Raw genomic sequence first — 144179 nt, 5'->3', positions numbered from 1 at the left:
TCAACTCTAGTTTCCCCTTTTCTCATCCTTTCCCCAGTTAGCGAATTTCTTATTCTAGCAAACAGTCTAACAAACATATAAGAGGCAACCAAAATTTCCATATCCATCAACAAACAATATATGTTACAGAAAACTATACATCTACAGAAATTATAACCTACCATAACGAGAATATTATTAAGTTAAATAGCACAAACACAATATTTAAAAAAAAAATAGTAAATCATGATACTACTTACTGATTTTGGTCAATAACAGCGAATTAATACTTACTTGAAAGGAAGATGATAGTTTCTTCTTTACAAAACCGTCCCACTGATTTTGGTCCATAAATTCTGGCTTCAAAAGACTAAGATCTCGTGAAGCCGCTCGGCCGGTATTAACTTGTTCTGAATACATGTGTTTATGATAACTTGAGAGTCACAAATTTTTGCACTGTCATGTTTGTTGATACTATCGATGCATAGAGATAATCTACATACATGTGATGCTAAATAGACAATGGAATTCTGATTTTTAGTAATTCTCACATGACATTGACCGACACTTTTGCAAACACAGAGATGATCTAAGTAATTTTTCTCAACATCTTTGGGCCTGTTTTCATTGGTTATTGTCAATTGTTAGCCTATTGAGCCTCGAGTTGATTGAGATGTTTGACTTCTCTTTGTTCACTTATCTCATATATCATTTTGATTAAACAATGCAAGTGATTGGTTTGTATGAGATGATTGATGGATTGACGGTAATCTAGAACTTGTTTGAACACTTTTCGGGGCGAAACACAGATAGTATGTGACACAGGAATGATTTAGGCAATCTTTGGAACCGTTTGAGCTTTCGAGCCTACCAAATGAACATGAAATATCCCTAGTATCTCATTTTGAGCCTACTAAAAACCAAGTGGTGTGTGTCAATGACATACAATTATCCCCCACTTGTATCTATTCTATATCCCACAACAACTACCAAATGAAGTTTATACACTTATTATCCAACCTAATTTTGAGATAAATAAGTTCATTGGCGTTGAAATGATTCAAATACTCCTTGAAAAGAAAAAGAAAAAATAAATGTTTATAAAGAGTTGAAAAAAAAAGGAATGAATCAAAAAGTGGCGAAAAAGAAAAAATATGGGAAATGGAGGATATGAATTAGAAGAAAACAAAAAGTATGGTGAATGAAATGAGAGTGAAAATGAGGAAAATTCGAACATTTCTATCAAATTTTGATTTACAGGATATGAATTAGAAGAAAACAAAACGTATGGTGAATGAAATGAGAGTGAAAATGAGGAAAATTCAAACATTTCTATCAAATTTTGATTTACATACCTTTTATTATAGCCATGAGTTGTAGCTTAACGTTACAAGCGCACAAGACCTATTAACCTTGTCACATCTATCCAATATACCAGTGGAGAAAAGTTGTTCAAGTCAAGCTTATGGATACCTGAGAAACAATGTTATAAACTATGGACTTTAATCATTTGCATGTCAGCATCTCATTGTGTGACATCATTTTTGGGTGTAATCGTGTTGAATATCTTATAAGCCAAATAATCACCAATAAAGTCCTTTGTGATCTGTGTAAGTGAATTTGTATTTTAATGAAGTATGAGTTGAACTGAGCTGAAGATTTTCTGTGTTTATAAGGCGAGTGGGTACTGTGGATTTATTTGAGCATTCGATGGGGGTAAGTGAACATTTACATATCACACACGCACGTGACTCTTAAGTAATTATAAATTACATGAATATGGATAATTCGGAGGCCAACGTCAATACTTGCATATCCATGACCTATAGTTGTTAGAATTAAAGTTATGTTTGAGTTCTTACTTTTGTTTTGCTCGGAACTAGCAAAAGTTCAAGTTTGGGAGGTTTGACCAGTGCAAGAATTGCACTTAATTTATACGTTAATCCATTTGAATTATGTTAGTTTCGAGCAGAATTACGCTTGGTATTCGTTGTTTTTGTACCATGCATGAAATAATCCACTTTTGGATGATTGATGATGATTAGGGACAATTTTGAAGTCCAACGGTTGATAGACTAGAGCCGCAACGCCAAGGAACTAGCGCCGAAGCGCTAAGCCATCACACGAAGCAAGATGTATGGAGTCGAAGAAAATCATATGCAAAATCTGAATGTTCACGAATTGATATATTGATGTATTCCTTTCTTTTTACATATTTCATCATGTCCATGGTAAACCTGACTCAAATTTTGATTTGATCTATGCATGACAAGTCCTAAGTGTCTGTTTTGTAGGTCGGAAATTAGTGAAAAAGGATGTGAGAGAGGGATAGTTATACTAACATGTTCATTAAAGTCTCTCGTAGTTTGAAAATTGAACAGCTGAAATGCTCGGTTCTCGAACCAATATTACTCACAAGTTTAAAATCCATGAAGGATTGTAGTGTGTCAACTTCTAAGTGATGCGCGAAAACTATCGTTGTGCATTGATTGATGAAGGTTATGTTGGATATTTACTGAGGCAAATCAGAACCATGAACGCACCATCGAGCTACTTCTTGTGCTGTTATGTCTTGTAACCTAATTTGCTCAAAAGGTTAGTATGGGGATGTTGATAGGCGTTATTTTTGTGTATTTTATTAAGTTGATTTTAATCCATTATCGCATAAGTTTAGGTTATCGAAACTGCATTTTTCTGTTTCAGTTATAATCTATGCATATTGTATATCCCTCACATGTTTCGGTTGATTTATATGTGGTTTTGCTGAAAAGAAGATAATTATTGGCAGAAGTGCGAGCAGAGCGCGCTTGGGCGGGTGTTTCCATAACCCTAGCATGCGAACTGTGAGGATAGCGCGCTCGGGCGATTGAAACTCCCCTCCTCCCTCAGCTCACCTCTGCCACTAAGATGGGTGATTTCGCTCACCCCAGCGCGCGCTTGACTGAAAAAACGAGAGCAGGTCTTATTAGGATGGGTGGTTTCGCCCACCCCAGCATGATGCAATATGGAAATATATCCTAGACGATTTATTTTTTTCTGTGTTTTATTTTTGTACAAAAATAACTGATAACAACCCTATTACATGAGATAGAGGTGCATTGGGAGGATTATTCTTTAGAAAAGAAGCGCAAGAAAGGAGCCGAGAGCGAGAGACGGAAGGGAGTAAGAGAATTCAACCGAAGAACAAGAACTATATAAGCGTTTTTCTTCTTTTATCTTTTCTTTTGTGGGGATTAAGGGGATACTATCCCCAAACATTTATGTTATGAATTCTTTTTGAAGATTGAATTTAATTTGAGTATACTCTATTATGTCATTGATTTTTATTGTCACTTTGGAGTATGATCAACTTTGAAGGGATTTTATAGGTTATAATTGAAATCGATAGGAGATCTTATAACATGATATGATAACATAATTTATGGATCTACAACTTGCATAGACATGAGGTAGGATACATGTTGATAGTCATAGTCCAATAGGTCGAAAGCTAGAGGATTCCACGATTCGTTAATGTGATTGCAATTGATAAAAAAAAACACGAGGACACTTGGTTACTGCATTTTTTAATTAAGCCAATATAGCTCGAGAAAGTATATTGATAGACTAAAGAATTCCGTCAAAAGCATTACTTAATAAATGAAATTCAATCATTAGAAGAGATTTAGGGGTAGTTTAAGCAAGATCCTATCAATTGTTTGTATATTAAAAATGCTCTGTGTGAAACCCAGTATTGCATAAGAATGCTCTGTTTAGATTAAATACAACATTTTGTTTTCATTTTCTATCTTCATTGGTCAGCATGTATCTCTTCTGAATAGGCTTGCAGTTATTGTATCGGTAAGACTTACCATTCACATAGTTACGCCTTACTGAACTGAATTCGTTATCATACCAGTTAGCTTGGAATTAGTATTATCAGGTTTGTAACCAATACCAAACTTTTGCCATTGTTTTCCTGTTCAACGGGTTTTTCAATTTGACGGATAGCTCTTGATGTTCATATATCATATTGGCCTTAACAAAGTGAATATATTTCCCTTTGCACATGTTCAATTTTTGTTTGATACTTGATTTTGGAGTGCTTTCATTGTTATTAAAACCGAGACCAATCATGTCTCCTGATATTTCTGTAACTCTTGCATTTCCACTAGACTAATTGATGACTTGTTCCAGATCTTAACCAGTTCAGTTAGTTTCTTATTTTCAGAATTCAACTGCTAATACTCAACTCATACTCATTCATTCTTAGTTTTAGCTTTGCAATTTCTGTTTTGAAACTCAACATATCACCTAACTATTCCCAGTTAGGATTTGTATTCTTCTCAGGAAAAACTAATTGCTTAGCCTTGAATCCCTCGAATGATTGACAAAATCTTTTGTACTCATTTACCATATCATGTAATGCTATGATTAAATAATCTCTTGTAAAATAAGTTGAACTAAAATAGAATACTTCTTCACTCATAGATTCTTGTTCAACATCATCCATGAGGCATGGAACTTCTTCTTCATCACTCCCAGTGATTGAACTCTCTGACTCGGATGAATCAGAATCAGAATCAGAATCAGAATCAAAATCTACCCATTTGTCCTTACTGAATTCGACCATCAGAGATTTCTAGTCATATTTCTTCTTGAATGATCTTTTATCATCTTTGGATCTTTTCTTCTTGTCAAATTACCTTTTATCCATATCAATTGGTCTATGAACTTCTCTCTTGGGCATTGGTCAATCAGCTATGAAATGACCAACATTTCTACAATTGAAACATGAATTACCTTCATTATCATATTGTCTCTAGTGATATGATCTTCTGTAAGATATTTGAAAGTTCCCTTGATTTTTTCTCAAGAATTTGTCAAACTTCATTACAAATATTGACTTGACATCATTATCAACTACTCAGATAATTTCATTATAAACTAATGGCTTCATTGTTGTAGCAACCAAGGATTTTGTCAGTTGGGTGGTAGATTGTTCACCATCTCTTCATTCTAATTCAAACTCATAAGCCTTGAAATTTGCAAACAGTTCATGTAGTTCCAGTTTGTTTAGATCTTTAGATTCTCGAATTGACAGGGTTTTGAAATCTCATTCTCTAGGAAGTCCTCTCATCACTTTCAATACAATTTCTCGATTGTTGTATACTTTTCCAAGAGCACTTAGCTCAATTACAATGCCTGTAACGTCCCGAAAATTTGAAGGTCCACGTGAACCACATTCATGCAAGTTATTAAATTTCTTTGGTATTTTATTAAATTGTTTTAAAGCATTAAATGCATGTTTATTTTATTAATTTGTGTTTATTCATTTTATGCATAATTTTTGCATTATAGGATTTATTTCATGATATTTTAAAAGTTCATGCATTAGGATTTTTAAGTTGCATTTCGCGCTCGAACGAGGAACGGAGACAGGGAATTATCAGAAAATTTATTTTATTACATGGTAAATTTTTATTAATTAATTTAAGTGTTTTTAAGCGTGTTTTTGAAAAATGATATTTATTAGGTATTTTTACCCGTAGGATTTTAATTTTTAACGGTACGTAAATTTTATCGAATTGGGGAACTTTTTGAGGATTTGACTAATATTTTCAAAACTTTCCAACACGAAATATTTTTTAGGAGTGTATTTGGATTTAATGGGCCTACTTTTAAGCTGCTTAAATATTTTTTTAAAACCTTTAAAAAGACCATTTAGGGCTCATTATCTTATTAATTAACTACATAATAAATACTAGGCTCCACTAAACCTAACACCACTCTCCCACCAGCCGACACCCCCTCCACAATCACTTTTCCTCTCGGTTTCAGCACAAACATCAGCTGAGAAGCTTCGGCTATCACTTGTTCTTGCAACAAAATTCTCTGGCTTATTTTCCGACGCCCGTTCTTCGGTTTTCTTGCGATATATTTACCAGGCACGCTTTTACTTTCGTTTCTCATCACTTACGCCCTAAGTATTCTGTAATATATGTATATGTGCGTTCGTTTTGTAATCTCTCATGTGCGTGCGTTTTTTGTGGTGTTTTAATATGAAACTTGCATCACTTTGTTTAAACCACTCACATTTTCAGTGATCTGTGAAAGGGGCTGCTGTGATGTGTTGTTAAGAGGCTGAGATGGGTGTCTATATGGGTTTGTAGGATCATGACCGATCGTGGTTGCTAGGAATGGAAAGATCGAGGGGTGGCGGGTCTCTATGCGTGTGTGCGTTTGGTGAGTAGATCGAGAGAATGCGAGTCGCAGCGATGCATGGTTCGTCCTTGGCCATGGAACTGACCCACATGGGTCCGTGACAAGTCCTGGAGAGAGTCGTGAGTCGCGGGTACTGTGGTGGATCGAAGGAAGTATGATGAGTCGTGGGTCTCGGGTTGGGCTCGTTCTAATGTTCCTCGATTGGCTGCGCTTCATGGCTTGCATGGGACTGTAGCCGTGAGTTCCTTGAGTCCAGAGGTGTCCTAGGATGGTCTAGGGAAGGCCGAGTCATTGCTGGTCCAGCTGGTTTTGGGCTAGGAGCGTAATTATGGTAGGGGTGCAACTAAGGTTCGAGAAGGTTCTTTTGGGTAATTTTTCCAGCAGTATATGTTTCACGGCCGAGGGGTGTAGAGGTCTGGTTTGGATGTTTTTAGAGCCTTTTTTATGTTTATTAGGTGTAGGAAAAAGTTGGAGAAAATTTGGTTGAATTTCGAGTCAATTCGGATTAAAACCGGGACCTCGGTCCCAGTTTTAAAACGAATCGATTAAGTTTGGTATTGGGCTCGAATTTACGTCTAAGAATAGTTTTAAACATAATTTGGGATGTTTTAAGGAGTTTGGTAAGCTTCGGGTCAATTTTAGAGGTCCAGGGGTAAAACGGTAATTTTTGGGTTTCCAGAGGCAAAATGGTCATTTTGCATCCGGGGTGAGATTTGGTCCTGGCAGCGCCCTGAGCACAAATTTATGATATTTTAAATTGTTTATGCATCAAGTTTATGATTTTTACGCTATTATGATAATTATGATGTATGCTTAGTTTAAAGGAAAAATTACATATATGCATGCTTTTATTTAAGTGATGAACATGATGACACGTTTTGAAGGAAGTGATTTAGTTGTGACTAACACGATGACACGATGACATGTAGGCTGGGACTCAGTGGGCGGGTAATGCTGTCGCTGATGATCCTCGCCGCCGGGTACCACCGTTACACGTAGATGGATCCATAGACTGACATGATGATACGAAAGTCACAGCTAATGAACGGAATTCAAATTAAAAAAATTAACACGTATATGCTGATACGATGATACATGTTATGATTATTAACATGTTTTGACAGGTCACGATTATCATACGATTTTACCACGAACATGAAATGTATGTTGATTACGATATTTTCACTGCTGTCTGTTACGTATATGTATTTGTTATCACGGTACAGGTGTGTTGAATCTTTAGACTCACTAGGCGTGTATGATGCAGGTGAGCATTTTGATCAGGAGACTGGAGGTGATGATGACTGAACGAGCGGAGCTGGTGCGCACATTAACCCGAGGACATTGTATTCTTCCGCAAGAATATGATTTTATGAGAACACGTTTAAACAGCTTTTTAAATAGTTGATGATTTTATGTTGTCGAAGGTTTTGACATATTTAAAATGCTTGACGCTTTATATTTTTAAACGAAAATTGTTTAGGTTGGTTGCTCTTTTCATTGTTTTTAACTGCGGTTAGTTTTATTCAAAGGTTGGATGACTTTTTAAAAGCATGTTCAACTTATTTAAATGTTTATGACGTGCGAGTATTTTCCGCCTTAGTTTGTTTAAAAAAAAGTGTTCAGTAGAATTTTAAAATGAGCAGACGTTACATTTGGTATCAGAGCAAGAGTCCTATATAGAGTTGTGCCACCGCCAACTTCTGCCGCTCAGTCTTCAAGTCTCAAGTCTGTATGTTTTAAGGTTTTAAATATTTTTAATGCTATCACCTGCATGTGTACATGATATACGTTTTACGGGACATGTTTATCCGTTGTTATGTTTTGAGATTAGATGCTTTAAAATTTTTTATGCATGTTACGACATGAAATGAGAAATTATATGATTTTCATGCCTGCTGGCTTTGTGGTGAATTTGGACATGAATAAGAATTTTGCTTTTGGGTATTAGGAAAGGTTGGAAATGGATTGTCTATATTGAATTTTGGTTAGTAGCACTGATGTTCTACTTTTTGGATCATAAAATAATCTTGAAGATTATGAATGCTCTTGCGACTTGTAGATTTTCTAAGAAATTACTAATGGTTCGTGGTTGCTAGTAGAGTTAATTTTTGAGAATTCCATGTAAGGATTAATGATTCGAGACTACGACTATCTTTGTAAGTATAAAAACGTATAATTTATTTAGGATGCATGCTCTACCTAATTGGACTTAAGGATTGAATTGCATGAATTGAGAATTTTAAGGATCTAATTGTAATAACCCATAATTTGAGGACCTAAGTGCAAAAAATAAAATTCTAAGGACATAATTTGAATTACTGGATTTTGGGATTAAATTCTGAATTTCGAGAATTTTAAGGTTTAATGAGGCTAAAATCGAAAATGTTATGGGGACAAAAATGCAAATTTCGAATGGTTGTAGAGCAAAAAATGTAATCTTCGAGAACTTTAAGGACCAAATTGTAAATTCTGAGATTTTTGATGATTAAATTCGAACTTTTGAGGAACACTTGGGTTATATCAGTAATTTTTGAGGTTATGAGAATGATTTTGGGTTTAATAAACTTAAAATTATTGAACTTTATGATATGGAGAACCTACAAAATGGAATTAGAAACACCAAGAACTTATGGGTAATTGTGGAATTTTCGAGATTAAGGACAAATTGGATAATATTCGAGGAAAGTAAGAATTAATTTTACAATTTTTAATAAATTTGGAAACTTATTTAGCAGTAAGTGATAATTTAATGGTTTAAATGATAGGAATTTTCGGTGATTTAGGCTTGAAGGAAATATAGAACTTTTAGATATCTGGGTTATAATGTTATAATTGTAACGCCCCGAAAATTCGAAAGTCCACGCGGACCACATGGATGCAAGCTATTAAATTCCCTGTGTATTTCAATTAATTGTATTAATTAATTATGTTATGCATATTTACATGTTTAAAATATAATTTCCTACATTGTTGCATAAAAATATATTTTTAAAGGATATTCGAGTTGCGATCGAGGAATGGAGACCGAGGGCTGAAAATTACAAAATGATTTTTATTAAATAATTGTTTTTAATTATTTAAAATATGATTGATGATTTTTCATATTTTTGAAAATAAGGGGTTTTAAAGTGATTTTATACGCCGAGACGTAAATTTTATCAGTGTAAGTTTTTCAACAAAAATACGAACGTTTTGGCAACCCGGCTAATAAATTCACAAACTTATTTAAACAAAACTATTTTAATATTTTAATTAAATTCTAATTAAGTACTAATGGGCTTAATTTTTATTCTTAATGGGCCTAAGCTTAATTAAGGATTAATTAACTATAAAATATGTTAAACCATCCCCATAACACACGCCCACCCTTTTTACACAAATCAAAACTCTCCCTTGCACTCAAACACAAAGCACACACAAGAGAAAAATCAAGGGAAAAGCTTTGTAAGTCCAAAGGAAATTCGGCCAAGGTGTACATCGCCGTTCTTCGCATCGCCGCTTAGTTTTCGTGCGTTTAATACGCAAAGACACGCCATATTCTTTCATTTATTCATCATCACACCATATTATGTATTTGTTTATGAAATTGCATGAAAACAATTTGCACCTTATTATTTTCGCACAAGCATCTTAGGTGGTTTTTAAAACATGTAATTTAATCAATAAATCATGAAATTCTTGTGGTTAAGGGGCTGCCATGATTAGGGTATGGATTAAGGGTTGTTTTATACAATTTTAAGGACCTAGAAACATGCACAATAAGCTGTACAAACAAATAACAGAAGCTAGAAATCCATTTAGGTATATGTGTGTCTTGAGGGCTCAGTTTTTGGGAAAAGCTTGGCTTGGCTTGGCACGGTGGAACCAGGGCTGGGCTAGGGTAGTGAGGGGTCAGGGAAGGAGTCCTAGCCATGCTAGGACTCGAGCACAAAGGCTGGGATGGAGTCCTAGCAAGCTAGGACTCCAACCCGAGAATGGGAAAAAATGCACGCTGGTGTGCAGCAGCTTGTGCAGGTTTGGTTGGCTCGGCCAGGGGCTTGGGGCTGGGCTGGGATAGATCCTTAGGGTCCTATAAGGGTGCTAGAGGGGATGGTTTAGGGCCTGGTTGGGTTGACTTGGTCCTAGCAACAGAAACTTGGAGTCCATGGTAGGTGGGTTTCTCGGCCATATTATGCTACTGCTGGTGGAGCTTCGGTTTTGGAGCTTTGGGGTCGAGTCCTTAGGTACTAGGGGTCCTAAGAGGGTGTACGAGGGTCTGGGCAGGGGCTGGGCGGTGTGGTTCACTGCTGGCTCAGCTAGAGGTGGAAAATGTGAGGGAAGATCACAAGGTGCGTGCAGCCTGGGCTAGCTTCAGGCGGCTCGTGTGTGGGTTCAAGGGCTGGGCTAGGCTTGGGTTGGGTTTGGGCGTGGTCCAGGTAAGGTTAGGGTAAGGTGGGCTCGGTGGTGGCCCGGCTGGAAGGGTCCAAGTTGGGTTAGGAGTCCTAGAGCAACTAAGATACACACTTACACACATGCATGCAATCAGATCAAGTTTCAGGAAGGTTTTTGAGCGGGCCAGGGCTGGTTCTTTGAGCTGGGCTTGGTCCGTAGGGTCCCTAGGTGGGTTGGCTAGGTTTTGGCTCAAGGTTGCTCGGGCGTGGCTCGAGTAAATTAGGAGATGGCTAGGTGTGTTCGGTTATATGTCATAAACAAAAATTAAAGGAGAAAAATTGAATCCATGGGTCCACAGGTGTGGTTCATGACTTGTAACGGTAGAATAAATCATAAAAAGGTTATGTTAAAAATTTGGGATCAAAATAACGAGTTTTGGATTTATCCTGGATTTAATCGTCGCACGATACGCTATTTACCGTATTAATTGAAACGCCTAGTTTTCAGCTTTATAAAATTATGGAAAATTATATTTAAGCTTAAATAATTATTTGAAATATGTTAGAGCCAATGGAATTAAGAAAAAGTCAAAAACGTGAAATTTTACGTCTAGGGGTAGAACAGTCATTTTACACTTAGAAATTAGTAAACGTCATGGCAGTGTCTTGAATGCTGTTTTATATGCTAATATGATTATTTTAAATATTTATGAATTTTTATTTGATAAAATCTGTATTTTTAATGTTTATGGATTTAATACGTCAAAGTGTTAATTTAAATGTTTATGATTTAATATGTTAAAATGTTGATTTTAAAAAAGTTTATGGCTTTTTATGATTTTTATATGTTAAAATATTTATTTTAAATGTTTTCGGATTTTTAATATGTTAAAATATTTATTTTAAAATGTTCATGGATGTTTATAATTTTTAATATGTTAAATTATGATTTTTAAATGTCTACAGATTTTTATGATTTAATATTGACATTTAAAAGGTATGCTTGGTTTAAAAGAAAAACGATATTTATATGCATGTTTTTGTTAAGTGATGAAAATATAAAATGTTGAAGGATGTGAAGGGATTGTGACTAAGTACGATGATATGTTGGAAATATCGTGAGGGTTATGGTCCCAGTGGAAGCCCGGCGGTCGTGTTTCCTTGGATACGGATACGAGTACGAATACGTTAATATGTTAATATGTTGGCCAAGGCCCAGTTGACCGGTGAGAGTGTTGCTGGTGTCCACGCCGCCCAGAACTGTGGTTTTCTCTAGATGGATCCATCGTCCAATATGATTAAGAATACGAGTCACAATCCCGATCTGAACTCAACAAACATGAATATGAATATGAATACGATGATATGAATATGTTGATATGAATATGGATACGAATATGAATATATACATATGTTGATATGAAAATATTTTATTTAAAGTTTATGCATCATGAAAATGTTTACGAAAATGTTATTGTTTAAAGTTTATGCATCTTCATGAAAACGACATTTTAAGTACAAGTATTTTTCACTTTTGTATGTGATCTGTATATGTAGTACTTGATATCAATATTATGGTGTGTTGAGTCTTTAAACTCACTAGGTGTGATTGATTCAGATGATATTGATTATAATAATAATGTTTATAGAGGTCTTGATGGTTGACTTTGCTAGACTGAAGGTGCACATTACCCGTGGACCGACGCTAGTTTTCCGCATTAGTTATGATTCATGATTTTAAGATTATGTTAAAGATATTTTATGACTCTTTATTAAGAGAGGTTATAGTATGAGCTACACTTTTCAAATGGTATTTTTATGTTTAGTAAAATGTTGGATAATTTTTATGCTAAACTATTTCATTTGGTTTTAAAATTATAGTTGATTGGTTTATTTTAAAACGATGTCAAATTATTTTATGGTTCGGTTGAATGCTAAGTGAGGTTTGAAAAAAAATTCTAGTACGATTTAAGAAAACGAGTAGCAGACGTTTCAATAATGAATGATAATCAAGGACATTGTAGGATGAATCAATCTTGGGCTTGAAAATTTAAGCGGTAGTGAAATAATGTCGTGTCAAATTAAGAATTTAAAGTGATGACAATTTAAGGTAAAGTTGATCGGTTAGTTAAGTTATAAGAATAAACATTGAGTTAGCAAATTTTTGGGAACTTAAGTTTGATGTGTCATAAGTTTTAGTCATGATCTTAACAATTATGATTATACCTTGTGGGAATTTAAATTTTTTTTAAAAAGTTGGGTATGATGGATGGTTAGTTTAATTGATAGACGCAAGTAAGAGGTGAGGTAAACACCTTGTCTTGAGAAATTTTGAAAGTCATTAACAAACTTGGGACTAAGCGGATATGTGTATTGGAGTTATACTATCTAATACTACTTGTGTTGCGTAAGCTTGAATTTTTAAGTTTATGAGATAAGCGTTCATACAAAAAATTTAGGTAAAATAGAAACAAAGGGGAATTACTTGTGTTCAGCATAGGTTACCAAGGAACGAATGTTAAGATTTTTACCGAGTAAGAAATCTAAAATCGTGATATGGGGATTCTAGAACTCTAGGGGCTATAAGCGAAATTGATTTATTAGAGTTAGTCTAAGGCTACCATGGGATAAATTATTAAGTTTTATATGCTAGAATTAATTAAGAATTAAGAATGCGATATTCGTTCCAATGAGGAAAGTTCAAGGGTCTTAGGCCTCAACTATATTGTAATTGGGAAAGAAATAGTTTAAGCATGTAATTGATACTAGAATGGTTTTATTATTAAGGTAGAAGATCGATATTGCCTATCTTTGGTTTTGTGGATTAACGTTACTCGAATTTAAGATTTGCAACAATTTTATATTTGGAGTATACTTGTAAATAGTTAAGTTACGTAAGTTTGATGCCGTAAGATAAAGATTCGATTAAATGATCTTAGGCTAATTTTGTTTTGGGGTTAAGATAAGGTTTAACTTTTAAGTGTATCACCGAGGATAGCAGTCGGTCATTAAATTTTGGGGCTAAGTTTTCCTAAGTTGAACTGCCTAAATGCTAATGTAATAGGATGCTGGACATTATGGGAATAGTATAAGAAAAATAAGATGCAATAAGTTTGGACATTGTTGGAACATTTCATGTTCGCAATCTTGATTTTGATGTTAAAAAAACTTGTTATTGAATTTCTAACATATTTACTCACGTGTGAAGTTGCAAACACAAGAAGCAAACTGAAACTGAATTTAGCAAAATCGAATTTCTTGCGAGCTTCGGTGTTTTGATGATACCTCTCAGCTGGATGATTCAATTGACAATCCACCAACTTAACTGATCAGAAAACTCAATTTGGACCAAGTCGTATTTCACGTCAGTTGGAAAAATTCGGATGTTATTAAGATCTAACTGATCGCTGAAATACCGAACTGATTGCACGAAAACAGCAATCAGTTGGGTATGAGCAGTTACGGCATTTCGGCAGCTCGGTTATCTAAATGAAGCGATTCATTATGCGTTGGAAAGGTAAGACGATGATCTACAAATCATCTTCAGAAGTCAAAGTCTGAATCAAAGCTCAAGATGCTGATAAATGATGATGAAGTTAATGGTTCTACACAAACTGAAATCAGCTAGGCTGATTTTAGCACACCAGTTGAAACTGAACTGAACCAGCAGCTGACCAACTGAACTGAACCAGCTACTGACCAACTGAGCTGAACTAGCTGCTGACTAACTCAACTGAACTGAACTAGCAGCTGACCAACTGAATTGAACTGAACTAGCTGTTGACCAACTGAACCAGTTGAACTGAACCAGACCAGTTGAAACTAAACCGAACCAATTGAATTGAACCAGACCAGCTGAACTGAACCAGATCAGTTGAACTGAATGACCAGTTGAGTTGACCAGAGTTGACCAATCGGGAATATGTCCAGCAAGACGAATTTGACCTTTGCAATTTCAGAAACAGTACAGAAACTTTCCAAACGATCATATTCTTGTGTCTAATGTATATATCATTGTTGGGGCTTATAAATACAACATCAAGAAGATAAGACAAGAGCTTTTGAAGAGGATTCAAAGCATGGGCAGTTAGCATGAAGAAATCAGCTAGTTGAGAGCACAAGCCTTTGTGTGAGGATACATTTGAGATATACACTGTAACTGATAAATTCCTCACACACAATCACTCACACATATACAAGAGAGTTGAACTTCAAAGATTAGTTGAGTGAGTCTTGCACAAAAACAATAAACTTGTGTATGTAGTCTTTGCATATGAGACATTAAACAATATGCTGATTGTGAGGTGTTGCCTACAATCTTGAGAGCTAGGAGTTCAGTTAGGCAGTAGTGTAAGTCCTAAACTGAGTGGGTTTGTACAAAATTTTGTATAAATCAAAGTATTCTAGTGGATCATTCCCAAGTGGAAGAAGGGGTGACGTAGGAGCACTTGAAGTCTCCGAACATCCATAAACAAATTCGTGTCTATTTATTTTTTGCATTTGCTTATTATTTCCACTGTTTTGAAGATGCATTGTTGAAGCATTTTATGTGTTCTTCAAATACCAAAATATTGCATACAAAGTGTTTGATAAAAATGCTTCAACTAAAATATTTTTACTCATTAAACTTGCATATTTTTAAACGCTTTACAAAATATTTAATTGATTTCTGCGAAGGATTATTTCGAGTGTGTTGAAACTTTTCAAGTTCACAATCTTGATTTTGATGTTAACAAAACTTGTTATGTTGTGTTACTAATAATCTACCTTAGTGTGCAGAAGCTAGGATCAATCACGAGCTGTTTACATCGCAAATTGAAAACCTAACTGATCGCACAAACTGAATCAGTCTAACTGTTACGTCAATTGAGCAGTCCAGGTGATTGTCCAGTTGATAGGTGGTTCAGCAGGAGAACCTCTGAAGCCTGGCCAGCCAAAGGAGTGTTCAACTGATGAAGAAACCCAGTTGATCAATTCAACTGAACAAGAGTGAAATCAGTTCAACTGACGAGTCAACTGATTTCACCAGCCCAACTGAAGATCAGTTCAGCTGACCGGTCCGAAGCATCAGTCAAAATCTTTCAGCTGTTGATGAAGACAAACTCTTTCAGTGGATTCCAGCTATACACAAAGGGTACAAAGACATTGTCCAGTCAAAGGACAATAATGGACGTTGCATCAGAGCATTAAAGACAAAATGTTTCATAAGGACAGTCGAAAAGTCGAGACACAAAGTCCAAGAAACGAATTCAAGATGCAACAGATACAATAAATGAGTCTCACTGTACGATCAGTTTTTCCCGCCTATATAAAGAGAAAATCTGTGAAGTTTCATAACATACAGAGAGTGATAATAAGCTTAAACGCAAACAAGAGAGAAAAGAAAGGGCACGCACATTGCAAATCAACTTTCAGAAGCAATCAGCCAAGAGGGACACTTCAACGTGTTATCAGCTTAGTGTAGAAGTTTATTTCTCTCAGTGTGTGAGAACATCCTTGTTCAGTTCTCACACACAAACACTCTCACAACCTCTCAAAAACAGTCTTGCACAAAGACGTTAAACTTGTGTATGAAGTCTTTGACACATAGACGTTAAAGAAGTGTTGGCTGGAAGGTGTTGCCTTCAGTCGTAGCTAGGAGTTCAGTTTAGGCAGTAGTGTAAGTCCTAGCTGAGTGGGTTTTTACAAAGAGTTGTATAAATCAAAGTTTTCTAGTGGATCCTATCCGTGGAGTTAAAAGAGGTGACGTAGGAGCAATTGAAGTTTCCGAACATCCATAAACATATCTTGTGTATTTAACTGACTAACTGCTGTTTTCAAATTGTTTGGATCAGTTAGAGTATCCGTCAGTTCAGTTGTCACCATAACTGAACTGATGAATGCAAAAACTAATCTACCTTTTTGTCAGTTATTCAGTTTACATAAGTTAAAATATTTTCTAATAACAGCCTTCTTCACGAAGGATTACTTCGAGTTTCTTCTGATTGGTTTTAAACCAAACTCGATTTAATTCATCGATGTTAACATTCTTAAAACACAATCTATTGTAGCTCATTGGAGAATATAGTGTTCGAAATGCCTTCAAAGGCACTAGCACACTCGATCCTTCAATTGGTATCAGAACTAGTTGTTCTAAGAAGAACATTTGAAGAAAACCGTATTTTAAAATTTGTTACTTTAAAATAGTGTTAAAATATATTTAAAAATATTTCATACAATTTTCAAAACTATTTGAAAATATTTATATATCGCTCTTTAGCAAAGAGTTGAGAGGATTGGTTATGCAACTAACGTTGTAGCCACTTCTCCAGATTCTTAGCTTTGGGCTTTTAATCAGCCTGCCACGGAGTGAGAATCATCTGCAAAGATGCACAGCTAAACTGCTCGCTGAACAAGATTTCAGTTGCACACCTACCAGGTTAGCTGTTCTTCAGACGAAACCCATCCATGTTGGGATGTTGGTCGATTTAATCACCAGCTGAATTCTACGTGAGCCTAGTCAGAGTCTGCTCGATCAGTTGAGTAAGCACAGAGGTCAATTTCAAAAGCAGCTTAACTCGTTTCTCGGATGGTATATCCAATTTTGTCACATAAACCGAATGATATCTGATGTTGTTTAAAATATGCTATTGTTGTAGCAAGTTTTCCTTTATGTTCTCAGATGTAAATACAAGGAAATTAATTTTAATAAACATCATGTTTATTCAGTTGTGTTTCGTTGTGACTGAATGGNTTTTTTTTTTTTTTTTTCTTATCCTCTATCTCTAAATAGTTTTCAAAACTTCTTTAATTCAGCTCTTGAGGGGGAGATTTTAACGATGTTTGAATGTAATAACTCTTGAATTGAATATATTGTGTTTAACTGCTCAAGTTTTGTGATCATCAAAAAAGAGAATATTGTTGAAACTTTTCAATTTTGCAATCTTGATTTTGATGTTAACAAAACTTGTTATTTAGCTTTCAGGCTATCTTTTGAGCAGAAGCATTAGCACACATATTTGTTATATTTGATCTTGTGAGATCAGTTGTGCTAAAAAAAAAGAATATCAGTTAGTTACTGATAAATTTGTGAAGATACTAAGAGTTTCAGTTTAGCATTGTTAAGTCCAAAACTGAAGTGGGTATATACAAGAGTTTGTATTTGATCAAAGTCTTTTAGTGAATATCCTATCTTTCAGATAGAAGGGGTGACGTAGGAGTGTTTGAAATCTACGAACATTCATAAATCTTGTGTCTATTTATTTCAGTCATATTCTATCTTTCATTCAGTTTATTTCCGCACTTTCACCAGTTAACTGATTGACATCGACAAAACAAGATTCTCGAGATCAGTTTATCACTAAACTGACTCATCAGTCAAAAAAAGAGACAATTTTTCAAGTGTTTATTCAACCCCCTTTCTAAACACTTCATCACATCCCCAACCGATCCTATCACCTAACCATACCCTATACGACCCAAATCAAACCAATTAAAACCCTTGATCAAGCGTAGAGGTCTACCGAACTTTTCAGCCCTATACACACGAAACCCTAGCTTAACCAAACCCTATGCCCCTTCGTTCCTAGCTCTTGGCCGACACAACCAAACCCTATGCAACCTTCCTAGGACCATGACAAAGCCCTAAACAACCTACTGGACCTCTCTTCTACTGCCCATGCACGAGGACGTGCGTTTTTCCTAAGTTGCACACGCACAAGATGGTTCGTGGCTAGGACCCTCATGGGCCCATCCCTTCACCTGGAAAGCACCACGTGCAGCCCCTTCCTTTTTTTCCAACAAAAATGCAAACCCTTGCTCATATGGATTCGTGCAGCCATTCCCTCCTTACTTTACAGCCCTTAAACATGCATTTAGGAGTCCCTAAACCTACTGAAAACGTCCACCTTCATACCCATATCATGGCAGCCCCTTTGTGCAACATAAACATGAATTTGAAAGCATAAAAAATCAAGTTCATCATATACAAGCCATAAAAAACGAAAATACAATAAGGGTATCATATTTTTCATGAAAACATGTATAAAAACACATAATATGGTATGAACGATTAGTGAAGAAAGACTAAGGCGTGTCTTTCCGTGTTTCACGCACAAAAAACAATCCTTGATACGATGGACGTTGGCTGAGAGACGGGAGAGGAAGCTTGCTGAAATTTCCTTGGAAAAACTCACGTGAAGGTGCTGATGTGTGATGTATGGTCGTGTGCTTGGGAAAGGAGAGTCCTAGTGTTTTCTAGGTGTGTGCGTGTGTTATGTGTGATGTAGGTTAGGGTTTTGCAACTCAAGTTTTGATATAAATAATTGTGTAATAAGCCTAGGTTAGAACCAATCGTAAATGCTCCTTATGTTCCTCTTTGATCTCGAATACACTAATATATCATCAATAAAGAAATAACAAACTTATCCAGAAAATTTTTGAACAATCTATTCATCGTATCCATAAACATTGATGGTACGTCTGTTAAACCAAACGGAATTACTAGAAATTCATAATGCCCATAACTAGTTCTGAAAGCTATGTTAGGAACGTCTTCTTCTCTAACTCGAAATTGATGATATCCTAATCGAAGATCAATCTTCGAATAAACAGAATTTCCTTGAAGTTGATCAAACAAGTCATCAATTCTAGACATATAGTATTTATTTTTAACAATGACTTGATTGAGCTGTCTATAATCAATGCACATTCTCATTGAACAATCTTTCTTTTTTACGAACAGTACAGGTGTTCGCCAGAGTGACCTACTAGGGCATATATAACCCTTTTCGAGTAAGTCATGTAACTGCTTTTTCCATTCTTTCAGTTCTGCAGGAGCCATTTTGTATGACGCTCTAGATATCGGTGCAATACCCGACATCAATTCAATGCTGAAATTGATTTCTCTTTGCAGTGTAAAGCCTGGTATCTTCTCATAAAAGACGTCAAGGAATTATTTTGCTGTAAGGTCCAGGAATTTAATTCGCGTAACCTAAGTGCATGCAAACTAGAATTTTATTTTAAATTAGGTGGTTAATTTTTTTTATACATTTTATGCATAATTCATGGATGATAGGATTTAATTCATGAAATTTTAAAAGTTCACGCATTAGGGTTTCTAGGTGCATTTCACGTTCGAATGAGGATCGGAGACCGGAGAATTTTCAGGAAAATTATTTTATTACACGATTTATTTTTATAAATTTATTTAAAGTGTTTTTAAGTGTATTTTTCATAAATGAGGTTTTATTGGGTATTTTTACCGCATGACTTTATTTTTTATCGGTACGCAAATTTTATCGAATCGGGAGATTTTTTAATGGTTCGGCTAATATTTTCAAAACTTTTTCAACACGAAATATTTTACGGGAGTGTGTTTGGATTTATTGGGCCCACTTTTAAGTTTTTTGGGCCTAAAATTCTTCCTAGCTTTTAACTAAACATTTTAGGGCCCATTAACTAATTGTTCATTATATAATTAAGCTGCTAAACACAATTTTAACCTAAACCTAAATTCATAACAGTTGACACCCTCCTCCCCCAGCTGCTTTTTCTCTCGGATTCAGTGCCATTCTTCAAGAAAAACTTCGGTGGCCTCTTGTTCTTGCGAAGGAAGCCTCACCCTTTTCGTGCTTCACCTTCAAACTCTTAAGGCACGCATGTAGCTTTTATTCTGCATCATACATGTTAAATATTTGCTGATTAGTGTGTTTGGTTGCATAGAATTCTCGATCCGATCGTTATCATGAAGGATTTATAGGTGTTGTTCTTACCATGCACACTTTTAAATGTCACTCATGTTTTTTTTCTGTGTAAAGTGCAAGGGGCTACGGCTTGGGACTCTCTTGATTAAGATGGAGGTGTCGTGATGAAGTCTTGGAAGGAAAATGGTTCGGCTTTGCTGTAGGAGGATAGATCGAGAGTTTGGGGTTTGGGGTTGGTTCGAAGGCTTTCGGGCAAGGGCTGCGGCTGTGCATGGGCTCGAACACAGCCATGTCTCAACCTTTGTTATGTCTGGTAGGATACTAGGAGTGTACCATAGGCACTTGGACGAGGGAGAAGTTCGGATCTTGGAGATGTAGCTCGATAGGGAGAGGAGGTGCGATAGATTGCTCGGGTTTTTCTTTTCGTATGATTCGTACAGAAGCTTCTCGCGTTGGTTAAGCTTAGTTTAGGAGATCCTTACGGCTTTAAGAATGAGATTTAAAGGTTGGACAGGTGGTGGGATTAGAGGGGACCGAAAGGTTATGAGTTGGAGGCCATGTGTTGTAAGGGGAATGAAGAATAGGGGTTGGTCGAGAGTATTGTCCCTTTTGGATGTTTCAACCGAAGGTTTTTTGGGGCGGTATTATAGTATTAGGGACCTTTTAGTATTTTTTTTAGATATGGTAAAAAGTTGGGAGAAGTTTGATTGAGTTTCGAGCCGATTCGGGTTAAAACCGGGACCCTAATCCATGTTTTGAAACGAATCGGGTAAGATGGGAATTTGGCTCGAGTTTACGTCTAGGAATACTTTTAAAAATGTTTTGGGATATTTTAAGGAGTTTGGTAAGTTTCGGGTCAATTTTAGAGGTACAGGGTTGAAACGATAATTTTTGTGTTTCCAGGGGCAAAATGGTCATTTTGCACCCGGGGTGAGATTTTGGTCATGGCAGTGCCCCCGAGCACAAATTTATAATATTTTAAATGTTTATACATCAATTTTATGATTTTTACACTATTATGATAATTATGATGCATGATTGGTTTAAAGGAAAAATTACGTATATGCATGCTTTTATTTAAGTGATGAACATGATGACACGTTTTGAAAGAAGTGATTTAGTTGTGACTAACACGATGACATGTAAGGCCCGGACTCAGTGGGTGGGTAATTCCGTCTCTGATGATCATCGTCGCCGGGTACCACGGTTACACGTAGATGGATCCATCGACTGACATAATGACATGATGATACGAAAGTCACAGATAATGAACGGAATTCAAATTAAGAAAATTAACACGTATATGCTGATATGATTGTACATGCTATGATTTTACCAAGTTTTGACAGGACACATTTATGTATACGATTTTATTGCTGACATGAAATGTATGTTCATTATGTTATTTTTCACTGTTGTGTGCCTGTATATGTACTTGTTATTCCTGGTACAGGCGTGTTAAGTCTTTAGACTCATTAGGCGTGTGTGATGCAGTGAGCATTTTGAGCAGGAGACAGGAGGTGTTGAACTCTGAGTAGGCAGTCTTGGTGGGCGACACGACCCGAGAGCCTATGATTTTTCCGCACTTATATGATTTCATGTTTTGAGAGGATACGAGTATTTTTACGCTAGTTTACTTTACCGTTGATGTTAGAATTTTTCTCAGATTTTTACTCCGCTACATTTTATTGGTAATTGCTTATGAAACTTTTTAGATGATGTTTTTAAGTAGGATTGCATGCATGTAATTTATTTAAATGTTATTTTCAAAATGAGAGCTTTATAAAAAATATGTATACATATTTCCGCATTTTAAAACAAGTAGACGTTTCATTTGTTACTGGGATATCAGACAATTTCAGTTCTTTCTTTGTACCATCCACAACATAAACTATATATCCCCCATTTCTTAAGCATAATAATCTAAAAAATTTTATCGTTGAGACTAACGATATCTTAGTTTGTGATCCTCGACCATAAAAATTTCATTTGCTACCATAGTATGGCCTAAATCATATTAAACCATGAAAACAATCTACAATGGCTTGATAACTGGATAATGTGTCCATACCAATGATACAATCAAAATCATTAATCGGTAATACAATAAAATCCGTGATCATAATGCTATCATTGAAATGCGACACACAATCTAACACAATTTTCGCAAATGGAATAAATCGACCAGCTGGCATAAAAATCGATACAATTTCATGAAATCGTGTAGTCCGAAGTTCATATTCATCAACATAATCGGATGCAATTAATGAATGAGATGCTCCAATATCAAATAAAACTCGTGCAGTATGACCGTAAATAAGACAGTACATGCGATCACACTGCCTGGAGCCTCCCTAGCCTAATCATCAGTCAAATCATACACTCTGGCTTGATGGGGACTTTGAAAAGACCGTGACACATTAACCCTGAGCTGTGTGTAACTAGACTGCTAGTATGATGGTGCATGAGCAAAAAATCGCAGAGATGAGCAACCTGGAAAACTACATTTGGCATAAGTCAACTGTTATGGCTGCATATGCCCTTGTGCACGGCTCGGACAAGCTCTAGCATAATGCCCTGTCTGATCACAACTGTGACATGGTCACTGTACTCAACTACACTATGCAGTAGGATGTCTACCCCACATCGATCAAGCCAAGCTCATACTCGATTTTGAGCTCGAAAATTTAATCAAACCAAACTCAATCCTAAGGATATTCGACTCGTGAGCTCACAAACTTGTTCGATAATAGGCTCGCGAGCTCGAGCTCTGATCGTTTAGGTGGCTCGTAATCTCAAGCTCGAGCTCGGCTCGTTTAGGTGGCTCGTAAGCTTGAGCTTGACTAATTTGTTGAGTTGACAAATAAAAATATTAGTACTAATGTCAATGGAAGGGATTGAACACAAGACATGTTTGACAAAATGATAAATTCACACCACTTAGTCACAATTACATTTTTAATCTTACTTGTATATCATTATACTAAAATATTCTGTAAAATACAATACATAATATAAATTAACAGAAATACACCAACTTATTCTTTTTTCCTAAAAATTTTCATAACCAAGTCATATACAAGTTGAGTAACTTTATAAATTATTATACTAAAATATTATATTAAATTGACTTTGTTTGGATCATTTACTATTAGTCTATGAATGTTAATTAAAAATTTCACATGCTAAATTGATATGTCATTTGACATTAATCAATAATTTAAGTTAATTATGTCGAATTTATTTCATAATGATGTGTTGTCATCGATCTACTATATTTAAATCCCTACTTTCAAAATATAAAGAGTGTAATGGTTAGTACGGTTGAATCCATAGAAAAAGAGAGATTATTTTAAAGCTTCACATTGACAACTTCAAATGTGATAAAAATAACTTTTTAAGCTCAAATTTGTTCCACGCTCATAAAATTTTATCGTACAACAAAAAAACACAAAATTGTATCATGAAGCATGTAGCCTGTAGGAATCCCAATTTATTTTTTAAGATCTTATTTGAATTTCACCAAATTATAATTGTGTATTTTATAGTATCTTAAAAATACCCTTATATAACATAATATATAAATGAAATAATGTCAAATAATAAATATTGTTAAAATAATATTTATTTGTCTTGTTATTTAGCTTCTATTAATATTTGACTTTTAATAACACGTTACTCACTATTTATAATTATACTCATATAAAAAATGATTTACATGTAACATATATTTTTTAAAATTTGGGAAACACATTATTATTTTTATTTATAGGTTTTTATATTATCTATATATGTGTTATCACCTTTATTATCTTATTTAATTACACTATTTATATAAAAATTTATGAATATTAACACACAATTCCGAATATACATTTTTTAATTGTATTGTTATTTATCTTCTACACGTGTCAACACAAATAATTTAAAAGTTTTAAATTGAGTGGCTGACACGTTGCTCCTCAGACTTAATCTCTGAGGAGTAAGACATTATAAGGCCAGCACATCCAACCCTAGAGGGGTTAATTTCCTAATAAATTTAAATGTTTTTTTTAAAAAAAAAATAAATTGCCATGCCGCTTATTTTACCGTACCTATTAACTCAAACCTAATCAAAGCACATATTCTTCAGACTTAATCTCTTACGCCGCCCTCCTCAGCTCGGCCTCTCCTGTGAAGAACGAAAAAATCTTCTCAACGCCGCCTCCCCAACTCGGTAAATTTTTCACAATTTTTATCATCAACCTCTTGGTTATATTAGTGCTTATCCCCTCAATGATTTTGGAAATATTTTTTATACTTGCAAACACTTTTTGAAAATTTTGACAAAGTATTGTTTTTGTACTAATTGATGCAGTTACTGGTGTTCATCTAATCCAAACATGTCAACTCCAAACACATTATCTGCTCAAGAATCGAGCACAACTCCAGTTATGGGGGGAGTTCAACAAAGTACAAATGATGACAATGAAGCTTCTCAAAGAAAGAATGTTGTTGAACTTGATAATATTGAAGATGATGATACTAATCCATATGGTCCGAAGAAAAGGAAACGCACATCTAAGGTATGGATGGATTTTAAAGTAATTACTCTTGCAGATGGGTTGACGAAGGCTGAATGTATTCATTGTAAACATCGGTTGGCATATAATAAAAATTCGGGTGTTACATCACATTTGATTAGGCATAGCAAAGGCTGCATAAGGAAGAAGGTGAATGAGAGTGGGAAAAAAAAAATTTAAGTGTGATCTCAACCATTTCAGAGTCAGAAACAGTTAGTACAATGCATAACTTCAAATATGATCAAGCAAAGATCAGAGAGATTCTCTCTCACATGATTGTTGTTCATGAACTACCATTCATCTTTGCAGAGTATGAATTGTTCAATTTATTGATGAAGAATGTTACACCACATTATGAAAAATTCAGCCATGCCACCACAAGGAAAGATTGTATTACTTCTTATGAAATAGAGAAGAGAAAATTAGTGGCAGAACTAAAGCAAGTGAATAGGGTCAGCGTGACTACTGATTTATGGATGTCTGATCAAAACGTTTCATATATGGTTGTCATTTGTCATTACGTGGACTCTAGTTGGAATTTGCAAAAACGAAATTTGAATTTTTGTGAAGTCCCACCACCCCGTACAGGTATTGTTGTTTGTGATGTATTGAATAAGTGTTTGGTGGAATGGGGAATTGAAAACAATGTGTTGACAGTCACAGTTGATAATGCTGCATACAATGATGTAGCTATTCGATTGTTAAAGGAGAATCTTTCTTACAAAAACAGCCTTCCTCTTAGCGGGAAATTGTTCCATGTGAGATGTTGTGCTCATATCTTGAATATTTTGGTACAAGATGGTCTTTCAGAGATCCAAAATATAATTTCCAATGTGTGCGACACTGTTAAACACATATCTGCATCAGAGCACCGTATAAAAATGTTCAGTGAAATCGTAAAACAGTTGCAATTATCTTCAAAGAAACTTATAATGGATTGTTGCACTGAGTGGAATGCGACATATTTCATGTTTTCTACTGCTTTGGAGTTCAAAGATGTATTTCCAAGATATCAACAACGGGATCCTACTTATAAATCTTTGCCAAGTGATGGGATTGGGAGAAGGTTCTTGTAGTTTGTTCATTTCTTGAAGATTTAATGAAGTCACCCACATCATTTCAGGTAATGAATGAATATCCAACTTTAAACTTGTTCCTTACTATATTGCATCGTGCATTTTGGTTCCTGTCAAAACGAGAGACACAAATATGTGTCCAGTGTCATGCTATAGAACTTGATCGTATTGGCAAATGCTTTTGTGTGGAACACAATGGGGCTAACATGCTACATGAAGTGCTTGCTTTTGGTCATATATCACGTGTGATTTGTAAATGATCTTTCCATGAGAATCAGCGCATGAAAACCTAGAGTTTAGGAGAAACGTTTGTGTTCAGTTTCTGGATATAGGAGTTCTTTTGGTTTTGGCTTGTCCGAGAAATTAATTCTCAAGGTCCTACCATTATATTCCTGTAACAAAACAATATGAATGTTTTGTTTGAGTTTCTGGATATAGGGGTTCTTCCTATATTGTTTATTTGACAATCTAATATATTACTTACCTTGTTTCAGGTTCCGAATATCCGACTTCGAATTTGTTTCTTCCTGAACTCTATAACATAAAAAAGTTATTGAAGAATACAAATGTGGGTGAGGATATTAAGAAGATGAAGGATAAATTTGATAAATATTGGGGTGATTGTAACTTGTTAATTTCTATAGCGGCAGTATTAGATCCAAGGAATAAGATAAATTTGATTGAATGGTGCTTTCCAGAGATATATTCTAAAGTTGATGCAGTTGAGCATATCGTTACAGTTCGTGAGACCTTGCGTAACTTGTATAATGAATATGTTGAGGCTCACGAAAAAATATTGGTGAAAAAGATGTTCAAAGTTAGAGTAAAAAAGAAAGCTCTAATTGTACCAGTAGTATTGTTAGTGGAAAAACAAAAGGTAAAGTAAGGGCACAATTTGCCAACTACATTAAGAATGTTGATAGTGTAGAGCAAGTGAAGTCTGAGCTTAAAGTGTACTTTGAGGAAGGAGTTCTTTTTTGTGAAGATGATCAAGTATTTGGTGCATTGTCGTGGTGGAAGATGAACAACTTAAAGTTTATAATTTTGTCAAAGATGGCGTGTGATGTACTATCAATTCCAATAACTTCTGTGGCTTCTGAATCAGCTTTCAGTGCAGGTGGTAGAGTTATTTATACATATCGCGCCAATTTGGGAGTATAGACAGCTCAAATGTTGCTTTGCACAGAAGATTGGTTACATGCTCGTTACCAAATCAAGAGAAAAGAAAAGGTAAGTAAATTGATATCTAATTTAATTATGTATTAATTATGTGTTATATATCTAATTTATTGTGTTTAATCATATTTGGTTATTTATGTCTAACATATTGAATTTTTGTATTTGTATGTAAAAGGGAAATTTGGAGCTTAAAGAGATTCGTTTGACTTAAAATACTTGGAATCAACTATGAAGATCTCTTATAAAGTTTTTTGTCGTTAAATTGGTAAAGTTTATTTTTTTAAAAAAATTTAAATATATTGTTTTCTTCTTGATTAAATTGATAACTCATTTTTATTAAAAAAAATTGTTATTGTGGACTTTGCAGGGTAGTTGACTAGTTGTTAGTGGAGATGATTTTGTAATTCCTGATTTTAATGGATTCTTTAACGTCCTCTCTACTTTCTCACCAGACTTAGTTGAAGTATTAAAGGGGTGAAATTATTTCATTGTTATTTATATGGTATATCAGTGTATAATGAATATTCTAGATGTATGATTTTGGAATGTTGAATAATATACTGATTTATGTTTTTTTAGATCTTATTTGTGTCGTTTTGGTTATTTATTAATGAATTTATATTTTTATGTCTGATTTAGAATTAGTTTATTGATATATTTAATTTTTAACAACCTCGAATTAAACTCAAACTCGAGCTCAATTCTATGCTTTACGAGCTCGAAAACGAGCCGAGCTCGAGCTCGAGCCAGGCTTGTTAAACATACTAAACGAGGTATTAATGAATCAAGCTCGAGCCCGACTTGATTAACATGCTAAACGAGCTTTTAACGAGCCGAGCTCGAGCTTTTTCCGAGCTTAGTAATTTCAAGACAAACCGAGCTCGAGCCTGATAATAAAAGCTCGAACCGAACTCGAGCCTCAAACAATCTTAAACGAGCCAAGCTCAAACCTGATATTGTTTGATTTGGTTTGGATCGTTTACATCCATACACCCGTGTCTACCTCTTGAGCCTAAAACCTAAAGACATGACAATCCCTTCTCCGAGGTCAAAAACCCAATATAATATATGATATAGAAATGCAATAACCTAAATTTTTATTTTGAAACGCCGTATTTTCTCATTTTAGAAATCTGAATGTTAATTTCATTTTCATTGTATTCAGATTTGCAAAGCTCTCTCTCTTTGAAAATCCGTCCACCAAAGTCGTAAAGGTTGTATTGTGTACTGGTGTTGAAAGATGCATCTGAGCGAGAACGAGGGGATAGAGAACAGAACCTTCGTAGTCACCGGCGGACTGAGCTTCGTTGGTGCTGCCCTATGCTTTGAGCTCGTCAGAAGAGGGGCCCGTCGTGTTCGGGCCTTTGATCTTCGGCCAGAGTCTCCTTGGTCAAACGATCTGCTCCATCGGGGCGTTCATTGTATTCAGGGTAAAAATTTAATCTAACTAGGGCAAACCTAAAGGTTGAAATTTTGATTCTTTTTTATAATTTGGGGGATTGTTTGCTTTGCCTTATAACAAATGTCTTCCTGGTTTGATTTTTCTAATGTTCGATTTTAAATATAGGTTATTGCAATTGTTATCTTTGTCTCTCATTTCTATTGATTGTATGTAAAATGAAACTCTCCTTTTTATGTCTTAATTAATTATTTAATGATAATTCGAAAGTTATCAGACAGATACTCGTGTTTCAACCATTAGTTTCCATGAGTGCTATCATTAGATGTAACACAGTTATGTATTATTATGTAGGGGATGTTTCTCGGAAACAAGATGTTGAAAAGGCTTTGCATGGGGCTAACTGTGTTTTCCATCTTGCATCCTACGGCATGTCTGGTAAAGAGATGCTCCAGTTTGGCCGTGTCGATGAGATAAATATAAACGGTACTTGCCACATACTGGATGCTTGCCTTGAGCTTGGGATCAATAGACTTGTGTATGTGAGCACATACAATGTTGTATTTGGTGGCAAAGAAATTGTTAACGGAAATGAAACTTTACCTTATTTCCCCATTGATGACCATATAGATCCGTATGGTCGTAGCAAATCTATAGCTGAACAGTTGGTCCTGAAGAACAATGGCAGACCCTTTAAGTGAGTCAGTTTAATATATTTTGTCTTGAAGATGAATATCTGCGAAGTTTTACGGATTTCTTTATGTATAATTTTGCAAATTCTTTGTTGTTTACTACCATTCAGAAAAAAGAAGGGGAAATTCTACACATGTGCAATACGTCCTGCTGCTATATACGGACCGGGTGAGGAAAGGCACTTTCCAAGGATTATGGCTCTTGCCAAGTTAGGTCTTCTACCTTTCAAAATTGGCACGACAAATGTGAAAACAGACTGGGTCTACATCGATAACCTTGTATTGGCTCTGCTCTTAGCTAGCATGGGCCTTCTTGATGACATTCCTGGGAGAGAAGGACGTCCAATTGCCGCTGGACAACCTTACTTCATATCAGATGGTAAAATGATGATTTACAGTGTTAAAAGAATCCATTACATTTTAATTGGACCATCTTTGTGACAACTTCACGGTCTGGGACATGTCTTCTGACATGGAACTGGCTTAACCTTGGCCTTATTGATGTCCATATTTCCCCTTACTTAATAGTACTCGAGAGCTTTCAGAAAAAAATGGGTTCTCTGCATTCAGTGTTTATTTCTTCTTCTTTTTTTCACGTTTCATAGGACGTCCAGTCAACAGTTTTGAATTCATTCAACCTCTGCTCAAAAGTCTGGACTATGAGTTGCCCAAGTTGTCTTTGGCTGTCCCGCATGCTCTTGTGCTAGGAAATATATTTTGGGCTTTTTACACACTTTTGTATCCATGGCTTGGTCAGAAATGGCTTCCGCACCCCTTTATTCTTCCTGCTGAAGTATACAAGGTGAGGTCCACTCTTCCTTGATTTTGTTCTTTTTCTGATTCGAACCATCAGCTTGGCATCTTCGTTGGAAAATATAGGATAAGTTGATGATAGCTCGTTGTGGAAAGATAGCTATTTGTGATATAAACAATTGACTTCAGTGTTCTAAAACTCAGGCTAGGCGGCCGCCTAGGCGCTAGGCGCCGCTTGACCGCATGGAAAAGGTTCTAGGAGGCCAGCCTATGCGGCAAGGGCTCTTAGGCAGGCCTAGGCGGTTCCAAGCAAGCCTAGGTGTTTAAAGTATTTTTGGCAAATTTTTTTTTTGAATTTTAATTTTTGAAAGCCGAATTAAACTAGAACATGCATAAAGAAAGAATTATAGACTCGTGTTTTTATTTTTTTTGGGATTGAAAGCCCAATTAAAACTAGGATTTGTTGGCTTGCACTTGTCCTGACACGCCACTCTCATCTTCTTTGTATGTTTACTTCTGAACACATAAGAAAATCGAACCAAACCCTAAAAGTAATTTTTTCTTTTATTTTGATTTCTTTTGCATTACCTATTATTCTGATCCTCTTTAAGCAAAAGAAGCAGGAGGAATGAACCAAGTGTGAATTGGATTTTAACAAATTTTGGACTGAAATTTAATCTAAGAACCATTACAAGTCTCTTGATATCGTGGAATCCGCCTAACGACACCTAATCTCCACCTAGGCGGCCTAGGCTCTAGGCACTAGTGTGACGCCCGACTAGCGTTTAGCGAATTTTAGAACCATGATTGACGTCAAGAATACCATTCACTTGTTAAAATAACACAGGTTATAATTCGAAGAACCTTACTCATTTGACGTGTAATATAATTTTGGATCAAGCATGTTTGCCTCTTCCACTTGCCATTTTCATTTAAATCATGACATAAGCATTTACTTCTCTGCTTGAAAAGCTTTGTTTCTAAAACAATTTATTTACAAAGAAATAATCGTATACAAAAGACCACATTAACCATACCATGATATTTTCTTTAATCTGATCAGGTTGGGGTAACACATTACTTCTCGTTTTTGAAAGCAAAAGAGGAACTTGGTTACATCCCAATGGTCAGTCCCGAAGAAGGCATGGCTGCAACAATCACATACTGGAAAGAACGAAAAAGGAGAACGTTGGATGGACCAACAATATATGAATGGCTGTTTGTTGTTATTGGAATGACTGTGCTATTTTGTGCTGCATACATGCCTGATTGTTACCCATTTTCGCTACTTAGAACGTTCTGCCTTTTCTTTCTACCGTCTATTGGGGCTCTCAGGGTCGTTCTCCTTTTATCCGCAGCAGCACATTTAGGCGAGGCTGTTTATGCATGGAGACTTGCAAAGAAGGTTGATTCTGAGAATGCTAGAGCTTGGTTTTGGCAGACATTTGCTCTTGGAATATTTTCTTTGCGTTTTCTGTTTAAGAAAGCCAAGCCGTAGCATACAGACATTGTTCTGTGTACTCACCTGTTCATACATTGGTGTTACTCTAAACCTGCCTACTTTCCATAGCTCCAAAATTTTTCAATTACCCGAAAATGAGGAAATGAACTGTCGACACGCAATGTAACAGCTATATTTACTCCAAGAATCTCAATCAAGAAATTAGTGCATCTGATAATAATAACACTCCTTTTAATCAAAGTACTTAAATTACAGAATGTAGTCCGGTCCTACCACAAGTCCATACGATTAATGGGAAAATAGGAGAAAGGTCATCTCCATGGCATGCTTTGGAGGTTATTATTATTGTAGGCCCCTCCTGAGCTGAGATTAAGTGAATTTGCAGGCCCATAAGATGATTCGGAGTCCCATGTGACGATGAGGTGCAGTAACCAATTATACCACCTAGGTTAACTTTTGGTGGAGCAAAACAACTCCATTTGAGTTCCTTGCGGCCATATGATACAAAACTTCCAACTATCACCTGCAAGAAGCCCAGCCCAGGCTAGCAAACCACCCACCCCCCGGACACACCCCCCACAAAAGAACAATACCTCTAATCCAGAATGTGTATGTGCCTCTTGCGCATTTGAAAGACACGCAAACACGTGAATATGATGCACATATCTAAAGTATAGCCTGACGAAACGAAAGATAGAAAATTTTGGTATATGACACTCAGCGTAGAGGCAGTTTACTGCCTCACATCAAAGCATTTAGTGTGCTATCATGCCAACAGAAAAATCAAGCACCAATTGCAATGGGTGGGTGAGTACTTTTATTAGCGCCACTGAGTACAGAGCATGTATATTATATGATTCACACAACAAACCAAAAAAAGAACGATATTTCAAATAATCCAAAATGTGCATGAGCTTATAGCCTGCCGAAACTAAAGAGAGAAAATTTTGGTTTATCATACTCAGCGTAGAGGCATTATAGTTGGCAGTAAACTGCCTCGCATCAAAGCATTTAGCGTGCTATCATGCCAACAGAAAAATCAAGCACCGATTGCACTGGGTAGGTGAGTGCTTGTATCAGAGCCACTGACTACAGAGCATGTATATTATATGATTCACACATCAAACCAATGAGCAATTCCATATTGAGCAAGCAAACTAACCTGCACAGTGGTTGCTGCAATCGGTAAACCAGCCACACGACCACCCAAAACTCTTCTGTTGGGTCCAGATAATGTTATACTTAGTCCATCAGTCCTGCTTTTCTGACCTGCAACTTCCGATAGAAGATATGAACCAGAGAGTGACAAGATATCAAACTGCCCCCCTGCAGAATTGGTAAAGAATTGCTAACAAGAAATAGGGAATAATTCCTTCAGTGCAATAACTCATATGATGAGATTTGTGTTGATCCATTGAAATTCGTATCTAGTATTATTTATTAAATTGGTCTCTTGAGTAGAAAAAGAAAATACTCAAGTTTGATATCCTACTTGGACGTGGACCTATGAATCAAAATACTACATAATTCAGGATTCAGTTTAAAGACCTGAATTTAAGTATGAATGAACCAACTCAAAAAAATTCAAAATCGCAGACCTCATCAGTCGGTGAATTGTGATGTATCAAGAGATCAGATTTTGTCATCAAATAAATAAGAGGACAATAGTAATACTATGTATTAACATGAATTGAACATGGTAACATGAAGGATTGGTTCTGGTACTTGCGAAGGTGCTTCAAACACAATATTCTCCATGAGCTTCAATAGCTCGTGTTTTAAGAATGTAAACACCGATGAATTAAATCGAGTTTGGTGTTAAACCAAGCGGAAAATACTCGAAGTAATCCTTCGTTAAGAAAGCTGACTAGTTTGAAAGCAATTTAACTAGTGTAAACTGATTAACTGAAATGAAGGAAATCAGTTCTTGCATGTATCAGTTCAGTTATGGTGAGAATTGAACTGATAACTGCTCGAACTGATCAAATCAGTTTGAAAACAAGAGTTAAATAGTTAAGTACACAAGATATGTTTATGGATGTTCGGAGGCTTCAAATGCTTCTACATCACCCTTTCTACTACCCTGGGTAGGATCCACTGGAAGACTTTGATTTATACAATGTCTAGTACAAACCCACTCAACTTAGGACTTACCCTACTGCCTAACTGAACTCCTAGCCTACACTGAAAGCAGCACCTTCCAGCCAACACTTGTTTAACGTCTATGTGTTAAAGACTACATACACAACTTTAATGTCTTTGTGCAAGACTCACTCAACTATTCAATAAGCTTAACTCTATGTATATGTGAGTGATTGTGTGTGCGTTTGTGAGAACTGATAGATGAATACAACACGAAAGTGTACTCACACACTGAGAGAAAAACTGCTCATAAACTAAGCTAATAACACTTTGAAGTATTCTCTCAAATCTGGATTGATTGCTTCTGTAAGCACATATGCATTATGCGTGCCCTTCTTCTTCTCTCTTGTTTTTCCACACTCTTATATTTTCATTCTGGTAAATTGATGATCTTGGTCTGGTATTTATAGAGGCATTGAGACCGTACACCAAGACTCATCAAATATACTCATTGCAATTTGAATTTGTTCCTCGAAATGTGTCTGTACTTTCCGACAGCCATTCTGGACCATTTTGTCTTTAAACTCTGATGCAACGTCCATTATTGTCCTTTGACTGGACAACAGCTTTTCCTTAATGCGCACAGCTGGATTCCATTGAATAAGTTTGTCGTGTTCTGCAAACTGATTGATTCCTAACTGATGTTCTGAACTGGTCAGTTGAACTGATCTTGAACTGGTTCGATGAAATCAGTTGGCTCGACAGCTGAACTGGTTCGCTGCTTCAGCTGAACTGGTCAGTTGAGCTCTTCATCAGCTGGCCGGGCTTCTGAAGATCTTCTGCTGAAGTGCCTATCAGCTGGTCAATCAGTTGAACTGGTTTTTTAATATATCAGTTGAACTGGTTTTTTAATATATCAGTTGAACTAATTCAGTTTGGACTATCAGTTGGCGCTTTCAGTTTGTGTCTCGAAAGCTTCAGTTTTGGCTCGATAACTGACCAGCTCGAATCCTGATCAGTTCCAGTTTCTGCGCACTTAGGTAAATACATTAGAAACAAAATAACAAGTTTTGTTAACATCAAAATCAAGATTTACGAACATGAAATGTTTCAACATAAATGTTGCAGCTTGGCACAATGTCAAATTTGAAATGGCACCATTGCAAGATAGGATACAGACAGCCTCGGACCATTATGAGAAAATGCCATTATTTTGTAAGATACATCCTGAAATTTAGTTGCAGACATTAAATTACATGAAAAATGCTCATCTAACACTTAGTTCATTTACACGTAAGAGCTCCAGAGCTACATGAATGTCAAGATCTCCCTCTGGATAAGCCCTAATCTTAACTGAATTGAACATAAGACCTGTGTTTAGCGAAAGGTACGAATGGGAGAAATAGTACAGCACAATCTCACATGAATATAAATCAGGTGAAAGACTATACACGGCAAGTACATGGCAGACGATTCATCCTCTGCACTGTACGTCCAATCCTGTGATGTCAAAACCACACAAAAATGTCGAGATGATGAGGGAATAACACACAAGGGATCTAAAAATTTATCACAAAAATGGTGGGGGTGCATACTGATATTTTCATGACACATCAGAAAGGGCTATGTATTGGGTCAATCGAGCATAATATAATCCTATGCATACTGATATTTGCAGTGACAGAACATAAATGGACAAACAATACACGATTGAATGAGGAAAACTCGTGTAAAGACTTCAGAGAAATGAGAAACAGTTATATTATCAACCTCTCCGGCCTTTACGCTGATAACATGCACCAGTCGAACCTGAACACATACTTTATGTTAGAGTTTGATTGTCATAGCATTGGACAGAACAATGATAAACAGGGTCCATGGCTTAAGGAAAAAACATTTAGAAAAAAAACTGAAAGATAATGTGACTGAGGTGCAAAATGATACTAGAGATACTACCTATATACACTCTAGTTAAATATGAAAAAAATTCAGCATATAGTTATTCAATCAAATGATAAATCAATGGTAAAGAAAAATTAATAAATGAAAGTGGAAATATTTTGTGATTTTGACACAGTTGACATTGCGGTTCGATGACAAAATTTAAAAGAAAGTGGGAATGAAACAGTGGCCTGCTGGTAATAATAAACAGGGTTCCACTAAACAGAACTTGAGTGCGTCATCTAGACGACTAATTTATATTATTTTAATCCAGGACAAAATAAAATAGCATTCCCTTGCCTCTCAAGAGTCATCCATCCATAAAAAAGTACTGTCATACATTTCCATTACTGCCTATGACCTTTTTGCAGTTTATTTCCTATATTAAGAAGCATGCATAGACTAAAACCAGAAAGTAGAAACACATAAATAATGGAGCAATAGAGAAGTAATGAAAGACAGCTGTTTGAAGCCAATCAGAATCCAAGCCATGTCACCGATGCATATATGGAAAGCCAAGAATCTTTCATGGCAAATTCATATTTACACCTAAAGCTGCAACTCACTGTTTTCTTGTTGCTTAAACCAGGAGGTCTGCCTCTGGCTTTCTTGGCGCTGGGTAAGGGCAGCGGTTGAGAATCATGTTGTACCTTCAAGGGATGAAGCGCAGTCAGTGGGGAAAACGTCTGCGACTGTGTGGGGACGATGCCGCCATCGGCACCGTACTTTCTGGGGGCGCCCTCTCTTGCGCTTCTGCTCACCGGAGTTAAAATTCATCACTTCGGCGGATACGGAACTGTACGGCGGTGGCGAAGAACCTATCGGTCTGTAATCGTCGGCAGTGAAGTCATGTGCATTTCTTGACCCAGCGGAGTTTGCACCGGATTCGAAAAGCGACGGCGAATAGCTCACGGTTTTTCATCGCGGTCAGCATTCTGGCCGTTTCCCAAAATTGCCCTCGAAGATTTGTGGAAATTATCTAACAACCATTCCACAATGCAAAAAAAGGAAAGAAAATTGCAGATAAAAAGTCCATTTCGAGAAGTTTTTGAATTCGAGTACATGCACGCTAAATAAATTCTCCGGTGAAGAAGCAAGCCACAGTGAAAGCTTCAAATCAACAGATCGAGCAGAAATTAATAACTGTTTCATACTAATAATTCGAAAAGAAGGAAAAATCATTGATATCTTGCCATAAATCGGAGCTCAGAGCTGAGAATTATTTAGGAAGGGATTATGTATTCGCTTGAAAGTCTCCTCAATTAATTTTATTATTCACTTTAAAATTAACATACTGGCTTTGAAAGGATTGTTTCCTTATTCCGACGTCTAAAAAATCAGTTTTTTGCGTCTTTCTTCTGCTTGGTTTAATTTATTCAACTCCAGAAGTTGGTCTCACTCTAATTTTTCCAAACTGATTTTGTACTTTGATAAATAAATGAGAATATTTTTAGACAATCTTATCTCAATTATTTTGTCTAATTTAAAATTATTTTTTGCTGACACTTGGATAAGAATATTTTTAGTATTGTAATAAATACTGCTATTAAAATCATTTATTTGTCGAATCCTCTATTCTAAAAAAAATTTCAGTTTATTTTCAAGCACAAATAGAATCTTTGGAAGCACTCCTGAAGTTTTGGAAATGACGGTTACTAATAATTAACAGATGCTCCATTTTTCACAATACTTATAAGGATAAATAAATATTAACATTTTATTTTAAAAATGAAGTTATATAAAGTTTATTAATTATATTGTCCTGCATACAATAAGTAAAGACTGAGTTTTCTCTTAATTAGAAGTGTTTATTTAGATGATAACTATTAATTTTTTATATTTCAATTTTTTTTTCTTGTATTACATTTAGCTTATGGTTTAGCAACTCAATGGATTTCAAACTCACCCAATCCCCCAAAGAAGTATTTTGAAATTGACTTTTTAATCATTTCCCCAGATTCAAATCCACTGTTGACATTCACAAATAAATTTTTTTTAAAAAAAAAAAAAAAAACCGCCATATCTTCTCGGTTAGCTTCAAAGTTAATCATAATCATCATATACCGATGCTCTCTCCGTCAATTTCTTCTTTCAAATATTGTATTTAAAACTCCTGGTACACTTGAACAAAAACATGCAATGGATCAAATTATCAAAAGCTGCTCTGAATGACACGACCAATCATTCTGAGAAATCATAAGTAGCACACGAAAGAATATTGAAATTTTTATGTGTCATGACTGAGGTACCACGGGAGTGTGAATGACACCAAAAGCAAATTGAAACCATCCATCATTTTACCGACCCTGAAACGGGAAACCTCCCCACTGCTCCTCCACAAGCTTTCGTGCATATATTGCCATGATGCGACAAGTTTCCCATGCACAAATCTTGGTCGAAAGAGAGAGGGCACACAGGAAGTGCACCAGTTATAACAGAACAAACACGGTTAAAACATAAGACCACCTTGAGCTTCTTTCATATTTTGAAGTGAGGCTCTAAATTAATCTGTTTGACAACCACCGTTGACATAAATAAATCCTAAAAAAGCCTAGCATTATGCACAAGATGCTGACCCGACGTTCAAATACAATGCAGGATGCAACACAGACACCAGAGATATCTACAAACCCAAAATGCTGGGAACTCAGGACAATAACAGAATCATATGTTGATTCCATGGTGGATTCTTTGCATAAGTTTTATTATTATTTATTAAATGGCAACCAGATACCCATTCCAGCCACCATCAGGCGATGACTACTGCCAGTCAATCCAGACTGCTGACAGAATACAGAGTTTTAGAAGATAACGGATGATATTGAAGGAAGTGCAACCCGCACATTCCATTTCCCTCCCTCCACCATCAGGAGCGACTCAGACATTGACTTCTCCGGTGAACGTGACAATGTAAGACCTGCATAATATCATGAATCATCGGTAGCAAGGGGCTGTGTGCAGAAATAAATATGTTTCCTCTTTGAAATCTAGCATTTAATCTTTTAGCTTCACGTTTGTCAGAAGCACACAACAGAACCTCTAACATCTGAACGACTCGGAATAAAATTTGGGTTTGAGAAGCAATTTGTATTTCTAAAAATAAAGTTTTTGAGAAAGAATACGAGTCAGAAAGAATTAAATATGAGATCTTAAGCTAGAAACCGAATATTCACACATGCGATGTACAAAACATGACATGAATGAACATTAGTAATTTAGAAGTTACAACAAATCAGACTATATAAAACTTGTTTGGTACCAAATCATCATTACTTGACGAGAAAAGGATTTTGTCTCTGGAAACAAAATAACCTCCTGAATCCAAGATGTTACACGTCCATATCAATTTACTACCACTGAAATGAGGGAATGAGAAGGAATATTATTGCCTAAAACTATTATCTAATAAAATTTTCAAGACTTTGGTAAGACCACTTCGTCAATTGCCAAAAATTCTAGAGCTCTACGATGGCCCCAACAAACACCCACTGAGGACTAGATGTGTTAACCTTGATCTCAAGACTGACTCAAACACAAAACACCAAATGCTGAAATGTAGATAAATTGAAATGAGCAAACGTGACACATTCTTCAAAACTAATAAAATACCTCTAGAATGCAAAACAGATAATTTGCAAGGCTAGATTGGAAGCCCGCCACTCAAGTAGCAGTACTGCTGTTCTTAGTCCTGCTGCAATCTAACGGTACCTGATAAAAGGAATATCAGTAATACATAAGTAATTCCGTCTAGTATAAGAATAATTACACAAGTAATGACAAGTGCAAAATATACATATGCAGAGGTGGAAGAGAAACTTACCCAGATCAAACTCTCACCCAGTATTTTGGTCAGAACCGCTACCCTGCATAAATTGAGGTGAATGTGCGGGCAGAATGAACTGTGGCTGCTGCGGAAGAGCTGTCGCAACACCTGTTAAAACCAACACATTAGCCACAGATCTGGCTGTTCAAAAATAAATAACGATGATACCAACTTATGTGAATAACCTAGAACAGGTGCCTTCATGCAACAAGGGAAAGGCATTTGAGCATAAAAAATCAGATAGAGCCAAATGCTATAGGTCTAAAAGGAATTAATGATAACAAACAATATCATTCTCCACAACATATATTGGACAGAGTCATACTTGGATTATATTTTTCACAAGATTGTATGACTTAAGATTTACTTCTTTCGACTGCAATAAATGGGTATAACTGGTCGGGCTTAAAAATAAAGAACAATAAACAACACAGCCCCACTTAGAATACAAACTTAGCCACTCAATTCAATTCTCATTCAACCCAACACAACCCCACGGCATCCTAATCCAACTGAACATTGCAGCCAGCAACCAGCAAGACACTTCAGGACAGTAAAAATAGCAGTGAACAAGTTATGAAACCACCATCAATATCATCATCTAAACAGCCACCACAACTTGCAGTATCCCAACAGAATACCCAAAAAGACTAGGAAAACAACCATCGGAAGAATTTTAGTTTGGTGCCTCGACTTCCAGCCAAATGCTACAAACAAGGTGCAAATATTAGCAGGTTCTAGCACTCTAATAGTGCTGACAAAATCCAATTCCAATGTACTTCGTAAACAGGCATGATATAAAAGTTGAAAAAAGGAAATGCAGTAAAAAATGAATCCCCATATAATTAGTCATATAAAATCCAAGAACTCAACAAACGTATGGGCCCATGTCTGCTAAAGCAAGCATATTTACCAGTAGGATACGGCACTGGAATAGTTGGAACGGAAGTTGTAGCGATTGCATTGACACTAGGACCACCAAACTGCACAATCTGATGGCCAGGCATTGCATAGCCCTGCAATGCTGTAAAACTATGGCTTCCAGGAACAGACTGGTTCATCTGGTTGTAAGGATACACGGTTGTGTTAACAGCACCAGGAACACCATACAGATGAAGGTATTGCTGACTTCCAAAATGACTGTAAATACCCTTTAATAGAAAATAACAACAGAATTGTAAAATGATATATGCACGGCGTAATCAAATAACCAGCACTATAAAATTTCATAATCAAAAAGCCCCTGAAATAAAAATCTTGTCTACTAAACCCATTTTACTAAACTTTCATATAAAAACTTTTCGTCAAATCTTGCATTTTATTCTATTCAATATGTAATTCTTAGATTTTAATAGAAGTTTTAATAGAAAAAGTGTTCTTATATTAAAGTTTTTATTCATTATTTTTGAAGCATAATACAACTATTATTTTGTGTTGCAAGATAAAACTTTTCGAGCTAAGTATTTCTTATTTTATTTAAAATATTATTACATGGACATTTTTATCTTCAAAATTTAGCAATTGTGATATATGATTTTCCAATTTATCAACCAAAGGTAATCAAGGGAAAAAAAGAGATTTCAACCAAATAAGTCTTTCGAGATGAAATTTGGTACAGTTGGTTCTTTTATACAAGTTCTAATCCACAGGCTTCTTTATTATGAAAATGTCAAGGGTAGTCTTTTGGTAATGTTCCCTAAAAAGAAATTATAGTAATAAATAAAATCCAAAGCAGTTTTCTCAATGCTACAAACCTGATGATAAGCATACTCAGGACCATACGCAGCATATCTGTATCAATCAATGAGTTGAAATAGTTAATCGTAAGAATATACCACACTCAAAATGCAACTCGGGGTGAATATAAAGTAATACAAGAAGAGACAATGGTTGTAAAGTCATAAAGATGATAAAAGATAGGTAACTAAATGCATGAAAAAATTGGTAGAAGTGGTATTTATCTAACGAAATCTTAGTAACAACTAAGCAAGACTAAATATAGAAAACCCAACAATTTTTACTAAATCCTACATAATTTAGCCAAATTCCTTTCTGTTTCCCAATGACATCACATAAAAAATAAGGTTTCAGCTCACTGAAAATTCCAGGCGTGTGGATGTACATCATGGACAATCCAGTTTCTCGAACTTAAAAAAATATTTTAAATATCATAAGAATATTAGATCATGACACGAAGCTCACCCGTAAGGAGAATACATTAAGCCTTGCTGAAAGCCATAAGTAACTGGTTGCTGGTAGCCAAAACCTCCCACATAACCACCCCTAGCAGCTGGTAAACCTCCAAGATAAGGTGATGGAGATCTGAGACGCCCTATAAGCAAAAAAACCATAACAGCATTTGCAGAAATTTAAAACCGAAAAACCCATATCTTGGCTCACAGGCCACAGTCATGCTCCACTTGACAAACAATCCAATTAAAAATTTGAGAAGCAGTATTCCAAGAGCTACAGCAAAATTTTGCATGGAATAACACGGTGGTAAGTTTCACTCACGTGTGAATGATAATACATTAACTCTTCAGCCTCTCTGAATAAAAGTATATTTGACACCAATTAAAAATATATTTCCAAATAATGAAAAAAATTGACAGGTGTACAAGTTTTATGGATTGCTTGGTTTTCTGATAGCTGATAGGTGACAAAATTATTTAGCACAACAGTAAAAACCACCATAACAAAATTTTCTCTAAATCATGCATTCAGAAATTTTGATCAAGTCCATAGGCAGTATAACAGGGTAGAGCTTTATGAGTGAATGAAAAGATGCAAGATTATAATTATCCTTGAAATCGGAAAAGTCAGGTCCACTACGACATTTCAAGCCAATCATTCCACAAATTTGATAATTGGGTAGCCTAAAGGAAATCCAATATGCTATTGATGATCGTACAAGTTTTCCCCAGTTCACAACCAAAATTAGGTGCATTACCAAAAGGAACCGCTGGCCGAGGTCTCCCCAGTGAAGCTAGGTTACAATTTGCACGCCTGCCATCAATAATTGGAGTTGGATCAGCACAAGCTCTCCTAGCAGATTCAGGATCCCGGAAAGTCACCTAAACCCTCCACGCAAACACCATTACAAAACCAAGTCATTCATTTACCCAAATTTCCATTTCAGGGAAAAAAAATCAATCACAGAATCAGTTTGTAATTGAAGATGATAGAACAATTTAGCAGTCAAATGGCATCAATTATAATTTGAGAAGATGATAGAACAATTTAGCAGTCAAGTGGCATCAATTATAATTTGAAGGAAGGTTTACGTGTAACTTAATTATACTGAATAGTCCAGATTCTAAGCCGGAAACTTCACACAATTCCAGTCCAAAAACAAAACATTAAAAAAATAGAACCAAATGGAGGCTATGTTATTAAATGGTATTAAAATTAGGATAACAAGAGCTCACAAAACCGTATCCTTTGGATCGACCAGTATTCTTGTCAGTGATGACAACAGCCTCAAGAATCTCCCCGAACTGTTCGAAATACCGACCCATGGTTTCACTCTGAGTTTCCCACGCCAAGCCTCCAACAAAGACTTTAGTGAAAGTGGTGTCCCCAAATGGAGAATTCACGTACTGAAATCCGCCCGGACCTGAGCCTGAGCTAGGACTCGGTATTACCGGCTGCTGCTGCTGATAAGCCATAACACTTAAAACTAAATTAACCTTTTTTCTGTTATTCTATGGTAACAGAAAGAAGAAGGAAAGTTCTGGAAGAAACAGTGAGGGTTTAATGAACAAATAATCGCAAAATGTGGAGGAGGGCATCCATTAAAGTGGAGCCAAAATCGTCATTCTAAGAGGAAAAACCTAGGAAAAGTCGATTGAAAGCAAAGTAATCCAGAGGCAAGAAATTGGACAATAAGGTGGAATTCGTATAAGGATACAACAGAAATCAAAAGGGAGAAGAGAACCCTAGATTGAGGGAGAAGTAGACGAAAACATAAGAAAGAAAAAATGGTGGGGTTTGGATCAGCTGTACAACAGAAGACAGAAAGTGTACGAATGGAGTATGATGGGCTATGGGGGCGTGGTGGGGAAAAGGTAATCGTAAAACGAAAATTCAAAATTCGGCCATCGAAGAAAATGAAATTTTGTGTTGTATTTACACATAATAATATTATAATATATATGGAAGAGCAAAAGTTATTAATCAAGGAAGAAGAAGATGAAGGAAGGGGGTTAGGGTTTGAATGGGGGGAAAGAGATTAGAGAGGGGATGATGGATGAAGAGACTACTTGTCATTATTTGGGAATTAATTTTACACAACAGACTCACGGTGACCGTCAAAGATTTCCTCAAACCTTGCACAATCCAAATCTAATTAGATGACTTTTTTTGTTTTATTGTTTAATCAAAAGATCTTGTATTCTCTATTTTACAATTTGTCGTTTTTTTTTTTCAGTCTTTCTTCATTGTTGACTTCATAATTAAACCATCAAGTTTCCAATTTTTTCCAAAATTCATCTCTATCGTTATCTTGATGTTAAGATTAACGTTAATCATGATCCATTTCTTTTCACAAATCAGTCGAACACTTCTTCCCATTTCACTCTCCACAAATATAACCCTAATCCTCGAATCAAAGGAGGGAAGGGCGATTGGTCGGAAACACCACGACGAACTCAAAGAAGATATAGCAATTCCAGATTCGATCCTACTACAACATCTGTCAAGGTAAAAATAATTCATTATTTTTCATGATTTTGTTGTAGTTTCTCAATTATCATCTTGGTAGCATGCTTGTTTTGTGAAGTTTTATGAAATTTTGAAGTGGATATAAATTGATCATAGATGTGTATATTATATATGCATAGAGTGTATCTCTATCATTGCAGAATATAAATTTCGAGGTGGCTTTGTAATTTTTTTCAGTAGATTAAAGCAAATACATCCTTAAATTTTTATTTTTATGAAATTATGATAGGCTTACATAGCATGATTATTTAATTACTAATTTACTTTATATTTTGTAACTCTGTTAGTTGCTTATGTGATCATCATGCTTAGTTTATGAATTATTTTTAAAATTTGAAATTTCTAATTTAATGTAGGGAAACATATTTTGTTTTTATTTGATGAAAACCCGATGTAAGCGAGAATTGAGAGGATGTTCATGCGCAAGTTAATAAATATAGTGGGGCTTCTCACCTACTAGAGTAGAGAAGATGCATTGAAATCATTTGATGTATTATATGTATAAATATGTATAACGCAATTTTTCTGCATAAACAATTTCATAAAAATCATAAAATCATATTTTCATACTTGTTATGCATAATTGTAACCGTAAATAATTTTTCGTAGAGTTCAGTTCAATGCAAGTGGCACATACACATAAATCGTTTGATCAAACTAAACCATAGTACTGGGCTGACATAAATCACCATGGCCTTTGGACTAGATGTCCACTCCCTAACATACATAATTCCTCCGAAGAGGTTGGAGAGGTCCCCGGACACGTTCTCCGGCTTCCAAACCCGTAACATAATTTGACCACAAGACAAATCACATAGTTCAAAAATAATTATTTTCCACGTGGTACATATTTACGAACATTGTGGACTTCGTTGGAACACCCTGGATATGTTGCCACAACCTCATAAAGTAACCAAACAAACATAGTCCCAAAGATGCACTCGGACGCGTACGACTCCCGGATTAAATAAAATAGCTTACGATTTACCAAACGACTCGGGACTCGAACCATACGTAGCCAACACCCTAACCTACTGTCCAAGATCCTAAACTATCCCCGAAACATATTCGAACCACTTAAAATGTGAACAACAGCCAATCCAAGACAGCCCATGAGATGCACTATGACCCGAATACGCATTTCACGACTTCACACCTAAACCAACGCGAACCAGACCTGAACCAGACCGTAGACTCGACCCTTAGACATTCCATGAGACCCTGTTCCAACCCTTTCCAGCTCAGACCCGCAGCCCAAGCCTCCAACAAGCCAAAACCGTGACAGCTCCTTCATGAGACCCCATCTGCGCAGCTTTCACGTTTCTGTTCCAGCCGTCTTCCCTAACCAACCAGGCCAACCTAACTAGGCTCATCCTAGGACCCTTAGAAACTGTCTAAACCAGAGTCAAGAGCCCCAACCCAGCCCCTGAATGAAACCATAAGCTCGAACCCTACAACACCTACACGCATGCAAAAAGAATCGCACATGCCCTATTCACTTCCAGCGGCTCTGCTGTCCCTCCAGGCCCTTTCTAATCCTTACCAGATCACTAAACCATGTCTAAACACATCCCCTAACCCAGCCATGAGCCCAGCCGAAGTACACACCACAATTTTGGGAAGAAAACATGAGTTACATGCACAAATGTCCAAACTCTTTTTAAAACCGTTTTAATTCATATGCAGTCATATAAACTGTTTCTCGTGCACTTTTATCATCAAATATCAATATATAACATGATCAATGCGTTACAGAAGGGTTTAGACATGGCTTTGCATTTTTAAACGCTCGAACCGTCGAATATCGTTGCGGGGAAGTCGGTGGACGATCAGAGCAACATTTCGGTTATTTTTCTTGCATAAAAGGGACGTGAATCCACCACACTACGTGTGGGTGAGTGATTGGTGATGATAGGACCTAGAAAAATTAAAAATCCTAGGCTCCAAAGCTTGCAAGGTTCACGGCTGTTTTGTGCGTATGGCTTGTGTGTGAAATTGTGTGTGCGTGAGTAAAAGAGACGGGACTTGTGTGCGTGGGTTTTGATGATTATGTGAGTTTGAGGGTTGTTTAGGTAGATTAAAACTCTATTCAATAATTTAAACAAGCATTAGATAATAAAACTCACACCCCTTTAATTTAAAAAGATTAAGTGCCAAATTTAAACAAGATTAGATCTCCTCTTTTTAAAAAAAAAAAATTGTTAAGTAAAATACTAAAAATCCTAATCCAACTTAAATACTAATTAAACAAATTAATTATGGCATAAAAATCATTATAAAATATTGAGGAACATTTTAAACTCTTAAAATTTTATAACTCGCATAATAAATTAAATTAAACTTTAAAATACTAAAATCCGTAAATCATTTGAAATAAATAATTTTCTTGACTTAAAATAAAATATAACATTCAATTTTTGGACCTTAATCGTCTCTGGTCCTCTTTCCCCGATCCGACATCGAATATTAGCATGAAAAGCTAAAACTCGAGAAAAAATTTTTAAATTGTATAAACATGAGCATATGAAGATTTAAAATAATTTAATAATGTATTATGCACCATTTTAAATCATTAATTAATCAAATTAAATTTTATATTTATGCGTGGGGTTTACGTGTACTAGTTTTTGGACACTACATAATTCCAATCAAATCCCATTTCCTACAATTGCAACTCATCCTACACAAGTTGATAAAGAGTAACCCTGTGATGTGAAAGTGTCTCATCAGTCATCAAATGACTAAAAGCAGATGCATCCTTGCAATTTGATAAGTCATATTTACATGTTTTATTGCATCGTTGGAGTCTATATTTGTATAATTTTGTGTGAGTTGAGTCTACAATTTATTCATTTTGTCGTTAATTGCTGCATATGATCACGACTCATCGAGTTTTATGAATGTGCAGGAAATTAGTAGAAAATATGAAAATTTAGCTGAAGATAAAGAAGCAACACAGAAAAGCTCGCGCTAGGACAGTAGTTCCAAATCGCCCCAGTGCGAAAAAGGTAAATTCAAGATTGGGACGAATCACATTGCGTTGGGGCGGGATTGCTCGACTACCCCAGCGCGATAGGTGGAAGAATGAAAGAACGAGATACCATAGCTCGCGCTAACGCGCCGAAGAACTTGACGAAGTGCAGAGACAGAACAACTCGCGCCAGGGCGGGATTTCATGACCGAGCGCAAGTAAAGAAGAAAATTTTCCATAATCAAATCTTTTCCAACTTTGAAGGATTTTTCGAGGCTTAATAGGGTTAAATACTAAAGCAAACACAATGGCAGCCAATTCAAGATCATGAATCGGATAACGAATCTCATGTGGCTTCAACTTTCTCGAAGCATAAGCAATAACATGGCCTCGCTGCATCAAAACACAACCTAATCATATGTGAGAAGCATCACAATATACCACAAAATCACCAGTACCTAACGGAAGAGTCAACACCGGAGCGCTGGTCAATCTCTTCTTCGGTCATTGGATTACACGGATGAGCGCCGAGTCAAACTGATTGGACACCAATTGCATGATGTTGCGAAGAATTGGTGGCTCACGACAAAGAGGGCATTGGAGCATCGAGGTATACCATTACCTGGAACATCTTTAAGACTGAATTTTATCAACAATTCTTTCCAGCATCGTACGGGAAAGACAAGGGTGCAGAGTTTGCCAATTTGGGACAGGGTCAGTGGCATATTCGATATAGAGTACCAAAGTCTGGGAATAAGAACGTACCACCATCTAGCTGTGGAGAGTATGTGAATTGTTGCATTCTTATTCAGCCGGATACGTTATTGGACGAAAAATTAAGGGAGATGTCAGTTTTTATCAGCAGCCAACAAGCACAAGGAAGAGAAAAAAAAAAACAAAGAGTTGAGGAGGTAAGCAAAGAAATTAGGTTTTTTGTGCAGCGTTCTTTTTTTATTATTGGTTTCTTTTAGTATTTCTAGCTTAAACACTTGTGTTTAAATATTGTTTGAGATTTATTATGTCGCTTAGGAGCTAAACTCTTTTATTTGTTGAGATTTAAGAAGATCCTATCCCGAAACTTTGTTTTATATAAGTAATTGTTAGACTTCTGTATTATGCTTGATTGTATTATTGTTTTTCATTTGATTATTGAAGTTTAGCTGATTTTGATAACATTTTATCTTGAATTTATTAGACAACTTACAATTCAAATTTTCGTCTACGCTTTGCTAAAAATTGATTTTTGAAAATAATAATCGTTCGATACAGTCTCTGTGAGACGATATCCGTACTCCGTACTCTATATTATAACTTGACTCGAGCACTTGCGATTTATTTGAGCATAAAAGACTAACATTTTATTTGGAGATTTAAAGCGCAAGAAAAGCTTGATCACAATTCTTCGCCAGCACAACTTGATTTTTGGACACATTACACGATTCCATTTCTTGACCTCTTCTAAGTTCATTTGAAACCTGACCATCAACAAATTTCTTAATTTTTTTAACATTGAAATTATTGGTTTTTCCCTTGCATCTAAAATCATGCTGTTGAAGCATTCACACATGTTATTCACAAAAGTTGAACTCAACCAGTTTTTTGTGCCCAGCTTCGAATGTCTTTATCTGCCAACAAGTGTCTGTATTAATTGGTGACTCAAGAATATCCCATTTACATCTTTGGTTTTTCCGCACACCTCAAAGCCTACTTTTGTCTTCCGATACAATGACTTTCTATCTCAAACTTTGCCTCTTTTCTAGAACTAATTAGCATACCAAGCTTCAAATAGGGATTTTCTGAATCTTCATATGTTAAAAAAAATTTTGGATCTCTCTCTCTTCATAATCAAATGCATTCCCTAACTCATCGCTTTTGGCACAATCATCGTCCCCTTCCTCTCCTTGCATTCTCTCAAACAACTCATTGAAAATATCACTATCAATTATTATATTTTTCTCCTTCTCCTTAAAACTTTCATATCATCAAAATCAAATTCACTATCGTAAGATTCAACATCATCTTCATCATTGGTTCCAACCCTTATTATCGTTTGAACTTCTTTTTGTTTCTCTAAAACACCAGTTGCATCTATCTGTTTATTGAAATAAATCCATCATGTTCAAAATAAATTTCTACTTCAAAGTTTTTGCGGACATGGTTCCTAATTTCAACCATATCAGCATCACTTTCCAATTACCTACCATTGTTCATAGATTTACCGGCTTTGTGCAGATTAAAATCTGCACCTATCTTCTCCATGCATCCTACTTCCTCTACAATCATTACCACAAAGTTCAATCAAACGTATCTTGTCCATATCAACGAAATCAAATTATTCAATACTCCCACCTTTGTACATTTTCCTCATGCTATTGGTTTCCATTGCAACATTGTAATACAATTTAATTGTAACAAGAATAGGTTCTCTCATCCAGCCTAAACACATAAGATATTAAAATAAGTACATGTCATAAACCTCAATAAATTTATCTAGAAATCCATCACCTTAAAAAACATAAACATTACCATAATTTGGGGTGAATTCCATAGAATGTGTACATCGTTTAGCCATATACGATTTCCAGTTTAGCGAATCCAATATCTACTACTAATATGAAATTTCAAAAATTGGCTGAAATGGAAAATTAAAAAATCAGTGAATGTACGATGAGAGCTTTCTCGACTGAAATGGAAAATTGAAAAAAAAAAAAAAGAGCTACAATTATGCTTTTGTATTCAAAGAGCGTGATTTAGTTGAAATGAAGAAATATTTCAAACTTCTGAAACAAATAATGCCAAAACATTCCACATTGAAAAAAAAAAAAAGTTTAGCCTTCAAACTCCAATGCTATGAGCGACAATTATTTCAAAAAATTCTAAAGAAAATCGTTCGTAAAATTTTAATAATTTGCAACAACAAATTAATCAAGTATATCATGCTTACATCGTTGAAAACAGTGTACTTCGAGTTCGCTGTGGTGTCTCCAACCAATCGACCTTCCCTCATCTGATTTAGGAGAATTTGGGGATTAGGGTTGTAATTGTGGAGAGTGAAATGGGAAGAAGACTTGGGGATAAGAAATGGCCCATGCGAGAGGCACATGTTGGGTCAACGTTAATCTTAACGTCAAGGTAATGATAGGGAAGAATTCGGAAACTTGAGGGATTAATTAAACAGTCAACAATGAAGAGAGACTGACACGAGAAATGTGGCAAACTACTATGACGAAAATAGGTCTTATCCCCTACTTGTATATACACGACCACTAAATCGACGTAGTTCACATTAAAATTGCAAACACGATCAAATCTCAAGTTTGTCGAAATTACTTTTTATGAACAACTCATCTGTTTTAATTCAAATTTAGTAATGGTTAGCTACACATCGGGGTTGCCTGGCTTCGGCATTTTGATTGAGACTTTCTTTCTAGGTCAATTGCATCAAATCCATACAGAATTTCCAAATTTGGGTAAACCAACTCATACATGCGTCAATTGCTATTAACTCAAATCTTTTATTCACGTAAAAAGGACAATTAATTTAGTCAATAACATTCGCATCTACTATTATATTTATTTATGTATCATACTGAAAATTATACACTTTTTCATAACCTGTACTTCTCTAAATAAGAATGTTCCCCAAATTGATTTGAAGTTACATCGTGCGTGCTATATTAATCAACAATCATAATGCGGAGACAGAATTTGAGCTACGTGTTTTTCACCTCTACACCTATCAGCAAATTGTATGAAGAAATCTAGAGTTTATGAACGCTGGTTTCCTCATTGATCTTCCACTCCTACCTGTGTCAGCCTCGCAAGAACAACAACGTTCCATTTAAATAATTGTAATGAATCGAGACAGAATAAACCAAATGGAATAAGGAATATATGATTAAACTGTATGGAGTTCACAACTTTCATGCTATAATCTATGCTTCATTTCTTGTGACAACCGAAACTCACGGCAACACAAAAGCGAGAGCAGTCTTCCTCCCACTGTACATGAATATTATAAAATTGCATGCCCATTTTTTTCTACTTCTCCCCAACAGGCGATAGACTCAATGCATTCAGTAGGTTAGGAAGCTTCTATACTCGTGTACAATAGGCAAAGGAAGATTAACATGGACTACAAGGGTTTAGAAGGTCTAAGGCAAGACTGTGCATACCAAACCCAATGCTTCTGCCATGCTTTGATGCATTTCATTGCCACAGATGATACTGAATGAAGTAAAAATCAATTCTCTTTGTTCCACGCTCAAAGACTTTGCAAGGCCTCGGGCAACCATTTCCATCTCGAGCTGCAGAAACAGATATAAAAATATTAAAACCAATAGTACTGAGTTAAGTGAATCGTGGGCTTGCAAGCACATAAATTCCTTGGAGATATGTAAATAATAAATCAGTTTTATTGTCCAGAAAAAATATAAAAAGAGGCAAACAAATCTAAGTATGACGTGGCAGGATGGGGCGATTTTGGGATAAGATATGCATTGACAATTTTGGATGCAGGCGGTTATTGTTCAATTCCTTTATAAGTTAAATGGGTTGACCCCATTTAAACCTAACAGACTATGGGCATTTTTACATGTAAAGTCCATTTAATCTTCCAGTACCAGTACATAAAAAATTGTTATCATGGGCGCGGCGCATTTGGATGAATCGATGGCACAGACACGTATATTATCTTAAAAACTGAGAAGAAAATATTTTGCACCAAGGAAAAAAATGATAGCCAAGAGCAAAAAGGAGTCAGCAGCACTTACCGAACTCTCCCCAGGAGGGAAGATCCGGTGAATGAGACATACTTTGAACAATTCGACCAGTGCTTCAGAATGTTTATTTTGAACTTCTAATGCCTGAGAGAAGATTATTAAAATAAGATATTTAAAGCGAAAAAGTACAATCATTGTTATGTCCTTGGCATGAAGGACACCATCAAACATCTGACCATCAAAAACAACATTTGCCTTCACCAAGGATATTGAGATGTCTTTATTTGTATATTCAAAGTAGTTTAGATGAAAACTTTTTTTTAATATGGGAAATGTATGTACACAATTTTTAATCTTCAAGGAATAAGATGTGTTACGATGTTTGATGGGAGGTATTCTGTAACTTAGAAAATGCCAGACGTAAAATAGCTTTCTCCGAATTTCTAATGTTGGGAAACACCTTAGACCAAAAACATTTGTAAAATGAAAGTTTCGTATATCTTTCAGAGAGATATTGGCGACAAAACCTATGATCATATCTCATGTAGCAAGTACCGAGGAGCATACCCATGCCTGCAGAATTCTAGATCGTGTGTGTGCAGCAACAGCAGCCGACACCATTCTAGCAGCCCGAGTGTTCTCAAGTCCAATGTTATCAGCAAGCCCAGCAATAAAGTCCCTGGCATCCTCACCATTAATGTGAACGGAGGTGGATATATCGGATATGCTACGGTAAAACGAGATCAATTTACTTATTTGCCAAAAGATAAATGACATAAGACGACATAAGAACCTGATATGCATCTTGGCAATTCTACACGGCTGTGCATACTATATTTAAACATACCTTTCACAGTAATTCAAAACAAAGTTGATTGAGGCACGATAGAGAGAATCCCGTGCATTTTCAGTGTCAGTGAAGGTCCTCACTCCATAGGACTTGCATATATGACGTAACTGTGGCGCCCAGGAAAAATGACAAAAATATCACTTAATCGTATTTTACTGGTCAGCTCCAGATGCAAACAAACAGGGTAAAGTTTGTGCAACTTATCCAATATGATCACCACAAGAATGGCAGTCTTCCTCCGTGATATTAACCCCACCAATAGGATATATATCCTCACATTCTCTTTTTGCTTCTTAGTTTAAATGTGGATATCAATGACAACAACTTCTTGTGTTTAACAACATGCAATGCAAAGGTGCTTCCCAGTTGAGGCCCTAAAATCAAGTTCATTATTTTTACCTTCTTTAAAAAAAAAATTGTCCCTGGACAACAGAAACAATTAAGGCTCAGCATATAGTCACTTTAAATTCAAGAATAAACCTTAAGACTGCTTGTGTCCCCTCAACGACATTATTTATACACAATAGTTTCTAAAAACTACTACCAAGATAAGTTCATATTTTAAAAAGATATCCCGTGTTCATAGCGCACATGGTATATTGACATTTGAATTTTGAACATAAATAAAAGACTGAAACAAAATCTCTATCCCTGGTGCTTCATGCTTGAATCATCCAAAAATGTATCTCGCGGTCTTGACTGATCANGAGAGAGAGAGAGAGAGAGAGAGAGAGAGACCGAGAGAGAGAGAGAGAGAGAGAGAGAGCAATGGAAAAGTTCATTGATTGCATTTTTATGATCCCACCGCACCAAAAAACAAATCAGACCAAACACATCAAATGAGCAAATTACAAATCAAAATGTGAAAACATGGTCTTAAGTTCTGGCCACTGCCTTTTCCAATGTTGCTTGTCTATCACATAGTAACTAATTGTCTCATCTAAAAGACAGCAGCTAGCGTATAAATATCAGTTTCGACATTTCCTCGGAATTTCTAAATAAATGTATAACACCAATAAGTGCCTCTCAGACTCGGCACCTACTAGAAATTCCATGCCGAAGAAAATACACCACATATTGTTCTTATAAAGATAAAGTGAGAGTTTAAAGATTGAGATAAACTCATGAGCTATCATATTTAAAGGAATGCTAGTTAGAAGGAAAGAGCAAACCTGAACAATGTCATCTGCCAAAATGTCTTGGCCGCTCATTTTGCGGTCCATAATTTCTGGAAATTAAAGTTTAAGATTTGAACTGAGGTCAAAAGATCAGACAACCTTCAAACAGGGGCTAAACTGACTCAAAATCCAAGATCATAAACTAAGATGATGCAGGAACTCACTCACTCACCCTTTATCTTAATTTTCAATTTCAAATTAAGTTAAACCCTTGGATTTCAAATGCAGACTCTTAAGTCTCCAAAACACAGGAACAAAACAAAAATACCACAGGATAGTTTCACTGCCTGAAAAAAAAAAATTGAACAGCGACCTTTTCCTTCCGTATCAGTGTGCTACCTCAATCCCAGAACAATAACCGCGTTTCTCATGCGCCGGGATGAGATTTCAAAATTAAAATTTAAATGATTTTGGCGTGAGATTCAGGGTGCTATCAAGTCAACTCTAACGATTTCGAAGCACAGACCGGTCTTTCTTTCATATACGCCATAACAGAGACATTAGAAACAGAACCTACCTCGGGTCAATTGATTAGCCATTCTTTGATATTCCTCCGTATTGCTTGTTTCAATGGAACCCGAATTCAAAACCTGAGGCCACCACTGAGGTAACACTTCCTTCCTCCTTCCCCACATCTGTGTCGGTATTCTTTTCTTCTGATTAAAATAATCGGAATTTTCCCCACTCGATGCCGCCGATTTATGTGTTGTCGGCAAAGAGCCCTGACTTTTCCCTACCACCACTTCCCTGCCACCAAGGCTCCGATCTCTCTTGTAGATCAGCCTCTCACCATCATATTTTCGGAGCTTAAATAAAGCTCTGGAAGTAAAAATAATCACGAAACTGGAAAGTAAAATTGCAACAAAAAACTCAACGGTGGACCTCTTGCAAGTGATTACGACCCCCCCTCCATTGCGGTTATCAACGGTGATAACAGTTTTAAGGTCGTCAAAAGATTCGAGGCTGTCATCAAGGAGTTGACCTAGTCGCGTTTGGAATTTTCGGAGGGAAGTAAGAGGAGGTGGTTTTACTTTTATTTGAATGGAATCATCAGAGAGCTTGAAGACTGAGGGAATGGGTGAGGATGTGTGGGTGGGTGAGGGAGAGTACTTGAGAAGGCGGCGACGTTGGTGGCGGCGCAGTACGGCGGAGGTCACTAGAGTACATCGGAAGCGACAAGAGTGCGGGGGATTGAGGTAGAGGGAGCACAGTTGACTAGTCATATGTAAACTTCTTTAAAAAATTACCGAACACCAGAGTTATTTACCCTAAAAAAACATGCTACTAATATTTCATTCTTTATATTTTGTAAACCACAGATTCAGCTCGTTGCTGTTCCGATTAATGGTATTTGTCCTTTGATTGCTGTTCCTACTAACGGATGTGGATGCAGGATTTGACGAGAAGATATTTCAGTTCAGTGTTGTGGCAGAGCTTCGAAATGTCCTGTTTTACTTGTATCATTCGGCGTCCAGGATCGGTGAAAAAGGAGCGGAGACGACGATTCGTTTTGGTTCGGATTCTTGTTTACGTCACAATTTACAATTGTTTGCATTTTCTCCAATTCTATATTGACGTTTTCTCCAATTCTATATTGATGGTCCAAACAGTGACCCTGTCTCTATTGAGTGTATTGGTTATAGACTTTTAATGACTTTTATGGAGTTTAAAAATCTAGAGATATTCAAACTAGACTTTTATATACTCCATAAAAGTTTAGTGGTATTCAATGTAAACTTTTGTAGAATTTTAAAAAGTCATGTGGTATTCAAACTTGACTTTTAAAAACTCTACAAAAGTCTATAGGTATTCAAAATATCAATAGACTTTTAATGACTCTATGGAATTCTATTAAGTACAAGAATTATAGCCTAAGGTACAACAATAAAATGTCAACAAAAGTCTTTGATTCAACCTAAAGATTTGTATGTACATTTAATTGATAAATATCCTAAATTCACATACTCAATAAAAACTTTCATTCTTTTCTCATCTATTTATTTTTCTTTTTATTTGTACTTTTTAAAAACATAATTAAAATTTAAATTTTTTTTATTAATTATTATATAACATTTTATTTTTAATTATTTTATTTAATTTTAGTTAATCTATATCTTAAATTATTGTATAAGCAAATCCATACCGATACTATACCAAAATTTTCGGTATACCAAACCAAAAAAATCTTACATTTTAAAAAAGTTATAATTTATTGTTTTAAAATATTATATATTTTAAAATTTTTGTATATTTTTCCGTTATTTCAGTATATACCAAAATTTTCAAATTGGATATCGTTACCGTACCGAAAAATTCGGTATTGTTACCGTATCGTGCCGAAATCTTCGGTATACTTAAAATTCGGTAAATTCAATATTTTTTTATTATGGTAATCTCGGTATAACGAAAATTCGGTATTTTTTCTCACCCCTAACAGGGCTTGTATTGGCATGTGCTATATTACACAATTTTCTTTGGAAGAAGTCTCAATTTGATTAATTTCAAATTGAACTATATAATGAAGCTCAATTGTCTTCATCAGCACAAGTTTATGAAGGTGACGACTTTGATCAGTTATTTAATACTCAAAAACAACAACGAGCAAATGCTAATGCATGGAGGGATACCATAGCCAATGAAATGTAGAACAATGTTGATCAAATTGTCAGTAATGATTAGATTTTTTTTATAAAAGGCTATTCATTATTTTGAGTGTTCTTTTAATAAAATTTTATTATGAATTTATAAAAATATTGTTCATTAATATGTTGAATTGACATAAAGAATTGAAATTTTGATTTCAATAAATTGGATAGTTCATTTGTCGTTTTTCACAAATTAAATTGATTTAACTTTTAAGTAAGTAAAATTCATTTACATAAATAAATAAAAAAATAATTTAAAATTGAAGAGGTTATCTATGTCCAATAATTATTTTAAAAAAATTAATAAAAAATAAATCTCAATTATAAACTACAAAATTCACATAATTCTATGAAAAAGTATACAAAAGTCTACAAAAATCTTGAAAAAAAGTCTATAAGAGTCTATGAAATTTGTTTTACAATTCTATGAGATTCCATAAAAGTCAATGAAAATCCATCAACTCCACAAAAGTCCATCATTTAAAAAAGGTCATTAAAAGTCTTTGAAAGTATAGAATGAATACACTAAAAGGGGAATAAAAAATATACACTCATTTTAAATTTAATTAAATAAAAAGGATTTTGACTTTTTTAAATCGAAAAAAGGCAGTTGACTGCTGTTAGTTAGGTGAGTTAATTTATTAGGTAATTAATTAGTAAGTTAGCTTTTACTTTTTTTAAAAAAATTATTTTTTAATTGATATATCAGGACCTCCCCGATTTGAGGTTTCATTTATTCCCGTTATTTTTGTGTTCTTCACGATAAAATAATCAAAAATCATTTGAAAATTTGAAGATTCTTAGAGAAGTAAGTATATACTCTAATGTTGTTATTACTCGAATGTTGTTCAGTTTAGTTCTGGTTGTATTTTGTTAGAATTTTTGTTAGTGGAGTTAGTATGACAGTATAACAACGTGTTGATTGTGTGGGTCGCGTAGATGGATGGAGTGTGAGTCAAACATGATAGCGCACATATGGCCTCTAGGTCGAGGTGTGCACACCCTCGACCCACGGGTGGGTCGAGGTGGGTCGACCCACAAACGTGGGTCGAGCTTCAAACATTTGGGTCGAGGTGCACGTCACACTCCACTCGAGCTTTTCATACGTTTTATGTGTGGGTCGAGTGATATGTTGGTTGAGTAGTGTCTAGTGAAACAATTCATTAGCATATTTTTTTAAAATAAATAATATTGTCTATAATTTAATATTCTTATTTATGTTTTGTAGGTTATGCCAACGGTTATTCTCTTTGAGTACAACGGTGAATGGGAAATTAATGAAGATAATATATTTAAATGGCGTTCATGGCCAAGTGGTAAGTGGGCAGCTATTCCTTTGGATTCTGATATTTGTTCAATGGAATATATAAAAAGTGAGATATACAGAATTATGAATCTAGGTGGTACAGAAAAGTTGAAATTAAGTTATCTTCCTGATGTGAAGCATTGCAATATTCGTCCAATTTATATTGAGGATGATAATGATTTGAAAGCATACTTATATTTTGGATGTGCAAAAGAAAGACCAGTACTTCATGTCGAATTTGAACTAAGTGTTGTTTCTCTTGATATTGTTGAAAGTGAAAATATCATGTCACCGGATTTAAATTTGACTCATTTGGATGATGAGTATGTCGATGATGAAATAAATATGTACGATCACTATTTTGATAGAACTTTTGTCTCAAATGACCATTGTACCAGTAATGATGTATTAGAAGATATAAATACATCAACTGAAAATATGCAAGAGAATGATGTGAGAAGTACAGAAAATGATGTGGAGGATATAAATGCGGTACATGTGGATGATAACGATGTTAACATCCACCACATTAGTGTAGCTCATGATACTGAGACTCATGTTCAAGCTGATACATATTCATTTATCGATGGTTCAATCTTATTTATTGGTCAAAGATTTTCAAGCAAGACCGAAGTGAAGAAAGTGTTATCCAAAATTGCTTTGAACTCGTCTTTTGAGTTTGAAACTGTCAAATCTTCTCGAAATATCTATTCGGTTCGTTGTGTGAATAAAGGTTGCAGCTGGAGAATTTGGACTTCAAAACACGAGAACTCAACAGATTTTGTGATTCGTACATACTGCAACACACACAATTGTGACTTGACTGGAATGCGGAAAAGGCATCGACAAGCCAGCTCATCTATCGTTTGTGATATGTTGGTAGAGAACTTTGGAGGACAACAGAAAACACCTCAACCAAAATCTATTATGACAATGATGCGGAATAAGGGGGTTGACATTACCTATTACAAAGCCTTGAAAGGCAAACAACTTGCTCATGATATCTTCAGAGGTGATCCTGAAAGAAGTTTTGATCTTCTACCTTCATATTTGAAAATGGTCGAGAGAGTGAACCCTGGTAGCATAATAGATTTAGTAGTAGATGAGCATAATAGATTCAAGTATTTGTTTTTAGCATATGGCGCATGTGCAAGAGGATATAGATGCATGAGAAAAGTCGTATCTATTGATGGTACATGGTTGAAAGGAAAGTACGACGGTACTTTACTTGTGGCCTCAGCACAAGATGGAGATTTTCATCAATATCCTTTGGCTTGGGCTGTTGTTGATGTAGAATCCATTGCTTCGTGGTGTTGGTTTTTGAGGAAGCTCTTGGAAGTAGTGGTTGATGAGGACGAGTTGGTGATTATCTCAGACAGACATCCGGGCATCATTGCTGCATTTGCCAACGTTTACAAAAATGCACATCATGGTCATTGTATATGGCACTTGTAACAAAATATGAAAATTCGTTGCAAAAAGAAGGGTTGTACCGAAATGTTTATGCGGTTAGCAAAAATTTACAAGCAAATCGACTTTGACTTGGAGTACGAAAAGTTTAAGAAAATATATCCCGATGCTGCAAAGTTTTTGAATGAAAGTGATTCATTGGATCGATGGACTCGAGCATATAGTCCAAGATCTCGGTATAACATTATGACAACTAATGGTGTTGAATCAATAAATGCAAGATTGCGTGAATAAAGACAACTTCCAATCATTGCACTACTAAATTCTTTGCAGACTTTGACGATATCTTGGGTTTCAAGGTATCGAAATGCATCCATCGCATCAACAACAAATTTCACTCCAACTGTTGAGTCGATTCTGCATTAAAGGTTTAATATTGGTCGGGGATATCAAGTTTATGAGCTGGGCCGTCTTGAGTTCGATGTTCGAAGTGCTACAAATAGTGATATTGTGGATTTGGAATCGAAGAGATGTACCTGTAGAAAATTTGATATTGACAAGATTCCATGTTCTCATGCAATTGCAGCGAGTTACTTTTGTGATGTTAATTTTTATTCCTTGTGCTCAGAGTATTATTCTGTTATGATATGGTCTTTAGCATATTCTGAGCCAATTTATCCTGTTCTGAATCAGAACGAGTGGCCACGTGATGATATGTTAGTACTGCCACCTGTTATCAAGAGAAGACGTGGAAGGAAAAAAAACAGATTTCCGTCCGTAGGAGAATTTGGTAGAAGATAGGATTGAATTATATGTAATTTGTTTGAATTTAAAGATAATCGATTTGATTTTATTAATATTTAATGTGTTTGTGGCGAATTTTTAATTTTGTTCAAGGGGTGGTAAGTGGGTCGAGTGGACAAGATTGTAATATGTGCTGTAGATTTTTAAGTTTGGGTCGAGTGGATTAAATATTCTGGGCCGCGTGGGTCGAGTGATAATGTTAAGGGTATTTTTATGGTGGGTCGCGCGGGTGGTAAATTCTTTCAATTTTTGGTCGCGTGGGTCGAGTGATAATGTTAGGGGTTGGTTTAGGGTGGGTCGCATGGGTGGTAAATTGTTTCAATTTTGGGTCGCGTGGGTCGAGTGATAATGTTAGGGGTTCGGTTTAGGGTTTTGTTTAGGGTTTAGGGTTTGGATCGCGTTTGGGTCGAGATGGGTCGAGTGGGTAGGAGATTTTGAGTTTTGATCATTTTATAATATATAATTCACTTTATATATGATTAGAATGTAAATATATATAAAAAATTTATTTGTGTAAACATTTTAATATGAGTTATATATTATAATTCAAGTGTGTTAGTTAAAAAATTCATATCAAGTAGAAGAATATATGTCTTATTCTAACAATGTGGGTTTAATTTATACTCGACTAAAATTCTTGACAAATTTTATAATTCAACTAAAATTCTTAACAAATTTTTTATAATAATAAAACTAAAAAAATTCATTACATATTCACTTTAATTGAATGTATATAGAAGCATATGAACATTAACAAATTTTATAATTTTACTAAATTTCTTAACAAATTTTATAATAATAGAACTAAAATTATTCATAACAAATTTCATTACATATTCACTTTAATAATATAGAAGCATATTATATGAAATTAATGTTTATTGTATATAAATGAGTAGAGGATATTAAGTGCATCTAATTTTATGTTTTATGGGTATGCTTCTAGACCATGAAGCTCGACCCACCAAATTTGAGTCGACTCGACCCAAAATTTGGGTCGAGTGGGTCGAGAGGTGCGCGCGCCCGCCGAGCGCCTCGGGCTCCTGCACGCGTCTCTTCGCGTTTTTTCGTGTCTCTTCGGATTTTTATGGTATTTTTTCATTTCACTGGCATTGTTTGATGATTTCGTGTCCTTTCGGATTTTTTTGTTATTTTTTAGTATTTTTTCATTTACTTGGCATTGTTTGATGATTTCATTTTACATACACATTATATCAAAAACACATTATATCAGTTATATCAAAAAACACATACATCAACTAAAAATCAATATAATGTAACAAAAATAGATTGAGTATATGGATCACATGCATCAACTAAAAATCCATATAATGTAACTAAAAATCAATATAATGTATCACATAAATGTTTTAATCCAACGATCAGAGTTTATCCCAAATATAACAACAACAATAATGCCTAAATTCTTCAATCTTGTCATCGTTAAGTTGATAGGCATTTTTCCTGAACATGGTATAAGCTGCTGACGCTAAACAGTATACTCCACATTCACCGCTGCAATGAAAAAATAAACATTAAATATACATTGATATACATTAAACAATAATGAAATAATAATTTTTAAAATAAAAAATTTTAACCTGATCTTTTGAGTAGGAAAATTTTCTGGCCTAACTATATTCCATCTTTCTGAAGCATCAACACCCAACATATGTGGAAGCATAAGGGACAAAGGTTTAATAAGATAAACAATGTCTTGCCTGACCTATCTACACTGCGGTCTGAATCCATGATTGTGATATTCTTACATCTAGGCAAAACCTTTAACAAAACCCAATGCCCGGGAAGATGCAAGGTTATCAAAATTATTTTGGATGTGTTCCATGGAATAGCCGGCCACTCACCAATTTCTGCTCTCACATAGGGCATCAAACATTCTATATTATTTTCTCCGCCCTCATTGAAAGCACTCGAAACCAGCTGATGAAAATCGATGTCCATCAATGACACCTCATGTAACATTAAATGTGAGTACGTCCTTTGTAATTGGAGCAACCCTCGACAACATTCTTGAATATGCTGAAAAAGATAAAGTGGAATATGGTAATTACTATCGTAGGACGAACACAGCCCATGTATCCTCGTATTTTCCATACAAGAATTAATCTCAGCACTTACTCGTGGCCACGATCTATTGGCGAACATTCTAACTTTTTTCTCAAAACTCAAAGACATCAAATCATTCATAACAAGATGATGCAGTTCCTCGTCTGTTATAGGCTCTTCCTCCACTGTGTACAATCTTAAATTATGACCCGAAGTTTTTTCAAAAGCTCGAGTCAAAGACGGATCGCTCACAAGTCGAATATTTGGATCCACCTCATCTGCTCTCATAAATGGAATATCTTCAAATCTATACCTTGATGTCTCGCCTTGATCTGAGAGAATAATACATACAATTTGTCGTTTTTCATACTCAAAATTAAAAATCATATAAATATTGATAAAACTTACCAACATTGACATTCATCGAAGGTAATCTCCCAATTATATCCTTCAAACTCGAGATATCGTCATGCATATTTTTCAATTGATTTATGATCTCGGCTTGGTCCTTTAGCATCGTCCCAACTTTATCCTCCAAACTTGCTTGGTACTTTAGCATCGTATCAACTTTATTCTCCAAACTTGTGAAACGAAGTTCATACATATCTGCAACAGATGTACTATCTATATGCATAGATGTATATCTCATGTGAGTCAATGGAGAAGACGGTTGATTCATGTGTGAAGGACTACGAGATTGTCGAGAAGATTTTCTGACTTTATCTCGAGATGATCTGGAGTATGTATATGTGAATGGTTGGAGAAACGGTCGATCCTCAGTCTCAGTCTGTACACCCACTTCATCATCTGGGTCGTCTAATGGATCTTGACTGCAAACTACTTCGATACCTTGGCAAATTAACTCTGTAATGCGATTGATTATCACATTATCAGAATCAATAAAATTTTCAGTCATATAATGTACAGACAACAGCTTCTCCGTGGTTGGAATGAGCATCCCCAAAATATCATATATTAATCATCAACAATAAACATGAAATTAGTTAACGGTTAACAAAAAATATATTAGATAATACGAAAAATAAATAAAATGAATTTTTTGTATTTACCTTGTTATATACATTTTTAAATGCTTTGTTCACATCATCCATGGAAGGGGAATGATTTTTACTCCATTTTCTAGTCACCCAATGACACATCCGAGGTATCGATACATTGGGACCTTCTCGATGTCTTGCGAACTCTTCAGCAACTGCTGGAAAATATTCATAGGCCAAAATCTAGCACAAACAAATAAACACATTATTAGTATGATATAAAATAACAAAGATATTTAATTTAATGAACAATATTTAGTTACCTGTAAAGGATGAATAAATCCACTTATTTGAAAGCTACCGAACCCGCTGAAATCTGGATCATTCCCACAGCGGGCTACCAAATTTTCATAGTTTCTGAACTTAGTTTCAAGATCTTTTCTCAGTCCATAAACTACTTCTTTGAAAGCTATTCTACCCCAGGGATATGTTATAAACCTATCAAAGTTATTTACTAATCTCATCCATTCTAAATCCACGGTATCATTTTTATTTTTTCTTTGTCTGCCTAATACACCTACCACGACCAAAAGAGAGGCCAATTTCAGCTTCTCAATGTCTATTTCTTCTCCTAAATCATCATCATATTCATCAATTCTATCTATCAAATCCCCCAAACTTATACGGTAACTTCCACCAAAATGTCTCTCCGTAAATTCATCTTCTTGAGGTATCATAGGATAAAAGTTTGAACAATTTAGGCCAGTTAATAAACAATACTCTAACAATGAAAATCGTAAAGGTCGTTTACGATATATCATCCAAAATTCATCACTTTCACTATCATAACTTTGCATACTCATCAAAAACCATAACAATTGATTGGAATTGTTAAAATCCTTAGCATATAAAATTAAATTACCAAATTGAGTATACTGCACCAAATATTCAATCTCTTTCTCATTTAAAAATGATACGATCTTTTTACAGATTTCAACGTATCTTGATCCTAAAGTTAATTTGCATTCAAATAATTGATTCCTTCCAAGTTTAGCGGGGAAGTAAACCTGTAAAAAAAAACAAAAAGATTATTAGTTGTAAAAATTTAAAACATAACAAAGGTTATTATTAGTTTTTAAATTAAACCTGTAAACCGTTTTGTTATTTTAAATTGGGTCGTGACATGAAGAGAACTTGGGTCGTGTGGGTCGTGAGATCTTCACGACCCACGACTTTGGGTCGTGTGGGTCATGAAGCTTCACGACCAACACGACCCACTTGTGCTTCACGACCCCTGGGTCGTGAAGGACCCGGGGTCGTGAAGCCGTAAAGCACGGCTTCACGACCCATGGGTCGTGTTCTTCACCTGGGTCGCTTCACACTGACGAGACCTATATATTTTGTATCTCAAAATAAATTCTTACCAATACGTGGTTTTCTCGTTGGATTTGTTGCAGAGGAATGTCTTGTAGACTCATGGTTAATTAGCCAAAAAATCAGAACAATGTAGCAGAATGGAAGGTTGAGAAGAAAAAGATTTTTTGTGAAGATAAGGAAGGAAGGAATGAAATGAGAACTAGAGCTGAGTCGGGAAAAATGAAAAAATTGAGTCGAGTAGGCTTTTTTTATTTAATTAAATTATAAATTTTATTATATATAAAATTAAAATAAAAATTTAAATACACTAATAAAAAATTAGTTTTTAAACAAATTTTAAACAAGAGGATAAAAAAGTAAATTATATTCAATCTCTTTTTTTTAATAAACACTTCCGTGACTCCCCTTTTCCTCATTTTCCCGTCTATAAAAGATGTTGGCTCCACTTGCTTGGTTATCTAAACTTCACCTCTTTGCGGCATATGAGCTCCATTATTAGCTAATAGATTAGCCCGTGATGATGCTATACTAGTTCTGTTATGCCTAGGTTTGTATGGTTAAGAGGGTGAAATCGCTCAACGGTTTACTGTAATTGCTTATCAAGACTTAAGGGCGGGTTTAGTTTTAATGGATGTTTTTAATCTAAAAAACAGGTGTTTTGATTATTTATTTTACACGGAAGTCGTTCACTAGTTTAATTAATATTGCTTCACGACATTGACACACATAAAAAAAACTTGTTATAATTTTGATTGTTGCATGCCCAAAAACAGGTTTTCCAAAAGTAAAATAATTTCGTGAGTTCAAATATGTATCTTCATTAGCGTCAGGGTAACAAATGTGAGTATCAGTGTGGCGGCTCTGCATGGGGCTTCTAATGGCTTCTGGTTTTATCGTTTTGATGGCTGCCTCGTTTGCGAATGGAGGAAGAACAGGGTTTCGGGTGGTCGTCATCAAATGAGAGGGGATGCCCCATCAATTTTACGGATTGGGAAAACTTAACCCAACCCAATATATCATGAGTTACCGGTTAGCTACCCACCAAAAATCGAAAAAAAAAAAACTAAAGAAAAAAACGAACTATATCCATATTTTGTAATACATATATTATTTATTATATTTAGTCAGATAACTTAACCATTAATATCATTATATTAAGAATGTACAAATTCAATAATTAAAAAACTAAATAAATAATAAATAATACTTCAAAATTTATCAATTATTATATTATTTTGTTTTTAATCCATTTTCTCTTTCTCCTCAATATTAATCTCTAAACTATTTAATCAGTCACCATAAAAAGTTGTTTTGATGCTTGCATTATTTTTTGCATTTGCAACTAATATATCAATAATGGTAAATAACATAAATGGCGACTCAACATGCCCTAACCTATAATCCAAACCGGCAACATCTCTACTTTTGTGACAAAAAACGTGACATAATTAAGAAGAGGAAAAGATGATGTTGTTGAGTTAAGTGTGTATGAGTGAGAGTTGTACTGAGATAAGTAACCTTGAAAGTTCTCGTACGTCAAGTTGCTGATGTTGCATCGCTTGATCTGGTTGGATAGGTGGACCATAAAATAATGACGTAAGATCTTAACGAATAATATTGTCTATGTTAGGTACAGAGCCGACGATAAAAAAAGGTAAGACTGATCTCTAATGGATATACGACAACACCAACAGATAAACATGAACATCTTCGGATTCATGGCCAAAACAGTCCGACTTATTAGCACCCAAGAACTTTGCGCTGCCACAAGTATAAGTAAATAAAATTGCGCAATAACTAACAACTATAGCTTTGGCTTAGTGGTAAACGCTTGATCATAACAATTGATATCAGAACGAGATCATGAATTCAAGTATTTCAATAAGCATATTTTATGCTTCTGGGAAATGTTGGCTTAAGCGTATATGAGTGAGAGTAGAACTGGGTTAAGTGACCTCCTGAGAAGTTCTCGTGCGTCAAACTGCTGATGTTACGCTACTTGATCTAATTGGCTAGGTGTGCCGTAAAAAAATAACCTCAGATCTTAACGAGTAATATTGTCTTTAATGGAGACATTGTTGGTGGTAAGAAAAGAGTAAAACTGATATCCAAAAGATATGAGACAACACCAACAAATAGACACACACATCTCCGGATTCATGGACCTAACAGCCCGAGATAGCTCTCACATCTCCGAATTCATGGACCTAAAATCCCGACCCATTAACATTCATGTAGATACATTTTGTGTTGCAACAAGTATAAAAAAAAGTAAAAGTAAATCTTGACTATCATATATATCTTGTCCTAATAATAAAGGTTTGATCTTAACAGAAGTCTTGCATGCTACTTTCATCCGAAAGTTTGCCTTGTTATTAATAGGAAGTTGCATGGAATAATAAATTAAAATATGTAAATGTAATCATTTAAAATGAATGGAACAAGCTACTGAGTTTTATAATTCACATCAAACGTGCTTTTTTTTTTTTTGGAAAATAAAAGATCTTAAAAGTTTATATTTCGATTTCTTTGTTTTCTTTGTTCAATTGATATTTTTATTTTTTGTTAATTTGTATCAATAAATTATGTTGGTACCATAAATTTGTATATTTGTTCTATAATTTCAATTTTTCCTATCATTTAAATAATATGTATCTATATTTCTTGTTTTAATTTTCACGTTTTGCATATTCATAAATAATATACCAAATCAAAGTTTACTATTACTCATAATTCGTATATTTATACCACAACTTCATTGATATGTAACTATTTTTTTACCCGAAAAATGTAAAAGAACTGAAATGTAAACCATTCGATGTTAGAGTTCAAGCAAAATCTACCGACACAGGGAAAGAATCCAAATTGGTGTCGGGTCTTTGGTCAAAAGAATTGGGTCATTGAATCTACACGAGGACATTACCTAAAAAGTTCTTTTGTTAACATTTTTATCAAAATATCAAGGGCGTAACGTACAAAAGAATTTCAACATGGAGTAAATTCAAAATTAGTGGAAATCAAATTCGAAACCTAAACAAGTAAATCACATTAACGGAAAGAAATTCAAGATTGACTAACTAAACGATCCAATGGTTGGTCACACAGAGGAGATAGTAAGTTAAAAAAGGGGGTGTGGTGGCCGCAGCCCGGAAAAACCTCCATCAAAATCCAGACTTAGGAGGACATCTGAAAACCTATTCTGCTAACGCAATTACCACACAAGCATGCACTGGTCAACCTACACATTCACAAACTTAAAGGTTTTTTCTGCAAGAATTGGGGTTACCGTAATGCCTACTAATCCATTCGCATTCTTGTTCATTCTTGTTCAAAGGAATGCAGGAAGATTCAAGGCCTACTAATCCATTCGCATTCTTGTTCAAAGGAATGCTGGAAGATTCAAATATTTGACTGCTCGAAAGGAACACGAACAAAGAGGCGTCCGTGGAGGCTAACCACCGCAGAGGTCTGAAGTGGATCGATTCTTGAAGGTAAGCTAACAATCTGAAAACCACCCAATAGCTCATTACTTATAACTCTCGCTATCCAGGTAGCTTCCTTTAAATAGGCTAAACAATTGAATCCCACCATATTCATGTCTGCAAAGGGGAGAGAGAGAGAGCACATTGCTACCTTTTTGAATGGTGTTATCCCCCAAGGATTATCAACTTGCTCGGGCTGCCCCGTGATGACTAAACGTCCAGCAGGATCTGATTGAACTCGCACCTATGGCAGCAATAATGTTATAAATGTTATTTTTTTGTCCTAATAAAGGAAGAAAAACAACAAATGAAATGCATCCAACAGAAAAGCAAATTCTTAAAGACAAATTAAGCGGGCAGGAATAGCAAATCATCCAACCATAGCTGCAACAGAAGCACGGCCATAAAATCGCAATTCTTTGATTTTTCTTCCTTTTAAAACGGTTCCCAATTAAGATTCACACAAAATTAGACCAACATCCCAGACCTAAAAGATGACCAACTGTGAACAAACCATTAATTGTTCGTCTTGATTGCTCTAACAAAAACCATGCTACAACCAACAAATATCTTCAACACCAATAATAACATAGTTATAGTAGTTTTTCAGCTTTGATACTCAACATGATATCTTTCAGATAAATCAAAAACAAAATAAAGAACATATACCTAATGACCTACACATATCAAGAACCAGTGACACAAATGAAGAGAGAATGAATTTTTTATTTGTGGGGAAGGGGGTTGGAAGAACCAACCACCACATAAAAACAAAGTAAACTACACCACCAAAAGTCACAAGTACACACCTCTTCACGTAAAAGCCCCGGGACTAAAGCGTAAACTTCAAAACAATCCTTCTGCACACATAAAACCAGTATCAGCCAATACTTTTAATCATCTATATGAATAAGCCCAGATTGGAGAAAAATAAATAAAATGTGAAGCAACCATACAGTTTGGCGTACGTTGATCTTCACCCAATCAGCTGGAGGACCGATATCAACCACTGATGTCACTAGTCTAACAATAGAAGTTTGAAAATTATCAATGCCGACTTGAAACTTTAGAAGGGAGAACAATATCACAAGGAGGATTCAATATATTGGGCAAGGAAGATAAACAATCAATAGACAAGCACATACAATAATGCCTTTAAACATTAAGGGCATCAGTAAGTACCAGTTGAAAACATATTCTTTGGTTTGTGCTTATTACTTTCACATAGAATTCAGTCCCATGCTAATCCATATAATAAAAGTAACAGTCTGGGTTATCATAAATATGGACACACGTTTAGGCCAAATCTTCTTTACACATTTAAGAAATGCGCACAAAATTCTGAATATAAAAAACATAACACAAAAAGCATGTCCGTCGTGCAGATTCAATATTCATATCAACTGCTAAGCCAATCAACGTCTGTTTTGCCACTGCAACAAAACCAAAAGAAGATCTGACACAAACTAGCCATAAAGAGATAAAGCTTGGCAGCTTGAAGTGCTATGATCATTTCAGATTCAAATCCTTCACTTTGTATAAAGTCGGTTTCAGATCAGAATTCACATCAGACAAATCAAATCAGTCCATAACAACTAATATACCTGTGAAATTGATTAGTTCACAGAAAATGACACCGAATTCCATTCAGCCAGCCAAGTTCAACTCAAATTACAAAAAATTGAACTTATAATTTAGAAAAATTTATCAAATTGACAATCACACTTAGAAATTTTAAAAAAAATCACCCAGAGAATAAAGACTAACAATATTTTAAAAATCACCCAAAGAATAAAGACTAACTATATTTTAACCTAGACTTACTGCTTAGATGTTTCAGTCCGAGCAACCTTGGCTGAAAGCTCTACCTCATTTGGTCTCTTCTGTTTGACTGAGCCTGAATCCACATATCGATTTAGTGTAAATTAATAATAATAAAAACCAATTTCAAGCAAAGGTCAGAATGTAAAAGAGTTCATCTGTAATTTTTCAAAAACTCAAGCGTTCCCTTACCAATGCTCTTGAGACTCTTCTCACGCTTCGTCGTACTGTTAAGATTCTTGTCCTATCATATCTCATAACATTATGCGCCGCACAATGCGAAAATAAATGAGAGCTCAAACAATGTGCTTTCAGATGACAATATCCACAAACCTTTGCCACTGGTTCACCAGCTTCACCATGACCAAAAATGTCTTGGCCGTGCCAGACTTGCATAGCACGAGCCGCAGAGTCTCTTCTAGCCCTTCCTGATCCCGATCCTTGATATCCATTTCCCTGTATACATATCAAAGATGCAAAAAATGTATGATTATATTAGTTTTTATGCAACCATCAGTCGATTACAGCCACATAAACACATGAACATACAAATCTAAATATGCATTTTAAAAACATGGCACAATGATTGGTACACTTGTACGTAACTAGCAATTAGCATATGTTTGAGGGCAGGGCAGGGAAAGAATGCGAGAGGGAGGGAGTGCTGGAAATAACATTTGAGTCATTAAAATTTCTTGCATAAACTAAAGAAACCTATTCCAAAATATATTATATTTCATCAGTATGAAGCATCTCTTGTGCCACATATCCTCCATTAGCTTGCAAAAATCCAAATATGATAGATAGATTGAAGCTTCAGGAAGTATTTGTTTATCTCCATGCCATGTTTAAATTTCTAAGTGTATGAGTGTAATTATGCAATAATGTAAAAAAGATACAAATTTCCCAGTTCTAGCCTGTAAAAACGGCCAGGTTGTATCTCTCCACACAAAATTAACAAGATTCAAATAAGAAATAGAGATACAGTGACACACACAGAAAAACAAGTCTATTACAATTAATGACGAAAGTCTTTTGTAATTATTGGAGTGTTTCTAGTGAGGATGAGAAAGCATTTCAATACAGACTTGAGATTGTGTAGTGATGCCTAAACTTGCATTCCAAAGCATGAAATAATACTCTTACTCACTTGGGTTAGTATAGCTCACACAATTAGAAGTCAACATTACATTGGGTTCCTTGAAGGTATTTATCTAATTGAGTTCACAAAAACAATTAAAGGATACCGAAAAAGTTCCTTCGCGAAGAAGATATGTATTAAGAAAGATCAAATTTACAAACCTCGATGTCAACACCAGAAGCTTCAGGGAGCGGAGCAACTGGAAAGTGAAGCTCACCACTTTGTTTCTTATGCCTTTCATATTCCAGAAGAGACTAACCACATAGATCGAGGAATCAGGTCATCAAACGTAGTAACTAACATAGGAACCAAGTATAATTGCTAACAGTAAAAAGAACCACATACTTCAGAGAGCTATAGATACAAAACTCTGAAATTCCAAATTTAGTTCAATCACTTTCTTTCATGTCAAGGGACAAACAGGATATCCAGTTAAATACCACCTTCATCTCACCGGGACTTTATCCTAATCTGATTAATATTTTTTTCATAATTTTTAAATGAACTAGCAAAATTCAAGCTCATATTCACATCAGGAAGTGGCATAAAGAAGAAGTAACAATAACAAAATGTTTATCACGGTCTGTAAAATTCTCGAAGGAGCACAATTTTTTTAATATAAACGGATGAGTTAGGTCCCCCTCAGATGGATTCGCACCAAGAACAAATTATGTATGGAAATAAAACAGCAGTTACAACTGAATCAAATGGGAGGGGAAAATGAAAGATAGTATATCACCTTCTCATAGAAAATACGGAATGTCCAGGAAACTGTTGTGCATGTCCTATGAAATAAAAGGCAAGTCCAATAATCAGCTTTCATAATCTAAATTCACTTTCTAAAAAGGAACAAATTATGTTCATAATTACCCACTTACAAAAGTCTACCTATGGAAGATTTGACACATGGAAAATTTAGAATTAAAAAATGCACCCTAAAAGTAAAACGAGATTAAAAACACTCACCACAATGAAAATTTTAAAGGTTTCATCGCCGGAAAAAATGTTGATCAACTATTAAAGTTACATTGATGAATCTTAGGCCAACCGCCAATTAATATATGTCACAAGACTCTCAACCATTTGATACAATAACTCTCAATATTCAAAGGATTCAGAAAATGACTAAATATATTCCATACGTTAGTAACCCGTACCATAAATTGTTAAAAATAATGAAAGAAAAAGAACAAACAATTTCACACCATGTTTTGTACCCAAAAAAATGCATGATCATAACTTTTGAAAAAGAGCCTTACTTTGGTGGATGGAATGACTCTCCTACCTGCCTCCACAATTTAGCTCCAGTTACCTGTTGAAAGACCTTGAATTTCATAACGATTGAATACAGGTATTTTGACACTTCATCATCAGAATGATGGTAAGAGTTCCTACACATGCTAAATATACTTCAAGAAAATTTAAGTTTCCAGTCCACTATGATAGTATAACAGGTTTCTGTGAAAGCAATGTTGATTTCGTGCCTGTTAGTGTGATTGTAATTTATACCTGGAGTACAAGGTAAACTAAACAGTTTTAGCTACAGTCATTGTACCTCAATTAAACCACTAGGATGAAGAATAATTGCAAAATTTTATCTAAAAAATTTCAGGAGTTACAAAATGGTCGCGGTCTTGAAAGATTTGATTTTATTTATTGATTTTATATTATAGTCCAGCCAAGAACATGTATTTGAAGTGCATATCAATCAAGAGGCTATTTTGCATATATTATGGAAACAATAGAAACTATGCAGCCAAAACAAAGATAATTTGATTTGTAACTAAGAATATGTACTTTAAGTAGCTAATAAAATCAGGTCAAGTATGATTTCCGATAATTTCACGATCCATTTTTATGTTACACCATGAAGAGTATTTCCACCTCAGAACAGATGAAAAATAATGTGCTGACACAGACAAGAAATTTCTTAATCATCCTGTTAGTACCACAGAGATAGTGGGAATACAGTAAAGAGAAATTATAATCTATTGGACAAGGACAAGAAACATACTCCAACAGTAATAGACTAGGAATAAATTTGACAGTGGCTTATAAATGGGCTTCATGCATCACAATTAACAAGCATATCAAAGAATTTTGAGATCGTTGTTTACACACTACGGCTCATGCAAGATGCAACTCTGGGACTATTTTTTTCGATAACTAATGACCTGATAAATCCATAAAAAATCATCAAAGATAGAAAATATTTATGATTTATAGTGTTTCTATCTTAAGTCAACCAGTCATATTGAAAGCAACATGAACAATTGGTACAAAAATATACCAACAAGATGAGTACATTATTCGGGAAAAAAAGCCCTTCTTCATAAGAACAACATATTCAAAATAAAGGTTAGTTGATATGTAATATTTTGCCTCTATAGAGTGTTGGAAAAAGAGCAGAAAGTATATTACATTCTGAAAAATTTTCTATAGGACACCAAACTTCATGAATCATAAAGTTTATACATACATTAAACCTCAGACACAAATATACAGTTCACATAAACATGTGTAAACATCAAAAGCTTGTTCTTAATTTGCTAGTTCAATGCCTACGAGGTGTTGGCCCTTTTGGGTAAGGTAATTGCCATATTAAAATACGTTAAGTAAGAGCATTTTTTGAAAAAAAAAAGGGTAATACTAAAATTTCAAATAATAAGGAAAAAATTAAAGTTCTTTAAATAAGTGAAATACATACATTTGCGTGTCTTTAGAATAAAGAAGAGGACAAAGATATGTAACAAGGGAAGGAATGTCAAGGACACTCACAAGAGAAGAAACAAAAGAGAAATAAAAGTGGGATCAAAGCAGGAATTAGAAATGGACTTGCACACAATGGTGTGCCTTTTAGAATGCAGTGTCTGGGAAGAGAAGAACTTGACAAAGTGTCCTAAAAGAAAGGTTTGGTACAAAGGCCAGGTTGATTGTCTAAATTCCAAGAAGTAGTATTTGATGGAGAGTGCAGAGCAAAAGAAGATAATAGCAGGCATACCCTGTCATAGCCGCCCAATCTAATCACAGCTCTCCATAACCTAGCATCCAAAAATGAGGAAATAAATGTTTATCCAAGAACACAGTCATAATAAGATCAATAAACAGAATACTTACTTCAGGCAATTCAGTGGCTGGCCATAAAATTTGGGAGGTTTAAATTCCATTGACCTCTCTCGATATAAACTTTCAACATCCTTCATGAATATCGCTTGCTCCTCTGGTGTTCCATCATCACTCTCTCCCATCTAACAATCATAAGAGAAATATCAATGACGACACCTATTAATCTCACAAGTCATAACTTCATATGAGCAACCACCATTCTTAGAATTAACTTATGATCTGATTCCACATTTATTACCAATGGCAATGTGGCTAGTGTAGAAACAGGCTCGACAGTTTCCCCATTATGGTCTCCACCTGTTGCAGGCAACAATTTGAGAAGAGACTTGGGAGTCACGGGTTCTTCCTGGTTTGGAAATGAAGCATTATCACCCCCATCTACGGCAGCAATTTCAGCAGCAATGACTTCTTTTTCCTTATTTTGTTCTTTAATCTCATCTTCAACTTCTTTATCCTGGCTTGTTTTTGCTAGATCTTTCATTTCCTCATCCCCATCTGTCAGAAGCTTATTAGCAGCAGTTGTCTGACTCAGATGAACATTACAGGCAGATAACTTACTTGGAAATTTCCCAACTTTAATCAAATTATTCCTAGCATCAGCAATTGCTGTAGTCTGTTCTTCCATTGTAACATGTTCAACAGGATTTGCATCCTCCTTGTGCTTTTTCTCAACATCTTCACCTGCAATTTCCTTCATCGCACTGTCGACAGTACTTCCACTGCCCATGCCTTCCTCAGTAGCCTTCTCTTCTTCCAACTCGCCATTAGTAGTGTTGCACATCACCACTTCATTACTGACATGAGATTGTTCCTCCAGTGCACAACCAGCTGCAGTTTGCTTAACTTCCTTAGTTTTGGCGCTGCTTGACTCTTCATTTTCACTTTTGGTCTGAGCATTGATGTATACTCCTACAGGTTCCTCGGCATTCCTGGGCTCAATAACCTTACACTTGCTGTTAATTTTGCCTTCCATGTCACTCATAACAGTGTTTTCGCCTCTTGATTCATTTTTCAAATTACTGGGTTCATCTCCACTGTTCAAGCTTTTATTTGCATCCTCTAGTACAAGTATTGAAGGGGAAAAGTTTTCGTGTTTGTTTTCAACCCTACCATCATGCAGTTTACCTTCAGACTCTTGAACACTGTATCCTGTATAATGGTTGAGCGTCTCGATATCCTCCATCTCTACATCACTCTTATCCATTATGATATCTGATAAGAATTAATAAAATATATATATATGCAAACATAATTCTCAGGATCAGTAAAAAAAAACAAAGAGCACAAAAACTCACGTGCAAAATCACAATCACAAATAAAAACCTAAATGATTATTCAAACAAACCGAACAGAACCCCATCAAATTTTATCGTCCATCAGCAAGCTAAACCGTTCAAAACCCTAATTATGTATCAAATTAAAAACAAGTGAATTTCCGCGCATGAATTAAAAACCCAAAGCCCGATATTTGGGGAAAAAAGACTGAGGCGCAATAAAAACATAATTGTGTTAAATATAATTCCAAGATTCGAAATTAAACACATTTGAAAGACAAAAAGGTGCGCCAATACTAGCCTGTAACAACCCGCCAGAGCTTCTATTATGAAATGAAATCCAGGGCTTGGCCTGTTTTTGCAGGAAAATGTGGAGGGAATGTGAGAGAGCAGTGATGATTAACCGAGTAGAATCTTGAGTGCAAATAAAATTGAGCAAATTTGTATATTTACATGTAAGATCTCTCCCCTGATACGGCAAGAGGGGACGCGAGTGAGAGAATTCTGCAAACAAAAATAAAAAAATACGGCGAAGAGAGAGACTGTAAACTTCTGCTTCTGCGGTTTCGTAGTTCAAACGGTAGAACGGGTTTGCCTCGATTTAATGAAGAAAAGAATATATGTAACGCAAGTATATTTTTTTTAATTAAAAATATATTTTAATCGAGTATTGAATTAAATGTTTGCTATGAAGAATTCCAAGGAAGGTCACCAGAGATAGAAAAGTTGCTATTATCATCTTTACTATTGTTATTTAACTATATAACTTCTCTGCCCCTTTTAATGAGTTTATTAAGCGAAGTTGTAAAGAATAGACAATCATCGATTCTTATGCATTCAAATGTTTATTAAATTTTATGTTCATTTTTTTTATGCTTGACTTGGTTGAGTTAAATCTCTTAACTCATCTGCTTCTACTCCTTCAAACTTCTCTTTGTTCCGTGTATCATTCCTGATGTTTGTAGGTTATTTGTGTTAATTTTGTTCTATTCTTTTTTCTTTCTGCAGAAAAGCTTTCCCTTTGCTTATTAAACAAATTGCAAGACTCCTCAATAATTAAAGTCCATGTCTTTGATAATAGAAAGTAATTATTTGTAGTTGTAACAAGGGATGTGTTGTGCATCCTTTTGGCTTTAGTGTTCAAATCCTGTTCCATTTAATTAAAGATGATGCATACAAAACTGCTATCCTGGCAGGAGCTGACTTATAAATTCGCTCATGTTCCTATCCGAACTTCCTCCTTCCGCTATCGCCTCCTTTGCTAGCGCCTTCAAACGAGCAGCATTCTTTCGTGTCTCTTCTCCTCGTTCTCCTTGCATGATGCCCAGAATACACCTACTTATTTCAACACTTCGAGAAAATCCCTTGTCATCTGCCTTAGGTTGGATTCCGACTTGCCATATGTGCTCCACAAAATGTGCATCAGTTATCTGGTCCATAAATTGAGGCATTGCCACTATAGGGACTCCTAAGCTTATTGCTTCTATGGTAGAATTCCAACCACAATGCGATATGAAACATCCAACAGAATCATGGCCTAGAACTGCCAACTGTGGGCTCCATTTCACTATCAATCCCTGATTCGAAGTTTCCTCAATGAAATTAGTTGGAAGCGTGTGTTCTTCGGATGGTCTCACAACCCACAAAAAGCTCTTGCCACTATTCACAAGGGCCTCGGCCAATTCTGCAGTTTGTTCCTTGCTTAAACTGGAGACGCTGCCAAACGATACGTAGATGACTGACCTGGTATCTTTGGAGTCGAGCCACTTCATGCAAATATCAGTGTTTGGCTTGTGCACATTGAAAGCATAATCATCGTCGACTTCTACGCGGTTGTCTAGATAAAAAGAAGGCAAAGTCGGTCCTATGGACCTCACAGGCCAGAGTTTCAACATCTGATTGACCACCTGCATTCAACAATGTTGTGAAACATATATTTATTATAAACAACTCCGTGCTACTCAAACAGAATGAATATTCGGTGCTAAATGACCTCTTCTTCTAACATATGGAATGAGTTGAAGAGAACCCAATCTGCTTTCTCGATGTTGTCAAACTGTCTTAACAAAAATCGGATGATCGGAGGATAACGTCCTGCTTGAGGACCTAATGAAGGCATAGTTGGAACCCGAAGCTCGGGCAATCCAGGCATTGACTGAATAGGAACTGATGGAACAACCCCCAATAAATCACAGTGCATCAGGTAGAGACTAGCAAAGAAAGCACAAGAATGTGTGAGGAAGGCAGCACTCCTAATACCCATCTCGTTAACTACATTTGAGGCCCATGTTACATTTGCATCATACAACAGGCATGCCACAGGATTTTCAGAATCTCGAAATTTTCTCAAGAGACTTGTCAAGTTTCTCGAGCCAATGGCCTCAAATCTTTCCAGAAATCCTTTAAAACCACCAGGTCCTGCAGACCCTCCTTCACTGAAATCATCATATATTGATTCAGATGTGATGTAAGTAGATGCAGCTTGCATGGCTTTGGTGTTAGAGAGAGTAGTGGTTACAGTGACTTTGATTCCTTTTGCGGCCAATCTTTTAGAAACTTGGAGCAATGGATTCATGTGGCCTTGCCCATGATAAGGAAGCACCACAATATGAGCTTTACAGGCAGCTACTTCTTTCTCCATTTTGTCGATACAATCTAGGCCCCTTCCCTGCATAACTTTTGGAAACTGAGAAACCTGTGATATTCTATGTATCGCTATTTATTCAAACATGCACCCTTCTGACCCCAGTTCGAGAGTAAGCACTAATCATACAATAGTTTCTGTTTTATGCAAACATCAGGAAAATAACAAGACTGAAAACAATATAAAAGCACAAAGACATTATACCATATAAAAAAAACAAACGTTGATACCCAATTCCAAGTTTCTTTTCTTGTTAATAACTAAAGGCAGGCACTAAATGACAATAGTCCCTTCTTTGATTTCATCCATGCAGTTCACAAAGCTTTTACGTTTTTGTCAATTATACAAAAGCAAAACGATAATCATATCCAAGCCCGATGAATCAAAATTATCTTCTTGTATTTATATATTCATCTCCTTCATTTGGATTTTATTTAAAAAACTGCAATTTAAACTTTTTTGACAAAATTGATTAAACTTATTAAATTTCTGAAAGACCATATCCGACACCTCATTTATTCAAATCCAACCGTGGGAATTCGAAAGCATAAAATCCGTACTTTTAAAAAATAAAAATAAAAAAATCGACAACCCTGGTGGAGATTTCAGTTCTTAACACTAGCAAACGGTAATCTAAGATTTGCCGTCTTACACATCACCCAGATCACAAATTTATATTCCTAAATCAGCTAGCTTGAATAAAACTTACGTAAATAAAAAGATGATAAGGCAGAGAATCGATAACTCGATCGGCGGTGGGCAAGCGTTTTGTTTTTCCTTGTACCTCTGTTGCAGACAAGGGATTGTCTGCTGGTGGCGGTCCACCCCAAAGGGAAAATGAGGAAAACGGGATTCTTGAGAGTGTGTTAAAAAAAGAGACGGAATGTAATTTATTTTTTAAATTTTTTTAATTTGTTTAAAATCTAACTTTTTTTTTATTAGTGTATTTTAATTTTATATATAATAAAAATTTATAATTTAATTAAATAAAAAAATTACACGACTCAACCCCACTCGACTCAACCCAATCCACATCTCACTTCATTCCTTCCCAATCTTCACAAAATATCTTCTTCTCAACCCTCATTATCATCCATTCTAATTTTGTTTGATTTCTAACTAACAATTAGTTTACAAGGTATTCGTCTGCAAGAAATCGAACGAGAGAATCACGTATTAGCAAGAAATCAACTTTTTATTTTGAATTTTATTGGGTCGAACTCGACTCATGAATTCGATTAAGATGTTATAGATCTATTTTGTTCATTTCTTATTCTACCTGTTAGCCAGCACATACACACACAAATTGCGACCAAAACTAGATCGACCAACTCGACACAGGATGGTGGGTCGAGGTGTGCTCGAGCTCTTCACACCTGGGTCGAGCTCGACCCTCGACCCATGTGTGAAAAGCTCGACCCACTCTTCACACCTCGATCCATGTGAAGAGCTCGACCCACCTCTGGGTCGAGGTGGGTCGGGGGCGTGATTGGTCGAGTCAACTGTTATTTCACCCAAATCCAGTGACTCGACCTAATTTTTTAAATGAACACTATTTAATTTTAAATTTTGACAAGTACTAACATTTTTATTTTTTTGCAGATTTACTTCCCCACTAAACTTGGAAAAAATCAATTCTTTGAATGTAAGTTAACTTTAGGATCAAAATACATTGATATTTGTAAGAAGATTATATCGTTTTTGAATGAGAAAAAAATAGAATATTTGGTCCAGCATACACAATTTTGGTAATTTAATTATATGTGCTAAGTATTATAACAATTAGAATCAATTGTTATAGTTTTTGATGAGTAGACAGGCTTATGACAGTGGATGTAATGAATTTTGAATGGTATATGTTGGAACATTTGATGTTCGCAATCTTGATTTTGATGTTAACAAAACTTCTTATTTTGTTTCTAATTATTTATCGAAGTGCGCAGGAAGATGAACTAATCAGTTACCGAGCCAAAACTGAAGCTTTCGAGAAGCAAAATGAAAGTCTGATTGCCCAAACTGAATCAATCCAACTGAAGCATCAATAACTGTTCAACTGATTGTTCAGTTGATAGGTGGTTCAGTAGAAGACATTCAGAAGCCCGGTCAGCTGATGAAGAGCCAAACCGAACCAGTTCAACTTAAGCAATAAAATCAGTTCAGCTAACGAGCCAACTGATTTCACCAGACCAGTTCGACTGACCAGTTCAAAACATCAGTTAGGAATCAATCAGTTTGCAGAACAAGACAAGCTTATCTAATGGATTCCAGCTACGCACAACGATACAAAAGCATTTGTACTATCAATAGTACAATAATGGATGTTGCAGAAAAATTTAAAGCCAAAATGTTCCAGAATGGCTGTCGGAAAAGTCGAGAAACAAATTTCGAGGAACTCATTCAAGCTGCAACAGATACAATTATTGAGTCTCACTGTATGATCAAGATTTCTGCCTATAAATAGAAGATGAAGTTCAGTGAGAAACAAGTGGGAAAACAAGGGAGAAAAGAAAGAGCACGCATATTGCATATCAACTTACAAAAAAGCAATCAGCCCAGTCGAGGGAATACACCAAAGTTATATCGGCTTAGTTTAGAAGCTTATTTCCCTCAGTGTGTGAGAACATCTTCCCGTTGAATTCACTGTCCAGTTCTCACACACACACACACACCACCACCACCACCACCACTCACAAATACAGAGAGTTGAGATTATATAATAGCTGAGTGGGTCTTGCACAAAGACGTAAAACTTGTGTATGTAGTCTTTAACACATAGACGTTAAACAAGTGTTGGCTGGAAGGTGTTGTCTTCAGTCTAGACTAGGAGTTCATTTAGGCAGTAGAGTAAGTCCTAAGCTGAGTAGGTTTGTACAAGGTGTTGTATAAATCAAAGTCTTCTAGTGGATCTTACCCGATGTGGTAGAAGGGGTGACGTATGAGCAGTTTAAGTCTTCGAATATCCATAAACATATCTTGTATTATTTCTGTTTAACTGCTTGTTTTTGTTCTTAACTGATTTGATCAGTTCAGCTGATATCAGTTCAGTTCTGTCCATAACTGAACTGATATAAGGCAGAACTGATCTCATGTAATTTTTAGTTATTCAATTGCACAAGATATAAAACCGATCAGTTTTCTTAACTAATGATTACTTCGAGTATTTTCCGCTTGGTTTGTAACAAAACTCGATCTAATTCATAGGTGTATACATTCTTAGAACACGAGCTATTGCAGCTCATTGAGAATATTGTGTTTGAATCACCTTCAAGGGTGCCCGAACCGATCCATCAGTATATCGTAAACGACTTTTACGGTTTTCATTGTTAGAGTATTGTTTGCTAACGAGGTTAAATTGTTCAAAATTTTATCATGTGATACCTGAGGAAGATGAATTTAGGTGGAGGCATTTTGATGGAAGAGACAGTATAGGTTTGGGGGATTTCATAGTTTGAATGGATGAGTATGAGTCAAGATCCATTAAGCGACCCAGAGGATGAAGTAGGTGTACAGACTGATGATCAATAGTTTCCCCGGCCATTCACATATACATATTCCAGATCATCTCGAGATAAAGTCCGAATATCTTCTCGGCCATCTGGTGGTCCTTCACACATGAATCAACCGTATCCTCCATTGACTGACATGAGACATACATTTATGCATAGAGATCATACATCTCTTGATATGTATGAAGTTCGTTTGACAAGTTTGGATGATAAAATTGCGACGATGCAAAAGGACCAAGCCGGAGAATTTTCTTTTTCATGGATGTATTGAAACATACGCAGACAGATATCTCGAGCTTGAAAGATATGTTTGGGAGATTGCGTTCAGTGAGTGCCAACGTTGGTAAGTTTTATCGATATTTATATGATTTTTAACTATCTTGTTAGCTTAAAAATGACAAAATTGTATGTCTATTATTCTCTCAGATTATGGCGAGACATCAAGGATAACACATGAAGAGACGTCATTTATGAGAACAGAGGTGGTGGATCCAAATACGCCACTTGTGAGCGATCTGTCTTTGACTATTGCTTTTGTAAAGACTTCGAGCTATAAGTTAAAATTGTTCACAATTGACGAGGAGCCAATGACAGATGAGGAACTGCTTCAACTTCTTATAAATGATATGATGTCTTTGTCTTTGGAGAAGAGAGATAGAATATTCGCCAATAGATCGTGGGCTCGAGAAAGCACTGAGATTAATTGTAGCACGGAAAATACGAGGATATCTGGGTTGTACTCGTCTTACGATAGAAAATAGTTTCTTGAATTGGGACACCTGCTTGTTGGTTGAATGAGACCGTAAGTTTTTTCTTATTTTCTTTTTTGTTTTACATTGAGTTAATAATTAACATATTTCACTTTGTCACCTTCAGCATATTCAAGAATGTTGTCGAGGGTTGCTTGAGTTACAAAAGACGTGTCATTGATGGACGTCGATTTTCATAAGCTCGTTTTGAGCGCTTTCAATGAGGGCGAGCAGAATAACATAGAATGTTTGATGCACTATGTGAGAGCAGAAATTGGTGAATGACCAGATGTTCCATGGAATGAAGCCAAAATAATTTTGATACCCTTTCATCTTCCAGGACATTGGGTTTTGTTAAAAGTTTTGCCTAATATTAAGAAGAACACAATCATGGATTCAGACCGCAGCGTAGATAGGTCGGGCAAGACATTACTTAAACTTATTAACTCTTTGTCGCTTATGCTTCCACATATCTTGGGTGTCAGTGATACTTCTGAAAGATGGAGCACAGTTAGGCCAGATGATTTTCCTACTCAAAAAATCAGGTTAATTTTTTTTATTTTAAAAATTATTATTTCATTATGGTTTGATGTATATCAATGTACATTTTATTTTTCTTTTATTACAGTGATGAATGTGGATTTTACTGTTTAACGGCAGCAGCTTATACAATATTCAGAGAAAATGCCTATCAATTGAACGATGAGAAGATTGAAGAATTTAGGCATTTTTGTTGTTGTTGTTGTATTTGAGATAAATTATGATCATTGGATTAAAACAATTATATGATATTTTATATTGATTTTAAGTTGAATTTTTGTGATTTAATAAATTTTGATTAGATTTTGTAGTTTCAGTACATTTAATCTATTTTGAACAATGAAAACAATTCATTGGGTCGAGAACGGGGTCGTGTGGGTCGAGCCAAGGATCGAGTGGGTCGAGCCACACAAAATCTCTTAGGCTCGACCCATAACCTCAAATTGGGTCGTGTGGGTCGAGCCAAAAAGAACAAAAAGCTCGACTCATCGACCCAATTTGAGTTTTGAGGCTCGACCCATCTACCCATGGAGGTGGCTCGACCTACTCGACCCCGGCATGAAGGCTCGACCTACGCTCAGTACACGAATAACATGGAAGCTCGACCCATTGAGATACATTAAACATTCAACTCATATGGCTCGAGATACGTTAAACATTCAATCAATGTTGTAATGAAATTTGTTATAAATTTTTTAGGTTCCATTTTTATGAAATTTGTTAAGAAATTTTGTTGAATTATGAAATTTGTTAAGAATTTTAGTCGAGTAGATATTCAACTCACATTGCTAAAGTAAATGATACATTCTTAACATTAGGTTTCCACTATTATTATGAATTTTTTAACTAACATACTTAAAATTACAATATATTATATAACTCATATTAAAATGTTTACACAATTAAATTATTTTTATATACTTACATTCTAATTATATTCAAAGTGAATTATATATTACAATATGATCAAAACTCAAAATCCCTCTACCCACTCGACCCAAACCCTAAACCAAACCCCAAACTCCACCACTCGACCCACTCTCCACCCACTCGACCCAAAATCGACCCACTAGACCCAAACTTAAAAATCCACCGCGAACACATTACAATTTCTGTCCATTCGACCCACTCACCTCCCACTAGACCCAAAATCGATCCACTCACCACCCACTCAACCCAAACTTAAAAATTCACCACAAACACATTACACATTAATAAAATCGATTGTCTTTAAATGCAAATAAATTACATATCATTCAACCCTATCTTCTACCAAATTTTCCAATAGAATCTGTTTTGTTTTTTTCTTCCACGTCTTCTCTTGATCACAGGTGGTAGTACTGACATATCATCAAGTGGCCACTCGTTCTGATTCAGAATAGGATAAATTGGCTCATAATAGGCTAAGGAACATATCATAACAGAATAATATCTGAGCACAAGGAATAAAAATTAACATCAAAGAAGTAACTCGCTGCAATTGCATGAGAACATGAAATCTTGTCAATATAAAATTCTCTACATGTACATCTCTTCGATTCCAAATCCACAATGTCACTATTTGTAGCACTTCGAACATCGAACTCAAGACGGCCCAGCTCATAAACTTGATATCTCGGACCATTATTAAACCTTTCACGCAGAATCGACTCGACAACTGAAGTGAAATTTGTTGTTGATGCGACGGATGCATTTCATTACCTTGAAAACCAAGATGTAGTCAATGTCTGCAAAGAATTTAGTAGTGCAATGATTGGAAGTTTATTTCTTCCCGCAATCTTGCATTTATAGATTCAACACCATTCATTTTCATAATGTTATACCGAGATCTTAGGCTATATGCTCGAGTCCATCGATCTCATGAATCACTTTCATCCAAAAACTTTGCAGCATCGGGATATATTTTCTTAAACTTCTCGTACCCCACGTCAAAGTCGATTTGCTTATAAATTTTTGCTAAACGCATAAACATTTCGGTACAACCCCCTTCTTTTTGCAAAGAATTTTCATATTTTGTGACAAGTGCCATATACAATGGCCATGATGTGCATTTTTATAAACATCAGCAACTGCAGCAATGATACCCGGATGTCTGTCTGAGATAATCACCAACTCTTCCTCATCAACCACTACTTCCAAGAGCTTCATCAAAAACCAACTCCATGAAGCAATGGATTCTACATTAACAACAGCCCAAGCCAAAATATATTGATGAAAATCTCCATCTTGTGCTGAAGATACAAGTGAAGTACCATCGTACTTTCCTTTCAACCATGTGCCATCAATAGATACGACTTTTCTCATACATCTATATCCTCTTGCACATGTGCCATATGCTAAAAACAAATATTTGAATCTATTATGCTAATCTAATACTAAATATATTATACTACATGGATTCATTCTCTTGACCAATTTCAAATATGAAGGCATAAGAGCAAAACTTCTTTTAGGATCACCTTTGAAGATAACATGAGCAAGTTGTTTGCTTTTCAAGGCTTTGTAATAGGTAATTTCAACCCCTTTATTCCGCATCATTGTCATAATAGATTTTGATTGAGGTGTTTTTTGTTGTCCTCGAAAGTTCTCTACCAACATATCACAAACGATAGATGAGCTTGCTTGTCGATTCCTTTTACGCATTCCTGTCAAGTCACAATTGTGTGTGTTGCAGTATGTACAAATTACAAAATCTGTTGAGTCCTCATGTTTTGCAGTCCAAATTCTCCAGCTGCAACCTTTAGTCACACAACGAACCAAATAGATATTTGGGAATGATTTGACACTTTCAAACTCAAAAGAGGAGTTCAAAGCAATTTTGGATAACACTTTCTTCACTTCAGTTTTGCTTGAAAATCTTTGACCAATAAATAGGTTGGAACCATCGATTAATGAATATGTATCATTGTTAGCTTGAACATGAATCTCAGTATCATGAGCTACACTGATGTGTTGGATGTAAGTTTGTTGCATGACATCATTATCATCCACATGCACTGCATCTATGTCCTCTACATCATTTTCTCTGCTTCTCACATCATTCTCTTCCATATTTTCAGTTGAACATGAAGTATTTATATCTTCCAATACATCATTATTGGTACAATGGTTATTTGAGACAAAATTTTTATCAAAATAGTTATCATACAGATTTGTTTCATTATCCACACAATCATCATCGAAATGAGTCACATTTAAATCCACTGACATGATATTTTCATTTTCAACAATATTGAGTTCAAATTCGACATGAAGTACATGTATTTTTTTTTTTTTGCTTTGGAAAACAATCGAATCGAGGGTCCGGAGGAGAATTGGCCATTCAATCTTGTGAACTAATCGAGACCGAAATTGGAAAAAGATATACGAACGGAGAGGAATAACCAATCGATGAAAGAACATGAAACCACAGCGCCGCAGTACTACCTCAAAGAGATCACAACATGCAACACTCGACCCATGAATTGCAACACATACACATCACTAGACCCATGAATTGCAAGCTCAACCAACACATCACTCGATCGACACACACGACCTAAGTGTGAGGAGCTCGACCCACTCTTGACACCTGGGTCGACGTGTTACGAGCTCGACCCACCTGTGGGTCGAAGGTGATGGGGCGAGATTATGACCGAGATTTGGGTCGAGTCAACACAAATGTTGGACCCACACACACGACCCACACATGCTCGACCAACATACGACCCACACATCAGCACACATGACCATGCTCGACCCACACATATTTGCAGACTCGACCCCACACCAGCACACTCCATCCATCTCCTCGACCACACTCAACCCACACTACCTTGCTCGAATATAAATATTCACGCTAACTCTATCGACAAAAATTCTAACAAAAAACAACCAGAACTAAACTTAAACAAATATAGTTACTACAACATAGCATTAAGAGTATATACTTACTTCTCTTACAAATCTTCAAATTTTCAGTTGATTTTTGATTATTTTGCTGTGAAGAACACAAAAATAATTAAAATGAAACCCCGAAATTCGAGACGAGATAAATTAAAAAATATTTTTTTAAAAAGTGAAATATAACTAACTAATTAATGAGCTAATTAATGATCTCACCTAACTAACAGGGAGTCAGCTCCCTTTCCTCGATTTAAAAAAGTCAAAATGCCTTTTATTTAATTAAATTTTAAATGGATCATATATTTTTTATTGATCCGTCCACCAAATATTTAAATAAATAGATTTTGTTGACATTGTGATTATGATATAATAATTGATTTAATTTTTAAAAAAATCATATGTGTTAAAAGTAAAAATTTACGGTAAAAAGTAAAAATCTCAAACTCACAAAATATATAAAACTACACACTTTATAAAATTTTCTCAACTCAATTGTGTTTTTTTTCATAAATTGAGAGGCCTATTTATAGAACTTCTTTGGAAATAATCCAAAAATAAATACATCATTACATACATCATCACACACTAATTTTCAATATTTATAATTTTTTATTTTCAACATTCAATAATTTCAACTCTTATTTTCAATACTCCCTCTTGTGATGATGATCATAACACAATGATTGCCTTCATTACATGTTTTTACACTACCTCGTTCTTACTAGGAAAAACTCATTGGGATAAAAATCATAGTAAGAGAAAAAGAGTGTAGTTACGTAAACTCTCCCTCATGTTAACATGAACGATTCTTCACAAATTTAGTAGATTATGCATCTAAATGTTATATATAAGCTTTTTGAATATTGTAGTAGGAAGAGTCTTTGTGAAGAGATCTAGTGAGTTTTCACTTGATCGAATGTAACGGATATCAATATCTTTATTCTTCTCAAGCTCTTTGGTGAATGCGAAGAACTTAGGGAGAATATGTTTAATTATGTCGCTTTTTATATATCCTTCTTTCATGTGAGCAACACGTGCAACATTATCTTCATATAGTGTCACAAGCTTCTTGTCGAACGATAATCCGCGTGAGATTTGGATATGTTGGGTTATTGATTTTAGCCACACACATTCACAGCTTGCTTCATGTAGTGCAACAATCTCGACGTGATTTGATGAAGTTGTTATGAGTATTTGTTTCTGTGAACGCCAAAAAATTGCAGTGCATCCACGAGTAAATACATATCCGATTTGGGAACGTGCCTTGTGTAGATCAGATAAATACTCATCATCAGCATAACCAATTATGCTTTGATTGGTATCTTTTGAATACAAAAGTCCCAAGTCTATCGTCCCTCGTATATAACGGAACATATGTTTAATTCCGTTCCAGTGTTTCTTTGTTGGATATGAGCTAAATCTTGCCAATAAATTTACAGCAAAAGATATATCAGGTCTTGTACAATTTGTAAGATACATAAGGGCACCAATAACACTTAAATATGGTACTTCTGGAACAAGAATAACTTCATCATCTTCAAATGGATGGAATGAATCTTTTCTATGTTTAATGATCTAACAACCATTGGAGTACTTAAAAGATTTGATTTATCTATGTTAAAACATTTAAGGACCTTTTTTTGTATAATTTGATTAGTGAACAAATATTCTACATTCTTTTTTTTTTTTTTTTCAATTTGCAAACCCAGACAATACTTTATTTTTCCAAGGTCCTTCATTTCAAATTCTTCCTTCAAGTATAACACAACTTCTTGAATTTCTTTATTCGTTCCAATGATGTTTACATCATCAATATATACAGCAATAATTAAGCATCTGTATGTTGTTTTCTTAATGAAAACTCAATGACATATTGAATTGTTTACATATCCCTTTTTGATTAAGTGTTCACTTAGCCGATTATACTAANATATTACTATCAAGTGATTCTTATAAGTAAGCTGTGACAATATCCATAAGACACATTTCTAAAATTTTCAGATACTGCCAAAATAATCAAATACCGAAACGTAATTGCATCTATAACAGGAGAATGCGTTTCTTCATAATCAATTCCAGGTCTTTGAGAAAAACCTTGTGCAACAATTCGAGCTTTATATCTTATTATTTTATTTTTCTCATTTTGCTTTCGAATAAAAACTCATTCGTATTCAACATGTTTTACACCTTCAGGTGTAAGGACTATTGGTCCAAAAACGTTACGTTTATTTAGCGAATCCAATTCAACTTAGATGACATCTTTCTATTTTATCCAGTCCTGTCGATTTTTATGTTTACCAAGAGATTTTGATTCATGATCTTCATTTTCATTTATGATGTCAAATACCACATTGTAATAAATATCTCGTCAATTTTTTTTATATCTTTTCGGTTCCATTTTTTTTCCAGTATTAATATAATTGATAGAGATTTCAAGATTCTCATCAGTTTGTGGTTCTAACAGAACATTTTCATCATCATGTATTTCTGCCGGAATATCATTCTCTATTTTGTGATCATCGTGTTTCTCTATGCATTTTCTTCTTTGGGACTTTTATCCTCGGAACCGATTGGCCTTCCACGCTTCAATCGTTTTATGACATCATGAGTGTCTTCAATTTGTTTTTTTAGAATTTCAATTCGAGCAGTGGTATTTACAGCATGTATATATGATTTAGTTACCTCTTTTGTGTCTGTAAATGCATCTGGTATTTGATTTGCTATTCTTTGCAAGTGCACAATTTGTTGTAAATCTTTTCATATTATTTAGTTCTTGGATCCAGATGTAAGATTTTCTCATTAAAATGACAATCAGCAAAATGTTCTGTAAACACGTCGCCTGTCTGAGGCTCGAGATATCGAATGGTTGATAGGCTATCATAAACAATATAAATTCCGATCTTTCTTTGAGGTCCAATTTTTGTTCGTTGGGGCGGTGCAATATGCACATATACCATACATCCAAAAATTCTCATATGAGAAATGTCTAGTTCTTTACCAAAGGCAAGATGCAATGGAGAGTATTTATGATATTCACTTGGTCTGATGCGAATTAATGCATCACCATGTAAAATTGCATGTCCCCATATAGAAACATAGAGTTTTTCTTTCATAATCATTGTTCTAGAAATCATTTGTAGACGTTTAATCAATGATTCAGCTAATCTATTTTATGTATGTACATGAGCAACATGATACTCAACAGTGATTCTCATTGACATACAATAATCATTGAAAGTTTGGGAAGTAAATTCACCAGCATTATCAAGTCTAATTTTCTTGATTGTATGATCTATAAATTGATTCCGCAATTTTATTATTTGATAAAGTAATCTTGCAAATGTCACATTCCGAGTTGATAATAAACATACATGTGACCATCTGCTAGAGGCATCAATCAATACCATAAAATATCTAAATGACCCACATGGTGGATGAATTGGCTCACAAATATCCCCCTGAATACGTTCAAAAAACATGAGTGATTCAGTTTGTATTTTAGATGGTGATGGCCTTATAATAAGTTTTCCAAGAGAGCATACTTTGCATTAAAACTTATTATTTTGAAAGATCTTTTGGTCTTCAGCGGATGACCATATGTATTTTTTATAATTCTTCACATCATTGTTGAATCAGGATGTCCTAATCTATCTTGTCAATTGATTAATATTGAAGAATTATCAACTACCATGTTTGATTTAATTAGACTTGTATGTGTATAATGCAATCCAGTAGGGAGCATTAGTAGTTTTTCAACTATATATTTCTTTACTGATTTATATATAGTAAGACACATATATTTCTGATTTCTTTCATTTATTGTATGAGTATCATACTCATGGGAATATATGTAATTAAAACTCAACAAATTTCTTTTCAATTGTGGTGAATACAAAACATCATTTATCAAAAATTTTGTTCTATTTGGTAACAAAAAATGTGCTTTACCACAACCTTTAATCAAGTCTACAGGACTTGATATTGTATTCATCATTGTTTTTGTTGGTTTTAGTTCCAAGAAATATCTTTATCTTCGAGAATAGTGTGCATTGTACCACTATCAGGTATGCAAACTTTCATGTGATTAGTTCCTTGTTTAGCTTTGTTCATAACATTTTTCATATTTGAACTTCAAAAAAATATGTAATGAAAAAAATTAATATCAATACATATGTAATTTATTGAAAAACATAACACATATAATAAAACATTATCATATGAGTACATGAAAAATAAATATTTTACATTTATATTCCACCAATATATTGATCATTTTCAAAGAAATCATTCAGAAAATTTGCAGCATCAAAATGAGTTGAATCACTCAAACGGTCAATGTGTTCAGTGAAATTGGTCTCTTTTTATTTTCCCTTTATTGATTCTTTATGGAACTTACAAAGGTGCTCGGGGGCTCGACAAATACGAGACGAATGTCCTGGAGTGCCGCATCTAAAACAAGAACTTTCAAATCGTTTTGAGTGATTTTCTTTAACACTCATGTTATCATGATGTCTTTTTAGTGTGTGGTTCGTGACACCCTTTTGAGATGAGTTATAGAAGTAACTATCTCGATTGTTTTCAAAACCACGGCCGCCACCACGACCACGACTTCGATTACGACCTCGACCAAAATATTATCTTTGACTTTGATTTTGTTTCCAGGTTTAAATTCATTTTTACTTACAACATTGACTTCTAGAAATACTGTGATCCAGTGGGTCGGGACTGATGATTTCTCATTAGCAACTCATTGTTCTTTTACGCCACAAGAAGACATGCAATAAGTTCAGAATATCTCGCAAATCTAGGCACTCTATATTGTTGTTGTAGAGTTATATTTTATGCGTGAAAAGTGGAAAATGTTTTTTAAAGCATTTGCAATTCCGTAATCTCATGTCCACAAAATTTTAATTGCGAGATTATTCGATACATTTTCAAGTTGTAATCACTGACTTTCTTAAAATCTTGGAATCTTAACGCATTCCATTCATCACGGACGGTTGGAAGTATAGCTTCTCTTATATGTTTAATTCTTTCCTTTAATCCTTTCCATAAAGCCATCTTTTTCAATGAAATATTCACATTTTAATCCTTTATCAAGATGTCGACGCAAAAATATCATAGCTTTTGCTTTTTTTTTTTTGTGATGATGAGATACCATTTTCTTTAATGGTCTCATTTAGACCCAATAACTTAATATGCATTTCTACATCGAGAGTCCATGACATATAATTTTTTCCCGTAATGTCGAGTGCAACAAATTCGAACTTTTCCAAATTTTACATGGTGGTACTATAAAAATAACAATACATTTTATTAGTTAAATTCTAAATTTATTAATATGACAATATAAAGTAACAGATAAATTATAAGTACAAGTATTTTTAAAAATAAAGAAAAAACCCGAGGCGGATATTTTCCGATAAATACAAGACTAGTGATTATAATAACCAAAATAATTATACAAAATAATCTTGAAAGAACCATCTTCTTCTTTTTCGAAAAATTGATGAAGAAAAATTTTAGGGTGGAAGAGTAAGTTTGTAGTGATTGAATGTGTTTGTGAAATCATATTTATATGATAAAAAATAGTTGTTTATGACCGTTTACAAAATCTTAAAAAAATAAATGTATGTATATGTATAATTTTATTGTAATAATATGATGTATATAATGTTAATAATGTTTAAATAATTATGTATATCACATCATATTATTATAATGAGGTGTCGTAAACTCTTTTTATATAATAATATGATATTATATATATTAAATATATACACAATAAAAATAAATAAACACTAAAATAAATATTCTTACTTTTGAATATTATTACATTTTTCTTGTGTTTAGCTTGGAAAAATACGAAGAACCTTCGAGTATCGTGCTGATAACGTGTTAAAAGTAAAAATTTATGGTAAAAAATAAAAATCTCAAACTCACAAAATATATTAAACTATACTCTTTATAAAATTTTCTCCACTCGATTGTTTTTTTCTTCACAAATTAAGAGACCTATTTATAGAATTTTTTTGAAAATAATCCAAAAATAAATACATCATTACATACATCATCACACACTAATTTTCAATATTTACAACTCTTATTTTCAACATTCAGTAATTTCAACTCTTATATCCAACAATATGGAGCAAAAGATCTGACTGAGGTTCTTTATAATCCGATGTGACAATCTTGATATATATTTCAATTTTCATCAAGCCGTTAATTATATAAAATAACACAAAAATTTTGTGAGACGATCTTATTAACAAATCTTTTATTTGGACATTCATAAAAAAAATATTATTTTTTCATGTAAAAAATATTACTTTTTATTGTAAATATGAATATACATAAAAACATATCATGAATAAAGATTCGTGAAACAATATAACAAAAGACCTATTTCTAAAACAAGGAGAGATATTGACTTGCTCGTTTTCTCTGCGCATGTCCTTCATATATGTTGTCTATGTTGTGAAAAAGCAAAAATTTACGGTAAGAAGTAAAAATCTCAAACTCTCAAAATTATCACACTACACAATTTATAATATTTTTCTCTCAACTCAATTGTGATTTTCTTCACAAATGAGAGATCTATTTATAGAAAATTTTTGGAAATAATCCAAAAATAATTACATCATTACATTCATCATCACACACTAATTTTAAATATTTACAACTCTTATTTTCAAAATTCAACTTTCTTATTTTCAACATTCAACTTTCTTATTTTCAACATTCAAATATTACAACTCATATTTTTCAACACTCCTATTATTTTTCAACAGTCTATGATTTATAGGCTTCTCGTAGAATTACAATATTTTTTAAACACGTCTGTTTGTCATTATGCCATGATGACTCAGGGTTTTAAAAAATATGTTGATTTTTTTTTTAATGTGCACAACACCAACACGACCATATTAAATTGGACTCAGATAGTTGACCAACATCAAAACTAAAAATTCATCACATAGCTGTAATAATCAATCTCCAGTGACTCAGCTCTCCCAAAACAGTGGGCATTCACAAAGGCTGACAAACTGGAACTGACAACTTCGACAGAGGTCCTATAAATTAGAGAGTGGCTACCAACAGAGGCGGTGCCATCGCATCCAACATGCATATGTATATAACTATATAATCGTAAAAATAGATCGAAAATATAATTTCTCGTAAGAAAGTGATGAACTTTCATAGGAGAAAGATTTGAGGTTTGATTTGTGCTTCCATGTACATATAAATACATCGCTAAAATTAGGAGACTCTAATTTAAAATTCTCTAACTAAAAGTTATATCAAACTAGACTATTCAAGTCTTTGTAAAATAATGTTTTTTCATTGCCTGTTGAGAACTCATGTGGATTTTAATAGAGCATTCTTTTTATTGAAAAGTGAAAATCAAAAGTTCAGACATGTAGAATCTTCATTCAAGAAAAAGCAAATATGGCTACTCTTATTGCAACATGCTTAAATACAAACACAAATGGTCGACTTCATGCAAGCTTCCTGCTCATGACTTGTGTTGCGAAATGTATCGACACATATAAACCTAAGAGATTCCCTTTATCCATGCAAAGCGTGCACATAGTCATAATCCGTAAGAAGAAAAAAGCTTCAGAATTAAAACCGCTGCTAATTTCATCGCACCAGGAAAGTAGGCATTCCAATCATTTGAGATCCATGATAGCACTGGTAAATAACAGCCAACAGGGGAGACATTAAGCTTAAAACAAACCCATGTCCCACAAAAGGGGCCGACCATAAGGAGCAAGGACAACCAACAGATAACAAAGAAACTGCGAGTATTGCTAATGATAACAAAAATAGAGATGTGTATAGAGCAAAATCATCCGAGGAAGCAAATTAACCATCATGAAAACAACCAAAATCACTAGCCAGTGTCTCAAATCACTAGATTTTAAATGTTCATTGTTATAACATCATATTCATCGGCTATTACCCATTTAACACCTCTCCCAACCTCCAAACGCACACAAAAGAAGCATAACAAAACAAGGAGCCGTTCTAGACTACCAAATTACATAAGTTCCAAATGAAGATAACACGCAAACTGATTATTAGAATATAAAACAACAGTATCACTGACCCTTCTCTTCCCTCTCCCGATTCCACTGTTCAATCCTGGCTCGCCGCTCCTCGCTACCTTCTCTCACGGGACTTCGGCTCCTCCTCGAACTCCCTCCATGCCGCCTTCTCTCTCCCTCATATCTATCTCCATGCCTGTCACCGCCACCACCACCCCTCCTCCCACGGTGGTCCCGACTGTCGTGATCCCCCCTTTCGCGTTCCTTATCCCGCCTGTGGTAATACTCGGCTGGGCTGACACTCCTGCTCCGGCTCCTGCCCCTCATAGACCTCCGACTGTACCTTCCAAAGAGTTTCCTCCTGAGCTCCCTGCCGATCATCTTGACATGCATGAAATTGCAATACCCACCCCGGTTACAACTATTCTCCTCATACTGCCTGCAGGTAGCCTCGCGAAAATCTGTAACTGGAGAGAAATCTCCAATAATTGGGCGGCCGGAATAGTACCTACCCTGCAAGGCCTGCAAGGCAGCGGCGGCCTGATCCTCTTCCTTGAACTGGACATAGACATTGCCGATCATGTGATCAGCGAGATTGTCGCATATATTGAGGGTCTCGATTTCACCAAATTTACTGAGTTCCTCGAAGATGTCCTCGTAAAAATCCTCGAAATGCTCCTGTATCTTAGCTGGGTCGATTGGCTGTCCCTGGGCGTCTACGCCAGGGGTAATCATATCCGGACGTTGGTACATGTTGGAGAGGACCAACGTGGGGGATATATTGGGTCGGTTATGGAGGCGGGAGCAGCGGTCCCCGTGACGACAGGCGCCGATCTTGAAGTAGAAGGGGCAATTCACGCGGTCTTTCTCCGTCCCGAATATCGAGGCCAAGTGCTCTGCCATTCCTCTGTGATTAGATTGAACTAAAAGCTAGTGCGTAGAATTGCTTGGACGCCGACGCCGAAGGCGGGCGGGTTAAGAAGAGAAACCCTATTTAGTTATCGTGCGACTGAGATGGATGGGAGGGGCATGGCGTTCCAAACGAAAAGTACAGCACCACCCCACACCCCTGTGGTCATCAAATAAAATAACTAGTACGAGTTGACTACATTTGTTAAAACATCAATTAAAATTTGAAGATGTTGAATTGTTTAAAAAGCATGATAAAAAAACACATATACACAAATTTTTTATCATCGAATTTCTGGGATGTTATATATTTTTTACATAACTAATTTCTTTAGTAAAATTGAATAAGTTTTTTGAGGAAAAACAAATTATGCATTAGATCAGTCAAGAGCAGTTACTTCCATCAATCATGATAGTTAAGAGTTATCACCCTAGAACACAAGTGAGGGGTTAGACAGAGCAAATTGCGCAAGACCATGTACAACCTTGTTTGCATATTTACTTGCATGACAAATTTTAACGACTCTTCCAAATATCATAAGTTCTAATACATCAAAAAGAGTAGAACCTATAGAAGACAAAATCTCCCATGAAGAGTTAATCCTTGGAATACATTGACGGAATCCGAAAACACCTAGACATTGTTAAATTAAGATTGTGTTAACAGAAATAATCCATGAAGAATGACATTAATTTCAGCAGCTAGAACCGAGTCTGGATGTCGAATTCCACAAGCTAGAGCAGCACATATCCTACCAATGTGATCTCTAACCACTGCTCCCACACTGAACAATCCCAAATGATCTTGATATCCTGCATCTACATCCGATCTGAATTGTCCCGCTGATGGTTTGAACCACTTCTATACTTTATAATATTTTCGATTCCAAGGCTGAGATACAAACATATTTCGAGTCTTACTGAATTCTTTAAGAAATGTTGCATCCCAATGTAATGAAATCCTATGATTTCTTGGCTTGAAATTGTGTTTCATACTGCACAAATCTTTCTAGATAGCCCATAAATTCGCGAAAAACAACTCAAACTCAGATAACTTATCGTTCATAACCAAACCACATAACATAAAATCCATTCGAATGCAATGCTTCAATAGAGACAAGAAATGAGTACCTTTCCATGCTTCAATTGCTTTGGGTTAGAAAATCAAACAATGTTCAATTGAGGCTTCTAAGGATTCGCAAAAAGAGCAGTCAGAATTAGGGATGGTATGGGGGTTTAAACAGGTTCAACTCAGACAAGAAAAACTCATTGCACGCTCGCCAATAGAAGATCCGTACTTTCTATGGGATACTAAATTCCATATCATATTCCACCATTTGTCCATATGATTTGCTGAATGTGTATCAGGGTTTGCGAAGCATCAGATTGACGAAGATAATCGGACTTGACATAATACTTTTCATTTAAATCTCACTTCAAAAATCGAATATCCTCAGATAATTGAGAGATTAAATCTTTTACCTGCCTCATCTGACCCACAACGAGAGCTCCGTTCACTGGCCAACTGCAGGATCCAGTTATCTGAGAGAGCCTTAATATGATTCTCATTACCTACACGCCACATGATACCACTTTTAATAAGGTCTATGCTCCACAATATAGATCGCCAAATGTAAGAAAGATTGGATCTCAGCTTTGCTTCCAGAATATCAACATGCTTAAAGTGTCTCGATATAAGAATTTGTGACATGAGCGTTGAGAGATCACGAATTATTCTCCAAACCCGTTGTGCCCGATTAAATTCATAGAGACCATGAAATCCCAATCCACCAAATTGATTTGGTTTGCATAATCTTCTCAACCGAGCCCAAATCATTCCCCCATTAGTTGATTTTGAATTCCACCAATAATTAGCACACAATTGCTCCATATCATTGCACAACGATATTAGAAATTTAAAACATATCATAGCATACGCTGGAATAGCTTGAAGCACTGATTTTATAAGTGTGTCTTTGCCACATGCAGGAAAAAAACTTACCAGCCCATCCTTTAATTTTTTTTATTAACATTTTCCTTAACCCAACAAATTGAATACGTTTGCTCCTTAAAGAGAAGGTCGGTAAGCAAATATAGAGATCATGCCCTTTAACCACAGCAATTGAAAAAAAATTTCGAATTACATTAACAGTACCTGCAGAAGCACTTGGGCTAAAGATAATGGAAGATTTGTCATAATTCACAATTTGGCATGAAGCTTTTTCATATATCTGCAAGCACCTCTTAATATTAGACAATCTGAAGTCAATGCTCGAAAAAATACAAGGTTGTCATCAGCAAAAAAATATATGTGATTGATGGGCAATTATGTGCTATATTAACTCCCTGGAAACGTTTACCATTCTCTGCTTTAGTCAGAATTACCGAGAGTCATTGTGCGCAGATGGAAAACAAATACGAAGAAAGATGATCTCCCTGACGCAAACTACACCGAGGAATAATAGTACCATAGATAGTATGGTTAACACGAATCGAGTAACAGACCGACAACATGCATCTGAAAGTAAGATCCACAAAATCTCTATCGAGCTTTTAAAAATTTCCACTCGACACAATCATACACTTTACTCATATCAAGCTTGAGAGCCCCATATCACGACTTATTATGCTTGTTATTGTGGATCCAATGCATACATTCAAACATGATGATAACATTATCTGTAATGAGTCGCCTCGGCACAAACGCCCTTTGATGATGGTCGATGGCTTTAAAAAGAGTTGGCAATCAATTCGTGATTGCTTGAGCGACAACTTTATAGCAAGTATTACACAAAATGATAGGACGAAAATCTTTCAGAACCTTTGGGTCATACACTTTAGGGATGAGTGTGATAAGGGTCTTGTTCCAACTTTTAGACTACATTTTTAAGAATAGCTGCCACCACTTCCTTTCCAACTATGGTCTGGTTTTTCTGAAAGAAGAGAGCTGTAAAACCATCTACCCGAGGCTTTTGTTGGATGCATCTCAAATAAAGCTTATGAATTTCAGATTCTGTAAACGGAGTAGTGAGGAGGGCATTCATAGACTCATCCACTTTCGGGCATATACTATCCAGAGCCAAATCAATCTCCACATCAGATGGATTATAAGAAAAGAATAAATTCGGGAAAAAATTCATGTTAATATATGCTATTTCAAAATCCTCTATGCACCATCTACCGTCATAATTAAATAAACCCTTAATGTGATTGAAACGCTTCCTTTCTGTAGCAAAAGAATGGAAGAATTTAGCATTGCCATCACCTTGTGCCAACTAATTAGTTCGAGCTCTCTGCTTCCAGTGTGCTTCTTCTTGCAACATCAGCTTCTCAATATTGTGTTCTAGCTCAGATATACGGGCATAATTCATATTTTCTATGGTCAGTTTAATTAGCCCATTGAGCTTTTTACGAAGTGATTCAATTTTTTGAGGTAGTTCTGAGAATCGAGAACCAGCCCAGCCACACAACGAACCGCTAAAATGATATAATTTGCTAGGAAAGTCGACAATATTACCAATATCCTTCCATTTATCCATGACCTGATTGAAGACTTCCTCCATCATCCATTTATGTTCAAACAAAAATCGTTTAGGTCTTTCCTAAAGTTAACATCACATTCCATCTTCACATAGAACATAAATGAGTCTATGATATGAACTCAATAAATCAAGGTGAGACACTTCTCCTGACATGTACATCAAATGCCAATCAGAATTACCGAAGAATCTATCCAAACACTCAGATATAGTTTCATCAATCAGCCTACAATTGCACCAAGTGAATCGATCACTTTCACGTTCATATCATTCAGCATAAAGTCATTTATCACCTCACTAAACTCCCGCATTTGAGATAGAGATCACAGAGAACCACCTACTTTTCCACTTTCATAAAGAATTTCATTTAAGTCTCTGCCCACTAGTCATTGTAGCATTTGCAATTCCATAATATTATACAGCATGTGAAGAATTTCCAAGAAAAACGAGCTGTAAGACTAGGATTTCCATAAAATCCAGTAAACCGCCACATTTTTTTTTATCAATAGTCATGATACAATCAATATGACCAATCGAGTAGGAGCAAATCTTTATGTCATAATGCTCCTTCGAAAGTAATATCAATCCACATTTTCTGCCCATACAATTAACTGAAAAAATACCTTTAAAATTTTAAAACTTCATCCAAAACGCATATTGGGATTGAAGTAGTTTGTTTTAGTAGCGGAACCACACAAGATCCAGAATTCACTACTTCCGCTAAGGCAACCACTTAAGCCTCTTGAAAGTAGGAATCTACAATAGTTTTTCTTTTATGATTATTTTCATGCAACAACTCCTCATATTTTGATACTTTGGTAGCGAGTTCGTAAAATCCACGAAATTTCATCTATTAGAAATTTTTACGAGCTCAAAATCAAGCTCTTGTTGTGACATCTTTACGTACTCAAACCTAGGAAGAAACACCCTACACCTGGTTTTTAACTTTCTTAAATTTTCATATGAAATCATTTGTATACTATCTAGACTTATGGATCATCCTTGACAACTCTGCTATAAAGATTTCGAGCTTTGTCCTAAAAAATCGAGTATGGAAGTGGCATTCCATGTCATGCCATGTATGTTGAAACATTTTAGTTTTGGTTATTGGAACCAAACTGAATTCTAGAAGTAAATTGAATTTGGAAATCTAACATGGTTAATAACATAACTAAATCCGTATGAAGGATACCGTGAGCCAAAATGATTCTGGGTCGACTGATTCAGATCAACTGAATATCTATCACTCAGGATAAAATCTTTTCTCTTTCTAGTAAATCAGTTCGATCAATGTTTAAGAATCAAAGTCAACTGTTTAAACTTTCCATATTTCACCGACCAGTGATTAAAGTTCAGAGCTGCAGTCAGAATTATGAACATATCAGAAAGGACGACAACCTGGCAGGCAACAAGGATATCTACAGTCATGAACGAATATATTTGGAAAAAGTTACCGTTGTCTATTGAAGGTATAAATAGATCAGTTGATTTGTATTAAGAGACACTTTCGACTCCTATATATACAAAGTAAACTTATAATCTCTCAGAAAAAGTTTCTAAAAAGTCCAACTGAAAGTCATCACGCCAGATAATTCATCATCAGATCAATTCAAGGTTCACATTGGTGCTTAGAAGTTTTCAATAATTTTTGTAATTGAAAGTAAGAATCTTAATTCTCAAAATTCTTTAAATCAAAGTCTTACTAAGAGTTTCAATGAAGCAATGTTTAAGTCCTGCTGAAGTGGGTGATTTTAAACTACTTGTAATTACCAAAGTCTTTTAGTACAAGCCTTCTGTGAGGAAGAATGGATGACGTAGGAGTATTGAATTCTCCGAACATCCAAAAACAATCTCGTATATAGTTAATTAATGCATTTTAGTTAAGTATCCTCACTCATTTTTATTGAGTCATTTGCTCAACCATTTTTAGCAACCCTATTTTTGCACAGGTCAACCGATTGACTTGCTGAAAAACCTTACTGACAATAATCAAATTTCAGTGTTGTTAATTCATAGAACATCCATGGAACATTTGCAGTCATAATTCTGAACATATGAGAAAGGACGACAACCTGACTACAAGGATATCCACAGTCATGAACGGATATATTTGGAACATGTTATCGTTGTCTATTGAATTTATAAATAGATCAGTTGATTTGTATCAAAAGACAGTTTCGACTCCTACATATACAAAGTAAACTGATAGTCTCTCACAAAAATATTCTAAAAATTCCAACTGAAAGTCAGCACAAAAGATAATTCATTATCAGATCAGTTCAAGGATCACGTTATTGCTTAGAAGTTTTCATTACTTTTTGTAATTGAAAGTATGAAGTTTTACTTTTCAAAATTCTTTAAATCAAAGTCTTATTAAGAGTTTCAGTCAGACAGTTTTTAAGTCTTGTTGAATTGGGTGATTTCAAACTGTTTGTAATTACTAAAGTTTTTTAGTACAAGCCTTCCGTGATGAAGAAAGGGTGATGTAGGATTATTGAATTCTCTAAATATCCAGAAACAGTCTCGCATACGATTTACTACTACATTTGACTTAACTATCCTCACTCAGTTTTATTGAGTCATTTGTTCAATTATTTTTAGCATGCATACTTGTGCACAGGTCAACTTATTGATTTAACGAAAAACCTTACTGAGAATAATCAAATTTCACTTTTGCTAACTCAACTGAAAATTTTTTTTTCCTAAATTTATTCACCTTCTCTAAATTTTAGTTTCAATTCTAACAATGTCATAACAAAATTTCGGAGCAATGACGCGTACCATGTGAAGGCGTTGCTAGTTAATGAATTAAGAAACAAACAGAGCTTGTAATTAGCAAAATTATCCAAGTTTTCTAACTCACCGCCTTGGATTATAAACCTTGTACTTATTTCACATTAGACTGATCATCATCCCCCGAGTATAATGTAAAATTAGGGATACGATACCCTCATGTCTAAGGGTTGTACCAATCAACAACTTCAAGGTAAGGCTTATGAAATTGCGTTTTTTTATCGACCTCAGCCCATACAATTCTTGAATAAAATCACACACAATTTCAAAATCTAAGACTAGAATTTGCTTTAACGATTGTGGAGGATACCCCGCCCCCAGACATTAATACCCAATTCAGCATTGATAGTCCCTGCATTCCATCTTCATATACCCCTAGTTGCACGTTAGGAGAAGTCACATAAAAAAATTCATTGGCCATTTGCTTAACAATATTGCTTAGTTTCTGTTTCTTTGAGTTTGCCATCCTTTGATGATTTTTTCTCCCCTTTCGAAGGTCTCCTCCACTCCCTCATCTCTTTCATAAAGTCCACCATAGAAGCGGCAAAGGCATTAGTCAAAGCATTTGTCATCTCTTTGAGATCACTAAGTATAAATTTATCAATTGACATCATGAGGCCCACAGAACCTCATGACCAACAAAACGTGCCTTCCTTAATAACCCGATCTTCAAACTTGTGTATGAGTTCTTTGGCTGATACTCCACTAGAATCAGTCTATTCTCCCTGTAAACGATAATCCTTCCTCTGAGATTGGGGAATCCTATGAGATTGGGGAATCCCTTCATGTTTTAGTATTTGTACGCTTTGGAGGCATGATGTTGTTGGTCCCACGTGCGGAATTTGAGATAATAAACCTGAAAATAAAGAATAAATTGGACACCGAGATTTACGTGGAAAACCCCTAAAAATTATTAGGGTAAAAACCACGGGCAAGATGAAAAGAATTTCCACTATAATATTTTGTGGTGTACAACTCACTCACTGTGTTTCCAAAGAGAACACACATTCTATTAATACAGGAGAACAAACACCTCACAAATATTATAAAACTAAGCACTCAAATGCTTATAAGATGAGAGAAAACTCGAAGAAGGGATGATTTGAAATGAAGGAATGGAGCTATATTTATAGAGCCTCTGTCAGTGTGAATACGCGTTAAAAACGCGTATGAAAATTCCTCTTCAAATTTTCCTGCGGCCAACCTCGTTTTTTTTCTTTCAAATTAGGCTGCAAGTTGACTTTTCTACCGACATTTCTCCCACTTGGAGATTTGATTGAGAATCAAACACATCTCCACACATCCTTTCAATCTTGCCATTCCCTGCTGCTTACGTTTCTGCTAGACCACTTGATGATCTACACCACTCAAACTTATCAGTGTTCACTGGCTTGGTCAGAAAATCAGCTATGTTGTCCTTCGTATGGATCTTCTGCATATCCACGCTTCCTTCTTCTACTACTTCCCGCACAAAGTGAAATTGTACTCCAATGTGTTTCGTCCTGGAATGAAAGGCTGGATTCTTTGCAATGTGCAAGGCACTCTGACTGTCACAAAACAAAGAAACATTTTCTTGTTTGTACCCGATCTCCTCCAATAACCTTTTAATCCATATTGCCTCCTTGCAACCTTAAGTAGCTGCCATGTATTCTGCCTCTGTTGTAGATAACGCCACAACTGTCTGCAATTTTGAAACCCAGCTTACTGCTCCTCCTGCAAGTGTAAACACATAACCAGTAGTAGATTTTCTCTTNGACTAACTGCTCCCACTGCTTGAGCAATGTCCGGTCTTGTACAGATCATGGCGAACATCAAACTTCCCACTGCTGATGCATATGGTACTCGAGACATCTCAATCCTCTCTGCTTCACTGCTAGGACACATCTCGGAGGATAACTTGAAGTTAACAGGAAGAGGGGTCGAAATTGGCTTACTATCTTGCATGTTGAAGCGTTGCAAGACTTTCTTCAAATAATTTTTCTGAGAAAGCCAAATCTTTTTGTTACTTCTGTCTTGGTTAACTTGCATCCCTAGAATCTTGTTTGCTGGTCCCAAGTCCTTCATATCAAATTCCCTAGCCAATTGTGCCTTCAATCCTTGGACCTGATCTTTGTTGGGGCCTGCTACCAACATGTCGTCCACATACAACAGCAAAATGATATAATCATCACCAGACCTCTTGAAATACGTACAAGGGTCTGCACTCAGTCTGTTGTATCCAAGGCTCATGATATAGGAATCAAATCTCTTGTACCAACACCTCGGCGCCTATTTGAGACCGTACAGAGATTTGTTCAACCTGCAAACCAAGTTCTCTTTGCCTTTTTCCGCAAAACCTTCTGGCTAGAGCATATAGATTTCTTCTTCAAGATCTCCATGAAGAAACGCCGTTTTCACATCTAGCTGTTCTAGATGTAGGTCAAACACCGCACACAATGCCAACACTACTCTGACTGTTGTAAGCCGAACCACAGGAGAAAATATCTCATTGAAGTCAATGCCTTCTTTCTGAGCATACCCTTTTACCACCAATCTAGCACGATACCGCTCCACTTGGTTATTGCCATCACGCTTGATCTTATAGACCCATCTGTTGTCAATGGCTTTCCTTCCTCGTGGTAGTGTAACAAGATCCCAAGTTTTATTCATGTCTAATGCCTCCAATTCTTCTTGCATTGCTATCATCCACAAGGATACATCCGAGCTTTGAGTAGCTTCGTGGAAACTCGATGGCTCACCATCCTCTGATAATAGACAATATGCAATATTGCTTTCAGTAACATAATCTGAAAGCCAACCTGTTGGTCTTCTGTCTCGAGTTGACTGCCTCACTTTGGAAACCTCAGACTCAACATGTTCTTGTTCTTCGTGCTCTGGTACTGCTTCACAAGAAACTTGACCTTCATCCGTCTTATTTTCCACCTGAAATATAGTAGTTTCTGAATTCGGTGTGCCTTTGTCTCCCTTTACTTTATCTTCCTCGAAGATAACATCCCTGCTGATGACAAGCTTGTGAACAGTAGGATCCCACAAGCGAAACCCCTTTACTCCATCAGCATAACCCAAGAAGATACATTTTCTGGATTTCGAATCCAACTTCGATCTTTCTTGCTCATTGTACAGAACGTACACAGGACTTCCAAATGTATGCAAATGAGAATAATCTGTCGGCTTCCCAGTCCACATCTCCATCGGAGTCTTCAGATCAATCGCCACTGAAGGAGAACGATTGATAATATAACAAGCGGTTTTGACTGCTTCTGCCCAAAATGACTTTTCTAGACCTGCAGTCCTCAACATAGCTCTTGTTCTGTCCAACAAGGTTCTGTTCATCCGCTCCGCCACTCCATTCTGTTGAGGTGTGTAAGCTGTTGTGAACTGTCTTTTGATGCCCTCATGTTGACAATATGCATCAAACTCGTCACTGGTATATTCTCCTCCATTGTCAGTCCTCAAACACTTGATTTTCTTTTCTGAATCAAGTTCAACCCGCGCTTTGAAATCTTTGAAGATCTGGAAAGCATCTGATTTCTTCTTGATTGGATACACCCAACATCTCCTAGAGAAATCATCAATGAACGAGACAAAGTATCTCGCTCCTCCTAGGGATACAACCGGTGCTTGCCAAACATCCGAATGAATCAGCTCCAATATGCTTTTGCTCCTGGCAGTAGAAGTGCCAAACTTTAATCTGTGTTGTTTACTGGTAACACAGTGCTCACAAAAGGGTAATGACACTTTTGTAAGTCCCGGCAGCAGTTTCCGTTCTGAGAAAATTTTCAACCCCCGTTCTGACATATGCCCGAGCTTTCTATGCCATAACACTGTTAATTCTTCTCCTGAACCATTTGATGCAACAGCTAGTTCTGCCTCTTTGTGTGTTTCTCCCAAAAGTACATACAGATTTGCAGCAACCTTTTCCGCATTCATAACCACAAGCGCGCCTTTCACAATTTTCATGATCCCGTTCTCGATTCGAGTTTTGCACCCGATGTCATCCAATTGCCCCAAGGAAAAAAGATTTTTCGTCAGTCCTTTCACATGTCGTACCTCCTGTATGGTGCGAATGGTGCCATCAAACATTTTAATTTTGATAGTACCAACCCCAGCGATTTCCAAGGCATGATCATTTCCCATGAATACAGATCCTCTTGAGACTGGTTCATAATGATCAAACCATTCTCTCCGAGACGTCATGTGCCACGTCGCTCCTGAATCCATAATCCATGTGTCACAAAATTTGTGTCTGCCTTCTGCAACAGTTGCTGCTTCGCTGAATAAAATTTCACCACTACCTGAAGTACTGGCCACATTTCCTTGAGAACTCTTCTCGATACACGTACACTCTTTCTTGAAGTACCCTTTACCGCCACATTTAAAGCAGTAAATATTTTTTTTCTTACTTCTCGACTTTGATCTACCTCGTCTTTGGCTCCCACTGGAGTCACGGTACATAAATCTTCCTCTTATCATCGGTAAAGCCTCCGCCTGCTTCGATGTTACCGACCTATCTTCCTTATTCTTGCGCCGACTTTCTTCACCGAGAACCGCAGTTAAGACATCATCGAATCTTAGAAAGCCCATAAGAATATTGTTGGTAATGTTGATGATAAGTTGATCATATGAATCTGGTAGACTTTGAAGTATAAGCTCCGCACGTTCATTTTCCCCTATTTTATGTCCCATGGAAGTGAGTTAGGCAAATAGAGTATTTAGTGTGTTGATATGGTCGGTCATCGATGAAGATTCCGCCATCCGAAGAGTATAAAGTCTTCTCTTTAGGAAAATCATGTTGTGTAGCGACTTGACTTCGTACATCTTTGTTAGAGTATCCCAGATAACTTTTGCTGTTTTTATCTCAGAGATACTTGACAATACTTCGTCTGCTATAGCCAAGTGTAAATTGGCAACAGCGTTGTCATTCATCTCATTCCACTTTCCATCATCCGTATTCTCCACCGGTCTATCTCCAATAGCCGCCAAGCAATTCTATTTTCTTAAAACTGCTTGTATCTTGATTTTCCACAGCATAAAATTGCTTCCGTTGAACTTTGATATCTCGTACCTTCCAGCCATTATATCTACAACAATTTTAGTAGACTGGACAAAATAATCCCGCCTTAATAAAAAAAATCTCAAAAAATCTTTTCTGATGTGGAAGATCAGTCTAGGCTGCAACCACAGAGCATACTCAGAATTTTAAGAAATTTTAAACCAAGGCTCTGATACCACTTGTTGGTCCCACGTGCGGAATTTGAGATAATAAACCTGAAAATAAAGAATAAATTGGATACCGAGATTTACGTGGAAAACCCCTAAAAATTATTAGGGTAAAAACCACGTGAATCTCGGTGTCCAATTTATTCTTTATTTTCAGGTTTATTATCTCAAATTCCGCACGTGGGACCAACAAGTGGTATCAGAGCCTTGGTTTAAAATTTCTTAAAATTCTGAGTATGCTCTGTGGTTGCAGCCTAGACTGATCTTCCACATCAGAAAAGATTTTTTGACTGGTCCCACCTATTAACTTTGCCGACAGATGTCCCACTAAACGTGCCAAAACTGTCTGCACAGAAAAATTTGCAAAAACATGTTCGTGCCAAAGCTGTGAAATCCGACTTCTTAATTCAAACAACGTGAGAGTCGAATTGGTCGTTAGTTCTAACTCCCTCAATAAGCTACAAAAACTAGAAAATTAATTTAAGAAATTGAAGGAAAAATTAATGAACATAAACCAAATTAATTTTGCTATTATGAATCGGAATAAGCATTTTTTTACAACAACAAAATATTTCTAAAATATGAAGGAAACGGTGAAAAAAATACTGGAATATGCGATATAATTCAACTAAAAAATTAAAAAAAAGTTCTAGAATTTGCAGAGAGCTTTTGGTATTGGATTTGTTGGTCCAACCGACAGTTTAGTTTTCCAAGTTTGCCAAAATTTAGGTCCAATACAAACATTTTTTTACACGAGCTTTCATAATTTCTACATGATAAATTTGTTTAATAAATTAAAATAAGTTACGACAATCCCAGTTTTTTTTTTTAAAAAATTACACTATCAAACAATTTATTGCATGAGCTCTCATAATTTTTACATAATAAATTTATTTAGTAAATTAAAATAACTTACGATAATCCAAGTTTTAAAAAATTACATTATCAAACATTTTCTTACACGAACTCTCAAATTTTTACATAATACATTTGTTTAGTAAATTAAAATAAGTTACGATAATCCAAGTTTTTTAAAAAGCACACTATCAAACATTTTATTGCATATATAGTTAAAGCCATCTGTTTTTTTTTTTTTTTATTTTAGAAAAGTCAAAAAGTTATATATAAAAAAGAATATATATAATAATAAATACGCAAATGGAAGCGTTGGATTTGAAATCCCAGTAGAGTAATTTTATATAAAAGCGGACTCTCCCGTCGCCAGCTGTTTCTTTGCCCTCCCCAGTTCCCACATATTCTTCTGGACAGTCAACAGAGGCTTCGGCTACTCACTCAATTCAGTATCAATTCTCGGCGCTCCGGATCTCCGAGTTCGTCCCACGCCTCGGATCTAGATTCCTCGTCCCTTTCCCGGTACTACATTTCTCCCTTTTCATGCATGCAATCGTCAATTTTATTTTATGTTTGTATCTCTCTTTTATTTCATCATTTTTTTCCGTTTCCGCGGATTTCAATTTCAATTCAACAAGCTTGCATGTTCGTATACGTGTTTACATGATGATTGTTATATATAGAGACACACACACATACACGTGAATGAGTTCCCTCTTTTTGTAGATAATTTTGATCTGCCATTGGGGAATTCGGAATGGCGGCTGAAACTGGGGTTTGTAAGTATACCTGCTCAACCCATTATCTTCCCGAGCCTGATCGCAATGTGATGGGCAACGAAAATCTAGCAAGTGATCCCGACAATACCTATGTTTTTGTCACTGGGGCTGATGCCAAGAGTGATGATTCCCTTGAAATTAAGGTTGTGGCTGCGGTAGATGTGAGTAGTGTTCTCGAATCAAAGTCCTCTGTTGAGTATTTTGGGGTAAAAATGGATGTTGTTGACGAGAAAGTTTATGAGTCTTTGACGAGTGGGAAGAATGGGACAGCGGAGGCAAGCGATGGGTATCCTATGGTGGTAAATGGCATTTCAGTAGAGAACGAGATTTCTCCTGTGGGTGGAGTTGGTTTCCTAGGTACTATCGAGGAGAATAGTCTGAAAACTAAATGCGTCGCGGAGTTGGATTCTCAAATTGGGAACTTGGATTTCGATAATGATGAAGTTAACAAGCCTTTAAAGGAGAGGGAAAATGAGATTGTGGAAAGAACTTATTGGAAGCCTTTGGTGGTAAAAAACGACACTTTAAAGCAAGAGAGTTTCCTTGGGGATGGAGATGGCACCCAAGATCAGATAGACGATCACTTTATGAAATCTGAATGTGGGGCAGAAGCTGAAATTAAACATGTTGGGGATCCAAAGGGAAAAATTGAAAGCTCGGAATTAAATGTAGCAGAGAAGGCCAATGATCGAAATGAGAAAACTGAAAGTGTGGCAGATACTGAAAGGAAAAAGGTTGAGGCGCAGACCGTATCAGAATCCTCTTTTGGTCTGGACATGAATCAGGAATCTGAAGCTCCGAACCTAGAGTTGGTTGCAAAATCAGGAGAGGAAGGGAACATGAATAAGTTGTTGTCAACTGTGAATATCTCTGTTCAAACCAAAGTTGTATGTGAGCATGAAATTATGTTAGGATCAACTGAGACATCTCAACTTTCAGTTGTAGATGTGGCTGATTGTCATTTGCAGGATGTGTGTGAGGAAGAAAATGAGATAAATTTTATAAGGAAGGTTATGGAAACAGTGGAAGGTGAAGTTGCCCGAGAAACGTCCTTAAATCCACGTTCAGAATGCTATCTAATTGATGACAAAATGGAGACAATAGAAGTAGAGGCAAAGTTAGCTTTGGGTGCGGTAGAGGATGACGTGAAGTGGAGTACAGTCCCTGGAAACGGATCACTGTGCAGCTGGGGTGAAGGAAAAAAAGAGGCAATTAATAAGGATTGTCATCTCAGAACTGTTTGCGGCCAGGTCTCAAAGGAAAAAATTAAAGAGTTTTTTGTAGTTCATATTGAAAACGATTTTCAATATCCCAAAGACCCCTGCGAGCTTTCTTATTTCAACAAAGTCTCCCATGAAAACATGAGCTCTGACAATGAGACCGAGAGTCCTGTGCTGTCTAAGAGCTTTACCTCTTCAAGTGGCGAGGTTCATGAGGCTCTGAATGAAGATAAAGGTTCTGATGCTGAAATGTTCGTGATTGCATCTTCTTCATCAGTTGATGGTGCAAAATCACACACTGTTCAGAATGGGCCTTTTGGTCTTAACAGCCGGGAAGTATTTAGTGTGAACAGCATAAGCTCAGGCTGTGGCCCAACTCTTGAAACAGTTGTTTGTATTGAAAAGGAGCAAACCGTTAGAGGTGGTGATACCCCTGCTGGAGCTGAAGGTTCAAGTTGGAAATATGAAGATGGAACCGACCCACATACTTGGACACATCAGGAATTGGGACCTGAACGTCATGATTTTTCTGCTTTGGACAATATAGACTCGGCAAGTCATATCACGGTCCCAGGTGAAGTAATGGTTTTAGATAACTTTGTTGTTGACGAAGAAGTTTGTGCCAACATCATCGCAGAATCAGCTGAAATTAAAAAAGCGGGAGAGCAAATCAATGGTGTTATGGGAAGTAAGGCTGAGACCTCGTTATTTCAAGGAAATGAGGACAGTGGACTTTTTCAGAATGAAAACATTTCAAAAGCTTCATCAGATGGTTCCGGTACTGATGCTATCACTGGAGAGGATGTGAGTGTTGATGCTGTGCCAAAGCCATTCAACTTTTTTATTAGGATTCCAAGGTTTAATGATGAAAATCTTAAAGAACAGCTCAAGGCTGCAAAACTAGAAGTCAATGAGAAGACAAAACTCAGGGATGCTATCAAAGCTGAAATCCAGGAGAAAAGAGTAAGAGCTCCATCCATCAAGTTAATGTTTTCTATGTGATGTTTAATGACAAATGATTACACAATAGTTCTTCTTGTATTAGGCCAACAATCAGATTCATGGTGTTGATTATGAACATGCCAAGGGTGAAAGCAGAAGCTTACGGAAGTTGGTGGCATTAAAGCGCATGGAAATAAGTTCTCTTCAGTCTTTAATTAACAAAGCCAAGAATGCAATATCTATTGAGGATATGGATATCCGGGTAAGCATTTTTACACCCTCTTTTAGGCATAAAGGCTTGCACTTGTTTGAATGCGTATGGCTTGTCTAGTCATCAGTCAGAAATCACCCACTCATAATTTTTTGCATGACTCAATTGTGGCTATTGTAGATAAACAATATAGAACATATGATACAACATGAAACACTGCAATTGAGGGAGGAAAAGGAGTTAATTCGTGAGATCAAGCAACTGAAGCAGCTTGGTGAACAATTGTCTTGTAACATGGGTAGCCAAAGCGAAATCCAGCAGGCTCTTGAACAGAGAGAGGATGCTGAAGAACATTTAAAGGTACGCATACCTTCGAGTGACGCGATTAAGATGGTTAGGCCATGTATTTAGGTGACTAACAAATGCCCTGTTTAGGCAATGTGAGATCATGACAAATACACACATTAACCTAGGAGGAGGGAGACCAAAGAAGAATTGGTTAACAATGATAAAACATGCATAAAATTTATTTAATATAGATTATGATACAGTAGGGGATAAAGCACAAGGCCGAAGAAGGATTCATGTAGCTGACCTCGGTTAGTTGTCTATAAAGTCAAAAACATCCGTTGTTTATAATCTCATTTTCAATGTTCCGATTTCTTTGTCAGATTGCATCTTGGAACTTTTAGGATGCATTTTTATGCTTTGAAATGAGATTCTTTTTGAGATTTGCATCCTGGACATTCTTTCCAAGTATGCTTTAGGATCGTTTACCTGAAAATATTCCAGTGATAGTACATTTTTGTTCTGTTAAACTATAGAGTTTCTTATTAGTTCCTGAATAGAATATGCCTACCCAAACCCAACATAAAGTCTATTTTGTGGGTACCCAATAATCAACTCATGTCCAGTTCCAACTTAATGTGTCTGAACTTTATCTGATCAGATAAAACCCCGAAAACATTCAGGCTCGCACTTATCTCAAAACATCAGTTACTCGTGCTACCATTCATGCCTTACGGTTGTCAAGGTTAATTTTGAGTTGTAGGGTGAAAAGTTGCATATAGTTAAAACCAAAACTCAGCTATTTATTATTATACCATTATTATTATTATTATTATTATGATGATGATGATGATGTAATGGCATGTGCAGATTTTAAGGAAAGAACTTGCTATCCTTAAAGAAAGAATGTCAATGGCCCAAACAGCAATCATGGAAGCTGAGAATAAATATGATGATGAAAACAAGAAGATTAAGGAACTGCAAGCTCAGTTCAGAGCCGCTGATGATATTCGCCAAGCAGCATATGCTAGATGGCAGACTTTGAGAAAACAACTGTCACAGAAGGTAAGACCTTGTCTCAACATGCACTTGTTTACTGTTTCCTGGTACTAGAAAGGCGCATGGCACTGAACATGTACATCGCTAAGTTTAAGTCTAAAATCAGAAATGCTTGTGATGTATATACTATTTGGAACTGTGTTAATATGATATTACAAGGAAAGGTATAGGCCTTGTTTGGTTGGGGTTTGGACATTATTATTTAAACTCACGATTTCCCTATGTCTAGGTGCAAGCCAGGGCATAGCCATTTGTTAAGGTGTGCACCTTGGTGCCCATTTAAAGCCTACGGGTACCTTAAATACAGAGATTGCAAATCTTAAGTGAAATGACCATGATGATCATACATACTTGTCTGTACAATGAAGTATTTGTTCTATTGTTGTCAATGGTTTACAAAGTACATGTTTGATGTTACGTGAAATATATATTACTTTTGCTATCTAGAATTTTATGCTTTATGAGTGCTTCAACAAGGGACACTCCTCCCCTTCACCTAAGCTCAGAGCATCCATTTTCCTTTGTCTCTTGAATCCTTATTAACTTTGCTTTAGAGTGGAGAGTATTCCACTCAAAGATTAACATGTGCTAGCGAAAAATTCAATTAATATCTTTGGTGACATTTGGTTGAGCATTTAATAACTTCAAACTCAGATACGTTGAAAGTAGTTTTTGCAAAAAACTCTATTTTTTTTAAGGGTGTTTAGTTAATTTGTTTGAAGTTGAAGTCATAATTTTTTATTCAAAAATATGTTTGTTTTATTTATCTAAATGTGAGTCAAACATTTTAAAAATGGCATATTTGGGTGGTTTATATATTTGATGGAAACGATAATGGATTTTGTTTCTTGTCCAAAAAACAAGGTTGGCAAGGAAGTCAATAGTGGAGCTTTTCTCCACTAATTATTTAACACAAAACAGTTTTTCTTGTTCCAAAATTTTTAACCTATACATTACCACACATTTCAGCAAATTAATGGATACATTGTAGTTTATCTTTTCGTAGCGATCATTATACATTTTTACCCTTTTTTCTCCTATAATCTGCGTCTATCTTTGCCTCCAAAATATTCCACTGACTTTCAAATTCATGTACAAATACTATAGCAAAAGCAGTGTTCTAAAAAGCTCTAAGCGATTTTTTAAAGCCTATATATCTAATTCTTCTTCTTGTTCATCTTCATATTTCTCCAACACTTTCCTTATATTGGATTCAAACACAAAATCCATGATGTCTTCTTCATCATCATCCGATACAAAATCTTCTTTATGAAGTAATCTTAAATTGGGAATAGGTGATGGACAGATAAAGTATAAATGTGTTATAAACATAACTGTTGTTAATTCTCTTTTTATTTTGAATCCTATTTTTAAAAAAATATATATGTATTAATCCGGCTAGACGGCACCCAGGCCGTCTACGCAGCCGATTTATGCTACAACGCATAGAGGTGTCGCCTTTCTCAAATTCAGGCGGTGAGCGATTCTAGGAGCCGCATTTTAGAGCACTTATCAAAAGGGTCGCTCAGCTCCTAGGCGGTTCCAGGCGCCACTTTTTAGAACACTTGTCGAAAGAACCTTCAGAATCACTATAAAATTTAATCCCACATTTTCGAACTGATAAATAGTTGAAGCCTAACCAAGGGGCACCATATTTTCTTATACTTGACGAATTAAAGAATAAGTTACATAGGAGACTCCGACAAACAAAATAGGTAATGCATATAAATCAGAGAATATGAAAATATAAAAAGAAAACATTGATTTGGATTTTTATGCCTAAAATATCTGGAGTTATTTGGCTGAAAGTAAAATATGATTCAAGTTTTTAACACTTCTAGTTAAAGCTTAAGCATGCATGGTCTACCTTATGCTTCGAGCTTGGACACGTACTTCAAAAAAAACTTGTATAAATATTTTGGCTTGTCGTGAATTACTAAGGCAAACAAGTAACATTTCTTGAGTCTCTCTCGAGCACCAACCTCGCATGATTGCTCAATAACATTCTCCACTATTTTAGCCAGAAAGTTCAATAGTATAAACAATCGTTTTTCTAGTAAGTCTTTAAATATCTCGATATCTTTGTTCAATATGCTACTTAAGTAATAATAAAATTTTCCATTTATCAATATATTTTGCACTAAAAGAAGTCGGGGGTATTTTTTCAGATACCACGTTATTCCATGGCAAATCAAAAGACCGTTAAATTACTATGGTAAACATGAGTTGTATAGAATAATTAGGGAAATTGAGGCCAGATATTTCTTGTGTATCATGTAACTATTTATGGATTTAATTAAGGTATGGATTAGAATTACTCTTCTTTCAATATTTGGAACTTATTAACATGCTATAGTTACTTCTAATGAGAAATGTTGTCTTTTATGAACCCATAAGGATCCAATGACACTCTCTAGAAGAGAAAACTCAAAATTGAACACTGACTTGGATTTAGAATTATGTGAGTCATTATATGTTGATGAGTGAAATATTAGAAGTCAACTTCACATTTATGAATGTCGTCATGCTTTGTTTTTGAGCTCGATGAATCTCTTGGTTCCATATGATAAGAGTGAAAGGTCTTCTGCACTTTCAATGTTTTGATCAAAATTACCCAAATCAATAAAACTAGAAAACTCTCAAATCACATGGCAGTTTATGGTTCAAGAAGTTGGTGCTGGTTTGCTGAAAATGGAAATAGTGTGTAACTGATGGAAATGAACTCTGCCAAATGTAGTTATTAACGGCACACAACACACTAAGGCACACTTATGACCTGGAGCCTAGGCTGTGCACCTTATCAAAATAAAATGTGCCAAGTAATAATACTTATAGTTCTACAATTTAAATGTATGAAGAAATTTATGTCAAATAGCATGTAATATGAAGTTTTTAAACAATCGAGCAATAATAAAACGAGTATTCTTAGAATATGAGTAAATATGAATGACAAAACTCATGGATTTAATTTAAAATACACAATCATTTGATTTATGGCATGCATTGGGTTTTAAGCATTCCAAAACATTTGTTTTACGGCCTCATTGAATCGTTGAGCCTTGACATATTTCTAGGCACAAAGGCTGGGTCTTGCTTTGCCTTACGCCTAGGCATATGCATTGCAAACTTTTATTCACTATGCTGCAGAACATGCAATATTTGAGAAATATAAAATTTTACAATCTTAAAAAAGAAATAAATTTGTGTTAAATGTCTCATTTAAAGCACCTCCAGATTTTTCGTGTTAAATAAATTTAAATGACGAAAAAATATAGAAGGACAAACTAGTCATTTGGTAATCTGGCCTTTTGGAAACAAGAATGAAGTTTTCCTAAATGCTGGATTTAGTTTGTATTTGTCGTTTAAATCACTATTATTATTTTACATTAACTAATTGTTATCGTCCGATCACATTTCTACCATAAAGTAAAGAACTAAACACAGGAATGAACTGCACTTTTTAATTTCTTTGTGGAGATCAATATAATGGATTAGGTATTTTGTCACCACGCAATATCCTATTTTTTCTATCAGCGCGGCTCTTTCCCAGCTACATCACAATCAACAGTTTTTCAAATATTTCTCATTATTTGTGCTTTTCTTGCGTGTTACCCTTGCTTAACTGGTAAATGGTCATGGAATGTATTGAGTACCATTTTGATTTGGTCTGAAGGTTATATCACAAATCACAATTAATTTGGCGTCAACATTTGCGGTTGCCCATTGGATAAATCACATATTGGAATTAATATCTTTATTTTTAATTGATTATTTTGTTGTTCCAAGAGGTGAAAAAACCAGCGAAGTATAAATGAATTTCATTTATTCACTCATTTTTTTTTATTACTTGCCAGATTTCTGTGTCCTAGAGTGGATTTTATTTTCCCATCTCTTTTACATGCCCCTACTTTAACTTTCGAATGAGCTTTAAGAATCAAATGATGCCATCACAGGTTTGCTTCTTGTGTCAGAATTGATTGACTGTGGAGCTTTAGTAGAACCAATAAGACAATTGCTTTGAAAGATTACCAGCATTGCTAACTTTTCATTTCTATGGTTGTTGCCCCTCCCCCACTCTATCCCAGCTTATCCTCAGTGCAGTTGTGTACTCATTTTCAAAGGTTGACACACAGTATTTATTGTGGAATACTCCAGAAGTTGGTGACTTGTGTGCTAGAAAGTCATTCATAGTTATTGATATTCTGGCAAATATCACTAGTTATACGGGACATTTTTTTAACACACACAGGCAGCAAACCCTGTCTCGCATGATCAAATATTACACAGTTTCATTGGAGTGTTCATTCAATTTTATTTTAGTTCTTGTTGTGGGGGCTTCATAATTTGAAGAGAATAAATAGTGAACAGACATCTTCATTCATTACAAGTTCGGGATTGAAGTTGTAGTGATGATAAATTTTACTTGATATATGCATTTTATTATTTTAAGCATAGTGATTAATTCTATCAAGATGGATGGCAATATTGCATCACGTGGATACTTTTAGTACATAAACAGTGCAATCTTGATTTCTTTGCAAAATGTATATGTCGTGTTTGTGATAAATAGCAGGAAAAAGCTTATAAGTTGTTGGATACTTGCCATTGCAGAGCAAGTACTTTGTCGAGTACAAAGATGATGAAGCTATAGTCAATAACTGTGCATTCAGCGGGGATAGAGAGACACTATATCATCTGTGTTTGAATCAGGTTAGTTTTGTGATTTGTTCTTTCTATTCGCTATGTCAATTCGAACCTCTAACTTTGCTAATTGAGTTGTCTCAATTACAGGTGGAAAAGTTTATGGAACTCTGGAACAGGAATGGTGAATTTCGCAGTGAGTATGCCAGGTTGAACGGAAGGAGTACTCTGAGGAGATTGGGCACTCTGGATGCTCGTTCACTAGGTCCTGATGAGAAGCCTCCTAACCTACCCATTTATGATAACAAAGAAAGAAATGATAAGATGGTCTCGATACCTACCAATGTTGATTCCATACCATGTCAATCTGTGGAGCTGAAGCGACAAATGTCTTTCGAAAATGTGGCCTCAGATGTTCAATCGATAAAGACAATAATGGAATCCAAGGATCAGATAGTGACAACTAAGGGACCTGCTATACTTCAACTAGGTAATGCCTCGACTTATGTTTCTGGTAGAGAAATCACTGATGAGATGCAGGAAAAGGATTCTGTGAAAACGAGGGAGGTAGCTGAGTTGACCCGCAAGGAAGAAGAAATTAGAAGGGAAGAGGCTCAAGCTAAGAAGAAAGAGGAACTTCGTTTGGAGCAGCTAGCAAAGGCTAAGGAGGCACGAGAGAAAAAGAAACGGCGTGATGAGAAAGTGCAAATGAGAGAAGAATTGAGAGCACGTAAAGAAGCGGAACTTAAAGAAAAGGTGAATCTTTATGGATCTTGTTCTGCTGCTATTTGTTATATTTTTTCCCCGCCAAGCACAACGGCATGAAACTAAGTATCTATTAAAACGTGTAGGAGAAGGAGAAGAAATTGAGGAAGAAAGAGAGAAAGAAAGCTGCTTCTGCGTCAACAGATGCGAATGATAGCAGTGAAACTGGTGAAAACGCTACGGATATCGTCAAAGAAGAAATGCAAGTGAGTGACAATTCCTCTTGCGCAACAATTAAAAAGGCTAAAAAATCTTCATTTGCGAGCAAGCAAAACAAGACCCCTCCACCTCTTCGCAACCGAAACAGGAAAAAATGGCAGCAGTGGATGTGGGTAAGCCTTACGAGCGTAGTTGTTATACTTGTATTCTGGCTGGGAAATATGGGTTTGTTCACTAACGTAAATCTCAAGCGCCATGGCCCTGCTTATTAGTTTTCCATGAATAATATTCTCCGCATAGGCAGGCTATTCTCAGGTTTATTTTTATTTGTTTGACTGTCAGATGGTTTCATTGGAAATTATACCTTGATAGGTCGTTATTATAATTATAAAGGACGAGACCGTTGGACTATGGCATTTCGTACAAGTTGGGACTTGAATATACTGTGATCGTTGGTGCTTCCCTTGTTTTAAGTTTATCCGGGTTCTTGCTTCCTTGCTTATTTTCTACACGGCGTTGCCCCAGAGTGTGGAACATACCCGAGTTCATCTTTCTTTTCTTTTCTTTGTTTTTTTTTCCCACCTGTTTTAACTCGATTTCATCCCTTTCAACATTTTTTTACACTTGTTTTAACTTTATTTTATCCTTTCAACTGTGCAATCGACAATTAGGAAGTATAAAATAATTTAACAATTAAATACACCTAATCACATTAGATTAAATCAAATAAATATTCCATGAGTATTGAAATAAAAGAGAGGTTGATGATGCGTTTACGCATTTGAGTACAACCTGGATTACTAAATATACAACCGACAGATTTTTTAATAGGAACCCTTTTATATTACAAACCCAAAAAAATTGGACAAGTAAGAATGCGTATTTTAGGAGAACAAGTAATTTTGTTAGAGGTATGTATTCTGGTGTTTTTGCTATTGAAATAAAAACTGGTAGTTGAATTTATAAAGCTGATACCTTTTCTTTGATGCAGTCAAAATTTGAATTTATAAAGCTGATACCTTTTCTTTGATGTCGACAGTCAATTGTTGAATTTTGTGTTTGACAATATATTATTATTTCTAAATGTGGTATAACAGGTCAATATTTTATACGTGATGAGTTGAAATCTAAGGTTGTGTTAGGTCAGAAATATAAAATAGGTTGTTCTGATCTCACAACCGAGTTTGTTTGTTTTAAACTGTTAAAATGAGTTTGAAGATGATGATATGATTAGTATTATAACATCGTTTTCTTAAGATGATTATGTATATAAAAAATGACGTGATATATATTAATAACATTAATATATCGTTTGGTTCATAGGATATGATAAATGAGATATATATTATGATACTAAAAAAATGTATCTTGAGTTTGGTCTGGTGAACTCAATATTGCAAGCTGGTTTTGCATGGGTCAAACTTTAATTCAGCTCAGATATGCACAGACGAACTAGAGCTAGAATGCACCGGAAATTTTTTTGGTATAATCCCTCCGATTCTTAAGTCAGTACTGAGACAAAACTTAAGTATACGATAAAAATAGTGCTACTGTTAGCAATTTTTGAATGTATAAAATCATGAAAAAATATATGATATTTATAGAGTTGGAAAGAGTTAGATACCCTGTCGGAGAAGAGCTATTAGTAAGACAAGTTCTCAAAATAATATATCCGTGATGAGATTTGTTCTGATCTGACTTTATTTTTAGTAGATTTAAGATTTTAAATATATCGTGATACCGCTTGAGTTTTTCTACAAGAGTTTTAACCAGATATTTTGCATTAGTAGGACTACTTAAGGTCCAAAATTAAAACGACGTAATCCAACTGTATGCAAATCTAGAAAAAAATGGATAATAGCTAATTAAATGATTTTAATTGCTAAAATTAATTATGTTTGATATGTTTATATGATTATGAAGTAGTTTTTTACTTGAATGCATAAAACTGTATTTTTAAAGGTTATTCGAGATGCGATCGAGGAACGGAGACCGAGAGCTGAAAAATAGAAAATATTTTTATTAAATAATTGTTTTTAATTATTTAAAATAAGATTGATGCTTTATGATATTTTTGAAAATAAGGAGTTTTGAGGTGATTTTATACTCCGAGACGTAATTTTTATCAATATTTGATTTTCAACGAAAATATGAACTTTTTGATAACTCGGCTAATAATTTCACGAACTTTCCTAAACGAAATATGTTATAAATACACTAATAGGCTTAATGGGCCTTTTATACTAGACTAATGGGCCCTAGCTTGCACACCCATGTATTTACGAAAATAAAAGCCTAAACACTACCACATTCTTTTCAATATACACGCCCCCTCCCCCCAAAGCACACAAGGACTCTTCCTCCCCTCAAACAACACGGCAAACACAATATTTCCGATCTGATCTCGGCTGAAAGCCTTTCCCAATTCTGGCACTTTTTGAATTGGAAATTCTGGGCAGATGTTCTCTGACCATCTTCCCACATGAGCTATGATAAAATGAAAGGCTTCGTGCGAGCCTTTTCCTACTGGTTCTGGGGCTGTACTAAAAAAGTATAACTCCAAAATGTCTCTTCTGGACAAATATTCTTTGTTTGCCCATGTTACATGAACAGCTTCCTGGATCCATTTAGGTAAACTTGATATTTCTAGGAAGCTGGGTAATGTAGTTAAACCGAGGCAAGAGCCCCGAATTCATACCATGCTTTTACCTCCTTTAGATATGAATTTGGTTTCGTCCATACCTTGAGATATTTTTTTGATACATCAACTCTAATTGTGGCTGGGTTAATGTCTATTCTTGTTTTTAATTTTTCCCAGTTTTGTTGATATACCTGAAATGGAAAATTGCATTTTCATTAGTACCAACCTTAGATTTACCATTGTTTGTATTAGGTCTAAGGTTGATCTTTCCCTTTTCAATCATAGAGGTAAATGGTTGACTTGAAGACTCGAGATAAGGATCTAAAGTTTCAATTTTTGTTTCAGCCGACTCACCTAGGGATGATCCCGACTTAACACTTGTGCTAGGGGTATTTGAATCCTCTGCTCCAGGCATAGAGTCATGTACTCGAAAACTCTTCATTTGTGAAACCATTGGCTTCTCAATGGCTTGGAGGATAAGCCTTTGTATTACAAACCATTGTTCAGTATAAGCCTGTAAACATTCTGTAATTCGATAAGATACAATTCTCTTATTGGTTTGTTGTAGCCTACCCGCAACTTCCGCATTTAGGGCCAGCTTGTTGAACTCGTTTTGAAGCATTTCAATGTGTTCTCTCAAATACATTTGCATTTTTATGATGACATCGATATCACAGCTGTTCATCTCTTGTTAAAAAACTACAAGAATATTTTCATGAGATTTAATTATCACAATATCAAAAATATAATTTTGACATAAAGCTTGTCATCTTAATAATCTAGCATTCTCGGGTTTAGATGCTATTCTATTTTTCAAGAAAGCTTTTACTTGTATGTTATCAACTTTTAAAGTAAATTTATTTACTAGTAAAAATAATGTTCATTTTTCATAAGTCTTTTTTACTGCATAAAATTCTTTTCGTTGATATATCATCTTATGGCTTCTGCTTCTGAGAAAATTCAACAGCAATACATGCATTGTCGTTATCCTTCATCACCATTTTTGCTGCGAAACTGGATTGTCAATTTTCTGTAAAATGCCTCTTTTAGTCTCTGAACTATGACTTTGGGTGTTATGAACACTAATCTCTTAGTCTCATTTTCTTGTGTATAAGACTTAAACATTTGTATGAAATTGTTTCCTAACATAATGTCATCTCGCGAATCATTAAAATAAATCGGTGGTGTTTTTACCTGATAACAAGGTGTTTGTCCATGACCTCTGATTAATATTTCTGTCATCTTAATCCCTTTACATAAGATAAAGATTCGCTTAGAGAAATCTCGTCCCGCAATCTGAGGTAATTCTTCTTTCAATTCTTTTTGAAAAACTCCTTTTTTGTTGTACAGATTCCATCTCCTGAATCAATATAAGTAGCAAAGTATTCTTCCTTATATTTTTCGTACAATATTCATACCTGGATGTATATTGAGCATGAGCTTGTGGTCATTAGATTTTTCACATTCTATCCTCAGCCATAAACTCCATTCCGTTTTCTAGACATTTCCAAGGTTTATGATCCTCGAGAAACTCTAGCCCAAGAACCAATTGATCTGGTTCTTTTCCTGGTATTCCTTTGATATGAACGTCTAATTCTACGATATTAATCATTCATTGGTAAGTTCCTATCATAGGTTGTTATAAATAATATATGGTATTACAAAGAAATTGATTCTTTTGTTTTGTAATAATCAAATACAATTTCAACTTCTTTCTACCCTTCTGGGCATCTAAGTTTTCCTATTGTCAAAAAGCTTTTCAGTACTTGTTGGGTTGCTTGGACATGTGTTTTTCTCCACCTGTAACTCATAATTCTATCTCTCTGAAAAGATAGTCTTCTTTGTTCCAATTTAAGACTTTGATTTCTTTGTAGAATCGGTTTATCTTGAATCTGGATATATGTTTCTTGTATTAATAGAAACTCAACTCTTTCTGGATAAATTACCTGAGCAATTTTTCCAAATATCTCAGGGATTTCAATGAACTCATTTCTAATAAACAACTCCGAATGATGTGTATTAGATAGAGCATATGAAATTTGATAGGTATAGAATATGACCTATTATCTTCTTTCATCGGCCTTTTTCCTTTGAAGTTTTGATGTAACGTCAAAGCTCGGCCGAAATCTCTATCTGCGAGGTTGTAGACAATTCGTGGATAAATTACTCCTACAATTTTTCCTGCACAGAGATTTCATGAGATAGTTCCCAGTATAGAATCTTGAAGGTTACCACTCGTTTATCGTATTTAGCAATATCAATAGGTTAATTTATTTTTTATTTAAAAGTAGATTTTATTATAAATTGGATTGCTCCGATATGAATCCAGGACATAGTCACTGTTACTTCTATCTTGAGTTTTTGTAATTCCTCTTTTATTTCTTCAGAAGAAATTAATTGCAGCTCCATTCTATTTCATGTAAGTTCAATGGGTATTGCCATTTCTCTTCTGGAAATTTTATAGATTAGGTGATGCTTTCTGTTTCTTAGGCCAAGTGATATGAATCCTCGTACGAACGAAATGCAAACACGATTAATCGAACTGCGCCCTCAATTCAATAACGTTAAAAAGGACTCGTGTTGTGTTGTCTCGATCTTTTGAATCAAGTATGACGTGATTTTCACCCCTAACCTACGAGGTTTAGTAATAAATAATCACAATGAAAACAACCGAAAACTCGAACGAATCTTCAAAAAACAATCATATGACAATCCGCACAAGAACGATCGACAAATGCTACAAAGCATAAACTTTGATAAGTTTGATTTTTGGATACAAGCAAGAATGATTTTTGTTGTTTTGAGAGAAAACTCAAGAACAAGGATTCTATTCAATCAATCAATTGTAAATTGTGTTTAAAATTCGTCCAAATATACATATAAAATCAAAAGATATGAAAAGATAAGTTCCATAATTATCTAATGCATAAAACAAGGTAAAAATCAAGTTTTTCCGCGTTCCAAGCACCACGGCGCTGATCCAGAAGCGCCTAGGCACTGGCCTTTCGGCAGAGTAGCGCTTAAACGCCACTCTGTAGTGCTTAGGCGCTACAGGCACACACATGCTAGCGTCTAGGTGCTAGGCTTCATCATCCTAGCGCTGTGGCGCTTCTTCCTGGGCGTTGTGGCGCTGGTCCACCCACATTACTCCACACTTAATAACATTTGTATGGCCTCCAAAGTCACTTCCATGCATCATGAATCCTCCTAGGCTCGGAACCATATTTGCAAGCTCTCCCCGATTGCTTACGAGCCCATTCAATGCTTTCTTGAATTTCTTCATTCGCCCTCTCGTGATTAGTCCCTCCGGAAACTCCAAAGGATCCCATGCCTTCCTCGGAGCTTAGCCTTCCTTGATCGTTATCCGCCCCTTCTTGAAAAGGATTTGTCCTCAAATCTTGTTCATCGCCTATGTCAAACAACGAAAGATCACTAACATTAAATGTAGAACTCACGTTGTACTCACCTAGCAAATCGAGCTTGTAGGCGTTGTCATTGATCCTTTCAAGGACTTGCAATGGCCCAACACCCCTAGGCAATAACTTCGAACGTCTCTTCTCGAGGAACCTTTCTTTTCGCAAATGCAGCCATACCCAATCACCCTTTTCAAACACCACTTTTTTCTTCTCTTTGTTGGCTTGCTTGACGTATTGCTCATTTTTCTTTTCTATGTTGGCCTGGACCTTCGCATGAAAACTCCTAAAAAATTCAGCCTTCTTTTTGTCATCAATGTTTAATCTTTCACTCACAGGTAAAGACATCAAATCCAATGGAGTCAAAGGATTAAAACCATATACAATTTCAAATAACGAATAATTTGTAGTAGAATGCACGCTATAGTTATAAGCAAACTCAACAAATGATAGACATTCATCCAAATTCTTTAAGTTCTTTTTAAGAATAGCACATAATAAAGTTCCTAACGTCCTATTAACAACCTCAGTTTGTCCATCAGTTTGAGGATGACAAGTCGTAGAAAACAACAATTTAGTGCCAAGTTTAGCCTATAACGTTTTCCAGAAATAACTCAAAAACTTAACATCACTATAAAAACAATATTCATATGCATGCCATGCAACCTAACGACTTTTCTAAAGAACAACTCCGCAATGTTAGATGCATCATAAGTTTTAAGACAAGCAATAAAAAGTGTCATTTTAGAGCATCTATCAACAACAAAAAATATTGAGTCCCTCCCCTTCTTAGTCCTAAGCAAACCCAAAACAAAATCCATAGATATGTCAATCCAAAGTTTACTAGGGACAGGAAGTGGTGTATACAACACATGTGGTTGTGTTCTAGACTTAGCTTGTATACATGTTATGTACTTTTCACATACACGCTCAACATCACGTTTCATATGTGGCCAATAGAAATGTGCTTGCAAAGCACTCAAGGTTTTTTAGCCACACCAAAATGTCTCATCAAACCACCTTCATGTGTCTCCCTAACAAGTAATTTACGAATTGATGATTTAGGAATGCACAACCTATCTTCTCTAAATAAGGAACCATGATGCAAATAAAATTTGTCATGTGGACCATGCATACATGTTTCAACAACACTTTTAAAATCCTCATCTAGCACATATAACTCCTTGACATGCTCAAACCCCAAAAATTTAGATTCCGAAGTAGAGAATAGTATGTACCTTCGGGATAATGCGTCGGTCACTACGTTTTCCTTATGTTGCTTATATTTGATCATGTAGGAGAATGTTTCCACAAATACCACCCACTTGGCATGTCTCTTGTTCAACTTCTGTTGCCCCTTAAAATGATTTAAGGATTCATGATCCATATGAATCACAAACTCCCTAGGCCTAAAGTAGTGCTGCCACGTCTCTAGCATCCTCACAAGTGCGTACAACTTCTTGTCATGCGCTAGATAGTTCAGCGCTGCTCCATTGAGCTTCTCGCCAAAGTACGCCACCGGCCGTCCTCTTTGCATCAAAACTCCACCAATACCTACACCTTAAGCATCACATGCAATTTCAAAAGTATTAGCAAAGTCAGGCAAAATAAGTAAATAAGCATTAATTAATTTTTACTTAATAATATTAAAGGACTTCTCTTGCTCCTCGCCCCAATGGAATGGGACGTTATTCTTTATCACCGCCGTCATCGGTGCTGCCAGTGTGCTAAAATCCTTTACAAACCTCTAATAGAAGCTCGCAAGGCCATGAAAGCTTCGGACTTAACCAATAGTAGTAGGCGTTGGCCAATCTCGAATAGCACTTACCTTGTTTTCATCCACTTGTATGCCATGTGAACTTACAACAAAATCAAGAAAGACAAGTTTGCTAGTACAAAAATCACATTTCTTTAAGTTAGCATACAAACTCTCCGCTTGAAGTGTGATTAGCACAAGTTTTAAGTGTTCAACATGCTCTTCTAAATTTTTGCTATACACTAGGATATTATCGAAATAAACCACAACAAATTTCCCTATTTGTGCATGCAAAACATGGTTTATTAACCTCATAAAGGTGCTAGGAGTGTTAGTTAAGCCAAAAGACATTACCATCCACTCATATAACCAGTAATTGGTTTTAAAAACTGTTTTCCACTCATCACCGTCTCTCATTCTTATTTGGTGATAACCACTATTCAAATCAATTTTGCTAAAGATACAAGCACCATAAAATTCATCTAACATATCATCTAGTCTAGGTATGAGATGACTATACTTGATGGTTATATTATTGATTGCCCTACAATTCACACACATACGCCATAAGCCATCTTTCTTAGGAACTAATAAGACAGGTACAGCACTAGGAGACATGGACTCACGCACAAAACCCCTATCTAACAACTCACTTACCTGCCGTTGAAGCTCCTTAGTCTTCTCCGGATTGCTTCTATAAGCTGGACGATTTGACAATGCACTTCCAGGCACAAAATCAATTCGGTGCTCAATCCCCCTCAATGGTGGTAGTTCTTGAGGTAGCTCCTCCATAAATATATCATCAAATTCCTGCAAAAGTGAAACAACAATCTCGGAAGGGATCCGGCTATACCACTTGTGTTAAGGAGAATTTCCTTGTAAAGAATCAACACAAGCGGTTCATGTGTGTGCATCAATTGCTTCAACTCACTCTTTTGGGCCATATACGTTTTTTTCTTGGCCTCTTTCCTCTCATTTTATTTCCTCTCTTTTTCTTTTTTCTTTTGTATGGTCGTCTCACTCTTTTGATCACTCTTTTTTCAGTCATTTCATTTTTGCTCTCAAAGGACATCTCACTTTTTTGTTCATTCTTTTTTTTGGCCTCATCTCTTTTTTTTTTTTCAGTTGGCCCTCCAACACTTGTTTTGGGGACAATGGGAGTAAAACAACAGATTCTTTCTTGAGAACAAAAGAATACATATTCATAAACTCATCATACGTCATTCGCCTATCATATTGTCATGGCCTCTCCAACAAGATATGACAAGCATGCATTGACACCACATCACATAAGACCTCGTCAATATATTTCCCAATTGAAAAAAAAAAAACCAATACTTGTTTGTTCACCTACACCTCCGCACAATCATTCAATCATTGAAGGCTATATGGTTGAGGGTGCTTTAACATAGGCAAACCCAATTTTTCTACCATCTCACTACTAGCACATTAGTGCAATTTCTCCCATCTAAGATTGCAAACCTTTTCGTTGACAAAACACCTAGTATGGAATAAGTTCTCTCTTTGGTTCGTCTCCTCCTCCTTGACTTGGGCACTCATGATCCGCCTGATCACTATTGCTTCACCTACAACCGCCTCATATCTCTCATCAGGATCCTCTAGCGCAGGCATCTCATCATCATCACCCTCGTCAACACCCTCACATTGAGACTCATACTCACCATATCCATTCAATATTATTACCCTCTTATTAGGACATTGGCTAGCAGTATGACCAATCCCTTGACACCTAAAACATTTAATATCCCTAGAACGATTAAGAGGAGTTTTAGATTTACCTTGCACTCCTTGTTTAAGCATCTCTTGCTTGGTCTCAATCTTGGGTTTGGTCATCACCTTACTCTCTTCACGTCTCACCACATTGGGTCGTCAAGAAGATGACGAACTCCCAGTTTGATTGGTGCGGCCAACTCCTCGCCTTTTAAGTTGTTGCTCCACATTTATGGTCATTTGCACCATCTCGTCTAGATCCAAGTAGTGCCTAAGCTCCACTTGGTCTTGAATCTCCCTATTCAAACCACAAAGGAAACGTGCCATCGTCGTCTCGCTATCCTCCTCTATATTTTCCCTAATCATGACTACTTCCAACTCTTTATAGTAGTCCTCGACACTCTTTACACCATGCCTAAAAGTTTGTAGCCTCTTAAACATTTCTCTATAGTAGTGATTGGGCACAAACCTCTTTATCATGACTCTCTTCATCTCATCCCAAGTCTCAATGGGTCTCTCATTATACCTCCTCCTAGTGGTCACTAGTTGATCCCACCAAATAAGATCGTAGTCTAGAAATTCAACCACCGCTAACCTAACCTTCTTTTGTTCGGAGTAGTAGTGACATTCAAACACGAACTCTACTCACGTTTCCCACTCTAAATATGCCTCCGGGTCAGATTTCTCATGAAACGATGAAATCTTCATCTTAATACTACCCATGTTACCATCTTCCGTATCATCGTACCTACCCCACGCGACTTCTCTTCTTCCTCCACCAAACCCTCTACCTTGTTTGTTCTTACCCCAATTTTCATTTTGGCTATCCTCATCTCTTCCCAAATCATATTCCTCCTCTTCTTCTCCTCTACCCAAATCTTTAGGCTTATATTTATTTCCACTAACACTAACTTCAAGCTTATCCAACCGCTCATGTAATGGCTTCAACTCGATCTTCATCATCCTACTGAAATGAACAAACAACGTCTCCATTTGAACCTTAGACAACCCTTGGTTCGAACTATCTCTTACCTCCCTCTCCATTTTCCTTTCAGAAATTGTACCTGCAAGAAAACGTTAGTAGAATAACAAGATATTCCTCACGGTCACTCTAAAGAAAATTCGCTCGTCTCTCCTCTCTCTTTTTTTTTCTCACTACCAATACTCACTGGTCACTCCAAAAGAAAATTCACTAGCACTCAAGTATTTTTACTCGAATTCGAGAGTTCTCTCAAAGGTGCTCGAGCTTTGTATTTGTGTATATCAAACAATCAAGTTCAACTCGTGAACAATTGTGATCGACTCACTTGGACTGTGTAGACAAGTAATTTGAAAATATATTTTTTTTTATTGTGAGAGACACTTGAATATGACTCAAAATAGATAATAGAACAAAATACCAAAACAAAATAATGGTGAATTTTCAGAATTTTTTTACCTTTTTTTTGGCACAAAGCTGAGTGCAACTCGAAAATCCAAAAAAATTACCAAAATTTCGAGAAACACAGTTTCACGAAAGACGAAGAACTATAGAACAAAAACAGTTATGCAAAAGACCGAAAGAATAAACAGATCTGAAAATAGAACGAGATAATAGAGCGACAAACTTACTTGAATTCAATGAGCCAAAGCTCTAATACCAAATGATATGAATTCTCGTACGAACGAAAAGCAAACACGATTAATCGAACCGCGCACTCAATTCAATAACGTTAAAAAGGATTCGTATTGTGTTGTCCCGATCTTTTGAATCAAGTATGACGTGATTTTCACCCATAAACTACGAGTTATATAATAAAAAATCACAATGAAAACAACCGAAAACTCGAACGAACCTTCAAAGAATAAGCCTATGACAATCCGCACAAGAACGATCGACAAACACCACAAAGCATAAAATTTGATAAGATTGATTTTTGGATACAAGCAAGAATGTTTTTTGTTGTTTTGAGAGAAAACTCAAGAACAAGGATTCTATTCAATCAATCAATTGTAAATTGTGTTTAAAATTCATCCAAATATACATATAAAATCAAAAGATATGAAAAGATAAGTTCCTTAATTATCTAATGCATAAAATAAGGTAAAAATCAAGTTTTTCCACGTTCCAAGTGCCGCGACGCTGATCCAGAAGCGCCTAGGCGCTGCCATTTAGGCGGAGTAGTGCCTAGGCGTACAAGTACGCACATGTAGCGCCTAAGTGCTAGGCTTCATCATCCTAGCGTTGTGGCGCTTCTTCCTGGGCGCTTTTGCGCTAGTCCACCCACATTACTCCACACTTAATAACATTTGTATGGCCTCCAAAGTCACTTCCATGCATCATGAATCCTCCTAGGCTCGGAACCATATTTGCAAGCTCTCCCCGATTGCTTACGAGCCCATTCAATGCTTCCTTGAATTTCTTCATTCGCCCCCTCGTGATTGGTCCCTCCGAAAACTCTAAAGCCTTCCTCGGAGCTTGGCCTTCCTTGATCGCATCACCAAGATTTTCTAAGAATATTTCTACCTACTCTGCAGAAAATCCTTGATATTTCTGGAGACTAGGATTTTCTCTAATGATCTTTTGAACCATGTTATGAGATATTGTTGTCTGACTAAAGAAACCAGAAAAGTTTTCATGTGTTTTGTGCCGAAACATCTCGTTTTCAGTCAGATTTCGATTTTGTTTCATCATATTCTTCCTGACTCAAGACTTCTTCTTCTTCATATATACTTTCTTCTGAGGCAATATCCTCAAATTAGTATACTTGAATAAAATCTTGGTAATAAACTACTTCTTTAATATCCAGGGCTGGATCGAAGTGTTTTATTCCTTTTTTTTCCGTTTTTTGGATAGTTAGTCGAAATATGACATTTTGCTCCACATGTCCAGCAATTACAATTTTTAAAACTTTCATTAGCTCGTCTGTGAGCTCTTCTGAAAGTTTTCTTTGTAGGTGTTCTTCCCGTACTTCGAGATGTACTCGATGCTTGAGATGATGTCCTACTTCTTGATGGTCCGCTCTTTTGCTCAGATTTGTAAGATCTGACCTTTTGTCTAGACCATGATGTTCTTGGTTTCCAAGAACTTCTTCCACTTCTGGCATAAGGATGAGTTCTAAAACTTTTCATCTTTTGCCTTTGTGGTTTACTTCCAATAATTGTTGGAAGATTACTTTCTTTACAACACAAAGGAGTACGTTTGTTAATACCTCTTAGTCTTTTATAATTCTTTTATAATGCTGCCATATGACATCATTCTGCCAATTTTCCTTGGAGAATAGAGGCTCTTCGTGTCAACGTATCTGGATTGTCATGGACATATTCTCTTATTAGCATTTATCTCCAAGGACTTGGCATTTTGACGAAGAAAATTTACATTGCTATATTTTCTTCGACCCCTAAATTCCATCTATATTTAGTGAATAACATAATATATTCATCCACTAAACATATGTCATGTAATTCAAGACTATACAGAGCTTGAGTGTATTTCTTTTTCTTCTTTGTATCTTGACTGTTAAAATAGTATACCCCTATAAATTGTGCTTTAAATAGAATCTTTGAGAAATACAAATAGTATTTCTTTTTCTTCTTTGTATCTTTGTATCTTGACTGTTAAAATAGTATACCCCTACAACTTTGATATTTGTAAAAGATTCTGCAAGGTCTTGGAGATCATCGAGATCAATCTTTTCTAAAGTTGTCATCAGATTAATTTTTTTCTTGAGAATGTTTTAATTAGATTGATCATTTTTTTCTTCAGTTAAAGGTTTTGGCATTACTTTGTGCTATGATCGATTAAAGGGGCAATCGTTGAGCTACAATAGCTCGGTTCTTGAAATATTGAACACCGATGAACTAAATCGAGTTTGATATGAAATCAAACGGAAAACACTGGAAATAATCCTTCGTAGAAACCGATTAAATATTTTGTAAAGCATTTAAAATATATGCAAGTTGAATGAGTAAAAATATTTTAGTTGAAGCATTTTATCAAACACTTGGTATGCAATATTTTGGTATTTGAAGAACACATAAAATGCTTCAACAATGCATCTTTAAAACTATGAAAATGATAATTAAATGCAATAAAAAAATAGACACAAATTTGTTTATGGATGTTCGGAGACTTCAAATGCTCTTACGTCATCCCTTCTTCCCTTTGGGAAGGATTCACTAGAAGACTTTGATTATACAACTACTTGTACAAACCCATTCAGCTAGGACTTACCCACTGCCTAAACTGAACTCCTAGCACTCAAGATTGTAGGAAGCACCTCACAATCAGCATATTGTTTAATGTCTCATATGCAAAGACTACATACACAAGTTTATTGTCTTTGTGCAAGACTCACTCAACTAATCTTTGAAGTTTAACTCTCTTGTATATGTGTGAGTGATTGTGTGTGAGGAATTTATCATTTACAGTGTACATCTCAAGTATCCTCACACAAGGGTTTGTGCTCTCTACTAGCTGATTTTTCATGCTAACTGTCCATGCTTTGAATCCACTTCAAAAGCTCTTGTTTGATCTCCAAGATGATGTATTTATAAGCCCCAACAATGATATATACGTTAGACATAAGAATATGACCGTTTGGAAAGTTTCTGTACTGTTTCTGAAGTTGCAACGGTCAAATTCGTCTTGCTGGGCATTTTCCCGACTGGTCAACTCTAGTCAACTCAACTGGTCGTTCAGTTCAACTGGTCAGCAGCTGGTTCAGTTCAGTTCAGTTGGTCAGCCGCTGGTTCGGTTCAGTTCAACTGGTTCAGTTGGTCTGGTTCAGTTCAGCTGGTCTGGTTTAACTGGTCTTCAGCTGGTCTGGTTCAGTTCCAGCTGGTTCAGTTCAACTGGTCTTCAGCTGGTCTAGTTCAGTTGGTCAGCAGCTGGTTCAGTTCAGTTTGTCTTGTTCAGTTTCAGTTGGTGTGCTGAAATCAGCCTAACTGATTTCAGTTTGTGCAGAATCAGTAGCTGCATCGTCATTTATCAGCATCTTAAGCTTCGATTCAGACTTTGACTCCTGAAGATGATTTGTAGATCTTTGTCTTATCTTTCCAACGCATACTAAATCGCTTCATTTTGAAAAACTGGCTGAGAGATATGACCAAAATACCGCAACTGCTTAAACCCAACTGATTGATGTTTTCGTGTGATCAGTTCGGTGATTCAGCGATCAGTTAGACCATGATAACATCCGATTTTGCCCAATTGATGTGAAATACGACTTGTTTGAAATTGAGTTTTCTTATCATTCTAGTTGGCGGATTGTCATTTGGATCATCCAGCTGGGAGATATAATCAAAAAACAGAAGCTTGCCAGAAATTCAGTTTGTGCAGAATTCAGTTTCAGCTTGCTTCTTGTGTTAACAACTTCACACTTGAGTAAATATGTTAGAAACACAATAACAAGTTTTGTTAAATCAAAATCAAGATTGCGAACTTGAAAAGTTCTAACACTTTGGCCTTCTTTCTTTGGTGTAATAAGGGTTCGGTAACAAAGGATGGTGGTAACCTTCCTTCTGAAGTCCTTTTACTGGTTGTTGTTCTAGGTTTTGAATTCTTTTTTGAATCTCCATTAATATTCTAAGAATTTCTTCTTGGTTTTCCAGAATTATCTCCACATTTTGATGTACATAATATAACATATTGCCATAATTTTGTACTGTCTTTTGAATTTCTCAAATATCTCCGGAAAGTTTTGAGGAATCTGGTACTATTTCTAGGAACCTATTATTTTGAATCGTAAGTTTACCTCAAGACTCTGATAAGTTCTTTGTTCTTGATATCGAACATTGATCTGATCTTCTTGTTTCAAATATTCCAAAGTTTTGGAATATTTCCTGTAAATAATTAATCTCAAACCTGAATTCGAATTCATTTTATTTGCGAAAATTCTCTTTATCAAACATTTAATTACATTGTAATAATAAATTTGTATGTTTGAAATAATTTTACCTCATCTTTTATATTATTTCTAGGCCCAGTAAAATCAATCATTAAAATTAGCACATATAAGAGTTTTTTTGTCATTTTATTATGTTAGGGAGTTTAAACAAAAAATTTTAGGTATAAGAAAGTAGGATAAATATATATATGAGATTTAAAGATTTATCTCTAATTTATCCTAAGATAAATTATATGGTGTTTTATAATCATGAAATCAGTTTGCGTGATATATTATACATTGACAACATATGATAAAAATGTGGAGAACTAAAATATAAATTTAAAAAATAATTTAAGGTGACCCATTTTTTTTTTTTTTAAAGTAGATCTCTTGTGAGACGATCTCACGAATCTTTATTTGTGAGACGAATTAATCCTACCGATATTCATAATAAAAAATAATAATCTTAGCATAAAAAATAATATTTTTTCATGAATGACCCAAATAAAAGATCTGTTTCACAAAATATGATTCGGAAGATTGTCTAATACAAATTTTTGTTTTTGTTTTTTTTTTTAACTAGCGTGTAGGGTCGAAGACTTTTATGATGCGTTGAAGTTTGAATAAAGAAATAGAACAATTGGTGGCATAGAAAAGTGAGTATGAGAAGACTTGTACCCGGAAACGACGTGTCAAGTTTCTATTGGTATTTGTTTATATGTTCGCGTATCTTACCGGACGTGTCTCCAGATACTATTATGACAAATCAGACGTTCTCTGACTTTTTTCATATATATGTGTTTGCTTTAATCAATATATATTTTGATTCTCAATTTCCTTGTGAATTTTCCCACCTCAGCTTGTTCTTTAAGCTCTCGTCAAAGATTCATTTTATATTCTTGAATTAAGGTTCTTCTTATGGTGAGTTATACATTTGAATGTTTGTTTGTAACGATTTTGATCTTTTATCTGAAATGGGATTCTGTTTTTGAAACATGATCCGGGATTTTCTGAATCGAACCTTCCACCATTTTTCTTGGTTTTGTTGGAAAATGGTTTCTTTTGGTTCCTGGATTGACTTTTGGATGGTGGGGCTTTTTTCAAGAATCAAATTCATATTTTGTTTTTACAAAGGATTTCCCCATGGAATTGGATTGGCGCGCTATCTAATCAAGGTATATTTTCTCTGTTTTCCCAAGGTTGAAGACTAGAATAGAATATCGATATCGATGGCGGTGAAGACTAATGAATTTATGGAAGGTATTTTGCCTAAAGAATTGATGAATCTCCTATTATGTCTTGCTTCAAACTGGGGAGATGCGATAGATAAAAGTAGCTTGAAGATAAATCACCTTAGTGGTGCCATGACTAATGAGGTTTACACGATTAGTTGGGCAACTGAGGTGGGAAATTCCTCAAGAACAGTTTTAGTTCGGATTTATGGCGAAGGGGTCTATCTTTTCTTTGATCGGGAGGATGAGATTCAGACTTTCAAATGTTTATCTATGCTTGGTTACGGCCCCAAGCTTCTTGGTCAGTTCTTGCAAGGTAGAGTTGAGGAATTCATCCATGCCAGGGTATGTGAATATCAGATAGTTATTTTGTTCCCATGTCGCTTGCATTTTTACCTTGGAAGCTATGTTGATTCATTTGGTTTCGTATCATCCAACTGACAACAGACTCTATCGGCTGTGGATCTTCGCGATCCTATCATTTCTGCCCTAATAGTAGCGAAACTAAGAGAATTTCACAATCTCGATATGCCTGGTTCTAAGAAAGTTATCCTGTGGGATAGAATGAGGTACAAAAATCACTGCCAAGGAAATTAAACGAGAGACAGTTAAATGGCTCTTTTTTACCCTGATAAAAATTTATTGCCTTGATTCTGCAGAAAATGGCTTCAAGAGGCCAAGAATTTGTGCTCTGCCGAACATGCGAGGGAATTCCACTTGGATAACTTATACAAAGAAATTGACTTTTTGGAAAATTCAATATCCGAAGGAAACACCCGAAAGATTGGTTTTTGCCACAACGATCTGCAGTACGGTAACATAATGATCGATGACGAGACACTATCCATCACTATTATTGTAAGTTTCACAAATCTTCTGGATATCTCAGTTGCAATGAGCGAGGATATAGATTGTACTGGACTTCTAATAATCTCTTTTCTCCTCGGTATATAGGATTATGAATATGCGAGTTATAACCCCGTGGCCTATGATATTGCAAATCACTTCTGTGAAATGGCAGCAAATTATCATACCGATACACCTCATGTCTTGAATTATAGCAAATATCCTGGTTTGTTCCGGTGCAAAAAAGGATTAACTTTGTAGCTGTTAACAATTTTGCTCACATCCACGTTGAATGTTTCTATAGGTTCAGAAGAGCGCCAAAGATTTATACGTCAATACCTCAGTGATGCAGGTTGGTTATACTTGCATGGTGAATTAGAGATTCTTATTCTAACCATTCACCATAGGTTTTGTTGTCAATTTTTTTAACAAATTGTCTATAATCTTGAGATTTTATCATTGATAATTCATGGAATATGCTAAAAATCTAATGCTTGGAACATTAGGTTTTGTTGTTTAATGAGAATAATATAATAAAAATCGTTGTTTTTTGGAGAAAGAAACACCAACTTGGAATTGGAAGAAAGTTGAGTTGTCTAAGCTACATCTCTATCTCCTTTTGTGGCTTTTAAAAAGGAGGATGAGTATAACTTGCTATAATGCAGGTTTTTGTTTATATATACTCATCTACTGAGAGTTTTCGTAGTGAAAAACAAGCTTGCATTGACAATTCAATTTGTTGCCTGCATCCAGACCATGAGGCCAGCAACACTGAAATAGAGCATCTTCTTGATGATGTGGAGAAATACACTCTTGCAAACCACATTTTCTGGGGACTGTGGGGGATTATCTCAGTAAGCCCCTTTTGGAAATAGAAAAAAGACTTGTTATGTAAAATGCCTGTGTTTGTAAAGTATAAACTTGGGACTGTTTCCTGGTGTGTAGGGATATGTGAATCACATCGAGTTTGATTACATGGAGTATGCCAGGCAACGGTTTGAGCAGTATTGGTCAAGAAAGCATGGAATCTTCAATGAAAAACAGACTAGTGGAGCTTAGAAATATATACATGTATATATTGTTTTGTAGATATGCAGGGGATTGCACTCTATTGCTTCTACATTCGGTAAAATGTGTGTTTCATATTGATAAGGTGTTTAAACTATATGACCAAGTTCGTTGGAAAAACAGAGGATGTAATAGGCGACTTTTGCAATTTTCCGTTGTTTCCAGTTATCTCTTTACTGCAATTATCATTTCAAGAATTGAAACTCCGCAGCTACACGGATTTCTTCCATTTGTGACATTTTTACCCAGTTGAGTCGATATTAATTTGTGGTTAAATTAGAAAAATCACATTCCTAATTAATTGGTTAGAGTAGAAACATCTGTTTGCAAAATTTTCAAATTCTGGACCAAAATGCACAATCATCATAATATAAAAATGTAGGAAGTAGTTTTCTTCCAAAAATAAATTTGGAAAAAATATCCCAAAACTCACTACTCATCCAACTGTTGAAGCTCAGCCTTGAGCTGCTCAATCTTGAGGCTCATCGCCCTTTGAATAGCAGCCTTTTCGTTCTCCAGTAGCTTTCTCAGCAGCCCTTGATACATATCAACAACTTTCACCCACAGCTCTACGAGCACATTCACCGTCTCTTTGGACACCATGGCCGACTCTATCTCCTCCCTAGCCTCAGCAAACTTGAGATTAATATCATCCGCTTCGGTTTGGGTATCGACACTGTATTGCTTAACATATTGGAAAGAATTGATGTGGGTCGGTGAAATCATGCGATAAAATAGGTGGGGTTTTTTGAAAATGGAGAATTGATTCGATAGAGTCGTCAAAGGAAACGGAGATTTGGGTGGTTTCGCTACCTTCGTAAAGGGTTTCTGAAAAGCAATTTACAGACTGATGAGCGCACATGCATTTTGAGAGAGAGCAGTGATTCTTCGTTGGGTTTGATCCTGAAATCACACTCTGGGTTTGGTATTAATACATGGAATTGATTAAAAGCTACGGATTGATTGAATTGACGAACAAATAATCACTTCCAACTAAATTCATTGAATTGACCTTATATAAAACAACTTTTGCATCAAAACTTTAACATTCCAAGTTTTGGGTCTTGTACAACTTCCAACTAAATTCATTGAATTGTGTCCTCGTACAAAAAACATCCTAACCATTTCCTGCATAAACTAAACATTAGAAGTTTTGAGTCTTCTACGACCCAGATGAGTCAAATGTCGGCAAAATTTTCGATAAAATAATCTAAGGGTCAATAAAAAAATATATGAAAAGGGAGTTGGCTTTGTTAGTTAAATGAGATCATTAATTAGTTAGTTAGATTTACTTTAAAAAAATATTTTTTAAATATTCTCATCTCCAGGTTTCAGCGTTTCATTCTAGCTATTTTTGTGTTCCTCACAGCAAACAAAACAAAATATAATCGAATATCATTTGAAAGTTTGAAAATTTGTGAGAGAAGTAAGTATATACTCGTAATGTTATTACTATTATCGTAATGTTGTAGCAACTAGATTTGTTTCAGTTTTGGTCTGGTCATTCTTGGTTAGAATTTTTGTGGGTGGAGTTAGTGTGAGTGTTTACGGTCAAGCAAGGTAGTGTGAGTTGAGTGTGCTAAGTGTGTGGGTCGAGCAGGTGGGTAGAGTGTGCTCAGTGTGTGGGTTGAGTATGCTAAGATGTCGGTTGAGTGTGCTAAGTGTGTGAGTCGAGCAGGTAGTTTGGGTGGAGTGTGGTGTGAGTCGAGCATGTGAATGGAGTGTTCTAAGTGTGTGGGTTGTGTGTGTTGAGATATGTTAGTATTGTTACCTGTGATCAAGAGAAGACGTGGAAGAAAAAAAACAAAACATATTTCCTTCTATTGAATAATTTGGTAGAAAAAAGAGTTGAATGATATGTAATTTATTTGAATTTAAAGACAATCGATTTTATTAATGTGTTTGTATTTTTCTTGACAAAGATTGTAATGTATTTGTGGTGAATTTTTAAGTTTGGGTCGAGTAGGTGGTGAGTGGGTCGAGTGGACAGAGATTGTAATATGTTTGTGGTGGATTTTTAAGTTTAGGTCGTGTGGGTGGTGAGTGGATCGATTTTGGGGCGAGTGGGTGGAGTTTGGGGTTTGGTTTAGGATTTAGGGTTTTGGTCGAGTTTGGGCCGAGTTGGTGGATTTTGAGTTTTGATAATGTTGTAATATATAATTGATATTTATGATGATGACTTTAAATATAATTAGAATGTATCTGAAGTATATAAAAAATTTATAATTATGTAAACATTTTAATATGATTTATGTATTATAATTTAAGTGCGTCGTTAAAAAATTCATAACAATAATGGAACCTAATGTACGAAATCACCTCGAAACGTTGTCCAAATTTGAAACGAGTTATATATTCGAAATCCTCGCATCGAGAACTTTCTGTTGAGATATTTTTTTTCCAGTTTCAGCACCTTTATTTATTGAAGTGCTGGAATAGCATGTATTTGAAGTCAAGATTCATATATGTGGTAGAATAACCGACAAGAAACTAAGTTTTGAAGTCGGAATTGAAATATGCTATGATTTTGATTTGATATGAATTTTTGAAGTTTCAAAAGATAGTTGAAACTTATATTGTTGATTTTGACTGATTTTATTGATTGAAATGAATATGTTATTGATGTAGATAGATTTTTACACAGCATTTGTCTCTAAATGCTGTGTGCAATGGACACAACAAATACCAAATGCTATGTACCAATATTTTCTCAAGGTTGGTAGTTTATTTATGTTCTTGCCATATGGTCAAATAGAGATAATATTTCACCAGCCTTTACTTTTTGTTATATTTTTGGGACTGTCTTTGGTTGGAAAAATCGAGTTGTAACAGCATATAATCATGCTGCAAATGAAAAAATGTTATATGATCAATCGAGCTGTTGGCACAAAGAACTACTTTCTGAGCACTGTTGTTCTTGCATGCAATATAGAGAATCAGAGATATGTGTAGTTCAACATTTTGAATGAATAGATCCGGTCATTTACTTTTGAAGCAGAAGGCAGTACAATCTTGAAATTCACTTATCCAAACAAAAGATTTAATAGGCGACCTTATGAAGTAGAGACTGAAATTTTTAAGTTATAGGTTGCATGAGCATTTTAATCTGTTTGCACATTGCAAGTGGTACCAACTGTATTCACGTATGAGAACAGGCGTACCATCCATTCAAATCAGGTATGATTTAAACACTACAAGTGCATTTAATACCCTACTGCATTGTATGTTGGGATTTTTCTACTGGAAAGGATATGAGATTCATAATATTTTGTCGTACCGCAGTTTTCAGTTACTGAACATGTTAAAGGAGCAGAACTTGGCCGACTTCAAGCTTTTCCTGGAGTTTTCTTCTTTTACGACCTCTCCCCAATCAAGGAGAACATATACAAATATATAAATGCTGAATAACCATTCCATCCCGACCGTCATCAACGTGAAAATTGTGCCAGTCACTTGCCTTTTCGCCTTTCTAAATTTGCTGTTTTCTTGGAAAGTATTGTGTTTACTGGTCAACACAACGTGGCTCCATGTATCTGATTGCACGTGTGTAAAGGAATCCTTCTATTATTTATATTTCATGGTTACAGGTGACTTTACATGTTTCATTCTTGCATTTCTTGACCAACGTCTGTGCCATTGTTGGAGGTCTCTCTCTCTCTCTCTCTGCGTGCATGTGTACATCTTCTTTATGTCTAATCCTTCTGACAGCCATGTATCTTTAGTCTTCTGTTCTGGTATATTTGCAGGTGTTTTCACAGTCTCAGGGATAATTGAGTCATTTGTATATCACAGTCAAAAGGCAATAAAAAGAAAAATGGAGCTCGGTAAATTTAGCAGATGATTTATGCGGCTGCATTATATTCGATTTGAAGTTGGAAGGTGTCAGATGGAGAGGATCTGTCCTGAACAAAAGGAAATTATTTCAGAAATTCCCCAATCCTTGTAGGTGTAAGATGTTGTTTGGACTCTCGATGAAGATAGATAAACTCTTTTCAATATGTCTAAAGGTTACAACTCAAGTATTATGAAGATTTTGCAATGTGCTTCATATATCCACTAGGTGTCGTGGCAGTTAACATTGTTTTTGAGTCATTGGAATTCAACACTAGGCGGCCAAAGCGAAACGATCTGGCCTGGAAATTATTATTGAAAAATATTTATTTTTTCACATACATACTGATCTGATCCGGGCGAAATAGATGAGCCGGGTCGAGAACTCTACCGGATCTGCTATCAATATAGTAAAGGAAAAGAGAACCAAACGTCTGGGTCAAAAGCTTGCTTCTTGGGGTGGATGGAAGGATCTGCAACCAAGAAAGTAACCACGTGAATGGACGTCGGAGGGGTATCCGGTGTGACCACTCCGATGCTTAAGTCAGTGAAGGACTCAAGCTAAAAACCAATGTAACCAAATGATGGTTGTGAGATTGATGTGAATGGTGGGGAGTAAATAAACAATAAATGTGAGCATTCAATGTCTGAATAGAAAATAAATGCAAAGAAGGAACCTGATATTTATAGTAGATGATGTAATGATGACAACGTTCTTTGTTCTGATAATTAATTATAGTAGGACGGCTGATTATACCCTATTATTCTGACATGTCAAATCACATACTAGTCACATCCAGCCTGTCTGATTTTGTCAACCACTTTGTATAAGAGATAGGACGGCCGCCTATACCCTACCCCTACTAGCGTACTTGAGTACGGTTCTCATATCGAAGTGGCCCGAGTAGAAGGTCTCTCGGGAAATTACATGAGAGCCCGGGCATCTAACGTCCCGGGGAGGTTATGTCCCGGATGCTCCAATGGCTGGGCATTTTTCTAAACTCGTTGGAGTGTCTCTGTCGAGCTCATCCCTACATCGTCCCGGGCCCTCCATGGACCGGGCTTCCTTGCCGACCTATTCCAATGTCCCGGCTTTACTATGTCTCATGAATAATCACCCTCCCTGACCCGGGCACTATCCATGACCTGGGTCATCTCGGGGTATCATCATTCCCTCCTTAAATAGTCGGGCCAGAGTCATACTTGCTGTCCCGATTAGTCTTGTGTGCCCGGTCAGGGAAAATACTTTGTTAGATAATCAATCTCAGATTATAAAAGCATCGGGGGCTTATACAATACAACAAATAGGATGAAGGGTCGGGGCCTCAAGTCTCCCGGACTTAATGAATGGTTGAGGTGCGGAGCCCCGAGTCAGGGTACATATCCCTGGACTTAGCAGATGACCGGGGTACGGATCCCCTAGCCAGGGTACGCAGCCCTGGACTTAATAGATGACCGGGGTACGGATCTTCGAGCCAGGGTACGTGTCCCTGGACTTAATGAGCAACCGGGGTACGGAGCCCTGGGTCTTGGAGTGGTCGAGGTGCGGAGCCCCGAGCCAGAGTACGGAGCCCTGGACTTAATAGATGACCGGGGTACGAATCCCCGAGCCAGGGTACGGGTCCCTGGACTTAATGAGCAACCAGGGTACGGAGCCCTGGGTCTTGGAGTGGTCGAGGTGCGGAACCCCGAGCCAGAGTACGGAGCCCTGGACTTAATAGATGATCCGGGTACGGATCCCCGAGCCAGGGTATGGGTCCCTTGACTTAATGAGCAACCAGGGTACGGAGCCCTAGGTCTTGGAGTGGTCGAGGTGCGGAGCCCCGAGCTAGGGTGCGGAGCCCTGGACTTAGCAGATGAACGGGGTATGGATCCCCGGGCCAGGGTACGGGTCCCTGGAATTAATGAGCAACCAGGGTACGGAGCCCTAGGTCTTGGAGTGGTCGAGGTGCGTAACCCCGAGCCAGGGTGCAGAGCACTGGACTTAGCAGATGACCGGGGTACGGATAACCGAGCCAGGGTAAGGGTCCCTGGCCTTAATGAGCAACCAGGGTACGGAGCCCTGGGTCTTGGAGTGGTCGAGGTGCGTAACCCCGAGCCAGGGTGCAGAGCACTGGACTTAACAGATGACCGGGGTACGGATACCCGTACCAGTGTACGGGTCCCTGGACTTAATGAGCAACCAGGGTAAGGAGCCCTGGGTCTTGGAGTGGTCGAGGTGCGGAGCTCCGAGCCAGGGTGCGGAGCCCTGGACTTAGCAGATGACCAAGGTACGGATCCCCGGGCCAGGGTACGGGTCCCTGGACTTAATGAGCAGCCAGGGTACGGAGCCCTGGGTCTTGGAGTGGTAGAGGTGCGGAGCCTCGAGCGAGAGTACAGAGCCCTGGACTTAATAGACGACCGGGGTACAGATCCCCGAGCCAAGGTACGGGTCCCTGGACTAAATGAGCAACCAAGGTACGGAGCCCTGGTCTTGGAGTGGTCGATGTGCGGAGCCTCGAGCCAGGGTACAGAGCCCTGGACTTAATAGATGACCGGGGTACGGATTTCCGAACCAGGGTAAGGGTCCTTGGACTTAATGAGCCACCAGGGTACGGAGCCCTGAGTCTTGGAATGGTTGAAGTGCGGAGCCCCGAGCCAGAGTGCGGAGCCCTGGACTTAGCATATGACCGGGGTATGGATCCTCGGGCCAAGTACGGGTCCCTGGACTTAATGAGCAACCAGGGTACAGAGCCCTGGGTCTTGAAGTGGTCGAGGTGCGGAGCCCGAGCCAGGGTACGGAGCCTTGGACTTAGCAGATGACAGGGGTACGGATCCTCGCGCCAAGGTACGGGTCCCTGGACTTAATGAGCAACCAGGGTACGGAGCCCTGAGTCTTGGAATGGTTGAAGTGCGGAGCCCCGAGCCAGGGAGCAGAGCCCTAGACTTAGCAGATGACCGGGGTACGGATTTCCGAACCAGGGTAAGGGTCCTTGGACTTAATGGGCCACCAGGGTACGGAGCCCTACGTCCTGGAGTGGTCGAGGTGCGGAGCCCCGAGCCAGGGTGCAGAGCCCTAGACTTAGCAGATGACCGGGGTACAGATCCTCGGGCCAGGGTACGGGTCCCTGGACTTAATGAGCAACTAGGATATGGAGCCCTGGGTCTTGGAGTGGTCGAGGTGCGGAGCCCTGAGCCAGGGTACGGAGCCCTGGACTTAATAGATGACCGAGGTACGGGTCCTTAGACATAATGAGCAATCAGGGTACGAAGCCCTGGGTCTTGTATCTCCTGGACATAAGATAATGTGCCAGGGCCTCGTATCTCCCATACTTAAGAATAAGATGCCGGGGCCTCATGTCTCCCGGACTTTAAAAGATTTTTGCTTCTCCTGCTGTATTAGTTTTATTAAAAACCAAATCACTAACTTGGAAATACTGAATCCGAATTCGTTTTCGGTATAGAGAAATTTCTCTGGTTGAGCTAAATTAGGTGAATAATATAGCTGTATACTACTGAGTGCATATCAAATGCTCTTCCACGCCAATCCGGGATAGCTGCTGAGCTTTGAGCCCATATAAAATCCACATATAAGATCTGAGTGCCGAGCTGGTCGGGCTTGTACATTTGAATGGAAACCATATCTACACCTTGAGCTCAAGTTCCCACAGACAGCGCCAATGATGCGATCCGGGTGAAATTGATGAGCCGGGTCGGGAACTCTACCGGATCTGCTATCAATATAGTAAAGGAAAATAGAACCAAACGTCTGGGTCAAAAGCTTGCTTCTTGGGGTGGATGAAAGGATCTGCAGCCAAGAAAGTAACCACGTGAATGGGCGCCGGAGGGGTGTCCGGTGTGACCACTCCGATGCTTAAGTCAGTGAAGGACTCAAGCTAAAAACCAATGTAACCAAATGATGGTTGTGAGATTGGTGTGAATGGTGGGGAGTAAAT

At 36.0% G+C, this 144179-nt stretch overlaps 9 protein-coding genes, 1 long non-coding RNA gene and 2 pseudogenes across 18 annotated transcripts; 5 read left to right on the top strand and 7 right to left on the bottom strand.

The window, feature by feature from the left end:
* Positions 1 to 24497: 24497 nt before the first annotated feature.
* Positions 24498 to 27267, top strand: LOC140982183 (zinc finger BED domain-containing protein RICESLEEPER 2-like; annotated as a pseudogene).
* An 859-nt stretch (positions 27268 to 28126) lies between these two features.
* LOC140982785 (uncharacterized) lies at positions 28127 to 31398 on the top strand. Its single transcript, XM_073449483.1, has 5 exons — positions 28127 to 28486; positions 28810 to 29152; positions 29258 to 29526; positions 29753 to 29949; positions 30964 to 31398. Exons 1-5 carry the CDS (start codon positions 28297 to 28299, stop codon positions 31396 to 31398), a joined length of 1434 nt encoding a protein of 477 aa, XP_073305584.1. The 5' UTR covers positions 28127 to 28296.
* Positions 31273 to 36300, bottom strand: LOC140982182 (AT-hook motif nuclear-localized protein 10-like; annotated as a pseudogene).
* Positions 36301 to 37834: 1534 nt separating this feature from the next.
* On the bottom strand, positions 37835 to 43493 carry LOC140982820 (uncharacterized). Its single transcript, XM_073449554.1, has 8 exons — positions 42637 to 43493; positions 42159 to 42282; positions 41411 to 41540; positions 40963 to 40999; positions 40122 to 40359; positions 39206 to 39316; positions 38995 to 39093; positions 37835 to 38302 (listed from the first exon to the last, which is right to left on the bottom strand). The coding sequence occupies exons 1-6, from the start codon at positions 42874 to 42876 to the stop codon at positions 39219 to 39221; spliced, it is 867 nt and encodes a 288-aa protein (XP_073305655.1). The 5' UTR covers positions 42877 to 43493; the 3' UTR covers positions 37835 to 38302; positions 38995 to 39093; positions 39206 to 39218.
* Positions 43494 to 48644: 5151 nt separating this feature from the next.
* Positions 48645 to 49961, bottom strand: LOC140982245 (uncharacterized). The gene is made up of 4 exons (XR_012176222.1): positions 49846 to 49961; positions 49428 to 49533; positions 49251 to 49337; positions 48645 to 49174 (listed from the first exon to the last, which is right to left on the bottom strand). It is a non-coding gene; the product is annotated as an uncharacterized lncRNA (long non-coding RNA).
* A 435-nt stretch (positions 49962 to 50396) lies between these two features.
* Positions 50397 to 55096, bottom strand: LOC140982754 (uncharacterized). 2 transcript variants are annotated; one of them, XM_073449434.1, is made up of 7 exons: positions 54168 to 55096; positions 53645 to 53700; positions 52470 to 52579; positions 52190 to 52349; positions 51674 to 51766; positions 51077 to 51208; positions 50397 to 50718 (listed from the first exon to the last, which is right to left on the bottom strand). In XM_073449434.1, exons 1-7 carry the CDS (start codon positions 54871 to 54873, stop codon positions 50641 to 50643), a joined length of 1335 nt encoding a protein of 444 aa, XP_073305535.1. In that variant the 5' UTR covers positions 54874 to 55096; the 3' UTR covers positions 50397 to 50640. The 2 variants fall into 2 exon arrangements, with proteins under 2 accessions (XP_073305535.1, XP_073305536.1); XM_073449435.1 differs by having other exon boundaries at positions 50397 to 50708; positions 54168 to 55094.
* Positions 55097 to 57452: 2356 nt separating this feature from the next.
* On the top strand, positions 57453 to 59969 carry LOC140983185 (uncharacterized). The gene is made up of 2 exons (XM_073450120.1): positions 57453 to 58722; positions 59423 to 59969. The coding sequence occupies exons 1-2, from the start codon at positions 57527 to 57529 to the stop codon at positions 59655 to 59657; spliced, it is 1431 nt and encodes a 476-aa protein (XP_073306221.1). The 5' UTR covers positions 57453 to 57526; the 3' UTR covers positions 59658 to 59969.
* A 7256-nt stretch (positions 59970 to 67225) lies between these two features.
* Positions 67226 to 75691, bottom strand: LOC140982644 (AT-rich interactive domain-containing protein 6-like). Of its 5 annotated transcripts, none has more exons than XM_073449252.1 (15): positions 75403 to 75691; positions 74024 to 75039; positions 73819 to 73949; positions 73703 to 73742; positions 71961 to 72013; positions 71441 to 71486; positions 70863 to 70955; positions 69894 to 70016; positions 69753 to 69804; positions 69564 to 69636; positions 68696 to 68762; positions 68549 to 68599; positions 67891 to 67983; positions 67661 to 67761; positions 67226 to 67609 (listed from the first exon to the last, which is right to left on the bottom strand). In XM_073449252.1, exons 2-15 carry the CDS (start codon positions 75029 to 75031, stop codon positions 67606 to 67608), a joined length of 1935 nt encoding a protein of 644 aa, XP_073305353.1. In that variant the 5' UTR covers positions 75032 to 75039; positions 75403 to 75691; the 3' UTR covers positions 67226 to 67605. The 5 variants fall into 5 exon arrangements, with proteins under 5 accessions (XP_073305353.1, XP_073305358.1, XP_073305355.1 ...); XM_073449257.1 differs by having other exon boundaries at positions 67226 to 67761; positions 74024 to 74322; positions 74386 to 75039; XM_073449254.1 differs by having other exon boundaries at positions 67226 to 67761; positions 75403 to 75453; positions 75555 to 75691.
* Positions 75692 to 76154: 463 nt separating this feature from the next.
* Positions 76155 to 78597, bottom strand: LOC140983596 (mogroside I-E synthase-like). 3 transcript variants are annotated; one of them, XM_073450691.1, is made up of 3 exons: positions 78455 to 78597; positions 77095 to 77769; positions 76155 to 77008 (listed from the first exon to the last, which is right to left on the bottom strand). In XM_073450691.1, the coding sequence occupies exons 2-3, from the start codon at positions 77740 to 77742 to the stop codon at positions 76286 to 76288; spliced, it is 1371 nt and encodes a 456-aa protein (XP_073306792.1). In that variant the 5' UTR covers positions 77743 to 77769; positions 78455 to 78597; the 3' UTR covers positions 76155 to 76285. The 3 variants fall into 3 exon arrangements, with proteins under 3 accessions (XP_073306792.1, XP_073306791.1, XP_073306793.1); XM_073450690.1 differs by having other exon boundaries at positions 77095 to 77777; positions 78455 to 78596; XM_073450692.1 differs by having other exon boundaries at positions 77095 to 77764; positions 78451 to 78589.
* A 15700-nt stretch (positions 78598 to 94297) lies between these two features.
* Positions 94298 to 95562, bottom strand: LOC140983425 (splicing factor U2af small subunit B-like). The gene has a single exon (XM_073450477.1). The coding sequence runs from the start codon at positions 95380 to 95382 to the stop codon at positions 94534 to 94536; it is 849 nt and encodes a 282-aa protein (XP_073306578.1). The 5' UTR covers positions 95383 to 95562; the 3' UTR covers positions 94298 to 94533.
* Positions 95563 to 108125: 12563 nt separating this feature from the next.
* LOC140982771 (uncharacterized) lies at positions 108126 to 118295 on the top strand. Its single transcript, XM_073449463.1, has 8 exons — positions 108126 to 108314; positions 108519 to 110754; positions 110837 to 110995; positions 111125 to 111304; positions 112103 to 112297; positions 116903 to 117001; positions 117083 to 117688; positions 117784 to 118295. The coding sequence occupies exons 2-8, from the start codon at positions 108550 to 108552 to the stop codon at positions 118126 to 118128; spliced, it is 3789 nt and encodes a 1262-aa protein (XP_073305564.1). The 5' UTR covers positions 108126 to 108314; positions 108519 to 108549; the 3' UTR covers positions 118129 to 118295.
* Positions 118296 to 134049: 15754 nt separating this feature from the next.
* On the top strand, positions 134050 to 136581 carry LOC140983501 (probable choline kinase 3). 2 transcript variants are annotated; one of them, XM_073450581.1, is made up of 8 exons: positions 134050 to 134188; positions 134467 to 134844; positions 134947 to 135068; positions 135159 to 135357; positions 135454 to 135571; positions 135650 to 135697; positions 136099 to 136199; positions 136291 to 136581. In XM_073450581.1, exons 2-8 carry the CDS (start codon positions 134497 to 134499, stop codon positions 136402 to 136404), a joined length of 1050 nt encoding a protein of 349 aa, XP_073306682.1. In that variant the 5' UTR covers positions 134050 to 134188; positions 134467 to 134496; the 3' UTR covers positions 136405 to 136581. The 2 variants fall into 2 exon arrangements, with proteins under 2 accessions (XP_073306682.1, XP_073306681.1); XM_073450580.1 differs by lacking the exon at positions 134050 to 134188 and having other exon boundaries at positions 134201 to 134844.
* The last annotated feature ends 7598 nt before the right edge of the window (positions 136582 to 144179 follow it).

The sequence above is a fragment of the Primulina huaijiensis genome, chromosome 8 (genome assembly GCF_012295235.1).
Source record: "Primulina huaijiensis isolate GDHJ02 chromosome 8, ASM1229523v2, whole genome shotgun sequence".
Classification (NCBI taxonomy): Eukaryota; Viridiplantae; Streptophyta; class Magnoliopsida; order Lamiales; family Gesneriaceae; genus Primulina; species Primulina huaijiensis.
The sequence above is the reverse complement of the archived record's forward strand: the minus strand, read 5'-3'. Positions and strand labels throughout refer to the sequence as shown.

Coding starts and splice junctions, on each gene's coding strand:
- LOC140982785 (XM_073449483.1), top strand. CDS start 28,297: ATGCATCTGAGCGAGAACGAGGGGATAGAGAACAGAACCTTCGTAGTC. Junction 28,487..28,809: donor GGGCGTTCATTGTATTCAGG/GTAAAAATTTAA, acceptor ATTATTATGTAG/GGGATGTTTCTCGGAAACAA. Junction 29,153..29,257: donor AACAATGGCAGACCCTTTAA/GTGAGTCAGTTT, acceptor ACTACCATTCAG/AAAAAAGAAGGGGAAATTCT.
- LOC140982820 (XM_073449554.1), bottom strand. CDS start 42,876: ATGGCTTATCAGCAGCAGCAGCCGGTAATACCGAGTCCTAGCTCAGGC. Junction 41,541..42,158: donor TCGGCCAGCGGTTCCTTTTG/GTAATGCACCTA, acceptor TTTTGCTTATAG/GGCGTCTCAGATCTCCATCA. Junction 41,000..41,410: donor TTAATGTATTCTCCTTACGG/GTGAGCTTCGTG, acceptor TGATTGATACAG/ATATGCTGCGTATGGTCCTG.
- LOC140982754 (XM_073449434.1), bottom strand. CDS start 54,873: ATGACTAGTCAACTGTGCTCCCTCTACCTCAATCCCCCGCACTCTTGT. Junction 53,701..54,167: donor GGCTAATCAATTGACCCGAG/GTAGGTTCTGTT, acceptor TTTAATTTCCAG/AAATTATGGACCGCAAAATG. Junction 51,767..52,189: donor CTAGAATTCTGCAGGCATGG/GTATGCTCCTCG, acceptor ATCTTCTCTCAG/GCATTAGAAGTTCAAAATAA.
- LOC140983185 (XM_073450120.1), top strand. CDS start 57,527: ATGCCAACGGTTATTCTCTTTGAGTACAACGGTGAATGGGAAATTAAT. Junction 58,723..59,422: donor GATGAGCATAATAGATTCAA/GTATTTGTTTTT, acceptor CCAACTGTTGAG/TCGATTCTGCATTAAAGGTT.
- LOC140982644 (XM_073449252.1), bottom strand. CDS start 75,031: ATGGATAAGAGTGATGTAGAGATGGAGGATATCGAGACGCTCAACCAT. Junction 72,014..73,702: donor GATTGGGCGGCTATGACAGG/GTATGCCTGCTA, acceptor GTCTTTCAACAG/GTAACTGGAGCTAAATTGTG. Junction 68,763..69,563: donor CGGACTGAAACATCTAAGCA/GTAAGTCTAGGT, acceptor TTCTATTGTTAG/ACTAGTGACATCAGTGGTTG.
- LOC140983596 (XM_073450690.1), bottom strand. CDS start 77,775: ATGCAGGGAAGGGGCCTAGATTGTATCGACAAAATGGAGAAAGAAGTA. Junction 77,009..77,094: donor TCCATATGTTAGAAGAAGAG/GTCATTTAGCAC, acceptor TGTTGAATGCAG/GTGGTCAATCAGATGTTGAA.
- LOC140983425 (XM_073450477.1), bottom strand. CDS start 95,382: ATGGCAGAGCACTTGGCCTCGATATTCGGGACGGAGAAAGACCGCGTG.
- LOC140982771 (XM_073449463.1), top strand. CDS start 108,550: ATGGCGGCTGAAACTGGGGTTTGTAAGTATACCTGCTCAACCCATTAT. Junction 110,996..111,124: donor TTGAGGATATGGATATCCGG/GTAAGCATTTTT, acceptor TGGCTATTGTAG/ATAAACAATATAGAACATAT. Junction 117,002..117,082: donor ATCATCTGTGTTTGAATCAG/GTTAGTTTTGTG, acceptor TCTCAATTACAG/GTGGAAAAGTTTATGGAACT.
- LOC140983501 (XM_073450581.1), top strand. CDS start 134,497: ATGGCGGTGAAGACTAATGAATTTATGGAAGGTATTTTGCCTAAAGAA. Junction 135,069..135,158: donor ATCCTGTGGGATAGAATGAG/GTACAAAAATCA, acceptor TTGATTCTGCAG/AAAATGGCTTCAAGAGGCCA. Junction 135,358..135,453: donor CACTATCCATCACTATTATT/GTAAGTTTCACA, acceptor CTCGGTATATAG/GATTATGAATATGCGAGTTA.